The sequence below is a fragment of the Macaca mulatta genome, chromosome 4 (genome assembly GCF_049350105.2).
Source record: "Macaca mulatta isolate MMU2019108-1 chromosome 4, T2T-MMU8v2.0, whole genome shotgun sequence".
In the NCBI taxonomy this organism is placed as follows: Eukaryota; Metazoa; Chordata; class Mammalia; order Primates; family Cercopithecidae; genus Macaca; species Macaca mulatta.
The window spans coordinates 98,883,230-99,027,408 of NC_133409.1; the positions used below are offsets into that span (position 1 = coordinate 98,883,230).

Sequence of the window (144,179 nt, forward strand, 5' to 3'; positions counted from 1 at the left end):
GTCCTGGATGATCCCTCTAGGGGCACATTGGATATTCTTGAAACCCTAAAATTATCCAAGGACAGTCCCTATGTCCTTGGATAACATCCCCTATGTTCTTGGGTAATTTGAGGGTTTGGTGTCCTTGGATAATTTTAGGGTCCCAAGAATATCCTATGTCTCCCTCCTACCATTTGAAATGTCTCCTTCTCTTATGGACCAGTGCCTGAGATTCCACCTCATAACATCATTACTTGAGGAGACGTGAATTGGATAATATTCTTGCTTTCTCTCCAATTTAAGACAAGCTCTCCAATGTATAAACTAGTTAAAGTCTAAGGTTGTCCATCAATCATTTTTAATTCTAAATCTGAGGTGGCTTAGGTGAGACTATACTTATAGTCTTTGTAAGGTTTTCCATCAGATAAGGATGTGAGTCAATCCTCTGAAGCATTAATACCATGCACATGCTGCTCTTTGCTGATAGGCATTTTATTGGGCCCCTTTCTTAGTTACTTCTGCCAATATCATGGGAAACTCTTTAATCATTGTGGTGTTTTCATTTGCTGGCTTGACCCTCACTTTAATGTTGAGTAAATTCAAATTGGCTTTGAAACTTTGAAACCTTTCATGGCTCTTAATGAAATTTTGTAAGCCACATGTTCACCATGCTTCACCTTTAAGTTCTCAAACAACCCCTAGTCAACTTCTAAATTAACATTAGACTTCTGAGCATCCCATGTTGATGCTGATACTTGTGAATTTCTCAGCAGGTGGTGATATTGGTATTTTGGGTGGGACAATCCTTTATTGAGTGGGACTGGTTGATCTACTGCAGGATTTAGACTTACTGAATCCTACCACAAAAATGCCATTACTATTCTCTATGGAGACAACTGAAATGCCTACACATATTCCCAAACTCCTTTTAAAACTACTGTGTGGTGCTGAGACACTTTTATATCTCTATAATTCCATTCACATTAACAGACATTGAGTGCTGACTGTGTGTAAAACACTGTAGGGGTCCCTAGAGATACAGAGAGGAAACAGACACAGTCCCTTTTCCTTCTTTTCTCCTTAATTATAGTCCATACTTTAGGTGCAGTGGTCTTCACCTGTTATGTGTGGCAGTCCTTGAAGATTGAGCAAGATTTGATCCCATTCTCATATGCAATGGTTGTCATTTTCTTAGCACTTTTACTTAAAAATTGTCTTTACTTGTATTCTTGTCATAGTCATATGCTTCTTTTCACTAATTTTTCCAATGCTATCACTGCTTTTGCAAATGCTGTGCATAATAAGGTTAAAAGTTGTGTGTAGAAGACCTTACAAACTAAGCTAAGGCAGCACACACATTAGTAGACCAAGACCAGTGTGATGGTTGAAACTAAAATGCATTGTGCTGGAAGCCAGTGCAGTTGCTGGAATTTATTTAGGAACTTACCTCAAAAGTAATTATCAGAGTTTGAAAACTGAAGTCCAAAAGTATAGGAGGCCTGTAGTGTTACCCAAAGCAGACCATGGTAGCAATGCTAATGGGGGTTCTTACTGCCACCTGTTGTATCTAAAGGACCTGTCAGGTCTACCGGGGGGTGACTTATATTCAAGAATTCTTTCTTCAAGAATAGAAAACTAAGAAGTCCTAATTTCTAATGAAGGCAATCAAAATGTCATCCCTAGGACTTACTTTTAGCATACTAAAGTTTGCATGAGAAACTCTGACCTTATTAAAAGGTACTATTACTTCATTCAAGCTTTAATTTAAAGGGGACAATAGTAGTCAATGGCAGCTGGCACTATTGGCTCAATAAGCAAAGCAAATAATAGATTATTTTTCAACAGGTTTGGTTTATACCAGGAAATATATGCAACTTCTTTGCTAAGGGCAGAGGCAGCTGTGAGATAAATCTATTTAATTAGGACTTACCTCATAATTAGGAAATGAGTTAATGAAAATAAGCAAGTAAAAATTATTATGCATCTGCTTTTTGCTTTTTATTTACTTAGACTCTTAAAACTTTAAAACTTTTATAATTGCCAAGAATTTTCAAAGATAATATGTGGAGGATGATGGGAAAGCAATGTGAGTTGCTCATATACTTTCTAGATATTGTAGTCATAATAAATACTAGTTTTGAGCATAGGCACAATCTTGGTAAAATCACCTGTAATTTAGATGCCAACATCCTTGTACATAGATCACCACTAGCTGGGCAGCCATGTGACTTTCCCAGTAATATTTGAGTTGCTCATATGGAAACCAATAGCCCCTTGTGGCAGATATTGTTCTTTGTCCCCTTGTATCGAATCTCTCCTTTTTCCTTTCTCTCTTTTGAGAACAGCGTATCTGGAATCCTAAAGAATAAAGGATATTCACTTATATTCAGTGAGAAATTTATTTTCTTTCTATATATAAGTTTTTCCCAGAATTTTTCGAAACAAACCTGGAATGTCAGGGTAAGCTTTGGAAAAAAAAAGGGTCAGTATAGAACCATGGAATTTTGGAACTTTTGTTTTCTCACTGAGAAAAGATGTCACATTTACATTTTCTCCTCCAGGGACTTAATTCCATTCACATTAACAGACACTGAGTGCCGACCGTGTGTAAAATACTGTAGGAGTCCCTAGAGATACAGAGAGGAAACAGACACGGTCCCTGCCCTCAAGGAGCTCACAATATACTAGAGAAGACAGCACAAATACACAAACAAATGCACTAGAAGATAGGATGCATATAATATTAGAGATACAAGTGAAGTTATATGGGAGCATAGAGCTGGGAGAGAGGACTTCCATAGGGACAGGGAAGGAAGAAGTATCTCAGGAAGACTTTTTAGAAGAGATTGCATTTGAGCTACATATGAAGCATTGGTGGAAGAAAGATGTGAAGCCATGGAGGTCAGGTTTCTAAAGCAATGGGATCGAATGTTAGGGGAGTTTAGAAAGCACAGGTAATACTCACATTTTTCTGGAGCATGAAGTAGGTGAGAAGAAGTGGTGAGATATAACTCTGCAAAGATAGTTTGGGGTCACAAAGTAAGAGGCCTTGAATGCTATACTATGGACTATTAATTTATTTTATATTGCTAGGGAAAGAGTAAAGGATTTTGAACAATGCAGTTAAAAATCTACTGTATGCTCTAAAATAGTGACTCAAACTTTAGCTTGTATCAGAATCTCCTGGAAGGCTTATTAAAATAGAGATTAATGGGCTCCACTCTTAATTTTTGATTCAGTAGGTTTTGAATGGGGCCCTTGATTTTGCATTTCTAACAAGTTCTCAGGTGCCGCTAATGCGGCCAGTCTGGAGATGCCTCAGTGAGAAACTCACACTGGGAGATGTGTGGGGGCTGAGTTGCAGGTGGGAGAATCCAGAGGTAGGTGGATCAAATAACATTTGATCTAGGGGAGAGGACCAACTTATTGGAGAGTAAGGTGGCATAAACACATGTTTCTGTAGAGGTAAATGGACAAGACTTCAGGACTATCTGGATGTTGGAGACCTGAGGCAAAGAGAGAGAATAACATTCATCTAATAGGAACGATAAAAAGCATGGTAATTCTGTTATCTGAGACTGAGAAGGTAGAAAGAGGAGAAGGCTTGAGTGTGGGGAAATTATCCTGAGTTAAGTATAGGAAGGCTGTGTTTGAGGTACCAAAGAAATATTCATAGGGAGAGGCTCACCAGATGTAACTTATGGGTCTGCAGTTTAAGAGAAAGATCAGGACTAAAGTCACAAATTTGGGAGCTACAGGCATGAAACTAACAGTTGAAATGGCCAAAGTTGGGATGGAATATAGAGCTCTAGGAGGTGATTGCTGAGGACAAAGCCCCAGGAGGAAGGAAAGGAGACAAAGAATAAAGAGACAAGGAGGTAGTTGGATAACCAGGAGAGCAAAATATCCTGGAAAGTATGGGCTTAAACATGAAAGGGATGGTTAGCTGTTGTAACTGATGAGAGAATGACAGGTAGAGACGCAGAGAAGGGCTACTGGCAAGTCTCCAGTGACCTTTGGGAGATAAGTTTGGGAGAACTAGGGTATACTCAGATGGAAAAGGATAGAAAAGTCAGTGGAAGGTGAGAAGTGGATGCAGAATGAATGGATTAATGATTGGAGAAACCGAGGTGGGAGAGTTAAGGGAGAGATGAAGTAGGATCTTGATGGGGAAGTAGGGCCAGAGGAAGTTGATTTTTGTGTCCAAGAGATTTGAGTAAAGTAATAGATGAGATTAAAGAGGAGTGGGGAGGAAAAGTGTTGAGATGGAGAGGGAGAAAGGAAGGTGCAGAGGGAGGTTGGGTGTAAGAAGTAAGATTCTAGTAAGGTTGAGAAGGGATTGATTGAAGGACTAAAAACACAGAGGTGGAAAGGAGGCAAATCAATGTCTTCTCCCTACAAAGAAGAGTGAAGAGATGGGGAGAGGCTGTGGATGAGAGACTAGGAGCAGAGGTTGAGAACGGTCACCTACTTAGGAGTAGGTGCAAGAATGTACAAACTTTCAGTCCTCCTGCCGTCACTCTTGACTTTGTAATGGTGTACTCCTCCATGTGACTATAGCGGTCACTCCTTCTCAGGCCACACCCATGGCCTCAGGTCCCATCTGCAGCCTCCTGGTCCCAGGGTAGAGTCTGGCACGGAAGCCACAGTTATTCTGGGAGATACAATTTCATTCTCATATCCTGATGAGTAGCCTTTAGTGTAAACACAGATTTTCAACTTTTACTTTTTTTCTCCAAGAGCACAACTGGTAATTTTTTTTTTTTTTGAGACAGGGTCTCACTCTGTTGCCCAGGCTGGAGTGCAGTGGCACGATCTCTGCTCAGTGCAACCTCTGCCTCCCAGGTTCAAGTGATTCTCCTGCCTCAGCCTCCCGAGTAGCTGGGATTACAGGCACGTGCTACCATGCCTAGCTAATTTTTGCATTTTTAGCAGATATGAGGTTTCACCATGTTGGCCAGGTTGGTCTCGAACTCCTGACCTCAGGTGATGCACCTGCCTCAGCCTTCTGAAGTGCTGGGATTACAGGAATGAGCCACCATGCCCAGCCGCAACTGTTAATTTAATGAGTAATATTCTCCAAGGAAGTTCTTCGGATAATATATTCTGTCATTTGATCACTGCACCTCATTAAGCTTCTTAAAAAGTTTTCCAAATTTGACATGTACTCCCACCTTAGCCCTGCTACAGTGAAAGTGTATATGGGAGGCTTAGCTGGGATAGATTTTAGAATTGGAGGAGACCCAATGTGTCTATCAGGTAATATCGCAACACACTGACCAAAGTAGATTTAGATGATTTCTTATTTGCTTTATGTTTTATATTCATAGTAAAAGACAGAAAACTGCCAGTGCATTTATTCCAGGTATTTCCATTTTAGAAAATGAGGAAGTGTATTTAATCAAGAACTAAAAAGGACAAGCCAGCTGTACTATTTTTACCTGAAAGGAATAGGCTATGTAGTCACAGTGCTACAGTAAACGACTTTAGCTCAGGTCTGCAAGCAGTAGATGACAGCACATCACTTTCTTTGAATTCTTTATGTAGTCATGCAATTCCCACTGGAATATGTATGCAGATAGAGCCATAATCTCAGATTTAATGCCATAGAGGGCATTATCAGGTATTTAATTTATAAGTAATAAGAAATTCTGCAAATGAAGATATTTTTGGCATTCTTTAATTGCAGGGTAACTGAAATGACTAGGAAAAACCAAGCCCATAAAAAGTATTTACTATTTCACCTTATTATTACTTCTACAAAATTTATGTTTTTGTATGATAATGTTTATTTGAAATTATGTATCACAGATAAGACCAGAGGTAGAAAACAGCACGCCGAATAACAATCCTCAAACAAAACAGAACAAAACAAACAAACAAACAAGAAAACAAGACCACACATACTTACAAACTCTCCTGAACCAAGTATGTCCAAGAATTAATAAGTTGCACCCCTTACCCCCATCCACTCATGAGGCTCTGGTAAAAGTCGTGCCTTTTAGCTTTTGACAGTCTAAGCATGCTCTCGGCATCTAATGAGCTTTTTAAAAGCCAGCTTAAAATCTTCATTAAAACTCGTATAGAGCAGAGGGTTGATCAGAGAATTGACATAACCGAGCCACGTCAGAAAATCGGCCACTTCCGAGGACACGGTGTAGATGCTCAGACCCACAATCAACTCTTTGATGAAAAATGGCAGCCAGGACAAAATGAATGCGCCCAGAATCAACCCCAGGATGCGCGCTGCCTTCCGTTCCCTGGTGCTAGAAATCTGCTGGCGTTCTCCTGGGTGATCTAGATCATTGTCGAAGGGTGGGATCCTGATGGAGGCATGGAACTTTTCAAACTCTGTGGTAGGGTCTGAAGTGGAGAAGTCAGACACACAGAAAGTCTGTGTAAGTTTACAATTTGCAAAAGAATTCTGGCTATCTGTGCTTCTGTTGCTTAAGTGCCGACTCGATCCCCTTTTCTGGTAAAGGCTCTTGGCCGCGTGGTAAATCCGGTAATAGAGAATCAGTATTAAAGTCAAGGGGATATAAAACGCACCCAGCGTGGAGTAAATGGTGTAGATCACATGGTCGTGCTGGATGGTGCACTGGCTAGGGGGAGGGCTTAGGCGGCGGTGGCTCCTCCAGAACAGAGGGGGCATGGAGATGAAAATGGAGATGGTCCAGACGGTGAGGATCATCAGCGCCGCCCTCTTGGCCGTCCTCTTCCTGGCGTATTCAATAGCATTGGTGATGGCCCAGTACCTGTCCAGGGCAATGACACAGAGGTGGAGGATGGAGCAGGTGCAGCAGGTCATGTCCACACTCAGCCACACCTCACAGAGGAAGTATCCAAGCTTCCAGCGGTCCATGACAATGTATATGATGCTCAGGGGCATGACGAGCACGGCTACCAGGAGGTCCGTCACGGCCAGAGAACAGATTAGGTAGTTGGCAGGCTGGTGGAGCTTCTTGGTGGTGCAGATAGCCATGATCACCGCCAAGTTCAGCAACGTGGTGAGGGTGGTGATGACCACCAGAGTCATGCAAATGAGCATCTTTTCAGTGATGGTCTTGGGCCTCACAGCCATGCCGGCTTCTGTGGTACAGTTTGTGATGTTCATGTTTTCCCTGTTTCAGTTTACACTGTGGAGAAGCTGTTGGTTATTTTTCTTTGGCTGAAAACTACGTAGCCTCGAAGGTTTCTCACTTGTAAGGAGGCTGTAATTTGTTCAGCTATGTGGTCTCTTGTGTTCCATTTTCTGTTGGTAAAGGGAAGGGCCACAGCATTTCTTCTGAGTGAAGGTTCCTGGAAAATATTATGCTATTGGTTAATGAATGAGAAAGCCCCACTTTTCTTGGAAAACATGAAAATAGTTTGATATTTATACATTCTTTATAAATTTTAATTTTCTCTTTCCTGTGGAACTTGAGCTCATCTTTACATTGTTCCTCAAAGGATACTTTTTCACTTCGGGGAAGTTTTCAAACTGTTTTTTTTTTTTTTAAATTATATTTTAAGTTCTGGGGTACATGTGCAGAACGTGCAGGTTTGTTACATAGGTATACACGTGCCATGGTGGTTTGCTGCATCCATCAACCAATCATCTACATTAGGTATTTCTCCTAATGCCATCCCTCCCCTAGCCCTTCACCCCTCAAAAGGCCCTGGTGTGTGATGTTCCCCTCCCTGTGTCCCTGTGTTCTCTTTGTTCAACTCCCACTTATAAGTGCGAACACACGGTGTTTGGTTTTCTGTTCCTGTGTTAGTTTGTTGAGAATGATGGTTTCCAGCTTCATCCATGTCCCTGCAAAGGACATGAACTCATCCTTTTTTATGACTGTGTAGTATTCCATGGTGTATATGTGCCACATTTTCTTTATCCAGTCTATCATTGATGGGCATTTGGGTTGGTTCCAAGTCTTTGCTATTGTAAACAGTGCTGGAGTAAACATATGTGTGCATGTGTGTTTATAGTAGAATGACTTATAATCCTTTGGGTACATACCCAGTAATGGGAATGCTGGGTCAAATGGTATTTCTGGTTCTAGATCACCTGAGGAATCACCACACTGTCTTCCACAACGGTTGAACTAATTTACATTCCCACCAACAGTGTGAAAGGATTCCTATTTCTCCACATCCTCTCCAGTGTCTGTTGTTTCCTGACTTTTTTTTTTTTTTTTTAAATTATACTTTAAGTTCTAGGGTACATGTGCACAACGTGCAGGTGTATTACATATGTGTACATGTGCCGCGTTGGTTTGCTGCACCCATTAACTTGTCATTTACGTTAGGTATTTCTCTAAATGCTATCCCTCCCCCATACCCCCACCCCACGACAGGCCCCAGTGTGTGATGTTCCCTGCCCTGTGTCCAAGTGTTCTCATTGTTCAATTCCCACCTATGAGTGAGAACATGCAGTGTTTGGTTTTTCTGTCCTTGCGATAGTTTGCTCAGAATGATAACTTTTTAATGATTGCCATTCTGACTGGCCTGAGATGGTATCTCATTGTGGTTTTGATTTACATTTCTCTAATGACAGTGATGATGAACTTTTTTTCATATGTTTGTTGGCTGCATAAATGTTTTCTTTTGAGAAATGTCTGTTCATATCCTTTGCCTGCTTTTTGATGGGGTTGTTTTTTTCTTGTAAATTTGTTCAAACCGTTTTTGACAAAAACATCACAAAATTTTAAATGTACTTTGCCACCCCAATTAATTTCTTATTATATTTATTCTTTTATACATGTTTATATGTAAAAAGGCTTTTTTTTGCATTTGAAATATGTATTCATATTATGTAACATTAAAAATTCTGGGATCATTACATTAAAGAAAAAATTATATTGCTTATAAGAAGCAGCTTTCAAATTAGATTTTAAACTTTCACAGTAAATAGGCTGGGTGTGGTGGCTCACACCTGTAATCCCAGCACTTTGGGAGTTTGAGGTGGGCAGATCACCTGAGGTCAGGAGTTTGAGACTAGCCTGGCCAACATGGCGAAACCTCATCTTTACTAAAAGTACAAAAATTACCTAGGTGTGTGGTGGCACACACTTGTAGTCCCAGCTACTTGAGAGATTGAGGCATGAGAATCGCTTGAACCTGGGAGACGGAGGTTTCAGTGAGCCAACATTGTGCAACTGTACTCTAGCTGGGTGACAAAGTGAGACTGTCTCAAAAACAAAAACAAAAACAAAACTTTCACAGTAAATATTAAACTCCAAAGGTATGTAAGTGTCACAGTGGGATTACACAACTTTGTCTAATTACTTCTAACATTTTATGCATCATACTGTTCTATTTTTTTTTTGGAGAAAAGCATATAACATTACATTGATATTTGTGGAAAATTATTCTCTGAGTAATACAATAAATCAACTGCGAAACAGCATCATCACCAAACTAAAGATGTCTATATTAAAAAAAGTATTTTGTTTCACTTGACATTTGTGGCTGTCCTTCCCTTCCCTTCCCTTCCCTTCCCTTCCCTTCCCTTCCCTTCCCTTCCCTTCCTTTCCCTTCCCTTCCTTTCCCTTCCCTTCCCTCCCTCCCTCTCTTTCTTCCTTCCTTCCTCCTTCCTTCCTTCCTTCCTTCCTTCCTTCCTTCCTTCCTTCCTTCCTTCCCTCCTTCCTTCCTTCCCTCCCTCCCTCCCTCTTTCCTGCCCCCTGCCCTTCTTCTTCTCCCTCCTCCTCCTCCTTCTTCTTCTTCCTCTTCTTTTCTTCTTCTTCTCCTTCTCCTCCTTTTCCCTTCTTCTTTCTTCTTCATGCTCTTCTCTCTATCTCCTCTTCTTTCCCGTCCCCTTCCCTCCTTTCTCCTCTCCTCTCCTCTCTTTCCCTCCTCCTCCTCTTCCTTCTTCCTCTTCTCTTCTCTTCTCTTCTCTTCTCTTCTCTTCTCTTCTCTTTTCTCTTCTCTTCTCCTCTCCTCTCCTCTCCTCTCCTCTCCTCTCCTCTCCTCTCCTCTCCTCTCTCATTGTCTCCAAGATAGCTGTGATTAAGCTGGTCAGTCAATGAGCTAGTGTCATTTTTATAGAAATATAAAATCAAATACAAATGTATATTCATGAGAGCACAGCAATGAAAATCACATGGAAATATTCACAGTTAATGACTGCTGGATAGAAGGCTTATCAAATTCTATGATTTGACTCCACGGGATTTGGTCCAGGAAGACTTCAAGGAAATGTTAGCAGTTTTAAGAAGAGATATAGATTGATGTGCATAAGATTTAACAGACAGTGATTTCAGCAAGGAATGGAGGCAGGAGCAGGTGAGGCACATGTGTAAGAGGGTGTGAATGTTGGAGGGAGTCTTTGGGTGGTTTGGAGATAGGTGGCAGGAATAAAAACCTCCAGCCTGTGGATGAGATCTAGCCCTAGTTTTAATTTCTTCTGCTTATAGAGCAAAAACCAAGAAGGGGGAGAGATAGGTGACATTTAGCCTTCAGATATAGAAAATAAAAGAAAACAAGAAGTTCACTGAAGACCACAAATGTGTCAATTGTTTTCAAGACAGTTTGTATCTTTCTGTAATTAAATGACAATCTTTTAGCCTGTTTCCATTATGCACTCACAGCATTTCTATGACTATACCTACTATTCAATGACTCTTGTGTTTCTCTAGTTTTTCCATGGGGCTAGTTCTATGAACAACCCCCTCTCTTTTGTAGACTGAATATTTTCTTCTCTGCTGGTACCTTTCCCTCCTTTTTACAAACAGTTTAAACTTGCATTTGTATCTGAGATAGACTGTAAAATGGAAAGATTGTGGGCTTTGGAATTAGACAGACCTGGGTTCAGATTCCAGCGGTGCCATCTACTAGCTGCTTGGACCGACCTCTCTCCGTTGTTCCCTGTGTTGCATGGTCAAAGTTTCTTCACGTTGACCTCTTTCTCTCTAATTGAATGAAAAAAGTTGTGTTTTTTTTTGTGCATGTACTAATCCTTGGTTATGTTTTCCTTGGGTTCTAGAGATTTATTGGGTAGAATGGTTCTCAATAAAAAGGCTTTTCCATTCTGGTTGTAAGATTGAGAGTATAGAGAGTAGCATTGATAAGGAAAACTTTAGAAATTTCGATTTATAGTAGAGGTAATTAGGAAATGTAGTGATTTTGAAAGCATGCAGTTTAAAAACATCAGAAATAATTCAGCTTTATAGATCTTTTAAATCTGCTCAGTTTATCTGAGCTCCCATAACTCCTAACTGTCATCTCTCTGGTGACATTTTCTTCCTTATTTTGTGACTATTTTTTTATTCTCCCCAACAGACTATACATTTCTAGTGGGTGGGATGTATGCCTGATTCACATTTTGGACTACTTCTAGTTAAATTAGTAAAAATATTACAGGTTGAGAGCTACTTTCTTAGCTCTTAACATGACTTCCTGGTTTATTTTGTGCCTAAGCCTTTCACAGTAAGAGTTAAATTTTGTATCCCTATGTTGTCAGTCAGGCTGAAGGTGGGGGTTTCAAGAAAGAATGGGAGAAGATAAGATAGACAATAAATAAGAGAGGTTATTTCAAGTGCTTTGCTGAAATGGGGAGTAGAGAAATAATAGCTATGGAGAAGAATGTGGAGTGAATTTTTTTTTTTTTTTTTTTTGGAGATAGATCGTCTTTTTTAACTAGGCTATTTACAGTTTTCTTTGCTACTACACTCAGTATCCTTTATATTGGGACAGAGAGCATTTTTGGAGTGAGTGAAATGTAAAAGAGGAAGAAGAAAAGCAATAGTGGGGGAGGCTGATGAAAGTGGTCAATGGGGCCTGGAGGCATCAAAGAAGTAGAGTTCCTTGAGCAATTTTAGGGATCATGTGGGGGCAGTGAAGACGTCAAAGATAATAGTCATACTCAGGAAATGATTCAACCTCAATTGTGTTGAGTTTCTTTAACTTCTCAGGAAAATAACATGTGGTTTTCTAACCACTACCAATTCCTTAGTGTTTTTCTAACCGCTACCTTAACCACTACCAACTCCATAGTATGATTTCTAAGTAGAACAGAGCTGGTTAAATAGCACCTGGGAATCTGTTAAGCCTCTTCAGCTTTTCACATAATGTGGGAGGAGGGACTATAATAACACTCAACTCAAAATACATTCTGCAGAACAAAGCCAAATACTAATATCAACACACCAGACTTTTATCAGTCCACCAGAATGGAAAGTTAACTGCAATAATCAGAGGTAAAAATGGATACGTCCTGTGAGGAGTTGATGGAGGACCTTTTTGGGGAATTTGTAACTTTAAATTTCCACTTTATTGTGACATAAAAAATATCATGAAGTCCAAGGCCATATTTAAATGGCTTTTCATAAAAATTACAAATAAGAGAGAATTACTCTAAACCAAACTGGTTAGTGTACGCTGCTCCTCATTTCCTGGGATACTCTGGAGCCTCTGCTATACCATCCCAGTGAAGGTCAGAGCACTAGGGAGAGGAGGTTACAGGGATGATAGATGTTAAGGCCGACTTTGTCATACTATTCTTCAGGGGTTTGTCCTTTGCAGCAGTTGAAGAGGGACAAGAATCTCTTCCTCATCCGGGAAGAGTTTCCAAAGCACCTAAGCATTATCAAGAAGGAGGAGTCAGCTGGCACCTGCTCATCTTAAAAATTCTCTTAAAGAGGGTTTTATATTTTGGATCTGGTTCCTCCAATAGAAAACTGACATGCACTTCATAAGTCCTGATTTACTTTAAACTAAAAAGTGTGCCTGAGTCAGCGGTTTTGGAGAGGAAGTTTGGAGTGGTGACTACCCACATGGACTCTGAATGCTGACTCTGCCACCTGTCAGCTGCGGTGTAATCCTAAGCATGTTCTTTAACCTTAGCCTGCTTCAATTTTCTCCTCTTTAAATCAGGAGTAATGACATCTTTCTCTAAGATTAAGGTAATGTGAAGATCAAATGTGTTAATACACGTAGAAACTGAGAACAACGCTTAATACATAGTAAGTGCTATGTAAGTGTTAGAGGTCATTTGTTATATGAATTTCCTCAGTGTTTTCTGCATTGGGTAATGGAGACAAATTTCATCCCACAAACTCTGATGTGTAATAAAAGCCTATTAAACACAAGTCAACTTAATTTCATTCATTCTTTCTTTTTTTCTTTCCAACTTTTACTTTAGGTTTTGAGGGTACAAGTGCGGATTTGTTCCATGGGTAAACTGCGTGTCACAGGGTTTGGTGTACAGATTATTTCACCACCTAGGTAATAAGCACAGTACACAAAAGGTCGTTTTTCAATCCTCACCCTCCACTCACCCTCTACCCTCATGTAGGCCTTGGTGTCTATTGCTCCCTTCTTTGTGTTCATGTGTTATTCAATATTTAGCTCCCAGTTATAAGCGAGAACATGTGTCAACTTAATTGCTGCCTCTAAGCTTCTCACTTCTCATGCTTGAGACTTTCTCTAATCCCAACCACATCCCCAAGTCTCTGGAGGATTATGCAGGGCCAAGGCATTGAGGTTTGATTGGGGAGAGAGGTTTCAGGTGTCACATGCACAGAGAAAGTCCCTGGTAATATATTTACTGTCCCCTACTCCTACAGTTCTTTCAGATCCAGACTGCTTCCCTAACATTCTTAGGAAATGTCCCAATGTCAGGAACCCCATGCCTAGGCCCTAAGTCCCTAGCCACACCATACATTTATCCCGTTTAAAAATATTATAGACTCTCCAAGGGACTTTCAGAACTTCTGGCCCGAGTCTTAGACTCCCAGGATCTTTTCTGTTCCTCCATTTTTCAGGGGATAGGTATGTAGACCATGGGAGAAATTCCTTTCTTCCTTCCACTTTTTTTTCCCTAACCCTTTCAGCCACCTTCTAAAAGCTCTCTTTTCCTTTTTTGCTTATTTACAAACCTTTTATTAATAGATCTCCTATGGGCTTGGATTTGAGAACATAAATAGGGATTACTGTCTGATACTTCTGCTTTCTGAAATATCTGTGAGGTAAGGAAGCGTAAACCAGGCCACATGCTTGACTGAGGGAGAGAAAAAATAGAAAATAGCATCCAGCCATACATGTAACATTGCTTGTTGACATACTCCTCTTTCCTGGCATTTTTTGAGTTATCTGAAATATGAGACAAATAGCCTTACCACAAAGTTTTGCTGAGACTTTGAATTATCGGAAAATATTATATAACATCTCAACCATTAAAAGTTTAACATGCTTGTGGACCCGGAGCATTCCTGATCAACTCATTTACTTTGCATGCAATCATCATCATTTAGAGAATATTTTCCAGAACTGTTTTGAAGGACCCCAGGGTATACTTGCCTTTCTCTATTTAGTTCCCAGTATTTTCCCAACCTGTATAAGTCCTGACTTCTGTCCCTTCCTGGACACTTCCAGATAACACTTCCCTTTGATAAGCCATTCCCTCCTGCTACAAGGTTTCTGTTTTGCACATGGCCTCTAAACCCAGCCGGGAAAACTGCCCTCAATTCTGTCAGTGTAGCCACCCTCTCTCCTAGCAGCATTTCCTGGCTCCACGTGATGTTCTGAGTTGCAATTGCTCTGCCTCTTGCCTACCAAAAATTCAGAGGTCATACAATAGTTATTGCAAATGGCATTGAAGCAGTCTAAAGTCAATGTATTAAAAGTTTAAGCATCTTAGACCAATAACTACTTTAAAGAAACCACAGAGAATCAAGAAACTAACACTACCTTATGATTAGGCAATCATTGGAATCCAAACTGTAAAAAAATTCATGGGTTAAATCACCCAATTTCTTCAAAAATAAATTGCAGACAAGGAAGGCGATGAGAAGTGTGGCATATAGACTAAAAGGGACTTAAAAGACACATAAAAATAAAAGCAAGCAAACCAAAACTATCAGTATCAGGGATATGTATTTGAGTGATGTAACTTTCAAGGAAGCTTAAACATAAGGAGGATGGTTATTTTTACAGGGGAGAGACATGATTGTGATTGAGACATAGCTTCTGTGTTCAGCTAAGTTACATTTCTTAATCTGGGTAGTGGTTTGCAGGGGTGATTATCTTATAATAATTTAATAAACTGTACATTTATTTTAATTTAAGAGGTTTAAAAAGATGCTCTTAAATGTAAATAATAATTCAGCCTGGAATTCTGTTTCATGCGTTAATCAGCAAGCTGCATTTCATACTCTAAAATCACTGCCTGTGAACTTAATTAGGAAGGACCTCTTGTCTCCAGGAAGAGTCAACACTCACCTTTCCCCACAGAGAATGGCTGCTTTTGGACATTGATGTATGTGGCATGCTCAGTTCATTTTTAATTTCACCAATTTAGCTAATCTATTGGTTTTCAATAACTGTTAATTCACCATAAATATTCTTTCATCTCTTCTTTGGTTGTTCTCATTTTGCCCAAATTACTTCCAATCATTTAAAGAAGTCTTCAATATGTACCAATTTCTTCTTTTTTATTATTTCAGGAATGGCACCTTGCCCTCACATTAGTAATTTTATCTTTCTGTTTGTTAAATTTACTTTCTCAGCCTTTGGAAATACTTTTCTTTGCCTCTCCAGGGAAAAGGAAGGGTGGATGATCTGTTTCCCAATTAGATCTTCAGTAGAAGCAGTGGGAAGAGGTAGAGGAGATCCTGCAGTGTGGGATTCTTTATTCTCTTTTTCTTTTTTTATTTATTTAAATTGTGATTGGAATATGACATGTGATTATTACAAGGTTATTATATTCATAAACAAGAACACATTACCATTTTATAAACTCAAAATAGTGCATAGAGTTTTAGGAGATGTTTATATACTCTGGATACAAGTCTTTTGTTGTCACAATGTTTTGCGAACATTTCTTCCATTCTGTGGTTTGCCTTTTGTTGCCTTTTGACAAGCAGAATAGTTTAATTTTTTTTTTGAGACAGAGTCTCACTCTTTCACACAGACTGGAGTGTAGTGGCATGATCTTAGCTCACTGCAACCTCTGCCTTCTGGTGTCAAGCTATCCTCCTGCCTCAGCCTCCCAAGCAGTTGGGACCACAGACATGTGCCACTACTTTGGTTAATTTTTGTATTTATTGTAGAGACAAGATTTCACTGTGTTGCCCAGGATGGTTTTGAACTCTTGAGCTCAAGCGATCCACCACCTCGGCCTCCTACAGTGAGGGGATAGCAGGTGTGAGCCACCACACCCGGCCAGAAGAGTTTAATTTTTAAAAATGTTTAAATTTTTTGTGGGTATATAGTAGGTGTATATATTTAGGGGGTACATGAGATATTTTGATGCAGGCATACAAAAAGTAATCATCACATCAAGGTAACTGGGGTATCTAATATCTCAGCATTTATTCTTTCTTTGTATTACAAAAAGTCCAATTATACTCTTCTAGTAATTTTAAAATGTAGAATAAATTATTGTTGACTATAGTCACCCTGTTGTGATACCAGCTGCAAGATCTTATTTTTTTCTATCTGACTATATTTTTGTACCCATTAACCATCCCCATTCTCTCCATCCCCTGCCTCTGGTACCCTTCCCAGCCTCTGGTAACCATCGTTCTACTCTCTATCCCCATGAATTCATTGTTTTAAATTTTAGCTCCTACAAGTAAGTGAAACCCTGTGAAGTTTGTCTTTCTGTGCCTGGTTTATTTCACTTAACATAATGATCTCCAGTTCCATTCATGTTGTTGAAAATGACAGGACCTCATTCTTTTTTATGGTTGAACAGTACTTGATTGTACATATGTATCACATTTTCTTTTCTTTTTAATTTTTGTTTTTATTTTAAGTTCCAGGGTACATGTGCAGGATGTGCAGGTTTGTTACAAAGGTAAACGTGTACCCTGGTGATTTGCTGCACCTATCAACCCATCACCTAGTTATTAAGCCCCACTTGCATTAGCTATTTTTTCTAATGCTCTCCCTGCCTCCTTCCACCCCCACCCGCAGGCCTGAGTGTGTTGTTACCCTCCCTGTGTCCACGTGTTCTATTGTTCAGCTACCACTTATAAGTGAGAGCATGTGGTATTTGGTTTTCTGTTCCTGGGTTCATTTGCTGAGGATAATGGCTTCCAGCTCCATCCATGTCCCTGCAAAGGACACGATCTCATTCCCTTTTTATGGCTGCAGAGTATTCCATGGTTACATGTACCACATTTTCTTTACCCAGTGTATCATTGATGGGGATTTGGGTTGATTTCATGTTTTTGCTGTTGTGAATAGTGCTGTGGTGAACATACACATGCATGTATCTTTATAATAGGATAATTTATATTCCTTTGGGTATATACCCAGTAATGGGATTGCTGGGTCAAATGGTATTTCTGGTTCTAGATCTCTGAGGAATTGCCACACTGTATTCCACATGTTAAAGTAATTTCCATTCCCACTAACAGTGTAAAAGCATTCCTATTTCTCCACATCCTTGCCAGCATCTGTTGTTTCTTGACTTTTTAATAATCACTGTTCTGACTGGTGTGAGATGGTATCTCTTTGGTACCACATTTTCCTTATCCATTCATTTGTTGATGAACACTTAGATTGCTTCCAAATCTTAGCTATAATTGTGCTGCAATAAACATGGGAGTGCAGATGTCTCTTCAATATATTGATTTTCTTTCCTTCGAGTATATACTTAGCAGAGGGATTGCTGAATCATACTTAGGAAACTCCGAACTGTTCTCCATAGTGTTGTAGTAACTTACATTCCCACCAACAGTGTACAAGGATTCTGTTTTCTCCAATTCTTCACCAGCAGTTGTTATTGCCTATCGTTTGGATAAATGCCATTTTAACTTGGGTAAGAGGATATCTCATTGTAGTTTTGATTTGCACTTATCTGATGATCAGTGATGTTGAAGACATTTTCATACACTATTTGTATATCTTCTTTTGAGAAATGTATATTCAAATCTTTTGCCTATTTTAAAATCAGATTATTAGATTTTTCCCCCATAGAGTTGTTGGAACGCCTTATATATTCTGGTTATCATTACCTTGTCAGATGGGTAGTTTGCAAATATTTTCACCCATTCTGTGGGTTATCTCTTCACTTTATTGTTTCCTTTGCTGTGAAGAAGCTTTTTAATGTGACATGGTCCCATTTGTTCACTTTTGGTTGCCTGTGCTTTTGGAGTATTTCTCAAGAAATCTTTGTCCAGACCAATGTCTTGGAGAGTTTCCCCAATGTTTTCTTGTCGTAGTTTCATAGTTTGAGGTCTTAGATTTAAGTCTTTAATCCATTTTGATTTGACTTTTGTATATGGTGATACATAGGGGTCTATTTCATTCTTCTGCATATGGATATCCAGTTTTCCCGGCAGCATTTATTGAAGAGATTGTTCTTTCTTCAATGTAAGTTCTTGGCACCCTTGTCAAAAATGAGTTCATGGTAGATGTACGGATTTATTTCTGGGTTCTCTATTTTGTTTCATTGGTCTATGTGTCTGTTTTTATGCCAGTACTATGCTGTTTTGGTTACTATAGTTCTGTAGTATAACTTGAAGTCAAGTAATGTTACTCATCCAGTTTTGTTCTTATTGCTCAGAATGCTTTGACTACTCTAGGTCTTTTGTGGTTCCATATAAATTTTAAGATTATTTTTTTCCATTTCTGTGCAGAATGTCATTGGTATTTTGATAGGGATTGCCTTATAGCTGTAGATTGCTTTGGGTAGCATGGACATTTTAACAATATTGATTCTTCCAATCCATAAACATGGAATATCTTTTCACTTTTTTGTATCCTCTTCAATGTCTTGCATCATGTTTTATAGTTTTCACTGTAGAGATCTTTTATTTCTTTGGTTAAGTTTATTCCTAGGTATTTTATTTTATTTGTAGCAGTTGTTAATATAATTACTTTCTTAATTTCTTTTTCTGATTGTTCACTGATGGCATATAGAAATGCTACTGATCTTTATATGTTGATTTTATATCCTTGACTTGACTGTATTTGTTTATCAGTTCTAATAGTTGTTTTTGGTGGAGTCTTCAGGTTATTCCAAACGTAAGATCATATTATCCATAAACAAGGATAATTTGACTTCTTTTCTAATTTGAGTGCCCTTTCTTTCTTTCATCTGCTTGCTCTAGCTAGGACTTCCAGTACTATACTGAATAACAGTGGTGAAAGTGGGCATCCTTGTTGGGTTCCAGATCTTAGAGGAAAGGCTTTCAGTTTTTCCCTATTCATTATGATACTAGCTGTGGGTCTGTCATGTGGCTTTTATTGTGTTGAGGTATGTACCTCTATACCCATTTTTTTGAGGTTTATCAATCATGAAGTGATGTTGAATTTTATCAAATGCTTTTCAGCATCAACTGAAGTGACCATATGGTTTTTGTCCTTTATTCTGTTGACACAATGTACCACATTCATTGATTTGCATATGTTGAGCCATTCTAGCATCCCAGGGATAAATCACACTTAGTCATAATGAGTGATCTTTATTGTGTTCTTGAATGTGGCTTGCTGGTAGTTTGTTGAGGATTTTTCCATCAACGTTCATTAGGGATATTGGTCTGTAGTCTTCTTTTTTTGATATCTTTGTCTGGTTTTCATATTAAGGTAATACTGGCTTCATAGAATACATTTGGAAGTATTTCCTCCTCCTCTATATTTTGGTATAGTTTGACTAGAATTGGTATTAGTTCTTCTTTCAGTGTTTGGTAAAATTGAGCAGCGAAGCCATCACGTCCTGGATTTTCCTTTGCTGGGAGAACTTTTTATTACAGCTTTGATCTCATTACTTGTTGTTAGTCTGATCAAATTTTGGATTTATGCTTGGTTCAATCTTGGTAGGTTGTATGTGGCTGGGGATTTATCTATTTCTTCTAGGTTTTCCAGTTTATTGACATATAGTTGCACACAGTAGCCTCTAATGATCTTTTGAATTTCTCTGATATCAGTTGCAATGTCTCCTTGTTTCATCTCTGATATTATTTGAATCTTCTCTCCCTTTTCTTAGTTTGACTAATAGTTTGTCTATTTTGTTTATGTTTTTAAAAAACAACTTTTTATTTCTTTAATTTTTTTGTATTTTTTGTTTCAATTTAACTTATTTCTGCTCTGATCTTTATTATTTCCTTTTTTTATAATAATTTTGAAATTGGTTTGCTTTTGCTTTTCTAGTTGTATAAGATATATTGTTAGGTTGTTTATTTCAGGTTTTTCTACTTTTTTCTTGTAAGCACTTATTGCTGTAAGTTTTTCCTGTATCCCATAGGTCTTGATATGTTGTGTTTCTATTTTCATTCGCTTCAAGAAAGTTTTCGATTTTCTTCTTTTTTTCTTTTTCTTTTCTTTTCTTTTTTTTTGTTTTTTATTGAGATGGAGTCTCACTCTATTCCCCAGGCTGGAGTGCAATGGTGCAATCTTGGTGCACTGCAAATCCTGCATCCCAGGTTCAAGCAATTCTCCTGCCTCAGCCTCCCAAGTAGCTGGGGCTACAGGTGTGTGCCACCATGCCTGGCTAATTTTTCTATTTTTAAGTAGAGATGGAGTTTTGCCATGTTGGCCAGTCTGGTCTCGAACTCCTGACCTCGGGTGATCCGCCAGCCCTGGCCTCCTAAAGTGCTGGAATTACAGGCTTGAGCCACTGTGCCTGGCCTTCAGTTTCCTTCTTAGTCTCCGACCCAATAGTCTCTGACCCAATAGTCTCATAGATAGTTCTTTTTTGATAAACGTAAAAATTGATCCTTCTGGTCTTAAAGCTTGAAACTTGTATTTGTTTTTTATCTGAGTTCCTTCCTCAGGAAATGACCTTCAGGCCTCTCACAAAAAGTATTAAAGAACTGAAACTCACCAGATCACTATATCCAGACAATGAGAGGCCAGATGCTTCATTTGTCACGATTGCTTCCTTGCCGCTGTCTAGTTCCTGCTTTCTTACACATTGTTACATTTCTTCCCTGCTATATAAACCCCTAGTTTTAGTCAGTCAGAGATATGGATTTGAGACTGAGCTCCCATCTCTTTGGCTGCAGCACCTAGTTAAAATCTTCTTCCTTGGCAATACTCATAGTCTAAGTGACTGGCTTTTTGTGTGGCAAGCTGCAGGACCTAGACAGAAGTCCTGGTGTTTCAGTAACAAAGTGTGTTTCTTGTAGGCACCAGATTGTTGGGTCTTGTTTTTTAAATCCATTCACCTACTCTAGGTCTTTTGAGTAGAGAGTTTAGTCCATTTACATTTAGTGTTATTATCCATAAGTAAGGACTTACTCTTGCCATTTTTTGATTTGTTTCTGGTTGTTTTCTGGTCTTCTTTTCCTTCCTTCTTTTCTTTCTGTTTTCCTTTTGGCAAATGTGATTTCCTCTGGTGGTATGTTTTAATTTTATGTGTTTTCTTGTTTGTGTTTTTGTTATATATTTTTTTGATTTATGGTTACCATGAGGCTGGCAAATAATCCCTTATAGCCCATTACTTTAAACTGATGACAACTTAATACTAATTTCCTAAATAATAAGCTAACAAGCAAAGAGAAAACTAATAAAAATGCTACATGTAAACTTTATCCCCCACTTTTAAACTTTTTGTTGTTTCTATTTACAGCTTATTATACTGTCTTGGAAAGTTATTATTTTTGATAGATTTATCTCTTAATCTTTCTACTCAAGATATGAATAGTTTACACACCACAATTATAGTGTTATAATATTGTGTTTGTTTGTGTACTTACTATTTCCAGTGAGTTTTGTACATTCAGATGATTTATTATTGCTCATTAATGTCCCCCTTTCAGATTGAAGAACTTCCTTTATATTTCTTGTAGGACAGGTCTGGTGTTGATGAAATCTCTCAGCTATTGTTTGTCTGAGAAAGTCTTTATTTCTATTTCATGTTTGAAGGATATTTTTGCATGATATACTCTTTTAGGATAAAAGTTGTTTTCCTTCAAGCATTTTACATATGTCATGCCACTCTCTCCTGGCCTGTAAAGTTTCCACTGAAAAGTCTGCTGCTGGAGATAATTGGAGCTCTATTGTCTGTTGTTTCTTTTCTCTTTCTACTTTTAGAATCCTTTTTAAAATCTTTATCCTTTGGGAGTTTGATTATTAAATGCTTTGAGGTGGTCTTATTTGGGTTAAATCTGCTTGGTGTTTAATCGTCTTCTTGTACTTGAATATTGATATCTCTCTCTAGGTTTTGGAAGTTCTTTGTAAAAATAATTTTATATTACAATTGTTTTATCTTTTTGCTTAATTGACCCCCTTTTCAGCAGTCATTGATATGGGAATAAATAGAGGTCAAGATCCCATAACTGGCAAACCCAAGTTGGTTGGAGATGTGGAATTTTAAGGAGTCAGGAAAAAAGCCAGTTACATCACTCCAGTTCCTGGGGTTGTTGGTCCCATGACAATGGGAATGCTAATGGAAAATACCATTATTGCTGCAAAAAAGTGCTCAGGCTTGATGACCGGGAAGTGCTGAAGTTTAAAGAGCTTGAAATAGCCACAAATTAGCTGTTGTGTCTTCTGTGTCATGAACAGCACCCCAACCCAGCTCAAGAAGCAAGGTAGGCCAGTAGAAATGATATATTTTTAAAATTTATTCTACTGAAATGGTTTAAAATGATGCTTTGTATTTATGGAAAGCTTAATGGCAGTTGTTTGCATAAATAGCAGCACCTCACCAGAGAGCATTCCAGTATTATGCAGGGTCATGTAATCTAGCTAAGTGCGGCTGTTAACCTAGTGATTAACATGGGAGATGCTGTCACATTGAGGATGGATGCTGAACTTTCTCAAGCTACCTCGGGTAAAAATTTGCCTTTTCTAGGATTGCATTTCCCAAGTGCTATTCCAATAAGAGTTGATACTCATTTTAGGTCCCAAACCTTTTGGGTTCAACTGATCAAACCAAAGAAAAACCATTGGTAGAGAAAATCAGGAAAAAGGTGAAAAGGAAAAGATGGTGGTAATTGAGTAGGAAAAAATTACTCTAATAGTTTTTTCTAAGGTGCTTTTTGTGGCTTAGTCACATGGGAAAATGTTTAGGATTGTTCCTTGCTATTAGTCCTCATTTTATGTATGTTAGCCCTCAATGAGGTCTCCCCATTTTATTTAGGATTGAAAGGCTTATTTTATAAATTATTCAGGTGTATTGTCATATTTGACTTTTTCTATATACTTTAACCTCATTTTTAAATTTTTTGTATTGTTAGAGGGTAACTGTATAGTTTATTTGGTATATCTTAAAACCTATTTTTGAAAAACAAAACAAAAAACCCCAAAACTGGCCTGGCACAGTGGCTCATGCCTATAATACCAGCACTTTGGGAGGATGAGGTGGGCAGATCACTTGAAGCCAGGAATTGGAGGCTAGTCTGGCCAACATGGCGAATCCCGGTTTCTACTTAAAAATAAAAAAATTAGCCTGACGTCGTTGCCTGTGCCTGTAGTCCCAGCTACTCGGGAGGCTGAGGCACGAGAATCATTTGAACCCAGGAGGCAGAGGTTGTAGTGAGCTGAGATCACGCCACTGCATTCCAGCCTGGGCGACAGGGTGAGACTCTGTCTCAAAACAAACAAACAAACAAAAACAAAAACAACCCCCCCCCAAAAAAAACCCAAAACAATATTCCTTTCATATTCTTTTAGCTTATAATATCTATAGTAATATTTCTTCTTTCATTCTTAATCTTGGTAATTTCAGTTGTTTTTTCTTTTTTCTTGATCAGTCTAAGTAATAATTTTTCAATTTTATTGATCTTTTTAAAGAACCAGCTTTTGAATGACTTAATTTCCTCTATTATTATCTATTATTTTATTCCTTTCAGTCTTTATATTTATTATTTCCTTCCTTTTACTTACTTTACTTTAATTCATCATCCTTTTCCTGGTCTCTTAATGAAAAAGCTAAGATAATTAGTTTACAACATTTTGTCAGTAACAATATAAGCACCTAGAATTATCCATTTGCTCTAAGCATTATTTTAGCTGTATCCTACAAATTTCAGTATGTTGTATTTTCATTGTTAGTCAGAACTATTTTCTAATTTCATGATTTCTTATTTGACTTACACAATATTTAGGAAGGCATTTATTAACTTAAAATTTTTAGGGATTTTATAGATTCTTTCAAAACGTATTTTTAGTTCTATTGTACTCAGGCTCATAGAATATATTCTGTATGATTTTAATGTATTGAAGTTTATTGAGACATTTTATGGCTCAGCTTGTAGTCTATCTTGGTGATATTATACTTATGTTTCAAAATAATGTGTATTCTGTGATTTTTCCACATAATGTTCTATAAGCTAATTTACTTGATACTTTTGTTCAGATCTTATATACCTCTATCAGTGTTTTGTCAGCTTGTTCTGTCAATTCTTGAGGAAATTGTGTTAAAATCTCTAACTATAATTGTGGGTATGTCAATTTCTCCCTTTAGTTCTGTCAATTTTTGAGTCATGTATTTTGAAGTTCTGTCATTAGATATATACACATTTAGGATTCTTAGTTTTTATGAATAATTCTTATAACATTATGTAAATCTCCATTTATCCCTGATAATATTCTCTGTTCCGATGTTTACTTTGTATAATATTAATATAGCTATTCCAGCTTTCTTTTGATTAATGTTTGCATGACATATCTTTTTTTAATCCTTTTATTTTTAACCTATCTATGTCTTTGTATTAAGCAGGTTTCTTATAGCTAGCCTGTAATTGAATCTCGCATTTTTATCGAGTCTGACATTCTTTGCTTGTTAGTTGGGATGTTTACATTATTTACACTTAGTGTAATTATTGGTATGCTTCGGTTTAAGTCTACTATCTTTTAACTTATTTTCTCTTTGTCCAAGCCTTTTTTGATTTATTTCATTAGCATTTTGTAATTTTCAGCATACAAGTCCTGCATATGTTATGTTAGATTTATACCTAACCATTTTATTTTATTTTGGAATAATTGTAAATGGCATTGTGCTTGAAATTTCAGTTTTCACATGTATATTTTTAGGATATAAAAATATTTTTTATTTTGTGTATAGATTTTATATTATGCTACCTTGCTGAACTAACTTATTAGTTATGAGTTTTTTTGTAGATTATTTGAAATTTTCTTCATCAATGATTATGTCATTTGACATAAGAACATTTTTATTTCTTCTTTCTCATATGTATGTCTTTTCTTTTTTATTCTCGTCTTATTTTAGGGGTTAGATTTACCAGTACTATGTTGAATATCAGTAGTAAGGGCAGACATTTTTATCTTATTCCCTATCTTAGAGAGAAAGCATTTAGTTATTCTCTATTAAGAATCATGTTAGCTTTAGGTTTCATGTAAATGTTCTTTATCAAGTTAAGGAAGTATTCCCCTACTACTACTTTTATGAGAATCTTTTTTATAATGAATGAATGTTAAAAATTGTCAAATAATTTTTCTGTGTTGATTGATATGATCATGTGATTTTTCTTCTATAGCTTGTTAATCTGGTGGATTATACAGCCTTGCATTTCGAGAATAAATCTCACTTGTTTGTGCTGTATAATTCTTTTTATATATTGCTGAATTCTTTTGATAGTATTTTGTTAAGGACTTGTATGTCTATACTCATGGAGGATTTTTTTTTTTAACTATCGTTGCTTGGTATACTGGCTTCATAAAATGAGTTGGAGAGTGTTCCTTTTCTATTTTCTGCAAGAGATTGTGTAATTGGTGTTAATTCTTTAATCTTTTGATAGAATTCTCTAGTGAAACAATCTGGGCCTGGATATTACTTTTTCAGGAGTTTTAAGATTATTAATATGATTTTCTTAGTAGTCGTAGGCCTATTTAAACTTTTTCCTATGGGTGAATTGTAGTAGTTCGTGCTTTTTGAGGTATTGATCAATTTCATCTAAGTTGTTATATTTACATGTATAGAATTGTACTTAGTATTCTCTTATCTCTTTCATATCTGCAGGCCTGTAATGATATTCCCTGATTCATTACTGATATCAGTAATTTGTGTCTTTTATTTTTCTATGTCAGTTATAAGGTTTGTCAATTTTATTGATCTTTTCTAAAAAACAACTTTTTCTTTCATTGATTTTCTCTATAAAAATTTGAAGTATTTAAAGATTTCTCCTGAGTTGCTTCTTTGGCATATGAATTATTTATAAGTGTGTTGTTTAGTTTCTGTTTAGAGATTTTCCTGTTATACTTCTGTTACTGATTTCTAATTGGGTTCCATTGTGATCAGAGGACATACTTTGTGTTAATTTAGTTCTTTTGAGTTTTCTGAGGTCTATTTTATGGCCCAAGATAAGGTTTATCATGGGGCCTTGAAAAGAATGATTATTCTGCTGCTGTTGTTTGAAGCATTTTATAAATATTTATTAGCTCTTGTTGGTTGATGGTATTTTTGGTTTCCTTTATACTCCTGTTGATTTTCTGTCATTTTGTTCTGTCAGTTTTTGAGTAGGGTATGGAAGTCTCCAGTTCTAGTTGTGGATTTGCCAGTTTCTCTTTCCAGGTCTATTACATTTTGTTTCATGTATTTTGCAGGTGCTATTTTGTTTATGCACATTTAGAATTGCTATGTCTTCTTGGTGGAGTGAGCTTTTTATCATGATGTAATGTCATTCTCTTTCTGTGGTAATTTTCTTTACTCTGAAGTCCATTTTATCTGATATTAATATAGATACTCCTACTGCTTTGATTAATCTTTTCATGGCATATCTTTTTCTACCCTTTTACTTTCAACCTACCTAGTTACATTTGGAGTTTTTTTTGCAGATAGCATGTAGTTGGGTCACGTTTTCTTTTCTTTCTTTCTTTTTTTTTTTTGAGCTGGAGTCTTACTCTGTCACCCAGGCTGGAGTACAGTGGCATGATCTTGGCTTACTGCAACCTCCGCCTCCCAGGTTCAAGTGATTCTTCTGCCTCAGCCTCCTGAGTAGCTGGGATTACAGGTGCCTGTCACCATGCCTGGCTAATTTTTGTATTTTTAGTAAAGATGGAGTTTCACCATATTGGCCAGGCTGGTCTTGAACTCCTGACCTCAGGTGATTCCCCCACCTCGACCTCCCAAAGTGCTGGGATTACAGACTTGAGCCACCATGTCTGGCCATGTCATGTTTTCTTAATCTACTCTTCCAATCTTTGTCTTTCATTTGTAGGTAGATATTTATTTATTTATTTATTTATTTATTTATTAATTATATTATATTATAGAGATGAGGTCTCCCTATGTTGCCCAGACTGGTCTCAAAGTCTTGAGCTCAGGTGATCCTCCCAACTCGGCCTCCCAAAGTGCTGGGATTATAGGTGTGAGCCACAGCTCCGGGTCAGTATGTAGACCTTTCAAAATTCAATGTAATTATTGATATGTTAATCCTTAAGTATGCCATTTTATTTTTTGGTTTTCATTTGTTTTCACTGTTTATGTTTTTCTGTTTATTTCTCTCAGCTCCTGCGGGTTACTTGGGGACATTTTTAAGGGAATTCATCATAATTTACTTACAGTGTTTTCGGATTTACCTCTTTGTAGAGCTCTTTTAGTAGTTGCTCTAGATATTATATGATATATACACAACTTATGCCATCTATTGGTGTTACCATTTTCCAGTTCAAGTGCAGTGTAGAAACCTTACTTCGTTTTATATCATTTAACCCTCTTTCCATTTATAATGAAATTATCTTAAATATTTCCTCTACATCTACTGAGAACCACATCAGACTGTTATAATTTTACTTTAACTATCAAACATAATTTAGAAAATAAGAGGAAAATGAAAGCGTATTTCATTGATTCATATTTTTGCTCTGTTTTTTTTTCCTTTTTTCCTGATGGTCTAAGATTTCTCCTTATCATTTCTGTTTAGAGAACTTTCTTTGGCTATTCTTTTAGTATAGATCTTCAGGCAAATTCCCTTAGTTTCCCTTCACCTGAGACTGTATTGAATCCTTCATTAGTGAAGGATATTTTCTTTGCATGTGGAATTGTGGGTTGACAGTTCTTTTCTGTGAGCACTTGAAAAATGTGCCAGATTTTTCTGGTCTCCATGGTTTCTGCTGAAAAACCTAGTCATTCAATTTTTTTTTTCTCCTGATAGGTATGGTGTCATTTCTCTTTCAGAGCTGCAAGATTTTTTTGTCTTTAATTTTCAAAAATTTAACTATGATGTGTCTGGTGTGATTTGTTTTATTTATTATATTTGTGGTTTGCTCAGCTCTTTGAATATTTTTCTACATCTTTTGCCAAAATGGGACATTTTTAGCCATTATTTTAAAAAAATACTTTTTCAGCGCTGTCTTCTTTCTCCCTTATGAGACTCCACTGACATGAATGTTAGATCTTCTGTTACATCTCACAAGTCCCCAGTACTCTGTTCATTTTCTTCTGTTTATTTTATTTCTGTCATTAGATTGGGTGATTTCCATTTTTCTATCTTTAGGTTCACTGATCTTTTCCTCTGTCTTCCATGCTGCTCTTGAGTCCATACACTGAGCTCTTTAATTTCCGTTATTGTATTTTTCCATTCTAAAATGTTAACTTGGTTCTTCTTAATATCTTCTGTTTCTTTGACAAGACTTTCTATTATTTTATTTGTTTCAAGTGTGCTCACAATTCTTCACTGAGATATTTTTGCTATGGGCTTCAAAAAATTCTTTTCATCTGCGAATTGTTTTTTTTTTTTCTTCTCATTTAAGTTAAATTTTCCTGGTCTTTGATATGATAACTGACTTTTTATTATAACCTGGACATTTTGGGGATTATATTATGAGACTCTGGATCTTCCTGGAATCTTCTGTTGTAGCAGTCTTCCTCTGACATTGCTCCAGGGAGAGAAGAGGAGTACTGGATGATTGCTGCCAGGCAGTGGTAGAAGGAAAGCAAATTTGGCCTTTTCTGGCAGGAGAGGAGAGAGAGTCACCTTTTAAAAAATTATTTTGGTAGTGCTTGGTAGAAATATAGTGGCTATAGTTAGTAAAATTTAGAACATATTCTGCTTCTCAGACTCCTACACAAATAATACTTCACTTGTTCTGTGAAGAGCAAACATCGTGTTTCCTTTCCTTCTGCAGCCTGTTGTCACCACTCCACACCTGGCTGCTGAAGGCATTTACTTTTCCCAAGGTTTCTTTAACTGTCCTCTTTGGATTTAGCAATGCATTGGTTATAAAACTCCGCCATTCCCCAGGCAGGAGCTTGCAATGAGATACATTTATACTATCTATTTTTTAAATAAACTTTTTATTTTGGTAAAATTTTATATTGATGGAAAAGTGTAAAGATAGTACAGAGAGTTCTTATATACTGTCACCCAGTTTTACCCATTGTCTAAAAGTTTTCTTCTTGCTTGGTTGTTCCTTTTCTGGTCCTTTTTCTGGAGAATAAACTTTGAACAGAAGTGGTATGCACTACTTCCAGGTCTTGCACACAAAACCCTTTAATGTGCTCTTAATCTCCATCTAGCTATTGGATAGTGAGGTCTCTGGGGACCTAGAGGAGGGCAGAGCTGTGGGATGAAAGTATTTTGGGTCCCTGAATGGACAGGTGGGATAGAATATTCTTAGCCACACCCACCACTGACTTGCATTGAATGGTGATATGAGTGAGAAACATTTTAATATTTTATGGTGTTAAGCCATTGATATTTTGGAACTAATATTACTCATCTTAAGTAACACATCGATTCTCCTTGGGTAAGTTACTTAATCTTTGGAAACTTGGTTTTACAATTTGAAAAATGAGGATAACTATATTTACCTGTACACATTTATAGAGAGAATTAAATGAGACAGCATTTGCCAAAGTGCTTGCACATTTCCTGTCACCTAAGAGATACTCAATAAACATTTGTTCAGTCTATTGTTGGCTGAACATGTTCATATGCTGATGGATTTGTTATCTACATATTGAACTCTGAAATATTTACTCGTGTTTGTGTTTTTGAATGTTTAGTCCATCCCTTTTAAATTTATTCTTCAGCCATCAAAGTGATAAAACAAAATGTGAACCTAATATATATTGACCAAAGTATAATGCATTTGTCAGTCCAGTTCACATTGTTTTTTGGTAAACATTCATAGTAGTCTTGAGAACTTGAATTGAAAAACTGTTTTTAATAACCTCCATACTACATGTTTTACAAGCTACGCCCAGGCCTTCCTTGGAATTTTTGGAAACACAACTGTATATTTCTATGGAAAGATGAGGAGAAAAAGGGCAAGTTATACAGGTAATTTTCCCTATCTACATAAAGCTTTTGTAGAAAGCAGATACATTTCTTTTTATCCATTAAATCAGTTGCATTCATTCACAAAATCATTTTGAAGGGATTATTGTTCAGAAGGCAAATCCAGAAAAAGGTGTTAAAGGAAAGAGGGTGGTTGAGATTTTTCTGATGAGGCTAAGGGATGTAAGTGGGATGGGTAGAGGGGGACAGTTTGGGTAGGAACTGAAATCTTCAGAATTGAAAGCAGAGGATGGCCTGAGTGGGAAAAAGAAGTAATTTAGAGGGCAGGGTGGCAGAAAGGTGATGCAAGTGATTGGCAAAATGGTTTCACCACTTTTAGATGATAGTGTGAAAGTCAGATGTAATATTCTGCACAACTTATAAGGAAAATTTAGAAAAATTCCTCCAATTTGAAGAGTTTGTATAAAACATATGTTTGCAGATGGAGTCTATTCTACTATTAAACATTTAATCATTACTAGGCAGCCACTACACATTTTGTGTTTCTGTGAAATCTGGTTTACTTGTTGGTTTGAGCTTTTACCTTCCTTAATTTTTTGTTTATAACATATTCTGCTTCTGAGATCACTACACAAATAAGACTTAGTTTGTTCTTCACTGAAAAAACATCACTTTTCCTTTTATTCTACAGCGTGTTGTCACCTGGCTGCTGAACGTTTTAGTTTTCTCAAGTCTTCTGTCTTCCTTGGATTTGGCAATGCATTCGCTATAAAACTCTACCATACTCCAGGGAACAACATGCACTAAGATACATTTGCACCATCTATTTTATGAAATAAACTTTTTGTTTTGGTAGAATTTTATATTTATAGAAGAGCTGTAAAGATAGTGCAGAGAGTTCCTATATACCCCTCATTCAGTTTTACCCATTGTTAACATCTTACATTACCATCGTACATTTATCAAAATTAAGAAAAAGACATTGGCTCGTTACGATTAACTAAATTTCAGACTTTATTTGGATTTAACAGTTTTTGCATTAATGTCTTCTTTCTGTTCCAATTCAGGACGCCATATTGTATTTAATTTATCATATCTCCCCAGCCTCTTCTGGTCTGTGACAATCTTTGCTTGTTTCTCATGACTTTGACTGTCTTAAGGAATACTGGCCAGCTATCCTGTAGAAAAAAATGTCCCCCTGATCTCAGTTTATCTGATGTTTTCCCTCATGTTGAGACTGGGGTTATAAGTTTTGGTGAAGAGTATCTCACAAGCCAAGCCCTTCTCATTAGATCATATTAGAGAACATGATATTCACATGACATTACTGGTGGTGTTAACGGTCATCATTTGGTTAAGGTAGCATTTGCCATGATTCTCTGCTATAAAGTTACTATTTTTCCCTTTCCCTGCTCTATTTTTTAAGAAGTGAATCACTAAGTCTAGTCTACTTCCAAAACTGAGGAATTAAGCTCTGCCTTTTGGAGAGGGAGAATATGAACATACATTATATGGAATTCTGCAAGGAAGATTTATCTCTTCTCTCTTATTTTATTTGTTCAGTCATTTATTTATATTGATATTTACTATGCATATATTTATGATTCAGTCCCAAGGGGCAGTAGCCTTTAGTGCTGGGGAAATTACTTTTATAAATTCACTATTGAGGCCTATTTATGTTTATTTATGTAAGTATGAACTCATGGCTATTTATTTTATTCTTTGGGTCATAATCCAATACTACGTTATTTATTTTATTGCTCAAGTTGTTCCATCTTTGGTCACTGGGAACTCTTTCTGTTAGCTCCTGCTGAACCATTTCTTTTATGAGACTGTTTTCCTTTGTCCTGTATAGACTGGCAACGACACCTCTTTGAAAGGTGATGGGGAAAAATGATTTGTCTTGTGAAATACAGATAAGGTTTTAGTCAATACAGAGTCTATTGAAGGCAAATAAATCCTTTTTATAGGAAGGACACCTGTAGCAGTGTTATTTACTTCTCAGCTGAGAATAATAAAAATGAACTTTATGAGATGCCTGTCATTTAAGCTAGCTGGTGCTTGAGGTGGTAGTAGCATATTTTAAAACAATGAAATGACTTTTTTTTTTGACCCAGCTTAATAACACCACTGAAGTAGGAAACTCCTCAGAGAAGAACTGGGCTCCCTCCTGTGCTGTGCACACATTTGCCTTTTGAATCTTTTGTAGTGCAGCATGCCTTTGTGGCAGACCCAAGGGAATACACATGGAAGCTGCCTGCAGGGCTGAGGTTTCCTGCTAGGCTTCTACTTAGTGGCATCTATCTAAGCTTCCACCTAATGCATTGCTATCTCAGACCACTTGATACTGTTCCAGTCACCTGCAAGGACATGTTCAAGAAGAAGGTTTGTATGTATCTTTTTTTTTTTTTGGCTCAACCTACACTAGGTTGAAAAGCAAGAGATAGTATGTTGTATATAAATGGAGGAGTGAAGAACAGAATCTGCCTGCAAATGTGTCTTAGATTATTAATGATTAGTTGTGTGACCCTGAAAAAGACACTTCTTGCTTCAGGTCTGTTTCCCTATCTGTAAAATTAGGACCTCATTATTTCTGACCATCTTTTGGGGCTAACATCCTATGATTTTTATTCTACAGTCAGTGTTATGGTAATTGTTCATACAGTTTATAACTTCCAGAAATTAATGGCAAATAGGTTGGGAAGGAACTGATTAGAAACTACTGCTTTTTCAACAAGGACCAATAACTTATCCTCAGGTGACAATGTTGTCTATTATTTTCCCCTAGATATTTAATTGAATTTTACAAAGTCACAGGAATCCTCCAATACCAGTTATCTGATTCCTAAGGCACTCTTCTCTTCCAACAACCACCTATGTCTGCAAAGTATAAGTAGCTCATCATTTTTTCTCATGATTTGGTGATAGCTTCTTAAGTTGGTGCAGAAAACATCTTCTAAGACCACTTCTCATCAGGGCATAAGGCACTGCACACTTTCATTCAATATGTTCAAGGCAGAATTTGGTGATTTGGGGACTGGTACTCAGGAAGACAGGCAAAAAGGACAGCTGCTTGGGGAGAGAAGATCTGGGGCTGGCTTCAGGGAGAAGGACATCTGGGAGGCAGTGTGGTGTCGGGGTAGGGGCAGTAACCTGGAGGATCCCTCAGAACAGATGGCTGCCTTGGGTAAGTGGTACGTGCATGTATTTATCATTCAGTTCCAAGAAAGAAGTAGCCTCTAGTTTGGGGGAAATTATATTTAAAAACATGCTGTTAATGCCCAATAAAAATGTCAGTGATTCATCACACTTATATGGCACTATTATTTCCCAAATTTACTTTCACTTTAATTTCCTGGCTTAACATTAATTTCTGGGTTTAACTTTGAACACATAGTCTTTCTATCAAACGTACACACTTACACCTCGACTTGGCTCTTATGTTGATATTTAATCATCTTTCTCTTTTCTGGGCTTATTTTCTACTCTTTGGTGAAAAAACAGGAGAAAACAGTTTTTCACCAAACAGGAGAAGAAGTGGTGTGTGGTTTCTCACATTTATGCATGTTTTGGGACTTCCTTCATTTCAAGTTATCATTTCAAGAATGTTTATATAGACAGCATCCTTGGAGGATAGATATAGAGAAAGGGAGTCATACTTACTGTCTATTATGATAAAGATAATACTGATAATACTCTGCTTTAGAATAAGGAGTAGGCATGTTTTCTGCCCACTATAAATGATTTAGGTTTTCTAAGGTAAGTTTGCAAACTGTAATGCAACCCATTGCATGCACAAGAGTTATCCGGCCCTCTTTGCATCCATCATTCTGTGAGAATTTGGGCTTGGGAAATTGCTGTAAGAAAATGTTCATACTCTGTCTACTGCTATTACTGTGAGAAATAAAGTCCTTTCACTCTGATCCAGGAGTCTCCTGTGTTCTGCTGGCTTTCATGAAATTGACATGCTAATTTGTTAGCTTACAAATAGGGTAAAATCTCAGATTTTCAAAGTTAGTTCTTTGCAGTGTACTTCCCATGCTATACTCATAATGGGCTGCGTATAACCATTAGTTTCAGGGCATGGTCTTTTTTTGATCCATACCTACCTTAAGTTTGATGTGGTACCAAAGAAGGGTCTGATAACTTAGTTTCTGAAAGAATGAGATTCAATTATACATTTGGTCACTCTCTAGCTTTGTAATGTTGGCAAGTCAATATCTCTGTGTCTTTTTACCTTCTCTTTTCAATGGAGATGACCTACTTGACAAAGTTATTGTGAAGATCAAATGAGATAATATGGATACTTGTGCTATTCAATATAGCAGCCATATATAGTGCTATGGTTTGACTATGTCCTCTCCGAAAGTCAGGTGTTGCCAATGTGTTAGTACTAAAAGGTGGAGCCTTTAAGAGGTGATAGGGCCATGAAAGCTCCTCCTTCATGAATGAGATTAAGGCACTTGTAAAAGAGGTTTCACACATTTGGTGAGCTTGCCCTTCTGCCTTCTGCCATGTGAGGACACTGTATTCTTCCCCTCTGGAGGATGTAGCTCTCACCAGACAACCAAACCTACCAGTGTCTTGATTTTGGAATTCTCAGGCTCCAGAACTATGAGAAAATAAACTTCTGTTCTTTAGAAATTACCCTTCTTGCTATTTTGTTGTAGCAGCACAAAATGACTAAGACTCATGGCCAGTTAAACTTAATTACAGTAAAAATCAGTTTCTCAGTTATACTAGTGCTAATTTTCAAATGCTCAATAGACACATGTGATTAGTGGCTGCCATATTGGATTGAATATATATATATATATACACATATATATATATATATTTCTATTATTGCTCACAATTCTGTTGGGTAGTGCTGATAAAGCTCTTTATACATTGCAGAGCATTAGAGAAACACAAGATAGTTTTCTTTTTCCTTTGCTATTGAAGGGAGGTTGGATGAGATCAGCTTGTCTGCCTCACTGCTAACTTGTGGCAAGTTTTAAGACTCATGTATGCCTTGGAGAGCCCTAGCTTTTTATATACAGTATAGTAAAAAACCTAAGAAAGCTTTAGCAACAGATGCAAGACTGGGAATGACGACTAAGCATTATCTCATCTCATGTTTCAGTGATTATACTGACACTGCGTTGGGCTAAGATTGCATATGGTCTCAGCATGAGAATTACTGTGAATTGGTGATTGATATTTGCTTGCCATGGCTGTGGGAAGGGGTTGGGGAGCATGCATCCTATATATTTGCCATCTTTGTTCTATATGTGTTTATTTACTTTGTATTTGGTTGTCTTGCCTCAATGGTAAATGTGTTTTTGCTTTCCCTTTGTATAAACATATTTTCTGACTTCCAAGTTTCCAATATTTACTTTGTCAATTTTTGCCTCCTTTTCTTTTTCCTTCATCAATAGTATGGTTATGAAAGAGGCCAAGGGGACTTTGCTATGTTTCTTCTTACCCCTGGTGAACCTTCTTAGCTGCTAAGCTATCATTAGCTACAATTCCTTCTAGAATATGGTTAATTAAATTTCACTGTTTCTTAAGAAAGTGTTGAAAGAGTCTATGGGGATTAGTCGCACTAAGCAGAATTTGATAGGGTACTAATATCTCTATAAACATTATAGGATTATATTTATTTTTCTTAACTGCTACAAGTGAGGTACTTCAGATTTAATGGGAAATGTGAATAGTCTCACCTCATGTAAACTTTGACTCATGGGTGCTTACTGATGGAGTGCTGGGCTGAGTATTTGGAGGTAGTGTTCAGATTCAGCAGAAGAAAGTTATGACTGATTAGTGATCAGTCACTAGCAACTAGCCTACATTGATATCTGAAGAACTAAGATATTTTATTTTCCTAGAATTTAAAAAGACTGCCTTCTAAATGGCAGCAAAGGTCTTGAAGACTGTCATCTTTGTGCAATCTAATTTCAATTCTAGCTCTGCCTAGAGAAAAACAAATTCTTCCAAACACCATGAGTATGAATTCAAGCTCTTACAAAAACACTGGTAGAATTGTGATCCTATACAATACTTTAAAAATGTTTCTAAGAAGTACAGCAAGGTAGTGATATAAACTTTTCTCCTGTGAAAAAAAGCATATATAGTAAATAACACTCCTCCAGATATTGGAAATAGTAAATGTTACCAGAATTTGTTCTGTAAAATGTGAAGAATGTAATCATAAATTTTGAACTAATAGTTTTGCCAGTTCTCCAGATGTTTAGGACTGACAGAATAGGTAATGACAGTTTTCTGAGGTGAAGAGTCTGTGGAGAAAAATATCTCATATTTATTACACAAAGTAAGAGGGGATGACAGAGGAGAAATGTATAGAGAATAAATGAATTCCAGTAAATTTAATCTGTGATTAAAGTCAGAAGCATTCAAATATGAGGCAGATAAGAGCACTGCATGCCTCCCATCTTGACCTGACAAGATACGGTTTCCAGAGTCAAGACATGCTTTAAAAATTTCACCTTGTTGCAATGTATGCTGCAGCATTTAAAAGAAGCAAGTTGATGCACACATTGAATTTTATTCAGTTCTCCAAACCTGGGTAGATACTGGTAATTGGGGCTAAAGGATGACCATGGTCTTTGCCTTTGAGGTGCTCACATTCAACAGGGAAGGCAGATCTGAGTGAAGCTGGGCTGATAAGAGGACGCATCACCCAGTTAATTTATCTTTTGCAGCGCTAATGGTTGTCCTGATGCTGTCCTCTAATGGTTGCCCTGATGCTGTCCTCTAATGGTTGTCCTGATGCTGTCTCTGCTGACTAGCACTATTCTAGTTCCTTTGATTTGGAATATCTTCCCTCATGTCTTCTGCTTATCTGAGCCCTGCTTTTTTTCTAAGGCACTCAAATCCCATCCCATTTGTGAGGTCTTTTTGGGCATTCCTTACACTTATTTAAATATCCGGACCAAGTTGATACCTTAAAGGGCTCGGATATTATAAAAATATTTTGATGTTCTCTATACACGTGATTAAAAATTGTTAATCATAAGTATAAAGAAATCCTACAAAGTTCTTACTTTATTTTGATGAACATTTTAGTTCTATTTAAGGACACATCAGGGATCAAATTGTTTCAAAAACTTTCTCTTTTTTTTCTGTCTCTAGTTTTGGTGCTCCTACATTGGAATCCTAAAAAGGTACTTGATTTGCTTTGAGGTAACCCAGCACCGCTTAGGCCTGTCTCCTACACGGGATTGAGAGCACCATCTTCATTTCCTTAGTTTACAGCCCAGCAAGTGCCAGCCGGTAGATGTTTAGAAAGCATTTGCTGAGTGACAGAGTGAATACATTATAGTTCTTTATTGTCACTTGGCCTATGCCGTCTTTGATTATTACTACAATATCCAGGATAAAGTCGGTATTGATAAATTCTTGCTTAATGGTGTTTGTGGTTGTGATGAATAGTTGTACACCAAAACTTGTGCTCCCTGTCCCATAGTTTAGGTTTAAGTATATTTTCTACACTCTCCCCCTCCCACCACCTTGCATCTTAGTTTGATTTTATGATTATTTCACATCAATGAAATGTGAGCCAAAGTGATGTGTGTTACCTCTGGGCCATAGTTTTTAAGAAACAGAATGTTGCTCCATGCTTTCTTCTTTCATCGGCAAAATGCAGAAGATTGTGAGACCCTGAATGGCGGGACCGCAAGAGGCAAGGAGTGTGTCCCAAATCACCATGTAGAGAAAAGCTACCTCGCGATCAGGAGTTCCAGAGTGGGGCCATTGTTTGAATAAGAAAAAACCTTCTGTTTTGTTAAGCTCTGACATTTCAGGGTTTATTTGTTCCAGTACTTAGGGTTATTCTAACTGATAAATTCTTGTAATTAAGTTCTTAAAATCAGTATCCCTGTTTTTTCTTGTTGGTGGCTCTCTCTTGCTGTTGGTTAGAGTATAGTATTGAAACCCAAGTCATGGGTAAATTCGTTACACAGGCCAGAGAGAGCTGCCCTAAGCACTGAAGCTCAAATGGCTGTGCTTTGATTTTTAAGAGAGGTCAATTGAAAGAATGTGGATTGATCTGTTTAAATCTATGTATTCATTTTGTGGAAAACATCCGTGTGAGAGTAGAATTATATGACCTTTCACCGAGGAAGACAGTATTATATTTGACACACAGGTATTCTGAAACCACTGCTGCTTTTGTTTCTTAAGTCTGAAGAGGGTGGCCTTTTGAATTCTAAATAAATATGCCTAGTTGTAGAATGTATTTGGGAAATGAGGCTTGAACTCAAAAGTGAAAGCCATCAAACCAAAGGCCACAGCAACTAGGATGCAATTTGGAAAACTTTTCCAGAGTACCTCCAAAAATAAATGTAAATATAGGTTAACATAAATTTGAATTTAATTAGGGGGATTGATCACAAAGAGTATTAGTTACGTGAAAGTCAAATAATTCTAGGAATATATATATTTTAAAGTAAGTATATTCTTTTTGTAATTCAGGATATGATCTTTGACTTTCTTGAGTTTTAAATATTGATTATTTTTGAAAACTAATTGTTTAGTACAATGAATAAGTTTATTCAATCAGTTATAAATAAAAAAAGGATTTGAAACATTTTAAGACTATTGTCATGCATTTCTTCAATGGTTATTAAGATTTTACTATGCTCTGGTTACATTTTCATGGGCAATAAAATTATTCCAAAACAAATCCACTAATAGATACAACCATAAAACAAACTAAATTCATTGGAAAACAAAATTGAGGTGGGCAAGCTGGAAGGATGCTCTGTCTGTAGGAGGCTTACTGGGGATCATTGATCTTTAAAAAGAAAAAAAAAAATCACATATTTAATTTGGTCCTAGAACAAATGATCAAACAAAAAAACCCAGGAAACATTTCAAGGGGTACCCATGAAAGATTTTCCATAGAAAGTAGAAGACAGATGAGATAAATATTATCTCAGGTAATTACAGGTTTATTCAAAATTAAAAATTTTTTTTCATTATTTTACAAGGTCTTGAAATTATCTAACATTTAAAATTTTTTCCTTAAGAAGTCTTACAGCAGAAACAAAAGTACTCTGTTCCCATAGGCAATAATAGTGTCCTGGATTGGCAGGCCCCCAGGGTCGTCTTAATTTCCATTCCACCCCACACCTCAAATTCTCCTATAATAAGTTGCAGAACTCTTACTATAATTACAATTGGAGAGTTTATTTGTGGAATAATAGTTCAAGAGATCAGAGGCAACATGAGAGGCTAGCTACTGAACTCTATATTCCCATACTAGAATTCTTAAAAAGAAATTTAAAATGCAGTGAATCATTCCAGGTCATCATTCAACCTCCCCTTTCCCAAATAAATTAGAAGAAAGACCTCCTTTAACTGCACTGTACTGAGGAGACTCTTTTTTGGTGGGAATGTGGTATCAAATTTATTCTTCCTTGCTATTTGAGCCTGTTAATAGATACTAAGATAAGTACTACATGAACCAGCACATACTGATCATGTATGTGCATTTAGTGGAAAGTAAACTAATGAGCAGTTTCCTATTGGTATCTCTGTTTTGTAAACTATAAGGCACATTATGTAATAGTGATGATAATATAGTATTTAGGGTCTTTATGGGAAGACCATTGACTCCATAGGGTGCTATTCCTTGTCAAACTATCTTGCCTTTCCTGGATTTTCCAGGACCAGTTTAATCTGTTGGTCAAATAATGCAGTTAAGCACTACAGTTGAATTAACATTCTGTTGATATCCCAGCATGAATAATTTGTGGCAAAGAAATTTCTTCAACATGCCATTGCTTAGCTCTCTGTTGAAACAAAGCTGTCCTGGGTCTGGACTTATGCCTGTTGTGTTATTCTAAAGATTGTAGAACATTTATGTAAGAATCCAAGACTCTAAATAGAACCTGGACATATGTCAATAGAGTGTTTTAGTTTCAACCCAAACTAGATTGAACTCCTTTGTTTTACATACTTGCTAGTTCTCTTTCTAAGACAAAGAACATTCACTGAATGGCCAGAGCAATTTATTATTTGTACTATTGTCTTATAAGTATAAAGGTACGAAATTATCTAAAGCACATTCCTCACTAATTTTGTCCTAATTTATTAATCAACAGATATTTCTTGTGCACTGACTTTGTATCAGTTATTGTTCCAGTTGCTGGAGATGTGGTGTAAATAAAACAGATAAAAAACCATGCCTTCCACAAGATTATATCCTGTTCACAGCATAATTTATTTGAAATAAAATATTAATTGTGGCTCCTTTAGAGACAGACTTAAAAGTCTATTTTGAGCCGGGTGCAGTGGTACATGCCTGCAATCTCAGCTGTTGGAAGGCTGAGGCAGGAAGCTAGGAGTTTGAGACTAGTCTGGGCAACATAGCAAGGCACCCATCTGAAAAAAAAGCATTTTGTATGATTTGTAGGACACTGTACATTGTGGGAAATGTTTAAATAAATACCTCTTTATTTTTTATACCGAAACACTCCCAAAACTTTAGTGTTTATTAATTTATTAATTTGATCAGATTAACCTAATGACATTATTTGTATATTTCTTATGTGATCTATTGGGACCAAAGTAAATAATTGTTTTCAGAGTAGATAATACCGCTGCTGTGTTTGACTCACTTCTTTTTTATTTTTAATTTTTGTCAGTGCATAATAGTTGTACATATTTATGGGGTACATGTAATGTTTTGATACATGCATATGATGTATAATGATCAAATCTGGGTGATTGGGATATCCATCACGTCCAACATTTATAATTTCTTTGTGTTGGAAACATTCTAAATCTTCTCTTCTAGCTATTCTGAACTATACAATAAAAATTATTAACTATAGTCGCCCTATTATGGTATCAAGCACTAGAAGTTATTTCTTCTAACTGTATTTTTGTACCCATTAACCAACCCCTCGTCATCTCCCCCTTCCCATTACTTGTCCCAGCTTCTGGCAACCACCATTTTATTCAGTATATTCATGTGACTCAATAATTTTAATTAAGAGCTTCACATTTTCCTTAACATCTTCCAGTCACTAAAACCTCCTTTTCCTAGAACTTGGGGTATATATGTTCTTCAAATGAATATCTTTAAATTTTGATCAGAAGATAGTGATGCCATGATCAGAAGATAGTGATAGTGACGTGTGTTTCTAACTTAGCAACTCTTAAATAATCACTTTAAAGAAATGATTTCTTAGGGAAGAATTTTCTTTCTCGGATTTGCTAATTTCATTTGAAACAATGAAGAGTTACATATTAAGTTAGCTCTGAAAAATGGTTCTCTGTGTTATAAATTGCAAATGGCTCAAGTTAAGAGAGGCAGAGAGAAGAATATTTGTATTAATAGTTTAAGATAATCAAACCTGGCTTATTTATAGAAAATAAGAGGTAAATTTACATCATTTCTTTTACATGTGAAATATGTTTCTGAATTTGCAATGCATTCTGCCATCCTTAAGGAAGCTCCTCTTTTGCATGGCCTGAGGAGCTCTCTTTCTCTCTCACTCTCTTCTCTCCCTTTCCTCTTTCTTTAATCAGATAACACAGACTTCACGCTGGATGGTTTAGGATGTGAAATTGCATAGTAAGTGGAATGTAATTAAATTATATGGGCTGATAATGAATCAGTAAGATGCTATATTCCACATAGACTTGACTGGCTTTCATTCAAATTACCCAGTCTCATCTTAATTATTTTTAGAACTTTCCTACTTTATAATCGTTCTTTGTTCCACTTAGTTCCCCTGGAGAGGGAGCTCAGGATCTTTTCATTTTTGCATAGTCAGATTCCAGACTGGTGTTTAGGACCTTAAAGATCTTTTACCTGGAAGAGGAATAGGTAATTAAGCTGAAGACACAAGTCAGGCCCACCAATCTGAGCAGGTACAGTGCACACCATGGTGCCTGCCCCAGATCCCTTTTCAGGGCTGACCCATTCCTGGATTCTCACTCCTCCTCAGGCATTCTTCTGTCACTTCCTTGCAGGTGTATCTCCTGAGAGCACATCACAACCAAACTTCTGCACACAATTCTCTCTCTTAGAATCTATTTCCAAGAAACCCAACCTAAGACAAAAGGAGAGTGGGTTAGGGCAGTGCCTCCCCTTAAAAATATTCTCAAAGCCCAGTAAAGGTATAAAATTATCTAAAGCACATTTAGAAGGTGAATGTTCTCTAGAGACAGTTGAAGCAGGGAGTAGGCTATTTGGACAATTGGGTAATTATGGTGGAAGGGAAGAGGAGGTAGATACCTACAGGAAAATGTGGCCTATAATTAAGAAGAAAGACAAGAGATAGAACTTCTAGTGCCTAAAGACAGGTCACATTGATGTGTTGCTTGCCCCTGTTATGGAGCTGGAGAACACTGGCAATTGAGGCCAGGCCCAGCCCACCTGATTCTTATTCTCCAGGAAATGGTAGATATTGCTAGAGGCACATGTGGAGGGCTAAGGGTTCAGATACATCTCTCAAGGGAGAAATCAAAGTTAAGTGAACAGCTTCATTTTCTGTGAAAAACCAATGGAAGTGTTTGAGAGATAGTGAATATGTCTGGCCAGAGTTGCTGGAGACACTAGGGTAACAAGGATAGAGGCATCAGGTTTAGAATCTTAGGTTGAAATCCTGACTCTTTCCCTTCCTAGGTAGTGTCTTTGGTTAATTTACTTGATTTCTTTGAGACCAGTAAATTGGAGATAATATCAAACGACAGTTGTAAGAATTAAACAATATATATAAGTGTGTAATACACTTAACACAGTGTGCAGTAGGTATTAAATACGTAGGTAATTATTTATTTGTATGATGAGAGAATGTTGTACCAGTACCCATGTGACTGCTGGCATGAAATACCTTAGCCTCAGCAGTGGCTCCATAGCTCCTTCCTCCATTCCAGGACATTGAAGATGATATTAAATAGAGTTTCTCTAGCGGAGCTGAATTACAAAGTACAGATCTATTCTAGGGCATGAATTATCTTCTTCCTTTCTCACGGCTTTGTGGAGTCATTACTTGGATATGTAAATATTTGCCTGCGAAATGGTAAGCATAATTTATGCAATTCACTGAAATCCTAAGGTTCGTGTGAGGCTGTAACTCTTAGGCCCACAGAAAGTCACTGAGGATTTGTTGTATTTTAATGTCATCTGTTGCTTTCCTTATCTAATATTTAATTTAAAGTAGAGTAGTTAGCACTCTCTATGTAAGTTTAAAACAAAGCTCTTTTCAAACCAGAGCAGTCAGTAAGCAGCAAAGTGGATGTTCCCATCAGGTATGCTGATCAGGCACAGGCATGGGAACCACAGAACTTAAAGTCGGTGGATATCTGAACCTCTATTGCCTCAACCCATTACTCCTTTGAAGAGTAGCTGGAAGGGTGAGGGACTTGCCAAGAGACCTACAGCTTCGTAGTGAAAAGACAGATCATGACCAGTGTCTTCAGAACTCTCTTCACTGCACTAGACAACCTATGAAATCCATCCCTGAAAAGACACAGACATGATGAGCTAGTGGTGGCCTTCCAGGTGCATGTACACACGGACTGTCAATTGATCAGTTCAGTACGTTATACACACCCACCCACACATACTCCTGGACACAGCTTAGGTGCATAACAACTCAAAAGAGAACTTTGAATCTCATAGGCATTAGTATAATTTAGAGATGGAATCAAAACAATTGTTTCCAGTTTACATAAACACTTTACTCTTTAACGGGAATAAAGTACTGCCAAAGCTATGAAACTAGAAGGATATTTTTGCCTGAGGGGGAAAATTAGCTTTACTATCAGAAAGTTAATGGTTATAAAATAAGTATTTGTTTATATCCATAAAGTTGTCAACATAGAGTATGATGACTAAAAACTAGCATTAACTAAATGGAAGGGATTCTGAAATATACGTCTTTCAAAAAATGTGTATCAGAGCTACTGTGGAACAAAATATCTCTATTTCTTATTGAGAGGCCCTCCCGTACTGTTATATGGGCAGTTTCTGAGTTGGGTGGCGCCTGTTTGCCTTGTCACATCCCTCTTCATCCATGACCCTATTTTGGTTCTAAAGGACTGATCTTGTCAGATAAGATAATCCAGCTTCCACCCCCGCAGCTTTTGTTTGAATTTGGTCAGTGAGAGGCTTTGGCAGGAGGTCAGATGATGGGGAGAGAGTGAGGATGGGGTATTTATTTCCAGGGCTCCTTTCCTGTGGTGCTGCAGGTGGACTGTTTCTGTAACCTTCCACCTGTGATCATAGCTCCTGTCAGGCATCCTTCTACCATCATGACTCTCAATAGGCTAGCTTTGGCATAGGAGTGGTAATGGCTTCTCCTGTTGTCAGTCCTAGGCTCTTTCACCATCCCTGTGGCTTCTCTTAATCCCATCTTTTACTCTTTGGTAAATGGTACTTTAATTAAAATCTCTTCAATTACCTTTTTTGGATTGTGTCTTAAGTTTCCTACAAGTACTTTGATTGATCCAGATATGCACCTAATTTGTACCCACACAGCAATATATTGTCAGTACATATCTTAAAGTCTTCAGGGACTTCTTATTTGCTTGTTGTGTTTCCCAACTATACTGTAATAGACTCAAATCCATATATACAGCCACGTTGCCATATCCAAGAGGCAGTCACCTTATATCTGTCCTCTCAACCAGGCCAAAACTTAAAAAATACATCTTATTTCATTTCTTCTCTTTTCCTCTTTCATGGTAATTTCTCTGACCATCTATAGTTACTACTTGGCCTTCAGAAATAGTTTTTGAGTCATGAACTCCTTTGTGAATCAGATGAAAATATAATTCCCCTTTTCAGAAAAGTATATACACATACACAACAAATTTGCATATAATTATGGTTTCTCCTATTGAACTGGAAGTTGATTTTGTTCAGAGAATATTTTCCTCATGGAAAAAGCCATGTAAATTTAGTGGTGATTTTCAGGAAATAATCAAGATGAATCTAAACTGTGTAAAATAAATAAATAAATAAAATCCTAAGAGTAAACATTAACTCTGTACAAATTAAGCCATCTGATGTTAAACTTGAAAAAGAGACTGACATAGCAATGTGAAAGTTATCTTGGACACTCAATTGATTTTGACATTTTTATTTTGATGGCAGCTGGTACTAAAACCTGTGACTCAAAGGTACATTGCGGTCAAAGAACATCAGAATTCTCCAAGACTCTCTTGGGTTTAATTTGTGTAGCATCATTTCCTTTTTCTTCAAATCAGTGAGGTTACCTTGCAAAGCTGGCGTTACCAATTCTCTCTATGCCAGGAAAAAAATGATTATGGGATTGTGTTTAAGCTTTAAAGTTGTCTCAGTGGAAGAAATCTGCATGGGAACTCTTCAGTGTTTTCAGTTGTTTTCAGATTTCCTTCTGCAGGGAAGCTGTGAAGGCCTAACCTGCAGAAACACTTTCACAAGCACCTGAAAGTTGGCGTGCATGTCTGCTTGCGATTTCAGTTTTCAGACAGGAGGTTGGACTTGATTTGATCAATTAGGATGTTTCTGGCTGCAAGTACAAAAGCCCGAGTCAACGATGAATTATACAGTAAAGAAGTTTATTATCTCACATAACAGAGAGTTCAGAAGTAGAGTCAGCTTTGGTCAGGGTGGTGACTCAGTGATCCATAATGTTACCAAGACATAAATTCTTTCCATATTTCTGCTCCGTTAGACAGCCTGGAATTCAGATTGCTTCTCCTATGGTTACAAGTCACCTACCAGGAGAATCTGATGTAACATATGTTCTTAACATTGTAAAAGAGAGTTCTTCTGCTAACTATGATTGGACCAATGCAGGTCATGTAATTTCTCCTCTACCTACCACAGTAGCCAGAACAATGTCATGTGCTGACTGGCTTCAACTAAGGAGGGACAATTTGGCAATGAGATTTGTTTTCCTCAGTCATTTGGTGAGTGGGGGAAAGAAAGAATGTCCAAACTAAAATCAGGATTTCATTAGGAAAGAATAAAGTGAAATGAATGTTGGGAAAGTAACTAATGTGCCCTACTGATCTTTGCAGTAGCATCTACAATAACATCTGTAGGAAGCATATAGAATGATTTACTTCAGCAAAAATATCTGCTAATTAAACTAATCATGGAATAAATCTTCATCAAATTGTTCTGTGAATAAAAGACACTATCAAGAGAGTAAACAGACAACCTACAGAATGGGAAAAAATATTCGAAAATTACGCATCCGACAAAGGAATTTAAGCAAATCAACAAGCAAAAACCAAATAACCCCATTTAAGAATGGGCAAAGGATATTAATAGACACGTCTTAAGGGGAGAGATATAAGCAGCCAACAAACATATGAAAAAATACTCCACATCACTAATCATCAGAGAAATGTAAATTGAAATCATAATCACAATTCTGAGATACCATTTCAGCCATTCATTCAGAATGACTATTATATTAAAAAGTCAAAAAACAACATATGCTAGTGAGGCTCTGGAGAAAAGGGAACGCTTACACACTGTTGGTGGGAATGTAAATTAGTTCAGCCATTGTGGAAAGCAGTTTGGAGATTTCTCAAACAACTTAGAGCTACCATTTGACCCAGCAATCCCATTACTAGGTATAAAACCAAAGGAAAATAGATCATTATACCAAAAAGACACATGCACTCATATGTTCATTTCCTCGCTATTCACGATAAAAAAGACATGGAATCATCCTTAGGTGTCCATCAGTTGTGGATTGGATAAAGAGAATGTGTTACATATACATGGAATACTATGCAACCATAAAAAGAATGAAATAATGTCCTTTGCAGCACCATGGATGGAGCTGGGGGCCATAATCCTAAGCAAATTAATGTAGGAACATAAAACCAAATCCATATGTTATCACTTATAAGCGGGAGCTAAACATTGAGTACCCACCGACAAAAACGTGGGAACAACAGACACTGTGAACTACCAGAGGAGGGAGAGGGGAAAGGGGGCATGGACTGAAAAACCACCTATTGGGTACTAAGCTTACTCCCTGAGTGTAACATACCCGTGTAACAAACCTGCAGATGTGTACCCCACACCTATAATAAAAGTTAAGAGGGAAAAAAAGAAATTGGCAATATTAAGGTTTTCATACAGTATTAGAAAGTGTCACAATAAAGGTAGTTAATAGAGGATCTTAAAAAAATTGTTCTAAGAATGGATATTCTTTTTCTCTAAAAGGAGCAAAAATTTTCCCTTAAGTTTTATTATGTTTCAAAAACTACTTTTTGGAAATCCAGCAAACTTAGGTCTATAATGAAGAATACAAAGAGAATATTCAGGTATGCTTTTGAATTCAAAGTGATGAAAAGGCAATGATTTCATAACCTGGATTTGACAAGATCCTAGCATTAGACAAGACATTTTTCTGGATTGTTGGTAGGGGATTGAGTCAGACACATTGACGTGATGAGATGTGTAGTTTCTTTCTTTATAAAAGCAGCAAAATCAGATGTGATGCTAATGCTGCAGGCATTCTATTTATACGTATATCAATATTTTTCTTCAACAAAGTTTTGATCAACCAAGAACTCTTTCACCACCTTGGAGATGTTCATGTGTGGTGTCCAAAACTGATGCTCCAAACAGCAATTATTTAAAGATGTCAGGAAGCAAATATGTAGACAAAAATTCAGAAGTTGGCTTCTCAAAAAGCATATGAACAAACAGTTTCTCCATTACTGGCTTAGACATGGAAGTGATTTTGGAGTAGGTAACTTTTTTATTTTGACAGTAGCACTGCTTTGGGGCTGATAATAAAGTTGGCACCCTTTGCCATGGGATTTGGTGGCTAAGTTAGACGCTCCTGAATGCCGCTCCCACTACTTTCTTTTCACATTTCTCCCATTTAGCATCCCACCTGTGGTTTTTCTCTCCCAGATCACCCTTTCCATTTCCCTTCTTGCTACTGTCCTCATTCCGACCTTTTCTTTTTCTTATTTACTCATCCCTCTCCCTCCTGTTTTCCATAACATCTTCCTTGTATTTCCTTTGTTTCTGTCATCAGTCTTGTGGAAGAATCTTTCCAGCAACAGAATACAATAGTCAGTGTTTTCCTTGAAAAATATTAGTACTTTTATTATCCTTTGCCAATTTTGATCCACAGAGGATTGAGCAAGAGTGAAAGAAACTTTCATGGTGAAGGAATGGGAGAGTGTGTGTGTGTATGTGTGTGTGGTGTGTGTATGTGTGTCTCAGAGAGAGAGAGAGAGAGAGAGAGAGAGAGAGAGAGAGAGAGTGAAATTTAATAAAAAAGTGATACACTTTTTCTCGTAAGCAATGATTATATTGATGACTGGTCTGGTCTGACAGGCAGAAAAGAAGGAAAGGAATCACTTTTCCATGAGTGTGTTTCAAGTATGCTAATGAATTCAGGTTTGGCCAAGGACCTTAGGTATTAGGATGTTCCTAGACTAAAAATCCTACCAGTATCTCTTTTTTCTTTAACTAAAAATTTTTATTATTTGTAATCAGAGTGAGAGGATGTGTATGTATGGGCATCCTAGTAGAGTGAGGAGGGTACACATATAGGATAGTCCAAAGTGGGGTATCAGAGCCCAAGCAGGGTGATAAGGATATCACAGGGGGTGGGTGGCCTGGCATGGAATTTTCAGAGAATGCACAGGCTTAGGAGAACATACAGATGGAGGGATAGGCGAGAGCAACTTGACATAAGTTTCAGAGACTGAACAGAGAGGAGGATATCCATGTGCAATCATGACCTGAGTGGAATAAGGAGGATATTTATGTGGGAAGGTGGTAGTTCCAAAGATGGGAGACATATATGGAAGTGTTTAAGTAAGTAACTATATTAAGGATACTGGGAGCCAGGTTTCTCGCTATTGGAAATAGGAATTGCAAATATGGAAAGGGAGAAAGCTGGAATAAACTCAATGGAGTTGGAACTTTTAAGTGTGAACTCATGATTTTCAGTATCTATAGGTAGATAATAACTATCTGTGTAAACATGTGTGGATTTATACATGTGTGCATTTATACACATTCCCATGATTTTACGCTCTGTCGACTGAGCAGTCTTTGGAGCAATACTACCCCAAATGCAATAAAAACTCCTAGGACTCAGACCTTGGTTTCTAAATACCATTCTTAAGGGAACCAGGAGTCCTTGTAGAACTATGGATGAGTCCAGGTTGGGGGAAGAGAAAATACGAATGATCTTGGAACATCTTATGACACAAAGCAAAGAAATGCTCAAAGAATGGTGAGGATGTATCAAAGTAGACAGGAACCACTTTGAAGGGGTTTCCACTGGCCAAATCTGGTCAATTTCAGGTTCAAAAGAAATAATGATAGTAATGGATTAGAGCTCATAGAATAAAATAAACAGTGAGTCCATACTGACAAAAAATAAGTGAACGAATAAAAGTTTCAAAATATATCTCCATAAAATATCATTAATTACACAGGGGAAAAGAGTAACTTCAAAGTTGAGAAGACTGGCAGAAATCATCTTAAGCAATCAAAGTGAGCATAACTAATAATAGAACAAATTGCAATCATGCACCATTTAATAAGAACAAATCATCACTTCTGTGATATTTCTACTGAAGGTGTGTAAACTGGATCTAGTCATGAGGAGACACTAGACAAACCCAAATTGATGAGTACTCTATTAGTCTGTATTTTCTAAATTGTCAAGGTCATGAAATTTAAGACTGAGACCCCATTCCAGATTGAATGAGATTAAAGAGATGATAATTAAATGCAACACTTGATTCTGAACAGGATCCTTTTTCTATAAATAACATTACTGGACTGAGGAATAGATGGCTTTAATGTTTCAATATTAATTTTCTGATTTTGAAGGTTGTACTGTAGTTACATAAAGAATGTCTCATTTCTTTGCAGGAAATACACACAGAAGTATTCAGCTGCGATGGAGCATTAGGCTGGCAATTTACTCTCAAGTGGTTTAAAAAAGTTCTCTGTATTGCAATTTTGATTGTTTCAAAATAAAAAAATACATGTGTGTGTATATATATATATACATGAAAAAGTTAAAAACATAAAAATCAAAGGAGGGAAAATTACTTCCAGCTGTGGGTATAAGAAGAGTTTTATGGAGAAGGAGATGTTTGAATGGGAAGTTGAAGGATAGAAGGATCTGGTCAAGCAGAGGTGAAGGAGATTTATTCTAGGCAGAGAATACACATGGGCCGTGTGGACTTGTGACTGGCCAGTGGGTTCTCTACCCTCAGAAAATAGAAATTGTTGGAGAGTCTAAGATGGGCTTCAGCAAGGCAGTTTATTGCGGCTTTCACCTGAAGCAGAAAGGGAAACTACAGCAGCAAGAGATCTGCTGTTGGCTTCCTGAAAGTGGGTTAGCTTGAACTTTTATTCTTTCTAAGCTCTCTTCCAGGTGACATTATTGCATGTTTGCATGGTCTGTTGGCTGCAGCTGTGCAGTCTCTTGTCATGCTTCTTTATATGTCCCATGTCTCATTAACATCTTAAATGTCCTCCCTGGGCTCTGTGATTTTTACTATTAAATTGAAGCAAAGGTTAAGTTAGGGTGAGCTAAGACCCTACAGAACATATGTATTTGGGGAGGGTCTTTTGGAAAGTCTCTATGCTGATGGCCAGGACATTTGTGGTTACAGTGCTCTATCTCTTTTAGGTCTGACTGATGGATTTTATGAGACTCGGTGGCTGCAAGGTTATGGAGCTGGGTATAGCTGTAATCAGCACAGTACGAAAAGAAGTGGGGAGAGATCCCCTCTCCTGCTTTCCCTGTCAGTCTCAGACTTACTGAATTTCCCACTCAGCTACACACACAGACACACAGACACACACAGCCACTGCCTTTGTTCTGGCTCATTATTTCTTGCTCAGACTATTGCAACAGCCTCCTGATAGGTCTTCCAGCCTTCAGACAAGGAGCATAGAACCTACAGTGGAGTTAAAAGCCAAGGATTTAAAAGGAGAAGGTGGAAGGTAGAATGAAGATGCATTTTTTCCCTCCAGGAAAGTAAATCCTACTAAATAGTAAGGAGGTATCCAACCTTGCTAGAGAATTTCTATATTATAGACCAAGCTGTGAAATACAACTGTAATAAAGAACTAGCTAAATAGAAACAGCAGCGGTACAATGTGCTCCTGTGTTCAAGCCTCTTTTTAGAAACCATCTTGTAAAGAGTGCTGTTTACCTAATCTGCCTGCTCTGGGAACTAGGATCTAGTTATGAAAACAGAATTTATTCCGATAAAAGTTATACAGATTTATTACAGAAACTCAAGATGATTTAGCAGTAAGTAAAATGAGAAGTAAAAATCATCTATATGCCATAACCCCAATAATCACTGGCAGATTTTCTTCCAGAGTTCCCCCAACTCACATACACACTCATATAGCTATCTGGGATAATTCAGATATGATTTTTAAAGTCACAGATATGCCATTATTAGAAATTTAGATTTTTTCCCCTGTAATAAATAGTGCTGCAATGACATATATCTTTTTTGTGTCTTTATTTTTTAATATAACCTCTCAAATGGTAATAGAGTAAAATGCTAACTATTTCAAGGCTTTTTATGCAACTTGGAAAACTGCCCTATACAACAATATTTCATCGTGTACAACCACCAGTTGTAATGAGAAGATGAGAAGAGCCTTGTAAAAGTTGGTTACTTCACTCAGTTTAGGTAACCTTTTTTTTTCCCCTGAAAATACCGAACAACACCTTTAAGTGTTCGGCATGAACTTTAACCCCTGCATAGCTAAGAATGTAAGGGATGAAAAAATGCATAAATAATTTTTAATGCATTTTACTAACAGAATTTAAGCAGCATTAACTTATGAATAGAATGAATAATGTTTCAGCCATTATTTGTGCTATTTTAAGACAGCAATTGAAACATGAGAATATTCAAGTAATATAAAATTTTATACTTAATGAAAATTCCACCAACTAAAGTAGGTAAGATTGCTTTTAATTATTGCAAAATAAAAAAATATAATGCTCTGTTTAAAATCATAATAATGCAATAGAACAAAAATTTTCTTATATTCCATTGACATTCACCCCTCAATTATCTGCTTGTGGGTTATCTGCTTTGTAGATTATATGAAGTAAATTTTTAAGGACATCTAAAAATGGTTTCTAGAAAACCAGATAGTGTATGTTCTTACTTATAAGTGGGAGCTAAACATTGGGTATACATGGATACAAAGATGGAAATAATAGACACTGGGGATTCCAAAAGAGGGGAGAGAAGGAGGGGGACAAGGTTTGAAAAACTACCTATGTTCACTACTTGGGCAATGGGATCTCTAGAGCCCAAACCTCAGTATCTTGCAATACTCCCATGTAAAAACCTGCACATCACCTCTAAATCTAAAATAAAATAAAATTTAAAAATACAATGATTTCTGTTCATGACCAGCACAATAATTATCTTTTTTGTCACCCAGTTAACATATGCTCAGACAATCCAAACTAATTTTTTTTTTGCCGCTGGAGGCAAAATGAAATTAGGAAGGAAAATTTACTGCTGAACTGATCATACAACAAGGTCTCCAAACACATACCAATGACTTTTGATTATCCACAATTTTACATTCTCTCATTAGCAGAGGCAATTGGAAGCTAGATGAAACAATTTTATTTGCAGAAATCAGAGTAATTGCTCATATCCATGATGCCTTTCTTTTAGAGTTTAGAGAGTTCGTAGTTTTTATAATCCATAAAGTTTCTGAAGAACAGTGAGGCTACAGGAGAAAAGACGTGAAATAATCAGCTCTAACAGAGAATAAGTATTTGATATGTGCTGTTATATTATTATCATTTTATTTTTTTTCAATTTGAAAACAGTTACTGTTTATTAATGGACTAGATTATAAAAATAATCATGGTAGACACCTTAGTTCATTCCTCTAATAAGCCTGTTGATCTGGTCTTCTCTGTTGCCAGCATCTCCACCTTCTATAAAATGAGTGGTCTTTTCTTCGTTCGTCCTCATGGAGGGGATAATTTGGAGAGCCACAGGAAGTTATTTGCTTCTTTGAAGTGTTTTCCAACAGTATAGATCTCATGAATCAGATCTTCCCAGCAGATGATGCCACAATTGCCAAGAGATTGAGCAAAGTGTTATCTGTCAAGACGATTATTGATTTTGCCTTAACACTGTTGTAGATGAGTTCATTTACTGACTTCAGGTTTGGGTACCCTCATGCAATAAGTGGCTCTACAAGCCTCAGTATGTTACCTGAAGCCTTGCTGAGCTTAACAAAGGTTCCACTGAAGATCCGACAAAGGTGAAGAAGCTGCAATAATACCTTTCAGACCTTTGGGGACACATCATTGGTACTTCTGATCCTGATGATAAATGCCAGTTTGGATTCTGCAGGTATATAGAGGTTGCCAGGTTTTCTTGCCACTTTGGCCATTCGAATCTCATTCTGTCCATCCGCCTGTATTCCTTGTGATAGTGCTTCAGTTTTTCACAGATAAGCTTTCTCCTTGCCTTTACAAGTATCTTTTGGGCAAACTTCTTTCTCAGGCGCTTGATCGTTAGCTCTGCAAAATTTCTTTGCTTTTTCTTGAGTTTTTTTTGGCAAAGCAGGAACCTTCTTCTCTTTGGCACACTCCTTGGTTCTGGCAATAAAAGAGGGTATCATCACCATTTTAATATCAAACCTCAAAGCATTGCCATTTTACAGGTGAGCAAACCAAGGATTTGGGCCCAAGTCAGCCTAGATTTGAATCCAGATTCTGCCATCAGTCAGCTCAGTGATCTTTTGCAAGTAGAATATCCATACATGGAAGCAGTTGTTACTTTAGGATTTAAAAGAAGTTTGCCGTATTATTTATTCCCTTTTCCTCCCTGTATATTTATGGAATGCTGTTGTGCTCCAGGAATGGAGCCCTGGGAATACAATAGCATTAAGACACAGTTTCTTTGCTTAAGAAACAACCTTCAGGAACTGTTAAGAAGTTGCAGTCATTTTCTAGAAGTGACAGAAAATCTAACTTAAAATGATGTGAGGAAGACCAAGGAATTTATTACTTTACATAATGAAATAATCCAGAGATGAGATTGGTTTCCAGTTTGATCCAGGGCTTCACATGGTTTTCTCTGTCCTTCCATTTCTTGGTCCTACTTCATTTTTGGTCCACTCTGCAGACATCTGTTGTTGTAAGATGACTTCTGGTTTGAGTCTTCATTCAGGCTCCCCAGGCCAAGTTTCACTGTGTCACATTAGCTCTCCTTGGGCACATGCCAATCCCTGAACCAATCCCTGGGGTGTGGAGAGTGACTCATATCAAGCCGCTTTGCCTAGGTCATGTGTGGGACATCAGTGGTGGGGTCGAGTCAGTGCCATCAGAAGTACCTGGGCTTAGTGTAAGAGAAGGAGAAGTCATCCAGAGAGAAACTTAGTCACTGAGAGAGATGACTAGAAGCTGAGAGTGAAGAAAAATGTCCACAACAGAGGTGAAAGCTTTGAGACTAGACAATACAATGCACAGAATGCCGCAGGGACCAAAAAATGAACACTTGATTCATTCTTTGCCAAGTCATGGAAGTAGATGGCGGAAAATAATGTTCAAGCTGAAACCTGAAAGGTAATTAGTGAGAAATCTACACTGGGCTAGAGAGGTAGGTAGAGACCAGACCAGAAAAGTCCTGGAGTACATGTGATGCAGCTTGGACTTTATCACATGGGCAGTTGGAACAGGTGTCCTCTCATTACCTTTTATATCATTAAAGTATTTGTTTTGGAGTTGTCCCTACTTTTTCTCTGACATTTTAATCTCTTTTTTCCTCTGTTCCTATTTGCTTCCTTAATTCCAAGTAGGCACCCCTCCTGCTTCCTGCATATTGCTTTTTCTGTGTTTCTTGCCCCACACATCTGCTTGAATTCAGTAGGTTATTATCAACCATCAATGCTAGTGAATCAACCCCGGGGAATGTCTACATTTCTAAACTGAAAAATGATGACTTTTACAAAGCACTTTCCCTACAAGGGAATTTAGTATATGACAGAAGTATTTTAAACTCATGGAAGAAAGGTGAATTATTCATGAGTAGAGTTGGGACCACTTAATAGTCATCTATTAAAAAAATAAAGTTATATCCCTACCTCATAACAAAATAAATACCTAAGGTATTAACAATTTACATAAAAAATCCTAAGTGAAAACTAGGAAGTTTCTTTTTAAAAAATAATCTTGTGTTAATAGAGATGTTTATGAATATGAAACAAAACTTAGAGGCCACAAAAGATTGATTAATACACTAAGTTATTAAAGCTAGATAATTCTGTAAGGTAAAAATACCATTGATGAAAAGGAATGCCACACTAGGAAAAATATTTGCAATTCAGATTATGTAGTAAGGACTAATTTCATCAATATTAAAGGAGTTGCCAAAAACCAATTCAAAAAAGAACACCCACCCCATAAAAGAACTGAAAATATAAATAGAGTTCACAGAAAAGAAGCCACTAATGTTTTTGTTAAACTATGAACTAATGCTTAAGCAATCTTATACTTAGAAGGAATGCAAATGAAACTACCATGAGATTCTGCTATTCACTCATCAGATTATGAAATATCTCAAATTTGGTAACACATCGTGTTGGTGACAGTGTGAGGAAACAGGCACTCATACATTGCTCCTAGGAATTGCAGCCAGTATACATTTTCCAGAGGGAATTTAGCAGCAACTACCAAATTACCAAGGCACATACAGTTTAGCTCAGCAATTCCACTTTTAGGAAATTGTCTTACATATATACTTGCAGCGGTGTTTCTACAAAGATACTTATTGAATTACTGTTTGTACTAGCAGAATTTTTCAGAAACAAACAAAAATTATGACAAAAGTTCTATACATATGCTTTAATAACAGACCAGTTAAATAAATTGTGGTACAATTATATATGGAATAGGATGCAACCATTAAAAATAATAATGCAACATGAAATAACCTCCAAAATATAAGAGAAAATAGGGTGCAGAACAGTGCACATAGTGTGATACCACGTGAGTAAACTGTATGTTAGTATACTCATTTAATATCTCTGGACTGATATGCAAAAATGTGATTACAGTGACTGCCTTCAGGGAGGGAAACTGATAGCTGAAAGCCAGGTGAGAGGAACAATTGTTTTTTCATATATTACCTATCCAAAAAAACTCTCCCCTCTCCTTCAGTATGACTGCCCTTTCATGCTCCAACAAATCAGTTGATGCTTCTCTTGAAATAAAATTACCTCTCTTATTCTCACATCTTCCAGAGACTATATGCCAAGTTCTCTAATGAGATAGGTTTATAAAACACTTTGTAATGTATAAAACACTGAACACAAGTGAGAAATAACTAGTATTAATACTAGTATAATATCTTGAATTTCATTAATTTGACAAGTGAAGCATGGAATTGTTGGAGTAGAAAAATAAATTTCCCTGATCCTAAGCTTTTCTGTCTTCTGCGTATTTAATCTGTCCTTGTCAGAGTAAGAAACACATCCTCTCAAAGTTTGGTACAGTGCTTAGCTCACTGTGGGTGTTTAACGAATGTTAAATAATAATAATAGCTATTTATGGATCACTGCACTACTTGATAATACTTTGTCTCCATTGAATTACATCTTTTAGCAAGCCATTTTTAAAATGTATTCCTAACTAAATAATGGTGCAATAATTCACAGTGAGAATTGATATTTATATAAAAAAGAGAACTGGCACAAAACCAATGATATAAACTGCAACTTTCCAATCCCGTCTTGGTGGCGTTAATAATGGTGCCCTTCTGAAGTGTCTTTTCTTCTTTCAAATACCACATTGTAATGGTGATAGGTTGGCTAGAGGGTATAGTCTTCCCAGTTGCTGTTTTTCCCCCTTGCCTTTGCTTCTATATTTGGTGATATGCCATGGGGGAAGGGCATCAAAAGGAATAATAATCTAATTTTAACCTTTAATTGCACTTGCTCTTTAGCTACGTGTCTGGTTTCACAGTCTTTCTGCTCATTATACTATTTCACTCAGCCACGGCTCATGGGTACATTGGGGCTGAGATAAAAGATCCCTGAGGTCCCCTCCAATTCAGAAGCTCTGTGTTTCTCTAGAAAAGATGGACATTTTATGTGCCTTGTATTGTCTCTGGTTATGAAGAATTATATCTGTTCAATAAACTTGGATAAAATATTAACCCTTTAAAAGAATAAAAATTCTTTAAATCTTTTAAGAATATGTCCATGCAGCTGAGTTTCAGAAGTCTGGTGTGATGAAAATGCACATTTGTATCTCCAAACCTTCACGTATGTTGGTTATCCTTACTTGAAATACCCTTTCTCTGCCTGGCAAACTCCATCTCAGCATTCCATACTCAGACTGAGCATCACCTCTTTTCTGAATCAGCCCCCAACAAAGGCATGTCAGCAAGTTCCTTCTCAGCTCCCACACCATCTTACACACCCCTGTACTTACCTCCTAGACTCAAGGGATGGGAAGCACAGATCCTACCTCACAACAGGTGGAGATTCAGTCTCATAATGCAAGAAGAGAATGTGTGAGAAAAGATCTTGCTGTGGGAATCTTGGAAAGTCTCCCACAACTGCCCAAGATTGCAGAACTGGAAAGAGGTAGAGATGAGATTCCATCTGTCTTCTTTAGCTCAGGACCTGTATACTTTGCATTATCCACAGGGCCTCAGTCATTGGATGATGCTAATAACTGGATGGAGAGTTTCCTTTTTTTCATTTAAATAACATTAACTTTCCTGAAAAATCTCAATTATTTCCTTCTCACTTTTCTCTTTCTTCTTGTGTTATAACTTTTTACCTTAGACTCAATCAGTTAAACTGACTTTTATTTTCAGCTGTTTTTCCTTCTTCCCTCTTCTTGGTAATACTATTTCCTACCCAGATCCTGTATTCATTTTTTTTTTTCAGACTCTGAAAAATTTGAAACCAGCCATCCTTTCATTTTGTACCACCCTCCAAGAAAGACTGGATCAGTTAGAACAACTTAGATATAGGGGAACACCTATTTTTTTTGTGGGTGTTAGATAATTCCTATTTATTTTTTATTTCCATAGGTTTTTGGGGGAACAGGAGGTGTTTGGTTACACGAATAAGTTCTTTAGTAGTGATTTCTGAGATTTTGGTGCATCCGTCACCCAAGATGTATACACTACATCCAATTTGCAGTCTTTTATCCCTCAGCCCCCTCCCACACTTTCCCCTGAGCCCCCAAAGTCCATTGTATCATTCTTATGCCTTTGCATCTGCATAGCTTAGCTATGAGTGAGGACATACAGTGTTTGGTTTTACATTCCTGTGTCACTTCACTTAGAAAAACAGAGACCATCTATTTGCTATCATTCCTTGAGCTATTTACTTATAGCAAGTTTGTTGTGTATGTGTATGTGTATGTGTATGTGTATGTGTATGTGTATGTGTATGTGTGTGTGTGTGTGTGTGTGTCTGTGTGTGTGTGTGTGTAGACCCCTGGATGGAATGGTTTGACTCTTGACATTGACTGGGAAGGTGAGGCCTGCAAGAAACCTGCAAGGATAGTGGTCTTCAGCCCTGACTGCACTTTAGAACCACCTGGGAAATTTCTGCAAACTGTTGATGACTCAAACCTATTCCAGAATGATTAAATCAGAATCTATGTGGGTGATGGCTAGGCACGGATATTAAAAGAAACATACAGAACTTCCCAGATGAATAAAATGTGAAACCAAATTTGAGAACCACTGTACTAAGAAGTTCTAGTGTTCTCAGTTGAGAATCATTGAGAACCTCTGAACTGGAACTCATAGAAAGTGGGGGGAGTGGGATAGATTCCATGCCAGGAGTGAGAGTCTCATTATCAGGTAGGAACACTCCTGCAGAGGATGGTGAGACTCTGAGAACTGCTTCGAGTCAATGGCTTGCTCTGTCAGAGGAGCAGTGAGCACCCCCAGGACTGATGGAGGAGCCCCTCAGGTGGCTTCAGTGAAGGAGGTGGAAAGCCCTGGGATACTGAGTCCCTCAAGTCAGATTTGGTCTGGAAGCCCACATAAGGCATGGAGTGGGTGCAGTGATAGGGAATTTGACCTATAAAGACAAGGGAAATGAGGCAGAAGGTGATGTTAATTGAGCAGATTTGGTTCTGAAGCAACAGCTCAAACAACAAAATCTGTGGGAGAATGAAGCTCAATAAATTTGAAGAATATGTCTCCGAATATGTTCCTTTTTCTTTCTTTTACTAGTACTATGTTGTTTCCTTTATTAATTTAAAATCATTGACTATAATTTTATGTACAAGTTATAATTCCTATGATTGAAATAATTCATTATTTCAAGGCATTAATATATAAGGAACCTTAAGAATTAATAAACATTAACAATTTGTAACTACTCTTTCATTGAGTTCTTCAGTACTGTGGATCATTGTTTTAAGATGATTTAAAAAATTTTCAAAAACTTTGTTCAAACTGTAACTTATTTCTGTTGTAAGGAGAAGCTGACAACTTAGACAAAGTTTACAACTTCACTGTTTTAAAGAAAGGTTTAATTTAGACAAATGTAACTACCCATGCTTGAAAGAAAATATAAAGGCAGAGAAAGAGAGAAAGAATTTAAGTACTGCAGACAGTTCTGCTATATCACTAAATGAATATATCACCTGCTATCACATTTTCCTTGTGTCTCACATTGAGAGCATCTTGCCACAGTGTGATTCTTGCGTTTATTGCATAGATGGCATATTTAGGCATATATATTACTTACTAAATATAGCCACAACATAAAACTATGCACATATTCATGCACTTAGTACTTTATGAGCAATATGTAGGACTTTTAAGGATAATTGTAAATATTCCTGATTTGTTTTATGTGTTAGTAGTGCAACCTGCCCCATGCCCCCAGATACGATTCCAATGCATATTTTTTCAGTCCTGCAAATGGCTATATGAGCTTTCTTCGTAGTCACATGATGATTTTGTTTTTCAAACTAGATGATTGGATATTGTTGGGAAGCCTTCCCTAGCAAACCATTGCTCCAGGGAAGGTGCCTCTCTTCTTCTCCATAGCACCCAGTGCAACTTCTTTTCTAGGGTTTTCTAGAATGATGTCCTGAACTATAGAGTAATTTTTGCTTGTCTGTTTGTCCTACCCCTAAGACTATGAGGGCTTTGAAAATAATCTGTTTATTGTGTCTCCAGTGCCTAACAGAGAGTTGGGCATATAATAGGTGCTTAATAAGTATAGTCCTACATTGCTTAACATCAGGGACATATTCTAAGAAATGTGTTGTTAGGCAATTTTGTCCTTGTGTGACCATGACAGTGTACTTACCAATCTAGATGGTATAGCCTACTACACACCTAGACCGTATGCTATAGCCTATTTCTCCTAGGTTACAAACGTGTACAGCATGTTACTATACCAAATAATGTAGGCAATTGTAACACAATGGTAAGTATTTGTGTATTTAAACATATTTAAACATAAAAAAGTACAGTAAAAATACAGTATACAAGATGAAAAAATGGTACATCTGTATAGGGCATTTACCATGAATGGAGCTCGTGGGACTGAAAGTTACTCTGGGTGAGTCCGCAAGTGAGTGAGGGGTGAGTATGAAGGCCTAGAACATTACTGTACACTACTGTAGACTTTATAAACACTGTACACTGAGGCTACATTAAATTGATAAATGTTTTATTTTCTTAAATTATAAATTAACCTTAGCTTATTGTAACATTTTTACTTTATAAGTAATTTTTTTAACTTCTTGATTAAAAAAACAGAGATTAAAACACAAACACAGCTGTACAAAAATATTTTCTTTCTTTACATCCTTATTTTATAAGCTTTCTCCTATTTAAATTTTTTTTGTTTATTTTTAAATTTTTTCTGTTAAAAATTAAGACAAAAATATACACATTAGCCTTGGACTACACAAGGTCAGAATGAGCAATATCACTGTCTTCTACCTCCACATCTTATCCCACAGGGAGGTCTTTGGGGCAGTAACATGCATGGCGCTGTCATCTCCTATAATAGTAATGCCTTCTTCTGGAATACCTGCTGAAGGACCTGCCTAAGGCTGTTTTGCAGTTAACATTTTTTTAATGAGTAGAAGGAGCACACTAAAATAACAATGAAAGTATAGTATAGTAAATACATAAACCGGTAACAGAGATCACGTTTTATGTACTATACATGATTGTATGTAGTATGCTTTTATTTTTATTTTTTATCTTATTTTTTGAGACAGGGTCTCGCTCTGTCACCCAGGCTGGAGTGCAGTGGCATGATCTCGGCTCACTGCAATCTCTGCCTTCCAGGTTCAAGCGATTCTCCCACCTCAGCCTCCTGAGAAGCTGGGACTATAGGCATACACCACTACACCCGGCTAACTTTTGTATTTTTAGTAGGGACAGGATTTCACCATGTTGGCCAGGTTGGTCTCAAACTCCTGGCCTCAAGTGATCTGCCCACCTCAGCCTCCCAAACTGTTGGGACTACAGGTGTGAGCCATAGCGCCCAGCCTGTGGTATGCTTTCTTATGACTGGCAGCCCAGTAGGTTGACACCAAATCACCACAAACACATGAGTAATGCATTATGCCATGATGTTAGGATGTCACTAGGTAATAGGAATTTTCCAGCTCCATCTTACGGGACCACCATTGTATATGTGGTCTGTTGTTGACCAAAACATTATTATGTGGTGTATGACTGTATTCATAGAACGAATAATTATGTTAATCTCTTCATGTCTACATCTGGCCAGTCTCGAATAGCTGGATAAGATGATTTGCACTGAATCTCTGACATTTTTGACCCAAGTAACTTCAGGAAAATGGGTTTTTATTTTCTTCTTTATGTGCTCCAGGATTGGAGATCACACTACCACGTTTTATAAACTGCTCCATTGTACCTAACCAAAAAATTCTCCTTAATGTTCAAACAAAAATCTTACTTGCTTTATTTCCCTTCCTTTTTTACCATGTTCCTCAATGCCAGTCATGAGCCTGTACACCCAGTTCTTGATCTTGTGCCACAAGTTCATGCATTTGTTACTTATCTTCCCTGCTGTGGATGTCAGCCTGTGAGTTCGCTATGACAGCAGAAGCATGCACGTAAGTAACAAAGTGCTAAGAAAATCTGGAGTAACTGGAGGGCTCAGATTTAAAAGGGATTACTCAGATGAAGTTCTGCAAAGGAGCTGAATTTAGACTAGGTTAAAAATGTGAAATCTGTTCTGATCTTCACTTGCCACTCATTTCTGACATGAGAATTCATACAGCTAGGCATGCATTTTTGTGTGCACACGTACATTTGCATGTGCATATGTATGCATTACAAAAACCAAGAGCAACATAAAGGTTACAGTCGGTGCTCAAAGGCATGACCTCATCCCTCTTCTCCTGCTCAGCACACTGCTTCTGTTTCTTCACCGAGTCAGAGCTTCTTAATAGCCATGGAGACACCTCTGGCTAACAATACATGCTGACGCACTTGGCAAAAGAGGGGCATGGAAGTGAATCATTAAATCCGCTGATAAGGAGGAGAAAATTAATTAGAATAACCGGATACTCAGGAAAGGAGTAATAAAATTTTATACCAAGCTTGGGAAAATTAAACTCATATAATTGATTTTATACATTTTAGTGTCATTCAAATGGGATGTGTAAGAATGGGAAAGACATAAAGTCTGGTAAAATAATTAAATTAAAAAAAATTCTTTTTCTTACCAACCTGACATTATGAACATATATTTTCTTTTGTTTAATATGTGATCCACATTCAGTAGGTTAGCATTATAATAAGGTATGACTTTTAATTGTAAAGGCATGAGGAGATGATTTTAAAACAGATGAAAAAACCCATTTGACTTCCATAGCAACAAGAGATTTTCTGAATCAGTTGAGCAGAAAAAAATATCAAAAGAGAAAAACTGACTCCCCAAATATTGGAAGCTGATTTGAAACCAAAATACTAAAAAACATAATGGTCTTTGGAAATAGGACCAGGCTCTCTTGATAGTTCTTAGCTTCATTTTTATCACTGGCACAATATTATTTTCTATTTATAATTAGATAAACATACAGTACATGTGTAAAGCAATTCAGAATCTGTATTCAGACACCCTATTGTGGGGAAAATAGATTTTTTTAAAAATATAGGTTTTCCATTCTTTAAATGGTAGAAATAAAACCAGCAGTAGTAGTAGATATTTGAAAGCACAAGGGTGCTAACACATATCAGGCATTAGGAGAGGGTTCTGAGGCAACCCAACAGAGTGTCTGAGATTAGACATCCCATGAAATTATAGGGCTAAAGGAGAATCAGAGAGGAAACTGAGGCTTAGGGTTAAGTGACTTGTCCCAAATGATCAAGAGAGGTGTTAAAATCTAGAATTCAGGTTCTCCATGCCTAGCTCAGCCTTTCTTTCATTTATCCTCACTTTCCTGAAGTGGTTGCTCCTGATTCACTTCTCCCACCCACTACAGCTCAACGGATCTTGATTGAACAACCGGGATAACAGAACATTCACCTGAGTTGTGTCATAAAGGGAGCCTAACTGGTGAAGTTCACCAGCTGGAATAATGTAAACCCCAAGTATAAGCTTTTCAAACTTGCCTGGTTTGAATGTGTCTCCAAATTCATATGTTGGAAATTTAATCCCCAATGCAACAGTGTTGGGTGGTAGGACCTTTGGAGAGGTGTTTAGGTCAGGAGGGGTCTGCCTTTATGAATGGATTAATGTCAGTATAAAAAGGGTTATGGGGGGTGGGTTTGCTCTCTTCTGCACTTCCACCATGTGAGGACACAGCATTCATTCCCCTTTTGCCCTTACACTTTTTGCCTTGGGATGGTGCAGCAAGAAGGCCCTCACTAGTCACTATATGATGGCACCTTGATCTTGGTTACCCAGCTTCTAGAACTGTGGGACATACATTTCTATTCTTTATAAATCATCCAATCTTCACTATTCTGTTAAAGCAGCACAAAACAGACCAAGACACCTGCTCAATTTTATCCTGAATTATCTGGATAACTTTCCCAGTGTGCCCCTTCAGTTTGCTTATTTAGACAGTCTGCATTTCAATGTACTTACTTGTACATTGAGTACAATTGGCTGGCTTCCTTACGAGTATGAGGAATATAGTGGCATTAAGGAAGAGGGTCTCTGTAGACACAGCTGGGGATTCAGAGACGCCTTATCTTTGCCTACAGCTTTATCTATATGCACTTGGCTGATATGGGGCTGCGAGGAAAGGGCTCCTATGGCTGAACATGAAGTGATCTTCTGACACTTGCATAAAAGAGGATTAACAGAGATTCAAAATTTGTCAGGAGGTTACACAAAACTTGCCCCTTCTTTCTCACACAATGTCTGTTTCTAATTTTTTCACCACAGGATATTCTCTGTGTTACCTACACAGCTGAGGCTCCAGCTGAGGTTCTGTCATCTGCCCAGGATAATGAATTTTGTGTTTCAACCTGGCTAGGCAATGGTACCCAGATTAGTCAAAACACTAGTCGCTGGAGTACAGTGGCAGGATCTCCACTCACTGTAGCCTTGACCATCTGGGTTCAAGCATTTCTCGTGCCTCTGCCTCCCGAATAGCTGGGGACTACATACAGGCGCCAGGGTGCCTGGCTAATTATTGTATTTTTTTTTTTTTTTTTTGTAGAGACAGGGTTTCATCATGTTGCCCAGGCTGGTCTCGAACTCTGAGCTCAGGTGATACACCCGCCTCAGCCTCCCAGAGTGCTGTGATTACAGGTGTGAGCCACAGTGCTCGGCTGAGTGTTTTTTCTTTTCTTTTTTTTTTTTTTTAAGATGAGATTAACATTTAAACTTAAAGTAGACTTTGGGTAAAGCAGATTATCCTCCGTAATGTGGTAGGCCTCCTGCAGTCAGTTGAAGACCTCAAGAGAAAAAAGACTGAGTTTCCCCAAGGAAGAGGGAAATCTGCCTCTAGACTGTCTTCAGACTTGAGTTGCAACGTCAGCTCTTCCCTGGGTCTCCAGCCTACCGGCCTACCCTGCAAATTTTGAACTTGCCAGACTCCACAACTGTGTGAGCCAATTTCTTAACATCAATCTCTCTCTCTCTCTCTCTCACACACACACACACACACACACACACACACACACACACACACACACACACAATTGGTTCTGTTTCTCTGGAGAGCCCTGATTAATACCTTGTCTTATGCTGTGTGGGAGCTGGGCCAACATCTGGTTGGTAGACACTTCCTGTTCAGAGTCTGCGGCTGCTAGGATCTTCCACCAGGCAAATTTTCTCTTGCATCTCTGGAAACAAATGTCTCCTCTAACAAATAAGAAAGGGAACTTTGGAAGCAGATGTAAAACTTGGGCACATTGCTATTTTTGCTTGCAGTCCCTGCTCCTTCAGAGTTTTACAGCAGACAATAATGGGACAAGGACATTTGTCTCATTCATTATTACATTTATTCAAATATTTTTTGAGCATCTACTCAATGCTCGATTCTCCTGTAGGCACTGGAGATGAAAACTGAACAAGATTGATGAGACTCCTGCCCTCATAATGCCTATATTCTAGTTGGGAGAGAAGAGAGGCCAACAGATACTTATTAATTTTGGATTATGGCGAGTATCGTGAGGGAAAAAACGGAAACAGAAACAGACTGGAAGAAGAGAGGGCACTTTAGACAGAATGTTTGGGATCATTGTGAGGAGCTGGCATTTAAGTATAGGCACATGGGCTTCTCCCATGAGCTCGTAAATTAAAAATGCCTCTATTGGTCAGGGAATGCATGCCTCCTGCCCACTCCCAGTTAAGAACAATTTAAAAAATTAAATAGCATGGGGATATAGCCTGAGTTTAAAACATTTTACTATTATGGAAGTATATATTACTAAAGGTGACAGGCCCCCTCTCTGCTCACACTCCACTCACCTTCCATGGGTTACCAGCATCCACCATTGTGCTCCTGTAGGCTTTTGCCCATGCATTTCCAGGCACATGAGATCTCGATATGCAAGCTATGTTTTACTTCGTTATGTCCTTTTTTTCCATTTAACAATATCTTTGAAACCTTTTCATGCAAATGCATAAAAATCTTTCTTTTCCTTACTGTGAAGATAATTTATTTTGTAAGAAATTGTAAAACAAATGGAAAATATTAAACATTCAGATACATTGATTCAGAAGATAGGTGGGTGGCACTGTGATTTTTCTTCAGTGCCAAGTGACTGAGATGTTGGGGCTCAGGTATTCATGGACAGTCCCTTAAAAGTTAAAAGGTAAGGTGAAATATAACAGTGTAAGGGAAAGCTCATCAGAAATTCTGGGATTTAATTCTAACAATGTTTCATAAAAACACAGATGGCCTTGGCCAGAATATATGGTAAGAAACTTTCAAATGTCCTAATAAATAGAGGTTATTGTACATAGCTATTTGGAGAAAAAAATAGATGTCTTATTTTATTGTCTTCTTTAAAGGTTAAAATAAAAAATTCTTCTTAGATCAGAATTATTTGAAAGATGTTGCTCAAGTAGTCACCTCAGAAGGTGGGAAAAAATTTAGCCTTGAACAATGTTGACTGCTTATTGTTTTTGAAAAGTCTCACAAATGCCAGCTCTATTTGATCAAAAATGCCCCTGGGCTGGAGCCTAGATGCCCCAAACCATCTGCTTCCAAGACTTCTTAAATTTTGTTGGGTAGGTTTTACTAAGCTGTTTGAGTGCCACAGGCTTGTTGGATTTCTGAAGATTAGCTGTTTCAATAATCATGCTAAATCTCACTTTGTTTTCTATACTAAACGACAAGGTTAACATGTAATAGAATTCAGCCATTGAACCCAGTGAACACCAAGAAAGCAGCAAACAAACAAATAAAACCTAACCTTATAGTCTTCTAGCATGGCCAAACAGTATGCTAAGCATATTCACATACATTTTATCATTTTATTCTCGTAAGACTCTGAAGTTGGTGGAGTTGTTCTTACTTAAAAAAAAGAAAATGAAACATAAAAAACTCCATAAATAATGTGTGCAAGGTCATATGGCAAGCAAGTAGTATCCCAGCTCTGACCAAGAAAAACATGTTTTTATTTAAAAAAATTGTTTTTTCTCAGTCAATTTAGAAGTTTATTTTGTCAGGAATAAGGGAATGACAATGACACAGTTTCAGGAGGGTCTGAGAACATGTCCTCCAGATGGTTGGGTTACAGCTTGGTCTTATACATTTTAGGGGGACAGAAGTTGCAAGCAGACATCAATCCATACATAAAAGGTGTACATTGGTTTGGTCCAGAGAGGCAGAACAACTCAAAACAGTGACGGTGGCAGGGCAGCTTCTAGTTATAGGTGGATTTAAAGATTTTCTGATTGACAGTTGGTTGAAAGGGTTAAGTTATTATCTAAAGCACTAGAATCAATATAGAAAGGAATGTCTGAATGAAGATAAGGGGTTGTGGAGACCAGGGTTCTTATTATGCAGACGAATCCTCCAAGTAGCAGGCCTCAGAGAGATTAGATGGTAAATATTTCTTATCAGATTTACAAAGGTGCCAGACTTTTAGTTAGTCTTTCTGGGATCAGAAAAAGACCTGGAAAGGGAAGAAGATTCTCTATAGAATGTATATTTCCCCCACAAGAGACAGCTTTGCAGGGCTGTTTTAAGATACATAAAAGAAATGTATTTTAGGGTAAAATACTTTCAATTCCTTTCAGGGTCTGCTATCTATGATTTTGTGATGTACCTTATTGCCACAAAGAATCTGTTTGGTCAGTCTTAGGTTCTCTGTTGTGATGTTAATGCTGGTCCGTTGTGCCCCAATTCCAAAGAGAGAAGGGTATAATGAGGCATGTCTAATCCCTCATTCCCATCATGGCCTGAACTAGTTTTTCAGGTTTACTTTGGAATGCCCTTGACTGAGAGGGGGTTTCAGTCAATTGATTGGGGGGTCTTAGAATTTTATTTTTGGTTTACAATGTTGAGATGTTGCAGCAACGAGTGTAAATTTATCATCATTTTCTCAGCCTTTTGAAAACCATATGTTAAAATGTATTTCATTTGAAAATATGTTTCCTTTGGAACACACATACACACACACACTCTCTCTCTCTCTTTCACTCAAGCCTACACATAGCATTCTGTTATTTAAAATGTTATTTTACATTTGAGATTGAACACTGTATTAGTTGTCTGTTGCTGTGTAACAAATTATCATAAATTTAGCAGCTTTAAACAACATACATTTATTATCTCACAGCTTCTGTGGATCACGAGCCTGAGCATGACTTAGCTGAGTCCTCTGCACAGGGTCTCACGAGCAGGCAGAGGTAAAATTCTACATGTGGTCACCTACATTTCCAAGGTGGGATTTTACATCTGTATGATGACACTGGACATGAAATGACCCATGCCACTTTATCTCACCACCAAGTATCTGTGAGAGAAGTTCCATTTCTCTACACATACAGAGCATTCTAATGTTTTTGGGGTGCTACCGCATGCAGACATCTCCTTTGATCTGGTAACAAACATATAGGATAGCAGTGAGAGAAAATACTTGAAATCTAAATTGTGCAGGAGGTGGACCTGCCTGAGTTCACATGATTGCTAAGTGCAAATGGGAAGATAATCTGCACGGGAACCATGTCTGCTTTCAGTGGTTCTGTAGAAAATAAGCCATGGTGCCAGTGAAGAGATTGCCTTGACAAGACCAGCAGGGAGATGGAAGCCTTGCTGAACCTCTGGGAAGTGTAGAAAAGTGTGGTAAAATCATAAGATGTGGGATCAGGGAAGCTGTTGACAACCAAGCACACTGTCGGGGAGCAGAGGGTTGATTTGCTCTGGTGTATGCTGGGTTCCTTTCCCAGACACATTTTGAGATGGTGCTCTGGAATATTTCTCTCATTAGAGGTTGTTCTCAAGATAAGAGGGAGAAAATCAAATGAAAAAGAAATCTGCTGCAGACCAAATTTGACTTCCATTAAATATTGCTTTCAAGCTTTCTAAAAGAACTAAGAGTATCTATGGGCCCTTCAGACTCAGAAAAAAATGAAAGAAAATGACAAGCTTGTTTTCAATTTTTCTTGCATTTTCCTGGCACTGACTTGGTAACAAAATACTGACTTCATTTAGAGAGTTGAATTTTTCAGGGCACACAGGCTTTGCCATTACATACTGTGATAGAAAGCATCTCCTGAGTCTCTCGTCCTCTGAGAAGGGTCCCACACCACTCTCTTCTGTAGAGGGGCCTCACAGTAACCACGTATCTATTCTGTGGCTCCCTATCCAGAAACAGTGGGTGAACTGGGATGAATCACTGCCCCAAATGGGGGCAACCAAATCCTCTGTTTTGGGAATTGGAATTGGTGCTAAGAGATACTATTCAGCTGTCTGAGCAGATCACTTGAACTGAAGACATGCACACTGGGGATTTGTGGGGCAGGTCTCTAGGGTGTTATATACATACATTGAATCAAGTAAGTTGAATAAAGTAATTGAATAAAGTAAGTTGTCTTAGTGAGAGAAGCAGAGTAAGAGGCCATATGATGAGAGGCAGACAGACAGCCTGAATAAAAATGGAAATATCTCAGGGTCTGCCAGCTTTACAGTTCTCAGTTCTAGCCCCTTGTGGTGTCTGGCTATACAAATTATCTTTGACTTCTTTGAAATATCCCTTGTTGTGGACTGCAAAAATGTCCCTACTACAGCTCCTGCCATCAAGAGATGAATCTATGATATGGTTTGTATTTGTGTCCCCACCCAGATCTCATGTTGAATTGTAATCCCCAATGCTGGAGGAGGGGCTTGGTTGGAGGTAATTGAATCATGGGGGTGGATTTCCCTCTGTTGTTCTCATGGTAGTGAGTGAGTTCTCATGAGATCTTGTTGTTTAAGTGTGCAGCACCTCCCCCTTCACTTTCTGCCTTTTTCTCCAGCCGTGTAAGACGTGCCTATTTCCCCTTTGCCTCTGCCATAATTGTAAGTTTCCTGAGGACTCCCCAGCCAAGCTTTCTGTACAGACTATGGAACTGTGAGTCAATCAAGCAATCTTTTCTTTATAAATTACCCAGTCTGAAGTAGTTCTTTATAGCAATGTGAGAACGGACTAATACAATCTGTTTTCTGTTCGTTGAGTCTGGGCTGACCTTATGAATTATTTTCACTAATAGAATGTGACAGAAATGGAATCATGTGAGTTTTCAGTCGGAGTCTCAAGGACTTTGCTGCTTTCTTCATTGTACTTTTAGGAACCCTGTGAAGATGCCTAGTATAGCATCCTGAATGTTGAGAACCACATGGCCTAGTCCCTTCCCACCACTGCTTCCTTTGCATTAGCTGACAGCCTGCCGACCCTTAGAAATGTGAGAACACACCAGATCATCTGGCTTGTAACTGACCTGTCAGCTCAGGCAGAGGCATGAACAGTCTCAGCAGAGACCACCTGAGCTGGACCACAGGAGAAAAACTACCCAGCTAATCTCCAAAATTGACTTAAGTAAAGTGTGCAGTTTTATGCCATTAAGTTTCAGGGTCATTTGTTATGAATTAATGGAACCCTTTCAGTAAACTCCTGCCAACATATTTTTTCCTTAAGCTAACTTAAAGTCTGTGGTTTTGTATCTGTGTATATTTTTACTCACAACCAAAAGGATCTTGACTAAGAGAGAAATTGTATCAGTAGAGAGAGCTACCGTTAACATAGCTACATAAAGAATATGAAACTGGTTGGCTGAGTCAGTCAAGGCAGCATGCAGAGAAGTTAACTTTATTTTCTTTACATTGTAGTGAAGCACTTGATTTAGGAAGGAACCCACCCCAACAATAATGGAAGCCCATAAAACCTATTTATCCTACTCTTTACCTTTCTCGCAATCCTTGTCCTGCAGGATGCAACGTATTCTCTGGTCTGGTAACCCAATGTATGATGTTGCTGTGAAGATTTTTGCTTCTTGTAATCATTTTTTGAGTGGGAATGTTTGTGGTTCTATTGATAACTTTCTAATTTTACCATTTAATCATTATGTTGCAGAATAAAAAGAGAAAACTATTTTTCTGAACAAAATGAAGCCTAATCTACAGAAAAAAATGGACTATTCTGGGGATTGTTCATTTTGTGAAGAGGGGCCTATTGATGACATTTTAGGATTCAGTTGCTAGATATGATGGATTGGATTATCCCCTTTAGGAAGAGGCTGAATGAGAGTGTAGTTCAGTGTAAGATGGTTAAGTCATATATGGCAGGGAGACCTTTTAATAAATGGGAAGAATGGTAGGGGTGTGTGTGTGTATGTGTGTGTGTGTGTGTGTGTATGTGTAAGCCAAAAGGAAGAAAGGACAACTTTTTTGGGGTGTCTGTACAACCCAGATCCCCCTTTTTCTGCATACTGTTCCACTTGTGCTAAGACTAGATTCCCAGCACCTATGTTTGCACCACTGTTGATGGGCTAGGGATAGAAAGCTAACTATAGCGGGGCCAAACTCCCTTTATTTCTAGGAATTTGAGCTGTGAATGAGAGATGCTCGTTGGTTTTCTCTGTGAGTTGTCTGAATCCTGAAATTGAAACTAAGGAGCTATGGGACACCCACATTTAGTCACATGTGTGTAGAAATATTGAAAGCCAGTCTTGGAAAGAGAAAAGGGAAGAGAAAAATAAGGTTCTAGATTCCTGATAATTTCCTAGTAGCTAACTCTAGCTCTTGAGTTTCACCAAATATCCTGACATCTTCTAATAAATTCCCTTCATGATTAAGGATAATTTAAAGTAGGCATCTTCTACTTGTAATCAAGAGAGTGTCAACTAAGGAAAGTTCACATTAATGAGAAAGCAGTTATTATGAGTTTCTTAATAACAGTATAAAAAGATATTTGCCAAGGCCTGGCTGCATCTAATTTCTAGTTTATTTTCTGGTACTGTTGCCAATTGCCAATCTGGGGTCCAAATATACTGTGTGTTACTTAAAATTCAGGTGACATTCTTATTTGCATTATTCTATTTATATTACCTGAACAAAAATATTTTTCTACTTCTTAGGGGATATTTCAATAGAGATATCTATTTTTTTCTTTCAGTGAATTAAGTTTTGAATATATCTTTCATAAATCTGTAATTCAGTTTTCAAAAATGAGTATAAATATCAGTTAATACAAGCATGTTTTGTAAGGGAAACATTATCATCAGTTCAAAATATTATATCTGCTTAACAAACGCTCCTTTATCCTGTCTTTTTCCCCAGCGGTAATTGTTCTTGGAGTTTATAAATCAACAGAGTCACAGTTATTTACATAGGAAATAGAAAAGTTGCACCTTTTAAAGAAAAATATCAATTCAGATTTAATGGTGATGCATAAAGTTTTTCAGAAGTCTAGTTTGAAAGTTACGCCATTTAAACTGATTTCTTACTTTGGAATCCAGGCAAGAAATTTAAAAGCTCTTCATGAAAAGAAAACAAATATTTCAAAGTCGTGTTGGTAAAGGACATAGTTAAGGGCTGGTAAGAAGAGTTTCACGCTAGCTTGATCAGTGTAAACAAGATAATACACTCAACCAAATAATGCATCCCGCCAAAACAATTAGGAAGAAATTATCTGTATTAGTGATCCTCATTAACCAAGTTAATTCTTGAACTGGTTACTTTTGTCTATGTTATCAGCATCATGAGCCCTTTGATCATGACAAAGACTCACTCTGGAATCTGAAAGAATGTCAATAATGTTATCAAAATCATCATGACAAAGAAGGTTTTCTGCAATGAGCCATTGAACAGTCCTCCCCAAATGGTGCTGAAAAATCTGAGCACTGGATCGATAAAAAGTTATAAATAGACAAACCTTGCTTTATTATTAAAGATGATCACTTTTGGAGAATGGATGCAGCTCAATTTCAATGTAGAAAACCAGATTTGAAAAAAATCATCCCAAGTTTGCCCCTGTTATAGATTTTTGGTTTACCCCAATGTGTATGGGCATTGTAATAGCATTTTAACCCCCCAAAGGCACTTTTTATATAATTTGGTCCAATTTACTCACCTAATGACAAAACTGAGGCCCAGGAAGATTTGATAGCCTTTTTAGGGTTATGAAACCAACTTGACAAAACTTTAGAGCCAGTGATGAAGCAGGTCTTATTATTTTTGAGTGCCTATTACATGGCAGGTACTATGCTAAGAATATTGCATACATTTTCTCATTTCGATTCTGACAATCCTATGATGTTTGTATTATCATTACACGATATTATTCTTATCACAGATAAGGGAACTGAGGCAGAGGGTAGTTAAGTACTTTGTTCAATGCCTTTGCAGCCTAGAAGTGGAAGGGCTTTGTCTGAATTCCAACGTAACTGCTCCAAAGCTTAGGCTCCCACCCATTCCCCTAAGGCCATGGACCTTCCCACCAGACTGTCATTCCTTCCGTGCACTTCATCTCTATCAGAACCTTGTAAGGCCTTACAGAAAGGTTCTCTACTCAAAGAATAGTTTGCATTTTAATAACAGGCAATGCAGATATCTGAAAATATTTTTAAATAATAGAAGTTGAAAGGCAGCCTGGATTTGAATAGTATGACATTAAATATAAGATAACATGTACTTTTTCAAGCAGAATAGTGAAATTTTATATAAGTCAAGGGAATAACCTGACTCTTAATATTTAACAATGATTATGAATTTGAGCATAATATTCTTATTTAGAAAATGTTTTATTCACTCTGTATTTGGGTATTAGACTAATTTGTGATGGAAAATTTCACTAAGCAGCTGTGTCTTCATTTGCCATATGCCACGTTCTCTCCAAGCCAGACATGATGAAATCTGATTTACATTTGGGAGAGACCAGCTGCCTCCCCAGTAAGTACATTCACTCAGTGCTTGGTTAGGTAACGGGAGCCTACTAACCAAGAGCCAAATGATTCAAGCATTCTGCAAAGAGCAACTGGTTTAATAGGAAGGTATATTAAAAAAACAACAACACTGTGAAAGGTACTAAATAAAACACTGTGAAAGGTACAGTTACTTGTTAAAGTAGAAATTATAGTAATAAAATGTATTTTAATGTTAATTAAAATTAGATACATTTAATTAAACTTATTATAATAAAACTCATAATTTTTAGTTACAAGTTATGATAACCTATAATCCTACAGTAGCATCTGGTTATTGCCAGTAACTTAAACTTATTTTCTGGTCTCCTGGTCTACCTCAAAAACTTTTGACAGAAATGTTCAAATATGTGGACAGAAACTTCTGAAAGCTTAATGCTCAAATATATCATAAAGATGATGATACACTTAGCTCTTGAGAAAGAACAACAAGAAGAGAAAAGAGAAGACCTAAGTTTGAATTTTAGCTTGGCTGCTAAATCTCTGCATGAGTGAAATAGGTCATTTACTCTCCTGTGTTTTCTTTCCGCCTTCAAAATAACAACAGCAGCAGCAGGGTCACACTTACGTAGTAATTAAAATGTAGTAATTAAAATATGCCAGGTACTGTTCTAAGCACTTTTTCACATATGAACTTACTTAACCCTGCAAACCCCCTCTGAGGTGATAAGTGTTAGCATTATTTTCATTTTATAGGTAGGGAAGCTGACTGGGGCAAGATCATGTAACCTTCCCTCGTTACACTGTCAAGTGATGGAACTAGGATTCAGCTCCAGAATCTGTCTGAACTACAGCTCATTTTCATCAATTGAGAGGGTAAAAATCTCTGGATTATTAATGACCTTTTAAAAGACAAATGACAGACATCTTCTTAAATTGGCGTAAGTAAGAAGGAGACTTTACTTGCTCATAAAACTTCAGTGTCAAGGGTAGATCAGGCACAGGTGGATCCAGAAACTTAAATAATAAGTCAAGAATCTTTCTCCATCTCTTGGCTCTTCCTCCGTGTAAAGTTTTTTGCTTCTTGTAATCATTTTTTGGCCTCAGGAGGCACTCCCCTTATGTTGGGTCCCTGCAATTCCTGGCATGTATCCTTAAATCTCCAAATCCAATGGAGATGATGGCACCTGAACACCTCTCAACTGAGCCTCATTGATTCCAATTGGTCTGCTTGGACCATGGCCCATCCCTGAACCAATCACAGTGCCCTGGAGAACAAGATGTTTGGATGGGCCTGGGTCCCCTGTCACTCTTGGAGCCAAGGGTGCATTCAGTGTGACCTGAACCATATGGGCCAAAAACAACAGATGGCCACCCCAATTAGATTGTTACTTCAGCAATTTCCAGCACTAAAAGTCTGCAAATTTCTGCCAGTGGGAGGTGAGAGGAAGTGGTAGGGAAGAGGGAAGAGAAGACTGTGGTGTGTATATTTATACTTGGATTACCAAACCTCATTTCCCCTTAGTGACTTCAAGGACTCCTTTGCTACTTGTACTAAGATAACTAGAATAATGAATGACAAAGACTCATGTAAAAATTTTCTTTACATGCTATAATTTTCTAGTATTAAAAACTGGGAACCACCTAAAAGTCCAATAGTAATGACTGGTTAAAAAAGATATAGTATATCCATACAACAGAATATTATATACTTATTAGAAATGATGTTTTCAAATAATACTTAATTATATGTGAAACTTATTAAATAGATAATGTTTGCAGCTGTAAAAAAGAATGAGTTCATGTCCTTTGCAGGGACATGGATGAAGCTGGAAGCCATCATTCTCAGCAAACTAACACAGGAACAGAAAACCAAACACCACCCGTTCTCACTCATAAGTGGGAGTTGAACAATGAGAACACATGGACACAGGGAGGGGAACATCACACACTGGGGCCTGTTGCGGGGTAAAGGGTAAGGGGAGGGAGAGCATTAGGACAAATACCTAACGCATGCTTAAAACCTAGATGACAGGTTGATAGGTGCAGCAAACCACCATGGCACATGTACACCTGTGTAACAAACCTGCATGTTCTGCACATGTATCACCAAACTTAAAGTAAAATTTAAAAAAAAAAGGAAAAAAAAAAAAAAAAACGACTTCACAATTGTTGGAATCGATTTAAAAAATCTGAATTCAATTATTAACTATATTTCTTACAGTTCATCCAAATTCCACTTTGGATATAGTCAATATTTGCTAATTTATGTTGTTGAATCAATAAATGGAAATACCATTTAAAAATAATGTTAATTAAAAAAAGCAGAATACAAGAAAAGTATATAATATACTCCTGATTTAATTGAAAAAGAAACCACTCTTTTCTTCCTATAGAGAGGGAAAGCAGTAAGGCAGAAATTCATCAAAGTATCAATAGTGGCTACCTCTTAGTGGTGGCAATAAGAATAACTTTAACTACATTTTTTATACCTTTCTGCATTTCCAAATTTTCTACAATGAACATGTAATATACTTATAAGCAGAAAAAAAAATCCCTTGAAGTGGTGAATGGAGGAGTTTGAACTTCACTTGTTTTGCATCTGCCAAATTTATGCCAATTTACAGTGAAAGAAGAAATGTAGATAACACAAGAATCAAACAAAAAGAACTCTTTGAGATAACCAAGAGCTGGCTTTATTTGCCTACTTCAAAAGGTTGTTTAGTGAGTTCTTAAGTAACTATAAATATTTATACAGGTGTGCCCAATTCAAGGGCACTTGCTATAATGCCAGAAAATTAAAATAATAAGATAAGGATAATTATTTATATTACAAAAATATTAATGATATCACAAGATGAGACAAGCATTGTAAAATTCCACTAGATACATAGAAACCTTCTCTGTGCATTTTTTTTTTTTTTTTTTTGAGATGGAGTTTCGCTTTTGTTGCCCAGGCTGGAGTGCAATGGCGCCATCTCGGCTCATCACAACCTCCGCCTCCTGGGTTCAAGCGATTCTCCTGCCTCAGCCTCCTGAGTAGCTGGGATTACAGGCATGTGCCACCATGCCCGGCTAATTTTGTATTTTTAGTAGGGACAGGGTTTCTCCATGTTGGTCAGGCTGGTCTCAAACTCCTGACCTCAGGTGATCCGCCTGCCTTGGCTTCCCAAAGTGCTGGGATTACAAGGGTGAGCCACTGTGCCTGGCCTCTCATTTTAATTACGGTTCAGTTTCTAAAAATTCTGTTTGCAAACCACCTTTCAGGGGAGCATATCTAATGTGTCCAGCAAGATAAGATTAAACCATATAAAGTCATTGTAAAACTTGGAGTAGCTGGATTTGATACATATACTTAAAACATAACTGATGAAAATCATGTCTAGTTACTTCAGTTGTCCTCAAAGGACCATGGAGTAGAAGTTGAAACATATAATCATCTTCATCATTGTCATTATTACCATCATCTCATTTTTTTAGATTTCAGCATAATTTTATATATAACCATGCATCATACATTCTGAGAAATGCATTGTTAGGCCATTTCATCATTGTGTGAATATCAGAATGTGTACTTTCACAAACCTAGATGGTGTAGCCTACTGCACACCTAGGCTATGTGGCATAGTCTATTGCTTCTAGGCTACGAAGCCAGACAGCATGTTACTGTATTGAATACTGTAGGCAAGTGTAACACAATGATATTTGTGTATCTAAACATATCTAAACATAGAAAGGTAGAGTAAAAATATGGTATAAAGATAAAAAATGGGACACTTGTATAGGGAACTTATCATGAATGGAGTCTGCAGGATTGGAAGCTGCTCTGGATGAGTCAGTGAGTCAGTGTTGAGCGAATATGCAGGCCTAGTACATTAGTGTACACTACTGTAGACTTTAAAAACACTGTACACTTAAGCTACACCAAATTTGTAAAAAATATTTTGTCTTTCTCCAATAATAGGTTAACCTTAGCTTACTATAACTTTTTAACTTTATAAACTTTTTAATTAGGCCGGGTGTGGTAGCTCATGCCTATAATCCCAGCACTTTGGGGGGCCAAGGCAGGTAAACCACCTGAGGTCAGGAGTTTGAGACCAACCTGGCCAACATGGTGAATCCCCATCTCTACTGAAAATACAAAATTTAGCTGGGCGTGGTGGCACATGCCTGTAATCCCAGTTACTTGGGAGGCTGATGCAGGAGAATTGCTTGAAACTGGGGAGGCAGAGGTTGCAGTGAACTGGGATCACCACACCACTGCACTCCAGTCTGGGAGGCAAGAACGAAATGCCATCTCAAAAAAAAAAAAAAAAACCCACAAAAATTTTAAATTAAAAAAGCCTTTTTGACTCTTTTTGTAATAATACTTAGCTTAAAACACATTGTATAGCTATACAAAAATATTCTCATTATTTATAAGCTTATTTTAAAAACTTTTTTCCATTTTTAAAACTTTAAATTTTTTCTTTCCTTTTCAAACTTTTTTGTTAAAAACTAAGATGCTCACGCCTGTAATCCCAACACTTTGGGCGGCTGAGGCAGGCGAATCATTTGAGGTCAGGGGTTCGAGACCAGCATGGCCAATATTGTGAAATCCTGTCTCTACTAAAAATTCAAAAAATTAGCTGGGCATGGTGGCGAGTGCCTGTAATTCCAGCTGCTAGGAAGCTGAGGCAAGAGAATCGCTTGAACCTGGGAGGCGGAGGTTGCAATGAGCCGTGATTGCATAACTGCACTCCAGCCTGGGCGACTGAGACTCCATCTCAAACAAACAAACAAACAAACAAAACTAAGATACAGACACATTAGCCTCAGCCTACACAGGCGCAGGATTATCAGTATCACTGTATCTATTTATACATCCTGTCCCGTTGGAAGGTCCTTCAGGGGCAATAACATGCATGGAGCAGTCATCTCCTGTAATAACAACGCTGTTTACTGGGATACCTTCTGAACCACCTGCCTGAGACTGTTTTACAGTTAAACTTCTTTTTACTTTTTTTTTTATTAAGTAGGAACACACCCCAAAATAATGATAAAAAGTATAGTACAGTAAATATATAAACCAGTAACATAGTTGTTTATTATCATTACCAAGTATTGTGTACTATACATAATTGTATGTGCTATGCTTTTATACAACTGGCAGCACAGGTTTGTTTACACCAGCCTCATCACAAACACATGAGGGATACATTGTGCTACAACAACATTGCAATAGCGATGATGTCACTAGGCTGTAGGAATTTTTCAGCTCCATTATAATCTGGGACCACCGTCATATATGTGGTTTGTGGGTGACCAAAATATTGTCAATGTGCTGCTGCATGGCTGTCTATTATCTTATTTTATCCTGGTAAGTCTGTTATTATCATCACTTTTATGAGAGAACTAAGGTATGAAACAAATAAATGGCTTTTCCAAGGTCACACACAGAGCAATGTGTAGAATTCGCATCTCTTAATCATTGATTTGCTGTTCTTATATCACCACCTATAAAGTGGAACTGGATTCTCAGCATTAATAAAACTAATAAAATGTTGATATTGTGTAGAGCTTTATATTTTACAAATTCTTTGACATAGATTATCTGATTTCAGTCTGAGAACATGACTATGAGATAAAACTATGAGGTGACACTGAATTGAGTCTTTATCAAACAGCTTCTCATGTGTTATCATATTGTGGCAGGCAGTATCTCAGGCAGCTCTCAATGATTTGGTTCTTCTAGGTATTCCTCCCACTGTGTAATCCCTTCCCCTTGAATTAGGCTGGAACTAGTGTCTTGTCTCTAATGAGGAACACAGCAGAAGTCATGGGATATCACTTCTGATATCAGGTTACAGAAAGACCGTGGCTTCCATTTTGCCGTCTTTCAATCTTAGCCCTTGCTCCAAGGAGAGTAAGCTGCAACATCTGCAAGAAGCACTCTGTTTTGCTAGTAGCCCTATAGAGAGGTCCATGTGGTAGCAAAAGAATGTCTACAGCCAGCAGCCAGCTGGGACCTTAGGCTTGTCAACAGCCACATGAGTGAGCTTGGAAGCATATCTTTCCCCAGTTGAGCCTTGAGATGTCTGCAGTCTCAGTTGAAACTTGGCAGCTTGTGAGTGAAAGACCTGAGCCAGAGGACCTAGCTAAGCCATACCCAGATTCCCAACCCATAGAACTATGATAATAGAGATAATAAAAATCTGTTGCTTTACGCCATTAGGTTTGGGGGTAATTTATTATTTAGCAATAGATAATGATAACACATAGATAACACATATTTAATCCTCATAATAGCCCTATGACATGGTACTGTTATGTGAGCCCTAACAGATGAGGAAACTGAGGTGTAGAGATGTGAAAGCAGTTAATGGATGGCAGAGCTGGGATATGAACCTGGCTTTCTGGACTCCGGAGCTTGGGCTTGAGCCCCATGCTGTGTTACCCCCTAGGAGTATAACACAGGGTGCAGTTTGACATCACAGGTGACAATGAATCACAATACATACTTTGTTTTGAGAAACTTTCGTGAAAGGAGGCTGAGGTAGACAGGGCATGTATGATTGTCCCCATTGTAATGATGACAGACCATGCAGCTCATACAGCCAAGAGAATGGGGTATTAACCCCGGCCTTCTGACCCCAGGTCCGTAGAGTTGAGCCTGTGTTTCACTGCCACGCCGGCACCGTGGCACTCACTGTACAGTCAGCAAGACCTGAGGAAGCTGGTGAGAGGTTAGCTGATATCCACAGGGCAGGTCAATTTGTTCTCTGGAGAGCATTCCATGAGATGCAAATATCTTCACACAGGCCTGGGTTAATACCCCATCCTCTCGGCTGTGTGTAGACCCTCTCACCCTTAGATTCAGACTTATTTTACTAAACAGGCAAAACATAGCTACAAATTTCATGTATTTTAATATAACAGGAATATGTGGTAATGATAATAATATGTAATCATTGTTAATTAAATGCATGCTAATGGTACGTAAGTCTGAGAAAGAGCACTCAGTACACTTAACACAATGTGAGAGATTATCTCAAAGCCAGTGGGACCTGGCTGGACATCTTTTGTGCTGGAGAAATTACTCCATCTGCATCACAAGAGCATTGCCTCTGTCACCACGCTGAAACTAATCAAGTCTTGTGAGCTTTGAGAGTTTTGCCTCCTCTAAAGTCATTTTTCATCCCTTCTTGGTAAGATGCTTCATTTATATGTAAGTCACCAAACCCTGGGGTCAGTACAGTCTGGTTCTCCAATGGCTAGGACATAAAGTAAAACCTCGGGTAGTCTTAGAAACAGGCTTACTGTATTGCAGAGAGGGTGAGGAGATTACCTTGTTTTACCAGTTTACAATCTGTGAAATAAAATATGCTTGCCAATATGAATGTATCTTGTAAATGATTTATTTGCTAATTATAAATTAAGTTACATATTTAATGCTTGATTTTTAGAGCATCTGCATAAGGAACTGAATTAGGCTCAGAAGGAAAGAATAAGAAAGTTAAAACAGCTCAAATGAAAGCATAATAAAAGAGGAAATCATGCTTCTTTCCTTGAATGTTAAATTGTAATGAACTATATGGTAGGATAGTGTTTATGGATTACTCTATATCAAATTCTTGTGTTAGGTGACAAATACTTCCTTGACTAGGGCAGAGTTCAACATTAAAATTAGCACTATGTAATAAAGTTTAAAATGTAAGGTACTTGAGTAAGTATACAATTCTTGTCTACTTACAGGAAATAATTAATTACAATGACAAACGACACTGTCAGAAATCATGTAGGATAAATATTATTGAATCCAGAGGGATGAGTTTGGAATGTGGAGTCCTTTTCTGTAGGTTCTTCTTCCTCCATCTTCCTCAGATGAGGTGGGCTTTCCTTTCCCATTTTTCTTGGATGCTAACAGCATCTTTTACACCTCTCGGGTATGTTTTCTGCCCAACAGTGTACAAGCATAATATAAATCCCTATGATTATGTTGTTGCTAACCAGGCAAGCGGTTGTAGCTAGCCACCTTATTGAGTTCTCTCATTCTTTCTAATGGCATTTTTATTTATCCCCTTGAGTTTTCCTAGTAGCTAATTATGTAATCTGTAATTAAAGCTTTTCCCTGACCAATATTTATAAATACTTCTTCCTTCCTTCCTTCCTTCCTTCCTTCCTTCCTTCCTTCCTTCCTTCCTTCCTTCTTTCCTTCCTTTCTTCCTTCCTTCCTTCCTCCCTCCCTCCCTCCCTCCTTCCTCTCTACCTCCCTCCCTCCTTCCTCCCTACATATTGGTTATACATTTAGATAAGTGTCAAATAATGATGGGAATAGCAGGCATCCCTCTTGTATCTCTACGGTGTTTTACTAATAGCATGTTGACAATTGTTTGAGAAGGACATCCTCATTGTGAAAAACTGTTCCTTTCTATTCCTAGTTTTCTAAGAATTTTAAAGAAACTATGGATATATGTTGAACTTTATAAACTTTTGGTAAATTTTCAGCTGACCCTTGGTTCATCGATGTGATATTCTTACTCATTTTTAAAGACAATTTGAGTTCCCCATAAAGAAAATTCTGGTAATAAAATATTTGCAACATATTTTCCTGCTTAAAGATGACATGTCTATAATCAGGGCTAGCTCTTTGAGAGTAAGTTCTGTTATGTGGCTTTTGTTTATGTGGTTATAATAGACACATTTTTTTGTACATCATGCAGAACCCTGTAGATCGATGCTACCCAAAGTGTGGTCTACAGATTAGCAGCATCAGCATCACCTGGAAGGTTGTTAAAAATGCACATTCTGGGCTTTACCCCACACTACTGACTAGAAGCTTTACAGGTGGGGGCCAGGAGTCTGAGGTTTAACATGCTTTCCATGTGATTCTTCTGCACACTAAGGTTTGAGAAGCATCATTATAGAACATACAGAATTCATGTGACTCTCTGGGTGCAGAGCAACTGCAAATGGAACTCCAAAGTGACAGACAGGGACTGGTCTCTTTTCCTGCATGCATAAAGAAATAATGTGTCAGTGGATTCAGAGTTTGGGGATTTATGGTTGGAGAAGATAGCACTCAAGGGCATGCGCTAGGTCTTGAGGCTGTACCTGATCTGAGGCAAAGTTTGGGAATTAAAAGAGAACAAATCTTGTCGACAGGGTTCACTGCAGTGAAACTCAGCCTGTACTTATCTGTCTTTATTTTCTATAAGGCCAGCACCACACACTTCACCTAGATTAAGGCCAGGATTATTTATACAACTCATCTCATGGGAATAATAATAAAGATATTAATTGTAATAACACCTATTATTTCTTCCCAGCCTATGCAGCATCACTCTTTCTTTACTCCTTCCAACTGGTATTGAAGGCAGGGGTTGCTATTTCCATTTTAGAGATGCGACAACTGAGGTGCAGACTGGGCAAATAATTTATTTTGGGTCATGATAAGAACAAAGTGAGGGAGAGCATTAAATTACAAATAAGAGAAGTGAACTGGAGAACTGGAATAAGGATGTAACAGAAAATTAACACAACAAAGGTCAAATAGCCAATGGCATGCTTTAACAACCCCATGTTTCTTTAATAACGATGTTTTTGCAGATACCAAAACTATTTCCTAAAGGAGGTCAAAGTAAAGGAGAAAGTCAATCATATCCAGGAATAGAGCTGGGATGGAGGCAGAAAACAGACTGTAATTCTGCCCCTTCTAGGTCATAAAAATTTTGTGGAGTGGCTCTTGGTAGGAATTCACTGAATATAGGTGTGTGAAAGCCAGGGGCAGCAGTCCCAGCATCGAAAGCAAAGACAGAATGAATCATGAAGTCAGAGGCATAAGGGCTGCTGTGTCTGATGTGAGAGAAGGAATCTTCCCTGGCAGAGTCTGCTCTGCCTGGGAAAGGTTCTTCAGTTAGCCCCTTTTTGAAAAGTGCACAGCATAAAATTTGTTTGCAGGATACAATCACTGAGTTGAACAGGCAGAGATAGTAAAGGGAGGTTTTTCATGAGCAGTTTTTTGTTGTATTTCAGTTGTCATGCAGGTCCAACCACGAAAAAGCTATAGTGAAGTTTATTTCAAGCATTAAATACGATACCATCATGCACACACATGCACACACACAACCCCCGCAAAACGCAGTTTCTTTAGGATCATCTATAAAGTTCCCACTGAAGAAAGTTATCAGTATACCTTTTCTACCCTCTTAAGAGAAGTTGTTCATCAAGGGGTCATATATGTTCATCAAGATTTCTGCCTCTCATTGTAGCCCCAGCTGTTGGTCTTGCTGTCAGAACAGTCTTCGACTGTCAGCCCCTTCAGGAATGTCCTCAGCTGGAGAAAGCTGCCTCCCCCAAGAGCATGCCTTTCCGGGAGAAGACCACACTCAGTGACTATGGGAGAAAGGAAGACCTATTTTGGCTCATCTTGGGACAACTCTCATGGATCTTTTTAGCTCAGAGTTGCTCACCATGGAGTCAGCTATGAATGTTGTTGGGCCCATTTTGTAGCACAACCCAATCCTGCGTCCTTCTTTTATTCCTTCAGCGTGGTTCCCAAAGGCATTTCCTAATAAACATCCTGCATACTAAACCCCATCTCAGAGCCTTTTTCTTGGAGAACCCAACCTGACATATGCCCCCAAAGACATTGCCTAATCACTCTTTTTTTTTTTTTTTGAGACGAAGTCTCACTCTGCTGCCTAGGCTGTGCCTAATTACTTCTAATGATGTAAAGAACACACCGTATGGACAATCTACTTGTATTTTCAGATATGGTTAGAAAGTTCTGCCATGAAGGGTTGGAACCGACTCTCTGAACATTTTGTTAACTGGATGTGTCCTCTTGAACCAGCCAGCCAAAGACTACCCTCCACAAATTCCGCTTCCTTTGTATCCATTCATTTCTCCTGAATTCTATCTTGTAGTCTAAAAGGTAAAACAAAGTTTTAACTGATCAACATCTCCTTCGTTTTTGTAATTGTGCTGCTAAAGGGAGACAAAATTGAGGGGAAAAGCAAATGATTCATAGCTCACCCGTTCGGGAAATATGAAGTAGTCATATTCCTTTTTAGGTGGCTACCCATTACCATTTGCAGGTGGGGATGGGGGCTGTTGTAGGAGGAAGGGGCATAGTGAGAACTATGTGAGAAAAGACATAGTGAGAAAATAATCTGTGCAGAAGCACAGGTTTGGAGTCACCTTGGGCAATCCTTTTAGCCTTTCTGAGATTCAGTACATACGTTCTTTTTCACTCTCCTGTGTTCTCAGTCATGGCGAAAGGAAACATTATCTACAGGTTTAGAAATTTAGGAGTTGTTCTGCATTCTATCCTCCCCTTCACTCCTCACATCCATTGAATCTCAACACATTATCATTTCCTTCTTCTCCTATAGCCGAAATTCATCTGGTTTCCGTTTCTCTCTCTCCATGTCTACGGTTACTGCCTCGGTTCGGGCTCTCATTGTAGCCTTTGCCTCTACCAGGCCCACTCCCTTCAACTCCATGTTACAGCCAGAGTGAACTCTCCCTAACACAAAACTAATCGTCTTAGCTAATAGCTTGAGATACTATAATGTGTTATTCATTATAGCAAAAACCTAGAAACAACCCAAATGTACATCAGTGGTGGAATGTGTAATTAAATTGTGACATATTTATATAATATAACATTATATAACAACAAAAAATAAACAAGCCTCTGGTATTACCATCCACATGAATGAATCTCATGAATACAACATTGAATCAAATGACAAGAGAGCATTCCATATGATCTACATGTATATGAGAGTTACAATGATTTGTGATCTTGGAAGTCAGGTAGGTTCCGTTTAAGGAGGAGGATGAAGTCGTGACTGGGTGGGAATAGGAAAAGAATTTGTATAGTGGTGATGTTCTATTTCTTATCTTGGCAGTGGGTAGTTACGTAGGTATGCCTACTTTGAGAAAAGTCACTGAGTTTAACACTTACGATGTGTACGCTTTTCTGTATGTGTATTATTCTTCGCAAATACCTTTAAAAATTCTACAATGGGCCGTGTGCAGTGGCTCATGCTCATAATCCCAATACTTTGGGAGTCCGAGGCAGGAGGATTGTTTGAGCCCAGGAGTTTGAGACCAGCCTCAGCAACATAAGGAGACCCCATCTCTACCAAAAAAAAAAAAAAAAAAAAAAAAAAAAAAAAAAAAAAAAATTAGCCAGGCATGGTGGCCTGTGCCTGTAGTCCTAGCTACTTGGAAGACAGGTGAGAGGATCCTTTGAGCCTGCCGGCTTGAGGATGCAGTGAGCCATGATTGTGCCACCGCACTCCAGCCTGGGCAACACAGAGAGACTCTGTCTCAAATAAAACAAAACACCAACATTGTTAAATGATTCCTCTGAAGGTAAAGAGGAATTTGATAGGCTCCTCTCCATGACTCACACACACTTCTCAAACTTTCTCTCTTGTTTTTCCCCCATGTGTGTTCACTGCCACTCTGAGTTTTTTGCACTTCTGTAAAAGCACAGCAGGCTAGGTAGATGGAGGATATATATAATTTTTTAATAAATGATTGAATGGTGAGGCCAATAATACTTACATTGAAGTGCTTTTGTAAGCATTAAACAAAAGAACATACGTGCAGCTCCTAGCATAGTTCCTGAAACATAGCCGACACTCAGCATATGTTACCTCCTGCTTCCTTTTCGCTTCCCTACAAGTGCAGGTGAATGAACTCATGACTCTGAACATTATTAGGATATTGTAGCTAAAGTCACTTTTTGGGAGTTATTCTCTGTCAATCTCACTATCTATTTGGTGTTTACTTCAAAAAGACACTCTGGCTTGTCTTCAATTCCCAAGAATGTGAATCTTGACACAAATTTAACTTTCTTGGGTAGGCTATCCTAAAAAAACCTATACTTTAATGTTTGTGTCAGATCCTTCCCAAATCTCTTGGAAATATCACCACATGCTCGTTATCTGATAAAGCAATAAAGAACAGCTGCATCTGAGGAAAGATGTTTCATGGGGTCTGGTTTTACTTTATTTGGGCACTTTAGGTAGATGGGGTCATTAGGAGGATCTGAGAGTTTTAGAATAGCTAGCTGCTGCTGCTGGTCGCTAATTCTCAAGATATTTTCTTCTTGATATAAAATGCTTTCCTTCTCACACCAGATTTCATAAAGGCCTTCCATCTGGTCTGCACTGATAACTAGAAATCCAGAGATGTTCATTCCTCTTACAACTTGTAGTTAAAAATGATCCAGATGCAGGATTAGGTTTTACAGCCTCTTCTAAAGGATTTTGTCTTCCTAATCCTATAGCTGCATGTGGTGAGAATTGATCAACATGAGGGAGTGCTAACAATAAACCTATTAAAGTGTCCAGTTGGCTATGTGTACTTTTCATTTGACGTGTTTTAGGGCAATACAACAACGGGACAAAAACACTGACATCTATTTGGGTAAGGACTGCAGTAAACCAGATAATCCACAGTGGATAAGAGAAATAAGAGAAAATAAGAGAACTAAAAAAGAAAGACAAAATTACAGTCAATCTGTATTAGAAAGAGGGTTCTCAAGAATTTTATCAATTTGTTGTGATCCAGGAATATGACAATTGATTGAATGATCTCTATAAATTCTGGTTCTCAGTTTCTTAATCCACAAAATGTGAGAATGAATAAAAAGTAGCTGGGATTTTGATGAAAGTCCTTTCCTTGCCAGGAAGATGAACTTTGATAAGTTGACTGACCTAAGCCCCAAATTTAGGGGCCACAATACCGGTTTTAGAAAATGATTCGGGGAGGAAAAAACAAGAGAGAAATAAGTCATTCTAAAGTGCTGCTGCCCCATTTATCTTCCCTGTTCATCTATCCCCTCGTCACTTATGATGGCACACTCATCTTCAATGTTTTCCTGGGGTTTATGTTCATATAATTTCACACATAATAAAAATCTGGTAGGTGGAGAAGAAAGGAGCATAAAGCATGAGATGCTAAACTCACCTCTGCCTTGAGATGGCCTTGATAATTTATGACATAAAAAATAAGTTCCTATTTGGTAGAAAGTCAGCCTTTGATCAGTCTCAAGCTTATTTTTTTGTGTAAATAAGCTTGTAAAAATAGAGGGAATGCTTTCCCACATTGGAGTATTAGATTTGATCTTTCACTTTTAAAGAGTAGTGTAGAAATAGAATTCCAAGGTGGGCAATAAAACAAACATGAAAAAAAAAAATGACCTGTGTGTAAAAGTGAGATGTAGGGAATTAGACACTTGAGTAATGAGAAGATGACAGAAAAGTTCAGGGCCTGAGGCTTTCTGCAAAGAGATCCACTTTCTTTTTCTTTCTTTTCTTTTCTTTTTTTTTTTTTTTTGAGACATAGTCTTGCTCTGTTACCTAGGCTGGAGTGCAGTGGCATGAACTTGGCTCACTGCAACTTTGGTATTCTGGGCTCAAGCAATCCTCTCACTTCAGCCTCCCAGGTAGCTGGGACTACAGGTGCACACCACTATACTTGGCTCATTTTAAAATGTGTTGTAGAGACGAGAGCTCATTATATTGCCCAGGCTGGTCTTGAACTCATGGGCTCATGTGATCCTCCCGCCTTGGCCTCTCAAAGTGTTGGAATTACAGGTGTGAGCCATCATGCCTGGCTGAGATCTACTTTTCATTTGAAGCCTTGGTATCTTGGTGGTGGTGGGGGTAGCATATTGAGCCCACCTGGGGAATGGGCGGTGCTTGATCCAGGTGGGAACAATGTGCTGCCAATGATATATCTTGCTTCCCTCTTCAATAATAACCCAGCAGGAAATGGAAATGCACTGCAGTGTTACCTGAACTAGAGACGTATCCTAGATTTTGTCTCTTCTTTGGTACCACTTCTGAGAAATTCTGACTTTGTTATCTTCCTCAAAAGAATGGAAACTTATTTATATGATTGCTTCTGACCAGGCATCAATAACAAGAAATGGAGAGCAAATACTTTGTATAGACACCAGAATGGCTAACAAAGGTGACATCATGCTGAGTTGCAAGGAAGGCACCATTCCCTTGGGCAAATGTTGAGAGACATGAGCCATCCTCTCCATGCACTTGATCTGGGACTATGCCTTGAATGAAGTCATTATGGCAGAAGAGGAAAGAATGAAAACTTGAGCTTACTATGTTTGTGATGTTGATTTCTGTGGAATTTAAAATTTGTTAGCTGGTGGATACACATTGTTAATTTGAATACTCTTCATTATAAAAATAATCTGCTAAGTTTTCATCCTTGGAAATTGTTATGAAAGCAAAAACAGTCACCTAAGGGAATATTTGAACATCCATATACCTAATGACTAGAGTCATGGCTACACTTTAAAAGGCTCCTTTCTAGTTGTCATTAGAAATCTCAGTTGAGATCTATAGCAATCCTTGGAGCTTCTGCAGCCCATATCAGGTGATGATGACACAATAATTAAGTTCTATCAACAATGGTGAATCAGGATTTGATTGAGTTTCTCTGTATAGCTCTCATAGTGATGAAATACCTGGGCAGAAGTACTTCTCCCACCTCTATGCAGCAAAATAGTTAGTGGTGAGGTGCTATGCAATTTTAGAAATGAGCAACATACTCTGTTTTAAATATGATACAGAAACTGATCTGAGTCCCACCTGGGAGGTGAGCTTCATCATCACAACTCCGTGGGCTGGAGGCTAAAGCTCTGAAGGGAGAAAAAACCGAGGTAGGCATATTTTGTGCTTTTGTTAAATGGGCCTCAAACGCCTCCAGTCATTTATTTGTTGAAGACAGGGTCATCTTATTGAATTCAGCAGGAAAACAACTGTACCGGAAAGAGAAAAGCTGTCTCAATCTTCTCTGTATTTCAAAGGTATTTCACATATGCTCCTCATGAAGGAGACCGCACAGGGAATCAGACCCCGGTGCCTGCTTTGCCTCTCTTGCACAGGGTTAAGTAAGGGAAGCCCCTGACTCACAAGTGCATGCTGGCTGTTTAAGGTTATGCATATTGTGTCTGAATGTATAACCATGGTAAATATATATTCTGGAGCAATGTTAAATTCAGCTTAGGACGATGTACTGCTTAGAGTTTTGAGGGAAAACATAAGAATGATGAAATGAGCCTAAATTATTTTTGAAAAAACACTGCTCTCCTAACCCATTTGACGATCTATTACTTCCTTCTGGGCTGCTCCCTTCCCAAGAGATTTGGTACAGGAGGCAAGGAAGGACAATAAGAGAGGTTAGGAAGAAGCACCTTGGGATGCTGACACCCTCTGCCTTATCCTTCTAACTCAAGGACAAGCAGCATTGGGTTGAATACAAGGTCCTTTCTTCCAAAACTGGGCACAGGCAGAAACATACATATAGATGCAAAACCACTATGATCCTGTGATAGGAGCTGGAATCACTTCCCTTTAAACTCAATTTCCTTTCATTTTCATTAGGTAGGGGGCCAGCCTCTCACCTTGCAGTGTTGGGTGGAGATGGCTTAAGATCAAACTTCTCATCTTAACTCTTACTTCCAAGATTTATTTTGTATTTAAAAAAAAAAAAATGAGCCTGTCCCGTTACCTCCTCACCTGGGTATTTTATCAGGACTGAGCACATAGTTATTTTCTGAGGGCTGGAGCAACCTGCAGTCCTTTCTAATCAAAGATTTTTTTAATCAGCTGGCTTTGAAATCACACCGTCCTCCCGGGGTCCCTGGAGCACACCACCTCCCTGTGATTTCTACTCAAGTTTTCCCCGGCACCCCCCAGCACCCGTTCCATACCTATTTAATCTTTAAACTGCCTCTAATCCTTTTGCAAGGAAGCGGGATGAAATGCTCAAACCACAGTTACACACGATGTTGATTCTCAGGTTCACACATTTGAGGAATTGTTTGAACAAGAAATGCGCTCAGTACTATAATCCAGGGGGCAGGCACGGTGCCTGGGCGACCCTCATAGTCTCCCTCCGACACCCCGCATCCCAACTCCCGCCGCCTTTGCGCCTCAAAGCTGGCAAACATTCCCAAGCCAGATCTAGAGTACCTGGAGTGGGTGCGGGTAAGAAGAGGAAGCCAAGGTCGTCCCGGAAGGTGTGCGCCCCTCACCTTGTGGATGGTGCGTGCAGCCGTGCCGCACTGGGCAAACTGGGGCGTCCCGCTGGCTCCAGAAGTCTCACTCGGAACCCGCTCCTTTTTCTCCTGAGCTGGATCAAAGCACTGCTTTTCTCAACATTCGATTCAGGAATGCGTTGAACCCAGGGCGTTCTCCCCGCCAGCGTCCTTGCCCGCGCCAGTGCCCGCCGGGGTGCGGCGAGACAGAACCTGGGAGCGCGGCGCGCCGGGCAGCCCGAGGCACCGCGGGTGGCAGGCACTGCGCTTCGCCGAGTCTGGGCGCCTGGGCTGGAAGAGGAGGCGACAGAGAGAGAGAGAGAGGGGAAGAAAGAGGAGGAGGAGGAGGAGCAGAAGCAGGGGCAGGGGCAGTCTGCTAAATCATCTACGCAGGTCGCAGCCTCCCAGGACACCGTGAACAGAGAGGGGGGTCGGGTGGGGGTGGGATGAAAAGATGAGCCCGGGTGTGAGGCAGGTGGTGTTGTGAACTGGAGGTCGCAGCTCCGAGGTGCTCCAGGTCTTGCTTAGGTTGTAAAAGAGATATTATGGAGCTGATGGCGCCTTAGGGCTCCCGGTTGCAAACACTAGAGGGCAGGGCTGTCCGTGTTATAAACGGGGCCTGCGGGGTTGCCGGTGTGTGCAAGGGACTCACCTCCTGAGCCCCTTGCGGGCCACAGCCCTGGCGGAGAAGGGGAAAATAGATGCAACAAGGGGGCAGACCCTACTCCCCTCTTCTGCAGAGAACCTGGGTTGAGGAGGGAGAGGAACAGCGGTTGACAGATTTGCACGCCTTCTCTGCGGGGCTCCAACAGGCAAACCCTCTGGAGGTGCATTTCTTAGCTTTCCTCCAGGGGAGATTACAGTCAACATCCACAGAACGCCTCAAGGAGAGAGATTACAAGGAAGGGGTGAGGGAGAAGTGGACGAAAATTGGGGTGGGTCAAAGTGGAAGTGGGGAAGAGAGATGGGGAAAGCAGAGAAGAAAAGGAGACGGAGGATGGAGTGGTTGGGGCTGAAAGACCTGGTGAAGCAGCCTTGCCTTTTTTTTTTTTTTTTTTTTTTTTTTTAGGGAAGTCTACCTGGGTGCCATCTCAGGTTGGCAGAGGGCTTTGTGCTCTTCTTAGGGTGCCAGGGCTGTTCTTTTTGATGTGCTGCTGCGGCAAGGTCAGAAAAGTTAAGCTGGAAGGGACTTTACAGAATCCTGGCAATGCTAAAAGAAGCTTCCTTAGGGCTGGTTGGTTATTCTCTGTGGAGAACTTGGGCGACTCAACTTTGAAGCTTAACATGGATCGAGTCCCTGCCATTGTAAAAAAAGAAAATCAGATTGTTCAGACTAGCCATAAAATGAACTAGACAATCTTATGGAGAGAGTATGGTCTGTAGACAACCTGATGCACGCATCTTAGAGTTGGAAGGACCTTGGAAATCATGTAGGCAACTTGGGTAGCTTCCCCAAACACCTGCCTCACACTTTTCTTTCTGGTTTGCAGCCTTATGGCTGATCTGAAAAGCACTTTAAGTTATTTATTTATTTTTTGAAGTTTGGCAATTCTAAACCAAATGAAACCCTTCTTAAGTTCAAAAAGCAAGCCTACGTGCCCTTCCTCCTGCCTTCTGGAGTGCCTCTCAAGGCCAGCAGCGGCTGACTGATGGATGTCAGGGGAATTTCACTGAACAAGAGAAAGGAAGATTGGTAAACTATAGTCTTGAATTGTGATTTGCTTCTGTTAATCCCATTAAGCTGAGAATAGGCTTAAGTAGACTGAAGTCTAACAGGAGGATGAGGTGGAAATATGTTTTTCTACTAAAGATGACACAGCTTGAAGTTTGTTTGATGATAAAGGTATTATGTAAAAATAAACAGAACAAGAATCATTCCTCATTTAAAAAAAGAATCTTATAGGACTGAAGTTTTTTTAGATATTCCAAGAGAGTAAGTAAGGACATTGTCCTACTCTGGCAAATTTGGAGTTCCTCCAAAATATAAAGGAAATATGAGTTTGTTAAATTCCTTTTTAAAAAATTGATTTACCTATTTTTTGGTTATTACAATGTAAATAACTATGGAAACAAATATTATACACTTGGAAACGATCCTGAGCATACCTCAGAATACCCGCTTTTTGGCAGATGTTCAGCTTTATGAAGTGTCTGATTATTTTCAAGCTATTAATTAACTTCTGGCATATATTTCACCAGTTTTAATAAAATCAATGCTCTCTTAGTCAAGAGCTGATAATTCAATTTGTATTACCCATTTGAATTTCCAGTGGGCTCTATGAGTGCTTTAAGATTGTAGGTATTCATCCCCATTTCATAATAGAGAATTCCTTGTCACTTAAAAAACTATAAGGATTGCATGGAGCCCTGGACATCTGGCATAAAAAATTCATCAACTTGCAGCAGGAACTAAAAAGTCATTATGAAGAAATTATCAAATCCACTCATTCGTTAATTCAAAAAATGTTGATAAATATCTACCGTGTTTGAGGCACAAGGCAACTTCTAGGACTAAAATAACGAAGAAACAGTTTATTCTCTCAGTGGGAAGACTGAGTCCCAAACTAGTAAATCCATTCCAGAGTAACAGTTTGGAGAAGGGGGAAGTACAGGATATTATGGGAGCACAAAGGAGGGCAATCTAATCCAGGTTTTAGGACCAGGGAGTAATTGCTGGAAGTGGTGCTGGCAGTGGTGGTGTGTATAGGTGGTGGGGTGGTTGATAGTGGTTGGGAGAGGGAAAAATAATGAACAATGGATTCCCTCCATCTCCTAGACAATCCTAATTACATTTGTTAACTTTTCACTTGGATGCTAGAACTTCACATTAATGGATGAGGAAGCAAGCATGCACATGGTACATTTTTCTGCTAGAAGTAAGACTACAAGTTTTGTGAGGCAGGAACTGTGTATAACTTGTTCATCACATGATTACAGAGAAGAATCAAGATTCTGGTTGACATTGTCTGTCATTTCCTACCTCTACCGTGGAAATGGGAATGAAACATGAAGGGAAGGTGCTATGGTGGTGAGGGAGCTCACACCATCCTAGGTGCTCTCCATACACTATTCCGCTAAACAATTTCAACAACCCTGTGACATAGTTCTCTCATTTTACTGCTGATTTCAGAGACTGAGCTTCAAACTGCATTTTATGTCTATGGTGTGACAAAGGCCAGAGGGAGAGAATGAAATGTTTATAGGTAGGTTTTAACATTTGTCAGCTTTCAGGAAGTTATGCTAAGGTAACCAAGCATAACCCTCAAATCTCAGTGGCTTGCTATGGTAGAAGTTAGTGGCTTGCTAATAAAGGTATTAGCCGTGGATTGTCTGCAACTGCATTTTGGGATCCAGACTGAAGAAGCCAGGCCATTTTCATGGTAGAGGGAAGAGTAATGGGGGAACATCACAGTGGTTCTTAAGGCTTCAGCTGAATTATGAGATAAATCACTTATGCTCACATTCCATTGGCTAACCCAAATCATATGGCTAAGCCTGATGTCAAGTGAATAAAAAGCAGGCTTCCTCCACTGGGAAGGATTCCAGGGAGGGCTTCTGTAGAGATGGGCCTGAGAGTCACAATATTTTGTGAATAAATTATTAAATTGACAACAATCTCCAGCAATGCTTTTGAATGAAGGCATTTTCACTACAAAATGTTTTATTTGCAGATACTATTGGCTAACTGTGTTCACCAACCTTATGATACAGGGAGCAAAATAATGAATTTAGGTTGATTAGCTTAATCAACTAGAATATAGCTTAATTGATTAGAATACAGCTTAATTGATTAGAATACATCATCTAGATCTAAACTGTTCAGGGAACAGTTGGCAAGGTGGCCTTGTGCTGAGAAAAAGCTCTACTCTCTGACCAAAAACTGGCTCTTACTCCCTGTTGGCATGTGCTAATATTTGTTCCCAGGAGGAAATATTAAGGCAGACTTGGTGGAACAAACCTCAAGCGCTAGTGATCTTGACAGTGGTTCATGATCAACACATTTTTTCATCAAAAGTAATCATGAGAAGCAGCTCACTTACTCATGAGTAGAAATAGTTGATACATTTTCAATAACGATTTCTTGAACACCTCCCACCTGGAAGTTTGAAAGAGATGTAGGGCTTGGTCCCTTCTCTAAAAGAACTAAAAACCCAAGGTAGGTGAAGGCATTTACATGAATGACTACATGAAGGAGCTGAAGGAGCAGAGAAACCTCTGTGGAGGAATTGGGGCTTTGGAAAGATATGTAGAGTCTGAGTAGGCCCTGTTTGTGTAGTGCTAATTTTTCCATCTTCCTGCCTTCCAGAGCATGCTTCTCTGTGCTCCAGGGAGCTATCACTATGTGGCATGCGTGTGCATCTGGGGACTCACCAGCCTAACCCTTTTCTCAAATGGACAGGCCAGAAGCCCTGTGTTATGACCATGTGGGCTAAACAATTATGTCCCTTTGCCTTTATGTTCTTTTTTATTTTCATTTTTATGAATTTTTCATTTTTGTGGGTGTATAGGAGGTATATATATTTATGGAGTACATGAGATGTTTTACTACAAGCATGCAATGTGAAATAAGCAAATCATGGAGAATGGGGTATCTATCCATCCCTTCAAGCATTTATTCTTTGAGTTACAAACAATTAAATTATACTCTTTATTTTAAAATGTACAATTAAGTATTATTGACTACAGTAACCCTGTTGTTCTATCAAATAGTTGGTCTTATTCACTCTTTCTATTTTTTTGTACCCAAGTCCCTGTATTATTAAATAAATAACTTACAAGTGGAAACCATGAAGGCACAAAAAACAAGCAGTGTGCAGATCAAGGTTTGGAAACTGGTGTGAAGGACAGGGTGGTTGCTTGTGAAACTGACACCTATTCATGCATAGGCATCCTTGTAATGGAGAACTTCTTTGTTTCTGCCACTCCTGAGTCCTAGTCAAAGCTGGAAGTCCTTGTTATGTGTTCATAGGTAGCCTTTGGTGATTTGGGAGGTGATTCATCAATGTTAGGGCAGCTCCCTGCTTTCACCCTTCTGCTTGACAATATGTAGGCTGGTCATCAAGCATTCTGAATCTGAACTTCAGGGTTCAGATTCCAGCTTCACTACTTACAGCAGAGTGACCTTAGGCCAACTTATTATACATTTGTCTCAGTTTCCAACATCTCTAGAATGGGGATAAGTCTTGTACGAGGGTTTCTTACATGAGACAGTGCATTAAAGTTCATGGAACAGTGGCTGGCACACAGTAAGTAACGGGTGTTAGCTATTGCTATGATCTTTTCCTTTTTATTTACTGAGTAAGAAGGAGATTCATTTCTAAGATTATTTTTAATGTCTGTGCCTCTGGTTTCTGACTCTTTTCTTCCAGCCTGCATATAGATATTCTCTAGCCTAAATATTCCCTGTACACTTCTCTACTCCCCACTTTTTCTTGAATCTCTCTCTCATCTATATTATCTTTGCCTCTATTTGCCATTACCATTTAACGTCCTGAAAAGAAAAAGAATTCATGGTCAGCATTTCTTCTTCCTTACCTCTCACTCATTCCTCAACAAACTGAATATAGCTTCTGCTTTAGTCATGCTATCAAATTTTTCTAGGGAAAATCATCAGTGACTTTGTATAATAACTCCCAAATTCAGAGTTTGATTTTCTGTCCTTGTCCCCTTCATCAGTGTTAGCATTGCTTACCACAAGTCTTTCTTAAACTTTCTCTACCTTTGCCTTCTAGAATGCACCTCTGCTGGTATTTCTATCTCTTGTACCATTATGTTTAAATTGCCTTTCCTAACTTGTTTTTCTTTGAGTGCACTTTAGGTGTTGCTGCTTATACTTAGAACCTCTAATCTCAAAAATTCAGCAGACCTAGCCAATGCTAATAATAAAAGTAAAAAGCAAACTTGAGTAAATGGAGGTATGTGCCTTGATAAGAAAACTGAAGCTTTTTTTTTTTTTTAATGGAGAGAATTGGACAGAAGGTTCTAATGTTTATATGACATTATAAATGTAGTAGAAATGTAAAGAAAACTTTGAAAAAGGAATTAATTGGAGGACAATTATCTTAGGTAAGTAGTTATAATCTATTATAAGAATAAAGTAATTTTTAAAAGGGAATACTGGCTGGGCTTGGTGGCTCACGCCCGTAATCCCAGCAGTTTGGTAGGCTGAGGTAGGCAGATCACTTGAGGTCGAGAGTTTGAGAGCAGCCTGGCCAGTGTGGTGAAACCCCATCTCTACTAAAAGAAAAAAAAAAAAGACAAAAACGAGCCAGGCGTGGTGGTGTGCACCTGTAGGCTCAGCCACTTGGGAGGCTGAGGCATGAGAATTGCTTGAACCAGGAAGGCAGAGGTTGTGGTGAGCCGAGATCGCACCACTGCACCCCAGCCTGGGCGACAGAGCGGGACTCTGTCTCAAAAAAAAAAAATAAAATTACTATAAAAATAAATCTAAAAAGAATAGAAAAGATAGCACAAAGAGAGGTCTTGAATATAGACAAACTTAACCCGTGATAGTAAGATAACACAAAGCAGTGAAAAGAATAATAAATATGTGGCACTGTTCACAATAGCAAAGACTTGGAACCAACCAAAATGCCCATCAATGATAGATTGGATAAAGAAAATGTGGCACATATACACCATGGAATACTATGCAGCCATAAAAAGGGATGAGTTCATATCCTTTGCAGGGACGTGGATGAAGCTGGACACCATCATTCTCAGCAAACTAACACAGGAACAGAAGACCAAACACCGCATGTTCTCACTCATAAGTGGGAGTTAAACAGTGAGAACACATGGACACAGGAAGGGGAAACATCACACACTAGGGTTTGTTGGGGGATGAGGGGCTAGGGGAGGGATAGCATTAGGAGAAATACCTAACTTAGATGACAGGTTGATGGGTGTAGCAAACCACTATGGCACGTGTATACCTATGTAACAAACCTGCACATTGTCTACATGTACCCTAGAACTTAAAGTATAATAATAATAAATTAACAACAACAACAAAAAAATTCAAAATCCTCACATCATATGTAAATTACAACAAAATTCCAAAGAGATGAAATAGTTAAATGTAAATAATTCAGGACAACAAAAGAGAAACATTTAGGTATATATTCTCCAATATTTTGATAAGGAAGAACTTTTAAGCACTAGACTTGGTATTTAAGGACATTTGGATCAGTAATTCTTTCTCCTTTAGCATCCAGAATTATAGCATTTTAATCATGTTCATCACAATCTCGAGGCAAAGCACACAAGAATATTTAGTTACTTTATACAAGTCTCAAGTTCTTCCTCCAAAGCTCCAGTGTAGTTTGTATTCGTTTCCCTTGTCTCTCTAGGGTGGCAAAGTAGAAAATGCTGCTTCTCTCTTTTGTTTTTTAGTTTTTGAGACGGAGTCTCGTTCTGTCGCCCAGGCTGGAGTGCAGTGGCGAGATCTCGGCTCACTGCAAGCTCCGCCTCCCGGGTTCACGCCATTCGCCTGCCACAGCCTCCCAAGTAGCTGGGACTACAGGCGCCTGCCACTGTGCCCGGCTAATTTTTTGTATTTTTAGGAGAGACAGGGTTTCACCGGGGTCTCAATCTCCTGACCTCATCCGCCTGCCTCGGCCTCCCAAAGTGCTGGGATTACAGGCGTGAGCCGCCGGGACCGGCCGGAAAATGCGGTTTCTCTTATGCTATCCACATCACTTCCCTTTTCTGGATTCTCATCCTGGAGATCTCTCTGATTACTTTCAGCCCTAAAATACCTATTCATTGTCACCTCTAACTTTTCCCTCCATTCATATGCTACACTATGCTGCACTGTACTACTATACACTTCACTGCTCCTCAGTGTGCTTGGTATACAGGAGATGCTCAATAAATACTTATTGAATGAGAATTTTCCGACCATATTTTTAAATCATTTTTTAAAAAATTGGCCCTTGAGTAGAGTTAATAATAATATATTATATCATTTTAAATAGCTAGAAAGAGGATACTGAATATTTCCAACACAAAGAAATGATAAATGTTTGAGATGATGGATATGCTGACTACCCTGACATGACCACTATGCATTGTTTATATCAAAACATCATTATGTACCCCATGAATATGTACAAGTATCATTTGTTGATTAAAAAGTAAAATTAACCACCTCCCAAAAACTTGGCTTTTAGGTATTATTCTTTAGCTATTCTTTCGTTCATTCTTTTATTCATGAAGTAATGGCGAGCTGCATTAAAGTAATGGTAGCAGAGATCATGAAAAAGGTTAAGTATAATTTCTGATTGAGACAACAAGATAGGAGAAGTACTAGAGTTAAATTTTGAACCTGTTAAATTTGAGGATGCTGCAGGCCACCCAGCATAGTATCTAGTCAGCAGCTGGAGCTGGAGATAACTTTTTTTGTGGGGGGGTGGGGGGGGAGATGTCCATAGGAATTGGCCTTTATGTGCATTTTGTGGGCTAGCTCCTCAAGCTGTATATCAGCATGCTTATCCCCAGGATATTCTTTTATTCATCTCTTTGAGCTTTGTTGTTCTCTAACATATTTTTAATTTTTCTTTTTGGACCTTGTTGCCCTTAAATCTTTTCAATTTATTACTCATCCAAAGCTATTCACAACTCAGGGAAAGAAAAATGTTCCTTTGATCTTTAATCCCTTGTGGCTTTTTCTAACTGACCTGTATGAGGGAGAAAGATGCTCCACTCTTTTTCTTGGGCTTGGAAGCTTTTCCTCTTGTATGAAAAAAGGAGACTTCGGTATTGCCAAGACACCACTCCCACTGGCCTGGCTCTTTAGGCCTTGTCATTTAGCAGCTGTCATGACCATGTGCAGTGCACTTTCTTACCAAAGCCCCAGAAAAACACCTGCTATCTGTTAGACTTGGCTTCTGCTGGAGAATTATTCAAACCTTTGTTTCTTTTAAACTTCCCCAACATCTTTGGTACACAATAAATACTGAAGAATTAACAAAATATGGTAGAGTTTTTTTTTTTTTTTTTTTTTTTTCCCTACAGGAGAAAAACCAGGTTGAGCAATACTAGGTAATTTACATATGTTATATTTAATCGTCACAATCAAAACAAGTTTAGGAGATGGACATTATCATTTCCATTTGACAGACAGAGCAAAGGAGGAGTGCAGGTGTAAATAACTTACCTAATGTCACACAGGTAGAATGTGGCTTAGCTGAGGCTTGAACCTGTGTCTGTACTAAGGCCTGTTCTTTTCCATCCCATTGCAGTGTGTTCCAGGATGGGCTAATAGAGCTCCAGGGAAAGCTGGGTTATGGGAGTGAGTGGACTGCGTGTGGGGGGAAGGAAGAACTCAAGGTCATTAAGGAGCAGCTTCCTGACCTGGGAGTATTTGGCAGGGTGAGTACATGTGGGGTAGACAAATCACAGAGTTCTTTAAAATGGGTTTATATTTGTTTTTATTAATAATATTGTTAGTTTGTATAGAAACTTAGAATTTTCAAAGCACTTTCCCTATCTTCATAAAATCTGGCAATTCCAAATCATTTTCTAAAAAAGATACTGTTTATGAAATGACATAGTAGGTGATGATAACACTGTTACTTTATAGTTATTTATTATTTATTTTAATAATTTATTGAGGGATAATTTATATAACATAAAATTCACTCATTGTGCGTGTGCAATTCCATGATTTTAGTACATTTCTAGAATTGTGCAGCCATCACCACAGTCTAGTTGTAGAATGTCTCTATCATTCTAAAAAGGTTCCTCATGCCCATTTTTGGTGAATCTCTACTCCCAAAACCATACTAGGCAACCACTGGTATGTTTTATTTATTTATGTATTTAGAGACGGAGGTTCACTCTTGTTGCCCAGGCTGAAGTGTAGTGGCGTGATCTTGGCTCACCGCAACTTCCGCCTGCCAGGTTTAAACTATTCTCCTGTCTCAGCCTCCGAGTAGCTGGGATTACAGGCATGCGCCACCACGCCCGGCTAATTTTGTATTTTTAGTAGAGATGGGGTTTCTCCATGTTGGTCAGGTTGGTCTCAAACTCCCGACCTCAGGTGATCCGCCCGTCTTGGCTTCCCATAATGCTGAGATTACAGGCGTGAGCCACTGCGCCCCACCTGTTTTCTGTCTTTATAAATTTGCGTTTTCTAGGGATTTCATATAAATATTCAGTCTTTGCATCTAGCTTCTTCTACTCAGTGAAATGTCTTTGGATTTATCCATATGAACCATGTACCAGTAGTTCCTTTTTTTCAATTGCCAAAATGTTTTCCATTTATGGATATGCCATACTCTTTAAAATCATTCATCTGCTTGTGAACATTTGTATAATTCTTTACCTTTAAATAGTACTTTGTAATTTACATATCACTTTGACAATCATTATATTAGTTGATCCTCAGGAACCATGGGAAGAAGTGAAGACAGGTTGTTATTCTCACATTATGACAATAGGATGATAAAAGAGACTGGCATTTATTGAACTCTTTCTATTTGCAGCACTGCTATAAACATGTTTTATGTATTGGCTCATTTAATCCCTGCATCATCCTTGTGGGGAAAAAGCTATTATTGTCATCATCTTTTATATTGGTAGGCTGTTATGAAGAGGTTAAGTAACTTTCTCAAATCTGCAGCCAGTATGTGGCAAACTGGGGTTTGAGACCAGGCAATCTGGAACCAGCATCGAGGCCTAGAGAAGTTAGAAGATGACACGTTCAATGTCTAAGTGGTTTTATTTTCTCTTTCTCTTCATGTATACATAAATGAAATTGATAAATTATCAGATCCCACAAAAGTTTAGAGAAATTAGACACCATAGACATTAGTGTACAGTGTACTTCTTTATGTATAGATGAAGGATGAGAGCTTCTTTATGTACAGTTGAGTGTTAATATACAGTATACTTCTTTATGAACAGATATGGGCTGAGAAAAGCATGGTGTATATGACCTTCTCCAGAGTCACATGCCTGGGCAGTGATAGGACCTGGATTAGAATCCAGTTTTGCTGACTCCAAAGTTAGTACTTTTGTCTTTAGCTTGCTTCTTAAAGATTTATGCAAAACCTTGTACAAAGATTTATACCAAATATAATGGGGATATTTAGGATCCTGGGAGAGAGAAAAGAGACGAGCCTGTATTGAGGGGAGGGCATTGAAATGGGAAGTAGAAGCATGAAAGGCATATACTTGCTTTTTTTGAGCTTGGTGTGCAAAAAATGCATGTGTGACAGGGCCCAGACTTTCTTCTGTTGCAACAAATCCTTGGATTCACAGGTGACTGGGCCAGTATGAGAATTCCACATGGATCCTGTGTCTGTACAGAGGGAATTGGCCACAATCTTTTCAAAAAGGCTTGGCATTAAAAAAGAAAAAAAAAGAGGTTTTCAAATTTAGCTGTTTCAGCTTTTGGAAACTATTATTAACAAGTACTTCCTCAAGTGAGTCTCTGGATGGAAAATGGATCAAGTGAGTTTCCCATGAGAGCTTCTCTCAAAATTTTAGCTCTAAGAACTTCAGTGATCATAATTGCAGAGCTGTTTGTGGAATCCTGCAGTATTTTGCCTTTCTCTTTGAATTTACGACTCCTTCCTCTCTCCTCACCTTGTGAGGAAGGGTCCCTGGTGTTATAACTGAAGTGGTCCCAGCCTTGGGATATGGTCTAAGCCTCAAGGCTGTGTTGCGTGTGGAGGGAGGTGTGTATACCACCCAGCATTGGGAAAGGTTGCTGGTAGGGGACAAAGGCTGCAGAACTGCCTCTCTCCAAGCTCTAGGCTCCACATACACTCCAGCTTCAGCCCATTGCTTGACATCCCAGGCTCCAGAGACATAAATTCAAGGCTTGATTTTGACCTTCCCATATTCCATTTTTAAATTTTTTAAAAAATTATACTTTAAGTTCTGGGATACATGTGCAGAATGCACAGGTTTGTTATGTAGGTATACACGTGCCATGGTGGTTTGCTGCACCTATCAACACATCATCTAAGTTTTAAGCCCTGCATGGATTAGGTATTCGTCCTAATTCTCTACCCACCTTGCCCCCCTCACCCCCAACAGGCCGCAGAGGATGATGTGTCCATGTGTTCTCATTGTTCAGCTCTCAATTATGAGTGAGAACATGTGGTGTTTAGTTTTCTATTCCTGTGTTAGTTTGCTGAGGATGATGACTTCCAGCTTCATCCATGTCCCCGCAAAGGACATGATCTCATTCTTTTTTATGGCGACACAGTATTCCATGGCCACATTTTCTTTACCCAGTCTATCATTGGTGGGCATTTGGGTTGGTTCCAAGTCTTTTCTATTGTAAATAGTGCTGCAGTAAACATGCATGTACATGTGTCTTTATAGTAGAATGATTTATAATCCTTTGGGTATAAACCCAGTAATGGGATTGCTGTGACCTTCCCATATTCTTTTCTTATGAAGGAAAGGTCTATTCAGAGACTTGGGTTACTCATGAAAACTATGGGTTTCAAATGGGAAGGTGAAAAGAAAAGTAAATAGATTAATCCAGAAAGACAGTTTGAATACAAATACCTGAAGATCTATAATAGACCTGTTGAGAACGGATGCAGCGACTTCCCAAGGGTTTTGTCTTGCTTTTGTGCATGTCACCTGATTATTTGACTAGAGGGTGGGAGGGGGGAGTTTTTGTTCTTCAACAGAAAATTTCCACACACTGATTTCAATTCAACAACCTGACTACTTTAAATTTGTTTTACTTGTAAGAAAAGGGGTGGATAGGGAACAGGCAGCTTTGGGAGGAGGAGGAGAAAACACTTGGGGAGGGGATTTCATTCACAACTCTCTATTATTTCTGGATACCCTGGAGCAGTGGTTTCTAAACCTGGCTAGGCGTCAGAATCATCTGGGGAATATGAAACAATGAAATGAGAGAAAACAGAATCAGAGCCCACCCTAAACTTACTGAATCAAAATTCCTGAGACTGTGGCCCAGGAATTTGTATTTTTTGAAGCTCCCCCAAATAATTCCTTAATCTGTTAAAAAGAAAATCAAAGGATTGCTGAAGACTCACATGCAATGTGTTTTCAAAATGGTGATTTTGTCTTAGGACAGGTTTTCTCAAACTGTTCATATTATGCAGCCCTTCCTTTACTCTGTCAAATATTCAGTGGTTGTGTTAATGTGCTTAGGCTGCCATAGCAAAATATCATCAACTGAGTGGCTTCAACAAAAGAAATTTATTTTCTCACAATTCTGGAGGCTGGGAAGTCCAAGATTAAGGTTCCGGCAGGGTTTAGTTTCTGGTGAGGGCTTCTCTTCCTGGCTTTTAGATAGCTGCCATTTCACTGTGTCCTCACATGGCAGAGAGTGAGCTCACTGGTATCTCTTCCTCTGTTATAAGGATACCAGTTTTATTGGAACAGGGATCCACTTTTATGGCCTCATTTAACCTTAGTCACTTCCTTAAAGGCCTTATCTCCAATATAGTCACATGGGGCTTAGGGCTTCACCATATGCATTTTTTTTTTTTTGGAGGGGGAGACACAGTCCAGTCCATAAAGCCAATCTTGCTGTCAACAAATGAGTTTGTTGACAACAATAACAATAAGACACACACATACACATACACGTAGAGTGTTTTCTAGCTTTTTTTCATTACTGTTTTCTTCATTACTTTGTTCTCTTCTTAGTATTGTTTTTAAGTTTTCAAAGGGGAAATTTAAAAATCAGTGACATCAAGAATCAGTGGTCTTTAAATAGTGTCAAAGTGATACAATCAATTGTTGAGCAGGACATATCAGAGAAGTCCTAGTAGTCTAGAATAATGGAGTAGTTCAACTGCCTTTTGACTCTTAGACAGTTTCACAGAGTTATATACTTTTATAATTTGCTTAGTAATTACAGTTGTCATTTTGTAATTCAAGTAAAATGTTTTAAAATTAGCATATGATTAAAGATTATTTTATAAATTTCTTTTTAGTAATAACCATAATATACATGTCATAGGGTTGGGTTCCTCTTCTCCTATCTCACCTGATTTCAGGAGCTTAAAATATACCAAAATATGGGTAACTAAGGGGGGTCTTTTAAAGCAATTTAAAAGGTGCTAAAAAAGAGACAGAGGCTTCCTTTTGTTTTGAAGCATAATTATAAATGGGATATGTCAAGAGAAGATCTGCTTGAACAGTTTGAAGTTTCATCTTATCTCATAGATAACCCAGTCTGGGCCAGACCCTAATTGGAGCTTTTCCCATCCTGTCCCACCCCACCTCTCTCATGTCTGGAGATGCAGAAGAGAAAAGAGATGGGCAAAACTGCTTTGAAAACCAAGAAGAGTATAAATAGGCTTGACCCGGTACAGTTGGTAAGCAAAAGGGGGTAAATAAACTTTGAGATTTAAAGGAAAGGAAAAGAATGAGAAGTTCAAAAATAGATGGGTTGTCTTACTGAGGAGAAGAAGTTGGCTATTTGAAGTGGCTTAGAGGCTCTAAACTGAAAAAGCGCTCTTCCTACCAGGCCTACGGAGAAGCTTCCTATGGAGAAGTTGAGTAATTTGGAGGCATGCCTCCCAGATACTCCCTGGGGCCTCAAGTGTGAATGTAAAAGTAAAGGACTGTTCTTCTGGACTTCTTTTGCTTTATTTGTTTATTGTTTATTATGCATGTATGTATTTATTGAGGTTATTGAATGAGACCTCCACTCTCTTTTTTTTTTTTAAATTTATTTATTATTATTATACTTTAAGTTGTAGGGTACATGTGCATAACGTGCAGGTTTGTTACATATGTATACTTGTGCCATGTTGGTGTGCTGCACCCATCAACTCGTCATTTACATCAGGTATAACTCCCAATGCAATCCCTCCCCCCTACCCCCTCCCCATGATAGGCCCCGGTGTGTGATGTTCCCCTTCCTGAGTCCAAGTGATCTCATTGTTCAGTTCCCACCTATGAGTGAGAACATGTGGTGTTTGGTTTTCTGTTCTTGTGATAGTTTGCTAAGAATAATGTGTAACATAGGTTTACATTATAAGGCCAAGTTGTGACTTGTTTTCTTTTAGCTAGTGAGTGATCACTTAATTCTTTAAGTTAATTTTGTTAAAAAAAAGCATGATTTGTTGAAATGGATTTCATAATGACATATTATGTTATGCTTGGTTTAAAATATTGACTAAAATTTAATTAAATGTTGTGACCTAAAAATGGATCCCAAAGGCTTTCATGATTGATGTTGGAATTCTTGCATTTGTATTAAAAAATTAACCCTTTTATATTTTTGTACATGCGTGTGTGGGGGGGGGGCGGGGGGGGTGCATTTTGCATCTTAATAATGAGATAGAAAGAAAGGTTTAGGCTGTTATGTGCAACCCTTTTCTCTGCAAATAACTCAATGCTGGTGTGAGTGGTTATTCTCAATAAGTGAGGGATCAAAATGAATTTAATATCACAATATTTTCTTGTTCAAACATTAGCTTTTGCTGCATTATAGACGTTTTGATGACTAGATGACTACAAATTATGCATCTGGAAAAACTTAAAGACAACTTAAAACTGTCTTGGGATATGGTGGCTAGTTGTTCTCAGTTCAGTAAGAAAGCAACAGAATGACTGTGATGGTCATAGCTGACATTCATCAATCACCATTTGTATGCATCTGACAGGACCTGGAGGCCTTCAGACAGTTCTGCTCTTAAGTACAAAAATTTAAGTAGTTATTTTGCTTATTGATTTAGGGAAAGTAATAATCGAAACAGGAATCATAGCTGTCTTTAAGGACGTGAAACCCAAGAATGACTTCATGAAGAGAAAATGATGAGCCAGTGAAATTTGTCAGTGTGATAGTTGTAAGAAGATAGAGGCCTGGTACTCTGGGAGGCTGGTAATGCTTCATCAGTCATGAGAAATAAATTTTCAGTTACTTTATGCTTACAGCAGGCAAAAGAAGTACTAACCAAAGCAACTTATACAGAACTTGTATTCTAAGTGTGTGCACCATTTCACAAGGATTTTTTTTTTTCGTTTAATTTTTCCAAGGACCCCCAGAGGAAATTCTTGTTATCTTTTATTAACTTCATTTTATGATAAAGGAAACCAAGGCCAAAAAGGGTAATGCATTGCTCAAGGTCATATTGCTAGTAAGTGCAGGGGACAGCTTTCAAAGCCAGGCATCATGACTCTAGAATATGAGCTCTATGCGTACTCCAAATGTCACTTAATATGTAAATGGAAAGTCAGAGTTTATTGAGTGCATTATATGTGCTGCAAAGGGCATGTGGCAAGTTCCAGTGTGTCACTTGGTGCAGGTGGCACTAATGAGCGGCAAGTCAGCAGTTTTGACACTCCTCTTATTTTTCTAGTATTCTGTGCTTGGCCTGTGCTTCTGCAGGGGATTTCCACTTCCCATTGCTCTACCTTTTAATGAGGACAGAGTATGAGATGCCTGGTAAAATAGGAGAAAAATGGCTGTTTAAGGCATGTTGGGAATTGTCTGCTGCCCAGCACCTAGAGACTGTTGGTGGTATCTGTGCCATGAGAAGTCAAGTTCTGGTGCAGTTCCTCCGACTGGGAAAAGGGAAAGTTATTGGTTTCAACTAGCTCATCACCCACTGTCTTAGTTTCCTAGGGTGCTATAACAAAGCAACACAAACTGGGTGGCTTAAGACAACAGAAATTTATTCTCTCACAGTTTTGGAGGCCAGAAGTTCCAAATCAAGGCATTTTCAGATGATGCTTCCTCCAAGACTTTGGGCAGAACCTTCCTCGCCTGTTCCTAGCTTGTAGGGTGGCCAACAATCCTTGACATTCTGTGATTTGCAGCTGTAGCATTCCAATCTCTGCCGCTGTTGTCACATGACATTCTCCCTATGTATCTCTGTCTTCACGTGGCATTTTTCTCTTCTTATAAGATCACTAGTCATATTGGATTAGGGACCACTCTAATGACCTCATCTTAATTTGATTACATCAGCAAAGAACTTATTTCTGAATGAGATCACACTCACAGGCACTAGACACGGTGACTTTAACATATCTTTGTAGGGGGCACAATTCAATCAGTAACACTTGGCAACCCAGGAAGAGCTCCTAGGGTTCTGCACCAGACAATCGTCTTTGTCTCCGTGTTAACACAGCATGGTAACCTGCTAAGAAAACGGTCCCATAATTTAGGCCACATTATTAGTCAAATAAATCTTTAAACTAAAAAAGAAAATGTCCAGTTAATTTCTGCTTGAGGGCTATGCTTTTTTTTTTTAGGAGTAGGAAAAAGGAGGAAAAAAGATAATCAGAATTATCATTTTCTTTATAAGCTTAGACCAGGTTGGTTAAGTGCCTGAGTTCAGAAGGGTTTTTCTATATCTTTGAGAATACAAATGCAGGCATTGTGGAGTTAAAATTCTTGTTCTTAGTATAACCTTGGACATTGATCTTGACGGTACCACTGAAAGGTTTCCTCCTTATTTTTGAGCTTTTACCAAGTCTCTGCAGTGTGCAGGAGTTCCAACAGGACAAATAAGATACTGTCCATCTTCAAATGACACTCACCCTTGTTTTCTCTTCAGAGGTAGAAAAATACCACCAAAAACTATCTTTGCCTTTGGGCAAACATAATTTAAAAGGATGTAGTATATCAAATAAAAGAAAGGTAAGAGATAAACAGAGAGAATGAGAGAGAGAGAAAGAGAGAGAGAGAGAGAATATATTTTTTTGTTTCTTTTTTTAGTACTTTTATTAACACTTGAGTCATTTTTGCTTCTAATCCCCTTTCAAAGCAAGGCATAATGTTCTTGTTTTTGACTCAACTTCATAACCTGGCAGATCAAATTTACAATCCAGAGCTGATGGTTTAAAGGCTGAGATGACTGCAGTGATGTGGAAGGTTGTTTGCCAAGCCACCTGAGATAGTACCACATTTCATGATCACCTTGTCTAAAATTCAGAAGAAATTCTAGTACATTACCAGGTGAGGTAACACAATTGGATGGACATAAACGAGACTGAGTAAAGACAATGTTTTGTGTCCTGTCTCTATTAAAGCTTGCAGAGAGTGTATTATACAAATAGATGAAAAAAATTCAAAGTTGCTTAGTAAGCTTAGAAGAGCCTCTGTGTTTATTTTAGCATTTTTAACACATTCATAGTCACTTAACTATGTATTTGGACAGCTTTTAATCTCGATGGATGAGTCACAGATCTGACTCTTGTTGCTCCTTGATGCATTCCAATGCTGATCTACCATGAAACAATCAGGGAAAGGAAAAAGGCAAGGTTTAAAAAGTTCTCAAGTGGCAAGGATAATCCATCATATGCGACCTAAGTCTTCAAATTGGTATTAGTCTAATTCTGTAGAAATACAAATGGAAGAGTTTTTCCAAACAAGCAGAGTCGACTCTGTTTTAACCCTGCCATCCCTGACTGCTGGTGAGTACTAAAGGGGCTTGCTAGTTTAGTCATCAGCTTACCCCGTTTTGCTCATTCACTCTCCTTAGTTGAACTTGGGCTGTTTTTTGAGTCCTGGCTGACTCCATGGTTTAGTTTTGGGCATTGCTATATAACTCTTACTAAAACAGTGTTTTCAAACATCACCGATTGTTCTCTAAGAACCCTTGTTACTTACAGGGCAAAATTCAAATGTCTTCACTTTGTGCTCAAGGCCCTACCCAACGTGTCCCTTCATTTGTGCCTGAAGCTTCAGTGAAACCAATCCAGCTTTCTGTGCACAGACTACACGACTTCTCGCAGCCTTTTGTGTATGCTGTTTATTCTGCTTGAAATCATCTGTAGTTAATTTAAGTTCTACCCATCCCTCAAGCTTCACCTCCTTCATGAGGCATGTAAGAGCTATCTCTGAAATTTAGCTTTGTGATTATCTAACCTAAGTCATTTATTTGAAAAGATATAGATGTATTTTACATATTTTTTCTTCCCTTGACAAGTATCAAAGAGCAGCATTAAAATATTTTGACTCAGAAAATGTCAAGGATTATAAGGTAACATTATGTTGGTCAGAAGGGTAACCCAGAAGAATGTTTCTGATTGGATTAACTAGTCATTAGTCTTGCCAACAGCAGCTAGATCTCCTTAGGAGAAAGGAAACCAACAACAGATTTCCTCCCTTGCAGCAATTCTGATACAACTGCTTTAGGGTAGACTATTGATTGCTAGTGAGCAGCTGGTTTTTTCTCTCTAAGATACAAGTCAAGGGGGCAGGGACATTTTTCAAGGTTATAGTCTTGGGCTGTTGCAGTAGCTTTATATGCATTTCAAAAAGGATGATAGTACTCTGGCTTTTCTATAGATACATAATTCTAAAGTCTGAAAAGTCTCCTTTTTAAAAAAGTTTTGGCTTTGGTGTTCTCTACAATGCTTTAATTCAGCTTCAAGGCTGATCTCTTGAGGACATTTGAAATAATGGTTCCCGTGGGAAGCCATAATCTCGATCTGGTCATTTTACAGACACCTCTTATTACTGCTTTTGTCCAAAGTATGAAAACAATGGTTGCTGTTGTAATTTGGAGGCTTCAAAATGGTTCTCTCATTCAACTTTGATTGCAGCCTACAGGCAGAGAACAGATTTAAAGCTGTGTTCTTTTTAATTTCAGTTTGCAGACTTGATAGTTGTTAAGTTTATTTCTCCCTCATAGATTTTGCTAAAAGTGACAAGAAAGCCAAGAAATTGACCATTATGAATATGCTATTTTCCCTGACACTGGAGCCTCTATTAGCACTACATGGACATTCTTCCAAAAAGCAGAGGCAGTGTGACCCACTATTCTGCTCTTCCATTATAAAGGTCACCAGCTTTTGAGCTTGTTTGCCTCTGCTAAGCTGTGACACTTTTTCTTTTCAACTTTTATTTTAGATTCAGGGTGTACATGTGTAGTATTGTTATTTGGGTATATTGCATGATATTGAGGTTTGGGGTATGAATTATCCCATTGCCCAGGTACTGAGCATAGTACACAATAGTTTTTCAATCCTTGCCCCTCTCACCACCTCCCTATTCTGATAGTCCCAGTTTCTATTGTTGCCATATTTATGTCCATGACTTCTATGTTGATCTTTATGTTTAGCTCCCACTTATAAGTGAGAACCTGCGATTTCAGTTTTCTGTTCTTGTGTTAATTTGCTTAACATAACGGCCCTAAGCTACATTCATGTTCCTGCAAAGGACACAATTTCATTCTTTTTTATTATGGCTTCATAGTATTTCATGGTGTATATGTACATTTTCTTTATTCACTCCACCACCAATGGGTACCTGGGTTGATTCCATTTATTTGCTATTGTGAATAGTGCTGTGATGAACATGTGAATGCATATGTCCTTTAGGTAGAATGATTTACATTTTTTTTTGGATATATACTTAGTAATGGGATTTCTGGGTCAAATGGCAGTTCTAAGTTCTTTGAGAAATCTCCAAACTGCTTTCCTCTATGGCGGAACTAATTTACGTTCCCACTGACAGTGTATAAATATTCCCTTTTCTCCACAGCCTTGCTAGCAACTGCTGTTTTTGAACTTTTATTTTAGGTTCAGGGGTATATGTGCAGGTTTGTTATACAGGTAAATTATGTGTTATGGTGGTTTTGTGTACAGATTATTTCACTACCCAGGTAATAAGCATAGTACCTGATAGGTAGGTGTTTGATCCTCCCTCTCCTCCCTCCCTTCACCCTAAGGTAGACCCTGGTGTCTGCTGTCCCCTTCTTCCCACACGTAAACAATATTTAGCTCCTACTTATAAGTGAGGACACGTGGTATTTAGTTTTGTGTTCCTATGTTAGTTTACTTAGGATAATGGCCTCCAGCTCCAATGTTGCTGCAAAAGACATGATTTCATTCTTTTTTTTTTTTTTTTTTTTTATAACTGTGCAGTATTCCATGCTGCATGTAATGTACCAAATTTTCTTCATCCAGTCTACCACTGATGGGCATTTAAGTTGATTCTATGTCTTTGCTATTGTGGATAGTGCTATAATGAACATACATGTGCACGTGTCTTTACAGTAGAATGACTTATTTTCCTATGGCTATAGACCCACTCATGAGATTGCTAGGTTGAGTGGTAATTCAGCTTTGAGTTCTATGAGAAATTTCCTAACTGATTTCCACAATGGTTGAACTAATTTACAGTCCCAACAGCAGTGTACAAGCATCCCCTTTTCATTGCAACCTCACCAATATCTGTTATTTGTTGACTTTTTAATAATAGCCATTCTGTCTAGTGTGAGATAGTATCTCACTGTGGTTTTGATTTGCATTTCTCTGATGATTAGTGATGTGGAGCATCTTTTTTTATGTTTGTCGCCCACTTGCATGTCTTCTTTTGAGAAATGCCTGTTTGTGTCTTTTGCCCATTTTTAAATTTTTTTTTTTCTGTTTTTGCTTGTTCAGTTTAAGTTCCTTATAGATTCTGGATATTAGACCTTTGTTGGATGCATAGTTTGCTAATATTTTCTCCCATTCTGTAGGTCGTCTGCTTATTCTGTTGATAGTTTCTTTTGCTGTGCAGAAACCCTTTAGTTGAATTAGGTCCCACTTGTCAATTTTTGTTTTTGTTGTAATTGCTTTTGAGGACTTACTCATAAATTGTTTCCCAAGGATGATGTCCACATGGTGTTTTCAAAGTTATTTTCCTAGAATTCTCATAGTTTGAGGTCTTACATTTAAAGCTTTAATTCATCTTGAGTTAATTTTTGTATATGGTGAAAAGATGGGGTCTAGTTTTTTTTCTTCCGCATATGGCTAACCAGCTGTCCCAGAACCATTTGTTGAATAGGGAGTCCTTTCCCCATTACTTATTTTTGTTGACTTTCTTGAAGGTCAGATGGCTGTTGGTATGTGGTTTTATTTCTAGATTCTCTATTCTGTTTCATTGATCTATATGCCTGCTTTTGTACCAGTACCATGCTGTTTTGGTTACTGTAGACTTATAGTATAGTTTGAAGTCAGTTAATGTGATGTCTCCAGTTTTATTCTTTTTGCTTTGAATTGCTTTGGCTATTCGTGCTTTATTTTTATTTTATATTAAATTTTTCTAGTTCTGTGAAAATTTATGTTGGCAGTTTGATAGAAATAGCATTGAATCTGTAGATTGCTTTGGGCTGTATGACCATTTTAATGCTATTGATTCTTCTAGTCCATGAGTGTGGAATATTTTTCTGTTCATTTGTGTCTAATTGATAGGATTGCATACATTGAACCAACCTTTTATCCCAGGTAAGAAGTCTACTTGATTGTGGTGAATTAGTTTTTTGATGTGCTGTTAAATTCCGTTTGCCATATTTTGTTAAGGATTTTTGTGTCAATGTTTACTGGGGACATTGGCCTGTAGTTTTTGAGAAAATACTTTTATTTTTAGGAGATACATGGTGAAGTAAAGTAATAATGCTTATAATTTATTTTGAAGCAGCTGAGTAAAAAGTTAAATACTGTATCATAGTCTATGTATTGATCTATTGATCTATCTATCTATCTATCTATCTATCTATCTATCTATCTATCTATCATCAATCTATAAAATAGCCTGTCTTTCTATCTTTGTGCTATCTATCTCTCTGAGCATAAGAGGAAGCCAATGTAGCAAATTGTTAAGAATTGATTAATTTAGGTGAAGTGTATGTGGGTGATTATTGGCTTATTCTTTCAACTTTTCTTTGACAATAGCTGTAATCTAAGGTTTAGGAAATATTAGCAGGTTGACAGAAAGTGTGAAACTATTTAAAATGCTTAATTCACTCAGAATTTTCTATGAAATGACTATGTTTAACTGCTGCGTTTTTTTACCCTAAGAACTGGTCATGCCTTAATATCTGCTATATTTTATTGTTAAATTATCTGTTCCCCCAGCTAGTAATGAGCTCTTTGGAGCAATAATTTTGATTTTCAGCTGTTGATATCCCCCAGTTGCTTGAATGGTACCTGGCACCGTTAGATGCTCAAGAAAAATATCTATTGAGTAAAATAAAAAGAAAGAAAAGAAAATACAGGCAATAAAATAAACTGGAATTAACACAAGCCTCTTTCTATCTCTGAATCTTTTCTTTAATCTTTAATAATTCAAAATGATATAATCGAGTCATGCGCTGAACACTTCTACCCCTTATTCTGAGTACTTCTCTGGTATTATTTCTCTGATTTTTAAAATATAAGGTCTTTAATATTTTACTTTTAAATATACAAATTTAACATAAAAATATACATATTAAAAACATTACTTAGTGATAGAACATGTAAAGCCAGCAATCCATTTTCCATTGCCATCTCCATGAAGAAACAATAATTTTTAAATCTTTCATTTGCTTTATTTGCAGTGGTTGTGTTCTTATTTACAGTGATATGCTTATGCTATTATTTTCTTATTTTCCAAACTGAGAGAGATCACTTATTGACTTCCTGTTTTGACTGGCAAAGATTTATCTGTTTAGGGACACTCCCTCCCCTCCCCTAGCCTTCCATATATATGTGTATATATAAGTATATATATCACTTAAAGTAGGGGTGTGTGTGTGTGTGTGTATATATATATCTACTTTAAGATATATCTTCTTTAAGTTATCAAAAATCAATATTTTCTTAAATACATTCATTTATTATATAGTTTAAAATTTTTCCTAGTGTTTCTAAGTGCTCCTTATTTTGTCCAGTTTCCATCCATATACCTTTAAATTTTTCTAAATTTTCTACAGTTTGTATGCTATTTGACCTCCTCTCCTTTTTTCCCTGAAGGCCTGTTTTCTTTTGCTCTTGATTGTTGGCCTGATTGTTCTGCAGATCTGTTGTTAGCTGCATTTGGGGGCCTCCCTTAGCCATTTTGTTAGGTTGAACCATTTCAAGTTTCCTTACCTTTCTCTTTATGGTTAGCTCTATTATTTTCTGAAGTATATTGTTCAGTAAAATCCTTAGAAATTCTTAAATTAACCTAAGCAGAATTTATTTAAATTTGTGCATTTACAAATATATATATTTATTTTATCTTACATTTGACTGATAATTTTGCAGAGTAGAATATTAATTGCTGAAAATAATTTTCTCTCATATTTTTGCTCTAGCAACATCCAGGGTTATTGATGGGAAACCCCAGGTCATTCTCATTCTTGGTTAACTAAACCTGTATTTTCTCATTTGTTGTATTCAAGTCTGGCATTATAAAACATTATAAAATTTCTAATAATGTGCCTCAGGTCTTTCTTTTTAACTCAGTTTTTTTTTTTTTTTTAAGATCAGTATTTTGGAGACACAGTGGGAATTTTCAATCCTGTGACTTTGTTATCTCTGAGAATTTCTCTAGTATTATTTCTCTGACAATTTGAATCTTCCAATTTTTTTTTGCTTCTGATACTCCTTTTATTTGAAAGAATCAACATTCCATCCTTGTTTCATAGATGCCATATATTGACTACGTCTGAAGGTTTAATCTATGGTCTCAGAGAGCATCTTTTCTCTTGAGCCTCTCAATTTCCCTTGAGAAGGTGCCCTCTTAAGAATGGACACCTGGCTCCCAGGATTTTATACCTGGCGTGTAGAAGGTAAGGGGGAACACCAATGTTTCACATATGAACTTTTAACCAAAGCCCCTGCTTCAGCCTTGTGCCTCAACTCTACCTTATTTTGAATCTGGCTGAGCATTCACAAGATTTGATGAGGAAAATTGTCCCTCTGTGAGCAATTTTGTTCATATTTTTCTCCATTTTGATTAATCAGTTTCCAGAACCTTCCAACTCCTTTCCTTCTTCCAAATATATTTTGAAATATATTATTTTGCCAATATCCACTTTCTTGTCTCTTATTGCCTTTTTTAATTCCTTGTTTTTATTGCCCTTATTGTTTTCTTTATTACAAATTTGGTGGGATCTTATATTTTGAGTTTTAATTCTATGTTATGTTATTTATTTTGTTGTTTAACTTGTTTCAGCTGTAGCCATTGGAAGCTCTTTCATGTTGGCTCCTATGTCCAAGATCAGGCATTGGGTGTGCTAATTGCTACTAGATTGTCTTTACTTCTAGGCCTTCTCTGAGGACAAAGCTAGGTAACACACATAGGCACTAATCCTTGTATCTATATACATCCATATACACATATTTATAATTGTTATTATATCTATCCATCTGTTTTTATGTTAAGCTAAAAATGAGTTCATACTGATATCACTAATTCTAATCCAGCACTGCGAGGTTCATTCTAGTTAGGGCAGTTTTTAAATAGTGCTGAGCTCACTAAACCATTCTACTCAAAGCCTTTCTAAGTTTTAAGAGAACACCAAAATTATTGTTAATTGTCAGTTTGAAATTAATCATAAATCTATTTTATTACGTGTTAGATCTATTTAACATGTTTCTTTTTGAGTACTTAATAAACACAAAAATGTATGTCTATTTTATGGGACTCAGGGCACTTTGACTTATTTAAAATTATTATGAAAGTTTGTAGTTTACAGTAGTTTGCATTGTTAATTTAAGTGAGGTGCAGATCCTTAACCTCTTAGTTTAAGCAAGGAATATTGCAGTCGTAGGTTTTACTACCTTCCTGCTTAAGGGAAAAGAGCTAAGTACCAATAATTCTCTTCTGACTTTACAAATAAAATTCACATGCATTTGTACCTTCTAGAACACAACGGAGTCAGGGTGACCAACCCTTTGAGCTTATCTAGTAGTAAAGGTTTTCCTGGGTTGTGGGACTTTCAGTGCTAAAACTGGAAAGGTCGTGGGCAAATAGGGAAGAGTTTATACAAATATTAACTAGGAAAACAACTTTTTAAGGCAATCAATTACAATAAATTGTTTAGTTGCTAGAAGTTACTTTTACAGGGCATAGCAATTATCTTTGAAGCCTAAGTGTTTTACAAGATTTATTTGTTAGTAATTACATTTCTATGTTAAATTTTATGTCACAAAACTAAATTTGCTTTTCTGCAACTGTAGTGGAGAGGGAATGATGTTTTCTTATTATCGTTTGAATTGTTTTTATTAGGAATTCAAATGACCTATAGTTTCAAGGCAAAGTGCTGGAATTCTATTAGTAGACATTAATAAGGAAAAGACTGGTCTGAGAAGCTCAGTCATGCAATGCAGAAAGAAAATGGGGCAGGCAATATCTTGCGTCAGCCCTGTCCCTTCATTATAGGCAGTTAGTCATATGTGATTGATTTAATGCTAATTCCTTGACAGACACTGAATGCCTATTATTATCTTGTTTCTGAGATTACAACTTACTTTTTGAGCTTGTTTAATAAATGTCTTTTTCAGGATCATATCACTGCTAAAATGGCAAATATCAATATATTATATATTCAAATAATTTCAAGTTATATTTTAATTGTAAAAACCATTGATTTGCATCCATCTTAGACACAATAGTAAGGAAACTCTTTCATGGTGAAATGATTGTATCTCCTAGAAGCATGGAGGAAAAAAATGGGTGTAGGAAAAAGCTGAAGGAATTAAATGTGGGAACAGTGACCCTTTTCCTCTCCAGAAGTATAGAGGATGGCACAGTGCCTGAGAGTACTGGTGAGCTGTTATTCATGTAGTTCTGTGTGATATTCTGTGTTTATTTCTTTGTTATTCTGGATTCTTTAGGAAAGCCTTGGTGAATGTCCCAGGTTTTTTTTTTCCTTCTGTGCTTTGGTTATTAATTGTGGTCTGTGCTTGATACCAGCAAGGAAGTAACCAGTATGTTCAAAGAGGAATCCTGAGATAAGAGCTGGGGCTCCAGTGACCAGGACCCCTCCCACAAGGAGACTGACCTGTAATGTAAAGTTTGTAGTAGCTGGCTGCTATGTTTTAAAGAAAAGTAAGAAACCATCAATCCAGACAGATGTGGGTGAACAGTCTCAGCTTACTCATTTGTAGGGAACTCAGAAGAGACCTTCATCTCTACTTCTAATACAATTAAAAAACTTGGAACTTGGAACTATTGAAAATAACATTTTAGTCTTCTGTTGCTGTAGAACTATGATGTTCTATTAAAAAAGTTATTTCACACCAGCAATAGTGATTGACATGTTTTGTGAAATTAGATTCATAACAGGTAGCTAAAGGTACTTTGTGATTAGAGGGATAGCTTGGTTATAATTACATTGACCTAATCATTTCTTACTTCCCTGACACAGAATATTTTAGAATAGATGGGTCCTACCTAAATCAAAGTATTGGAGAGAACATTATGTGAATTCATTGTTACTTTCCTTAGACAAATTTTTCAAGGCCCTTGACAATAAGAATTAAATGGGAATGAAGTTAAATAAAATGATAACACAAATAGCTTGTATAAAAGGTAACATTAAAAAAGAACAAGATTATTACTTTTTAAATATCTGAGCTGAAAAGTCTGTAGTTTCAAATAACTATGAAGCACTTCAATGGGTATAAGAGAAGGTATAGATTTCAAAGTTATACCTAATCTTTAAGTTCCAATTCAAACATTATCTTCTTTAGTAATCTTCTCTGGGTTCTTGTGCTATATAAATATTTGCCTTTCTTCCAACAACCATAGCATATTAAGCATATTATCTGTAGCCAACATAGTACTTTCCATGATGTATTCTCTAGTATAATTGTTTATACAAATGTTATCTCATACTAAATAAGTTTCTTGAGGATGGGATCCATGCCTTAATCATCTTTGTTTCTTGCTTCATATAGCTCGCATTAAAAATATTGAATGATTAACTGAAGACTCCATTTAAATAATCTATTGAGTAGAGGATATGCCTGCAAATTTTTCCTGTAAAGGGCCAAATAGTAGATACTTTTAGGCTTTGTAGGCCAAATGATCTCTTTCAACTACTCAACTTTGCAACAGCAGTGTAAAGCAGCCATAGACAATATATAAATGATAGGCATAGTGGTGTTTCAATAAAATTTTTATTTACAAAAAATAGATAGCACTTTGGGAGGCCGAGATGGGTGGATCACAAGGTTAGGAGATCAAGACCATCCTGGCTAACATGGTGAAACCCCGTCTCTACTAAAAAATACAAAAAACTAGCCGGGCAAAGTGGCGGGCGCCTGTAGTCCCAGCTACTCAGGAGGCTGAGGCAGGAGAATGGCATAAACCTGGGAGGTGGAGCTTGCAGTGAGCTGAGATCCGGCCACTGCACTCCAGCCTGGGTGACAGAGAGAGACTCTGCCTCAAAAAAAAAAAAAAAAAAAAAAAAAAAAATAGATGGTAGGCTGGATTTGGTCCATGGGCTTCAGTTGCTGGCTCTGTTGAAGAACATGGAAGTCACTGGATCTCCAGCAAGAAATGTGTTAATTTCATAAACTAGTCCTATATTTCTGCCCCTCTCAGTTGTAATAGCATACTCCTTGCTGCCTCCTCGAAGCACTCTCCTACCACACACGTGCGTGCACGTGCACACACACTTCTCAGATGTTTGGTGATTTTTGGCTGTCTCCTTGCATTTAAAGGAGGGATGCGTATAGCTGACTGGAAGCTATGTGCATGTGGGTGGGGCATGTCCATGGTGAACTTTACTATAGGGACATCTGGCAGGGCCCTTTCATCAGGGAATTTGGGATGGTATCTTAATATCTTTCACTTGGGCTGATCAGATTCCCAACAACAAATCTTCAAGGCTCTTTTTTGAAAAGTATAAATCTAGCTGTTAGAGTTTGGGGAAACAAGTGAAGGAAGTGAATAGAATATTTTCACTTAATTCTCTCTTCTCAGTCCTCTGTGTTCTTAGATCCTAAACCTACAAGTGGAGGTTCTGTCATGTGCCACTGAGCCTTGGTCAGCAGCAGGACACAGAAGCTTTTGTTAGGAACCCATTGAGCTCTTCTGCTTCTCTCCAGATCAGACTGGGGATGGGGTATCCGGTTTCCTTAACTACTCTTCCATGTCTATCATTTATGACATAAACTTTAGGCACTAATTCCTTCATGAGTTATGCTATTGAAACTCAAAAGCCCAATCTTTTTAAACCCAGATGTCTTCTTGTAGCATCCTGGTAGCATTATGTTGTGGGAAGTCAAGGACCTGAATGGAGGGACTGGCTAGAGCCATGGCAGAGGAAACATAAATTGTGAGGATTTCATGGACATTTATCACTTCCCTAATAATACTTTTATAATTTCTTATGCCTGTCTTACTTTAATCTCTTAATCCTATTGTCTTCATAAGCTGAGGATGTACATCCCCTCAGGTCCACTGTGATGATTGCGTTAAGTGTACAAATTGATTGTAAAACATGTGTGTTTGAACAATATGAAATCAGTGCGCCTTGAAAATGAACAGAATAACAGCCATTTTAGGGAACAAGGGAAGACAACCATAAGGTCTGACTGCCTATGGGGTTGGGCAGAAAGAGCCATATTTTTCTTCTTGCAGAGAGCCTATAAATGGACGTGCAACTAGGATTCTTTTCCTAGCAAGGAATATAAATTCTTTTCCTAGCAAGGAATATAATATTAAGACCCCAGGAAAAGAATTGCATTCCTGGGGGGAGGTCTATAAATGGACACTCTGGGAGTGTCTGTCCTATGCAGTTGAGACAGGGACCGAGATACTCCCTGGTCTCCTGCAGTACCCTCAGGCTTACTAGGATTGGGAAACTCCAGCCCTGGTAAATCTGAGGTCGGACTGGTTCTCGGCTTTCGAACCCTGTTTTCTGTTAAGATGTTTATCAAGACAGTATGTGCACTGCTGAACACAGACCCTTATCAAGAGTTTCGGATTTTGCCCTGGTCCTGTTTCCGCAGAAGCATGTGATCTTTGTTCTCCTTTTTGCCCCTTGAAGCATGTGATCTTGTGACCTACTCCCTGTGGGTCGTACACCCTCTCCCCTTTTGAAATCCCTAATAAAAACTTGCTGGTTTTGCAGTTCAGGTGGGCATCACGGACCTACCGATATGTGATGTCACCCCCGGTGGCCCAGCTGTAAAATTCCTCTCTTTGTACTCTTTCTCATTATTTCTCAGACCGGCTGACACTTAAGGAAAATAGAAAGAACCTAGTTGAAATATTGGGGGCGGGTTCCCCTGATAACATTACTAACCAAGAGAAGTGCAAGGGAGGAATCAAGTAAACAAGTGAGTGGGTAAACTGTAGTCTCAAAATAGGCTGACAGATGACACATGGTGATGAAAGAACTAATTAACTTGCATTTTGTAAGCATAAATGATGTTTCCGTTACTGCTGTGACAGTGTTGCCTAGCACGGGTGAAGCCTAACACAGGGTAGATGCTTAACAAATTTTAAAAATTATGTATTATTTATTATTATTTTTTAGAGACAGGGTCTTGCTCTGTCACCCAGGCTAGGGCACAGAGGCACAATCACGGATCACTGCAGCCTCGACCTCCCAGACTCAAGCAATCCTCCTTCCCGACTCATGTAGGTGGCAGGGAATACAGGTGTGCACCACCACACCCGGCCAATTTTTGTATTTTTGTGTAGATGGGTTTTTACTATGTTGCCCAGGCGGGTCTCAGAATCCTGACCTCAAGTGATCCACCAGCCTCAACCTCCCAAAGTGCTGCGATTACAGGTGTGAGCCACCATGCCAGGCCAGATGTTTGTTGAGTAACTGGAGAACATAAGGCCAGGAAGGACATTTCTCTGCTTTCTGTTCACTGGGAATCTACACATCTGATCTTCTAATTCTATTATGTTTTCCACTTCTTTTTTAGTTGTGATTCAACATGAAAATGCTTATAAATCCATATTTGTTACACATAGATGTTAATATGAGGCTTGTCAAAAAAGATGACTGTGTTTAACTATGTTTATGAGAATGAGCAGAAAAAGGAAATAAAATGTGTTCAAGACAAATGCTGATTTATATTTATTCTTTTATTAATTTTTAGTTCTTATAGTCTTTTTAATTATAGTCTTATAGTCTTTAGTCTTTTTAATTAACTGGTTTGTTTAGAACTATGTACAATCATTAATTGGAATTAATTTAGGGTCCTTTAAATTTACTTATGCAGTTTCTCTTCTATTATTAAAGATTACTTAATTTAATTAGGTTTTAACTGTAAAATGAACCAGTAACTTAGCAACCAAATTTGGGTATTTTCCAGATATAGATAAACAGTGTTACAGGATCAAATCCCTAACTTTCTTGAAATAACAGTAGATTAAGGACAAAAAGATTTTTCAATTAATAATCATTTATTAATTTATATGAGAGATGCTGTATATGCTCAGGATCTAATTTTCTGCAGTAAATGTTATTTGCCTTATTCACTTGACATCTGTCTAATACACTGACTAGATATGTCAGAGATAGAAGGTCCAGTCTACCTGGTCCCCCTCTCTTACTTTTAATAATATTTTAGTAATAGACCTCTTGAGTCTTAGTTGGGCACATGGCTGCTCAGTTAGATATAACATTTCACATATTTCACAGACTCTTGCAGATAACTATGGCAGAGCAACTATATTCTGGACAATAGGATGAGAGCAGCAATGATTTGTGCAACTGCTGGGTCTTACAATATGATCTTTGTCATAATTCAGGTAGTTCTAATTAATTCATTTGAAATTTCTTTAAAATACATTATTCAAATTTACGATAAAGCAGGCTGACTCAATTATTCTCATTTAGTGAGATATTTGGTATACTTACACAATCATTCTAATACACTCAAATATATTTCTATATCATGCTATATACATTATGCTATATACATTATATATACAGACTGTCTTCTGCATTGTTATAAGAGAATAGTATGTATGTATATATGTACTATTATATAGCTAATAAGAATAAATGAGTGACTACATATACCCATTACAAATAATTTCATTTTTACTTGTTTCGTATGCTAAGGACCATATAAAGAAATCTGTTAGTTTTCTATATGATCCTAGATATTACTGTCTTCTTAAAACTGGATTAGTAATGTCAAACAAAGAAAAAACTTTTCAGGAAATATAAGCAAAGAGCAGACTCAATACACTTGGAAACAGGGATAAGAGACAATAAACTTGTAAGTATTGAAGCAGAGGGGATGAACTCTTGTCCAAGTGGAAATCAAGTTTGTGGCTTCACCTTTTTTTTTTAAAGTCATAGAGAACAGCTCTAAATAGATTAATATAAGTTGTAAGTGACATTAGTGGGCTAAGTTTTAAACATAAACAATACAAAAAAGCTACACTGAGATTTTTTTCTACTATAAGTTCAACAAAGATCAGAAAGATTGTCAATTACCTCGTTGTTGTTTAGTGGAATTGTTTTCACTTTAATTTTTAATAGATAATTCTTCAACATGATACTACATTAGAAAGTTCAAATGAATATTCAGTAAAAGATCTCCCTTTTACTATGCTTAAAAACATTAGACATAGTCCTGTATTAAAAATGTGTTTTATTTTGAGGGACCTGGTGGTTTCAATAAGGAAAGAGTTAATTCCCTTGTATGTTTGTAGATAGGCAAGATTTCAATGAGCAGTTTTCTACAACTTTCTGTAGTAAACATTGATTGTTATCTCTTAATGTTTCCCCATTCTTCCATTGCTATTGATTTATTTAATACATCCCTAAGGCTATAAAATAATAACACTGTTTACCAGCTTGCCTTGCAGCAAGGTGTGGCCCTGTGACCAAACTCTGGTCAATGAGATGTAAGCAAAAGTGTCTTGGGGTAGCTTTTGGGAGCTTCTTTAAAAGACAACTATTACACACCTTTAACACACACTTTTTCCCTTTCTCCACCCTGCTGACTAAAACATGGATGCAACGGCGGTCATTTTGAACCCCACAGAGTATGACTTTGTCTTAGGGTGGTGGAATCGTGAGCTGAAAAGATCCTGGGCCCCTTAGGATTTTGTAGAACATAGCCCCATACCAGTTCTGCACTCCTAAGTCTACACCTTTATATGGGATAGAAATAACATTTTATTTATGCTAATATTTTCCGTCTCTATAAATTGTGGACAGATCCAATTTCTACTGATAGACTCACTAGGACATTTATAAAAATTCTACCTAATAGCAGGATAGAAAGCATGTGAAAACATTAAGAACAATGAAAACAGATTCTGAATAAAAATCTTGGTACTTAATGATCCCAGATTGAAGATAATTGGAACTTCCCAGGAGAGAATGTGGCAGCATAAGGAGTTAGTTAATCCCTTTTCCTCCCAAGGATTGTTATCCTATCCAAGAAAGGAGACAGGATTTCTGAAATGCCAAAGGAATGATGCCCATGTGGTACCAGTGATAGCATTTGTGTGAAACCACCACACTGATTAGCAGAGGGTACATTTTGTAACTAAACCCCTAGGCTGTCTCCAATCCTTCTGACCCGGATCTGTGCTTGCTGAGGGCTTATATTCAGAGAGTTGAGGCATAGTCACCTCACTTTGACCTCTCTTAAGTATATTTCAGAGCTTTCAAACTGAGTTTCACTAGTTGATTTTATTTACACAAGATGGCTGCTTCAACTCCATTTATCACATCTTTATGTAAGTCCAGAAGAAGAGGGGCATGGGGCACAACTTTTTATAAAAAATTTTATTTCAATAGCCTTTGATGTACAAATGGTTTTTTGTTACATGGATGAATTATATAGTGGTAAATTCTGAGATTTTAGTGAACCTGTCACCAGGTAGTGTACACTGTACCTAATATGTAGTTTTATATCCCTAGCCCCGCTCCCACTCTCCCCTTTCTGAGTCTCTACAGTCCATTATATCACTCTGTATGCCTTTGCATACTCATAGCTTAGCTCCCACTTATAAGTGATAATATACGGCTTTTGGTTTTCCACTTCTGCATTATTTCACTTAGAATAAGGGCCTCCAGCTCCATTCAGGTTGTTGCAAAAGGCATTATTTCATTCCTTTTTATGGCTGGGTAGTATTCCATGGTGTATATATAGCATATTTTCTTTATCTACTCATTAGTCAATGGGCATTTAGGTTGGCTCTACATCATTGCAATTGTGAATTGTGCTGCTATAGTCATACGTGTGCAAGTGTCTTTTTCATATAATGGCTTCTTTTCCTTTGGGTAGATACCCAGTAGTGGAATTGCTGGATTGAATGGTGTATTTACTTTTAGCTCTTTAAGGAATCTTCAAACTGTTTTCCTTAGAGGTTGTACTAGTTTATGTTCTCACCAGCAGTGTAAAAGTGTTCCCTTTTCTCTACATCCATATCAACATCTGTTGTTTTTTGACTTTTTAATAATGGTCATTCTTGCAGGAGTAAGGTGGTATCTCATTGTCGTTTTAATTTGCATTTCCCTGATGATTAATGATGTTGAGCATTTTTTGTTCGCTGTTTGTATATCTCCTTTTGAGAAATGTCTATTCATGTCCTTACCCCATTTTTTGATAGGATTATTTATTTTTCTTGCTGATTTTTTTGAGTTTCTTGTAGATTTTGCATACTAGTCCTTTTCTGCATACTAATCCTTTTCACCCCTCAGTGGCATGAGAGGTGGTTCTCAGGCCACTGGGTTGGTGTTCTAGAGGGGAGTGTTGCTGCCTCTCCTGCACAGAGACATTCACATAGAGAGTGGGGAGTAGCAGGTGGCAGTAAGCCCCACACAGATCCCACACACTTGGCAAGGCAGATCATCTCCTTCAGTGTTCCACCGGCAGCAGTGAGCTGCATTCTAGGCAGCCTGCATACAGAACTCACAAATGCCCCAGGTCAAAAGCTCTCCCTGTGAAGCTAGCAACCACAGATTTCAGGCCACATACTTCCCAATCCACCTGCAAAGACTGGTGCCCAGCTCCTGCACTGACAGCTGCAGTCCACTTTTCACTTGTGTCCCCTCTCTTCCCAGTCCCCACCCTGTCCCTGGCCAAAGGAGTTTGTCCCCACCTGAGGTTATATCATGAAACCCAGGTGGGGGCTTCTTTCAACCTGTGACCACTGCCTGAACTATTTGGCTGACTTCCACAGAGTCATCCATGAAGACCAATAAGGAATGGCTTCCCTTGGTCTGTGCTGGAGACTGGGAGTAACCTCAAGGTTCTTCCCCTTACTTCTCCTACTTTTATATTCCAGGACTCTCCTTAAGTCAGTTTCTGTGCTCTGTAGGGTTAAGACCTTTCCCCATGGCTTGGACTTTCAGCCTCCCCTATAGGGGTGTATATCCTGGAGGCAGTCTTTCCCCGCTTCACACTCTGGGGACTCACAACCCTTCACTTGAATTACAGTATAGGCTGTAGCCTATTATTTCCTTCAAAGTATCTGTGGATTCCTTTGGTTTTCCTGTTTAGTTCCTGCATTGCTTCTTGAAAAAAAAAAGTTCACAGTGTGAATCTCTACATGCTACTTTGTTCTTCCAAGTGGGAGAAGTATGCTTACAATGCCATACTCCATCTGCCACTTTGCGTGCGCACACACACACAAACACACACACACGGTACATCTTTTAAGGAGGAAAAGTAAGGCCTTCCTATAACTTCCTGATGTTTCACTGGCCAGAAGATTGTCACATGGCCACTGTTTACTGTAAAAGGATGTTTTCAAAAGTAAGTATTTTTCTGGATGCTGGCATCATTGCTGCCTTAAAGAAAGTCAGCTATTTGCAAGGAAGAAGCAAAGGAGTAGTTTCTGCCATATTGGATGAATGAGTATAGAGAAGAGAGAGACTGAGGGGACCGGTGGGTCCATGCTCCATTTAGAAAAGTCTGGCTGCCATCATTTAGTGTTCTAGATTTTCTAATCTTTTCAGAGAATGCAACAATATAGATTTTTGTGAGAAACGTTTCAATTTCTAAACCATTGTGCAGATCAAATAAAATATTCTACCTGTCAAATACAACCAGGTCGTGACCTTTGATTTAGGTCACTTAGGCTCAGGTTTATGAGATCAGACTGTGAATCCCAGGTGTTCTCTACTCTGCTGTATACTCTTTGTGGAACTGTGAAGTTGTCTGCCACAGACACAGAGATCCTGAGCATTTTGACGACATGCATAATACCTACTGCAGCCCAGTCCCTGCTGCTTAGAGAGTGGCATTTCTCTCTTATGTTTGTCATTCATGTGGGCATCATTTCTGTGGCATGCTCTAAAAATGACTCAGCCTCTTGTTTTACTAAGTACCAGTGCCTGCTAGGAAGCTTACCTACTTTTCTCAAATTTCAAGTAGCATTCCTTTTCCTATGTGTGCTTACCCAGTTAACTCGTGGTGACAGCTGAATCTCCAGCAGATCTGATCTTGGAGGTTGAAATGTAGCAAAGGCCTTAAAGTAGTCCCAACTTGTCTGCCATTGAACACCTTCTTCATTCAGAGATCCTAATTTCTTAAGAAATATGATATCCATGGAAGCTGAGTCGCTAGTAGGCTGCATTTCTTCAGCTTCTTCAGTTTAGTGAACCCATCAAGAATTCTTAGAATAGTATTCATTATTTCTCTCTGGCTCTGTGTAAATGTCTAAGAATGGCCACTTTGTACCTCTGTACTCTGTAATTGCAATATTCCTTCTGCCAGAGTAAAGGTGCTCCCTTTGCACAAATATGCAGTGAATATATTGTCTGAGGCCAGGTGAGTACTGCGCTTTGGTTCTAAATCTCTTTTTGTGTGTGTGTGTGTGTGTTTATTTTTATTTATTTATTTTATTTTTTTTTATTATTATACTTTAAGTTCTAGGGTACATATGCATAACGTGTAGGTTTGTTACATATGTATACTTGTGCCATGTTGGTGTGCTGCACCCATCAACTCGTCATTTACATCAGGTATAACTCCCAGTGCAATCCTTCCCCCTTCCCCCTCCCCATAATAGGTCCTGGTGTGTGATATTCCCCTTCCCGAGTCCAAGTGATCTTATTGTTCAGTTCCCACCTATGAGTCAGAACATGCGGTGTTTGGTTTTCTGTTCTTGAGATAGTTTGCTGAGAATGATGGTTTCCAGCTGCATCCATGTCCCTACAAAGGACACAAACTCATCCTTTTTTATGGCTGCATAGTATTCCATGATATATATGTGCCACATTTTCTTAATCTAGTCTGTCACTGATGGACATTTGGGTTGATTCCAAGTCTTTGCTATTGTGAATAGTGCCGCAATGAACATACATGTGCATGTGTCTTTATAGCAGCATGATTTATAATCCTTTGGGTATATACCCAGTGATGGGATGGCTGGGTCATATGGTACTTCTAGTTCTAGATCCTTGAGGAATCGTCATACTGTGTTCCATAATGGTTGAACTAGTTTACAATCCCACCAACAGTGTAAAAGTGTTCTATTTCTCCACATCCTCTCCAGCACCTGTTGTTTCCTGACTTTTTAATGATTGCCATTCTAACTGGTGTGAGATGGTATCTCATTGTGGTTTTGATTTGCATTTCTCTGATGGCCAGTGATGATGAGCATTTTTTCACGTGTCTGTTGGCTGTATGCATGTCTTCTTTTGAGAAATGTCTGTTCATATCCTTTGCCCACTTTTTGATGGGGTTGTTTGTTTTTTTCTTGTAAATTAGTTTGAGTTCTTTGTAGGTTCTGGATATTAGCCCTTTGTCAGATGAGTAGATTGCAAAAATTTTCTCCCATTCTGTAGGTTGTCTGTTCACTCTGATGGTAGTTTCTTTTGCTGTGCAGAAGCTCTTTAGTTTAATTAGATCCTGTTTGTCAATTTTGGGTTTTGTTGCCATTGCTTTTGGTGTTTTAGACATGAAGTCCTTGCCCATGCCTATGTCCTGAATGGTATTACCTAGGTTTTCTTCTAGGGTTTTTATGGTATTAGGTCTAACATTTAAGTCTATAATCCATCTTGAATTAATTTTCATATAAGGAGTAAGGAAAGGATCCAGTTTCAGCTTTCTACTTATGGCTAGCCAATTTTTCCAGCACCATATATTAAATAGGGAATCCTTTCCCCATTTCTTGTTTTTCTCAGGTTTGTCAAAGATCAGATGGCTGTAGATGTGTGGTATTATTTCTGAGGACTCTGTTCTGTTCCACTGGTCTATATCTCTGTTTTGGTAGCAGTACCATGCTGTTTTGGTTACTGTAGCCTTGTAGTATAGTGGTTCTAAATCTCTGATGCCTAGTAGCTGCCCAATTATAACACAAACAAGGCCAACCATTAAAGCTCGCATTCAAGGAATTCTGGCTTTTTATTTAAAAAAACCCAAAATTTTGACTGTCTCCTCTTGAGAAAACAGAAAGCCATTGTTTCATGCTTTTTTCCATTTTTCTAGTTGTTTATGGCAGGGGAATAAATTCAACAGTCCTTGTTTTTCCATTGTGGTTAGCAACATTGATCAAAACACAGTGTATAGAGAGCTGTTTCCTCTCTTATAGTAGCAGTTCTTTTCCTCCCAGGAGTAGCTCTGTTGTTTCTACTCTAAATATTATTAACGTTTCTAGATTTTCTGGCTTTTCTTTTTCTTTCTACTACCTTGCCCAGTACCTCCATCAGCGTAATAAAAAGTTGAATAGCTGCTCAGGCAATATAGGTACCTTCAACTCAGCAGGTAGAAGTTGCTGGGAGTGAGACTGGGGGTCAGCCTTGGGGAGAAACAATATTTATATTACTTCTTGTTGACTATCTGTCTCTGCCAGGAGGCAACTTGGCGACTTTAATTTCTATGAGGCTAGGGACCAAGCAGTGATATTTACATCTGTATACTGGGTTCTTTGCTTATAAAAGGAATTCAACATGTTTTGAATGAATACATATGGTAGGATAAGTGAATTAGTTGTATGCATAAATGGAGTTCCAGCAGAAAACTTCAAGAACCACGTGTTAATGCTTTTTGAGGTTTTTGTCTTAGAAGCACTGTAACTCACAGACTAAAGCTTGCAATAATATTTCCTACATTAAAAACAATTCTAAGTTAATTGTTACTGGAGTGTAATTTCCGATCTTATTACAATTATGCATTTCTTCATGAGAATAAGTGTTTTTGTTAATCACCTTTGGTAGAAGCATTAACATTTATTTGCTTACTGGGGAGACTATTTTATAAATATTCACAGATTTGAGACCCTAGTGACCTAAGAGGATGTCTAACTTATAATTATGGAGTAGCTTAGCCACAGGGAGAATCAGGCTTAGTGTCTGACAATTTTCAGAATTGTGTACTTAAACTCTGGCTTTGGAGAAGGAAAATGAAATATATAAGGAAAAGGAATGTTGCTATTTTGAGCAAGTAAATGAGTCTTGGCAAGAAGGATGAAAAATTGTTAGCACTGCAAAAATCTACTTAGCCTACAAACTTCCTGTAACATTTACAAGGCCCTTGAGGATTTGTTGTTTGCTTGTTTGTCTTTTGTAGAGAGAGAGAGAAAACTCAGGCTTTTGCAGTCTGTGTGGCAGACAATTTGAATATGTTATGTATTACTACACGGTCCCTCAGATGATGATATAAGTAAAATTCATTTCCAATGCAGAACAATATTACAAATGCCTGGAACATTATAATCAAGCAATCACATTTGATTTTTTTTTTTTAGGATAAAACAGGCACAGCGTAGTAATGAATACCACAAGAAATTGATGTCTTTCTTAAAGAACTTACAATCTTATTTCCTTTCAAACATGAGATGGTTAGATGATAAGACCTCAAACTTATCAAATAAGTCCACCTTTAAAGATGTTTAAGAATTTGTGGCTATTTGCATTCAGTGCCTTTAACGGCAAGTCTGGGCTTTTTTTTTTTTTGAGTGATATTGTCCCTCCAGGCTTCTGCCTAACACTGGAGCTTGTCTTCTCTCTGTGCTACAGAAAGGCTAGATTCATAAGGTAGGATTACAACATATTTGTGCTGGAAGGGACCTTAGAGATAATCTTGTCTCATTCCTTCTTTGAGAGGTGGGGACACTGAGGTGCAAATGCATGGCAGAGGTTGGACTGGATTCTTACCTGAGTCAGGTTGTACCTGGGACTCATGCTCTGCTTGTCTCTCCCTTTCCTGCCACACCTCAGCTTGAACTTCTAACCAGACACCAAGATCTGTCCATTTTATACTCTACACTGTATAAATTCCATCTTTCCATTTGTTTTGCTAGTGTCATTTGATAAAATTCTGTCGTTTCTTACCTGGACTAAACAAAGAACTCCTGACTGGCCTCCTTTGTGAAAACCTTTTAATAATTCCCATTACCTACAGAATTAAATTCAAGCTTCTGAACATGATCTGTGAGGCCATGTGTGGTCTGGCCCCTGTTCACTTCTCCCAGGCTTTCACACTTTTGGAAGCAACAGTACCAGACTACTTGTGGTTTCCCAAGACCGCCATGGTGTGTTTGGCCTCTGAGCCCTGCACGTGCTCACAATCCCCCCTCATCTATTTTGCAATTCCCTATACAGCCTGTGAAACTCTGGCTAGGATGACTTCTCTGGGAAGCCATGAGACACACAAGTTCAGCATCTTTTTTCATCCTTTGTGAAGTTCTGTGCCTCCCACATGCTTACTATGACAACAACGATATTACCCGAGAGTATTTATTTGCTTTAGGTCTGTTTTATCTAGTATATAATGCTGCATTCCTTGTAGTATAATGATTCTTGAGCATTTTTGTGTTATTTTCTTAAAATTTAATGTCTTAGATGGTGGATATATGTCATTATATGTCTGTATAGCTAGTTAGGTGGCCTGAAAATAAGTCTGTAAGTGAAGAATTATTCTAACTAGAGGCAGGGTTACTTGGTGACAAAGGCTCTAATTACAATAAACTATCATGATGGCTGAAGACTGTAGTTGTATATTTTTACTTCATGAGAGAACTGATGATTATCTAAGTTTAAGATAAGGAAAATTTCTAATTAGGTATTTGTGCTGGAGATGTGATATGTGAACATAAAAAAATTGATCATCAAAATATATTTAGAAAATGTCCCTCTTTACCTTTGGAATTATAATTATAATATGGATGTCATTTGATGGGAATGAGAGAACTATTCTTTTTGAATAGACTTGCCAGGAATATATTTAATTTATTACTGGTCATGGTACTTTGAGCAAGCTGGCACTTAATTAAATTGGATAGTGATAAAATAATAGATTTTTAATGCCAACCAATGAAAAAGCATGACCTGAATTATCATTAGACAGTGTTAGAAGCATATAAATATAAACTTAAAAAATACTCACTTCTGAATTTGAACTGACTGACACTATACTTTGGAGCAGTGTTTAGTGTACCAAAAAGCCCACAGCTTTAAAGAATATGTTACATTTTCCAGCGAAATAACATAACTGAATATTTTTGAAATTTGAAGATATATCTCAATTGCATTAGAATAATTATGTAGAAATTCTTTAATTACCAATTATACCTTAGATAATAGCACATGTAAAATAAGGACATACACTTGAAACACAGTGAGTGAAAATTTAAGTATTATCTTAAAGAGACAAAAGTTAAATGGGCTAACTGCATGGCTAAATTAGATGTATGAAAAAAATAGACTGGACATGGTTGTTCATGTCTGTAATCCCAGTGCTTTGGGAGGCCCAAGAGGGAAAATTTCTTGAGCCCAGGAGTTCAAGACCAGCCTGGGCAACATAGGGAGACCCCATATTTACAAATTATTTAAAAAAAATTAGCTATGTATGTTGGCATGTGCCTGTACTCAAGATTTGGTGGGAGGATCACTTGAGGTTGAGGCTGCAGTAAGGCATGATCACACCACTGCACTCCAGCCTGGATGACAAAATGAGACCCTGTCTCAAAACAAAAACAAAAACAAAAACAAACAACGACAACACCAGAAAGTCCTAGCCACAGCAATTAGGCAAGAGAAAGAAACAAAAGGCATCCAAATAGGAAAAGAAGAAGCCAAGCTATCTCTTTTTATGTACAACATGATTCTCTACGCAGAAAACCTTAATGACTGCCAAAAAGCTCCTGGAACTGATAAACAGCTTCAATAAAGTTTCAGGATACAAAATCAATGTACAAAGATCAGTGACATTTCTATACACCAATAACATTCAAGCTGAGAGCCAAATCAATAATGCAATCTCATTTATAATAGTCACACAAAAAATAAAATACGTAGGAAGACGTCCAACCAAGGAGGTGAAAGGTCTCCATAAGGAGAACTACAAAACATGGCTACAAGACATCATGAATGACAAAAACAAATGGAAAAATATTTCATGCTCAAGAATTGGAAGATTCAATATTGTTGAAATGGCTATACTGCTCAAAGCAATCTACAGATTCAATGCTATTCCTATAAAACTACCAATGTTATTTTTCACAGAACTAGAAAAAAACTATTCTAAAATTCACTTGGAGCCAAAAGAGAGCCTGAATAACCAAAGCAATCCAAAGCAAAATGAATGCAAATTCAGGAAATACAGAGAACACCTCTGAGATACTCCTCAAGAAGAGTAACCTCAAGACACATAATTATCAGATTCTCCAAGGTTGAAAGAAAAGAAAAATTGTTAAGGGCAGCCAGAGAGAAGGGTCAAGCTACTTACAAAGGGAAGGCCATCGGACTAACAGTGGATCTCTCTGCAGAAACCTTACAAGTCAAAAGAGAGTGAGGGCCAATGTTTGACGTTCTTAAAGAAAATAATTTTCAACCCAGAATTTCATATTCAGCCAAACTAAGCTTCATTAGTGAAGGAGAAATAAAATACTTCCCAGACAAGCAAATGCTGAGGGATTTTGTCACTGCCAGGCCTGCCTTACAAGAGCCCCTGAAGGAAGCACTAAATATGGAAAGGAAAAACTGGTATCAGCCACTGCAAAAACATACCAAAATATAAAGACCAATGACACTAAGAAGAAGCTGCATCAACTAATGTGAAAAATAACCAGCTTGAATCAGGATGACATGATCAAATTCACATATAACAGTATTAACCTTGAATGAAAAAGGGCTAAATGCCCCAATTAAAAGACACAGACTGGCAAATTGGATAAAAAGTCAAAACCTATCTGTGTGGTGTATTCAGGAGACCCATCTCACATGCAAAGACACACATACGCTGAAAATAAAGGAATAGAGGAATATTTACCAAGAAAATGGAAAGCAAAAAAGAGCAGGGGTTGCAATCCTAGTCTCTGATAAAACAAACCACCTTTAAACCAACAAAAATTTAAAAAGATAAAGAATGGCATTACATAGTGGTAAAGGGCTCAATTCAACAAGAAGAACTAACTATCCTAAATATATATGCAACCCAATACAGGAGCACCCAGATTCATAAAGCAAGTTCTCAGAGACCTACAAAGAGACTTAGACTCCTGCACAATAATAGTGGGAGACTTTAACACCCCACTGTCAATATTAGACAAATCAACAAGACAGAAAATTAACAAGGATATTCAGGACTTCAGCTCAGCTCTGGACCAAGCAGACCTAATGGACATCTACAGAACTTTCCACCCCAAATTAACAGAATATTCATTCTTCTCAGCACCACATCATACTTATCATAAAATTGACCACATAATTGGAAGTAAAACACTCCTCAGCAAATGCAAAAAATAGAAATAATAACAAACAGTCTCTCAGACCACAGTGCAATCAAATTAGAACTCAGAATTAAGAAACTCACTCAAAGCTGCACATCTACTTGGAAACTGAACAACCTGCTCCTGAATGACTACTGGGTACATAACGAAATTAAGGCAGAAATAAATAAGTTCTTTGAAACCAATGAGAACAAAGACACAACATACTGCAATCTCTGGGACACAGCTAAAGCAGTGTTAAGAGGGAAATTTATAGCACTAAATGCCCACATTGGAAAGCAGGAATGAGGTAAAATTGACACCATAACATCAAAATGAAAAGGACTAGAGAAGCAAGAGCAAACAAATTCAAAAGCTAGCAGAAGACAAGAAATAACTAAGATCAGAGCAGAATTGAACGAGAGACACATGAAAAACCCTTCAAAAAATCAATAAACCTAGGAGCTGGTTTTTCAAAAAGATCAACAAAATAGATAGACTGCTAGCCAGACTGATAAAGAAGAAAAGATACAATAAAAAATGTTAAAGGGGATTCACCACTGATCCCATAGAAATAAAACTACCATCAGAGAATACTATAAACACTTCTATGCAAATAAACTAGAAAGGTTAGAACAAATGGATAAATTCCTGGACACATACACCCTACCAAGACTAAACCAGGAAGAAGTCGAATCCCTGAATAGACCAATAACAAGTTCTGAGATTGATATAGTAATTAATAGCCTACCAACCATAAAAGCCCAGGACCAGACAAATTCACAGCTGAATTCTACTAGACGTACAAAGAGGAGCTGGTACCATTCTTTCTGAAACTATTCCAAACAATAGAAAAAGAGAGACTCCTCCCTAACTCATTTTATGAGGCCAGCATCATCCTGACACCAAAACCTGGCAGAGAACAAAAAAAGAAAATTTCAGTTCAATATCCCTGATGAACTTCGATGCAAAAATCCTCAATAAAATACTGGCAAACCTGATACAGCAGCACATCAAAAGCTGGTCCACCATGATCAAGTCAGCTTCATCCCTGGGATGCAACACTGGTTTGACATATGCAAATTGATAAATGTAATCCATCACATAAACAGAACCAATGACAAAAACCACATGGTTATCTCAATAGATGCAGAAACATTCTTTGATAAAATTCAACATCCCTTCATCCCCAAAATACTCAATAAACTAGGTACTGATGGAATATATCTCAATAAGAGCTATTTATGACAAATCCATAACCAATATCACACTGAATGGGCAAATGCTGGAAGCATTCCCTTTGAAAACCGTCACAAGACAAGGATGCCCTTTCTCACTACTCCTATTCAACATAGTATTGGAAGTTGCAGAAAGGGCAATCAGGCAAGAGAAAGAAGTAAAGTGTATTCAGATAGGAAGAGAGGGAGTCAAATTGTCTCTGTTTGCAGACGACATGATTGTATATTTAGAAAACTCCAATGTCTCAGCCCCAAAACTCCTTAAGTTGATAAACAACTTCAGCAAAGTCTCATGATACCATATCAATGTGCAAAAATCACAAGCATTCCTATACACCAGTAATAGAAAAAAAAAGAGCCAAATCATGAGTGAACTACCATTCACAATTGCTACAAAGAAAATAAAATATCAAGGAATCCAACTTAAAAGGAATGTACAGAACCTCTTCAAGGAGAGTACAAACCACTGCTCAAGGAAATAAGAGAGGACACAAACAAATGGAAAAACATTCCATGCTCATGGATAAGAAGAATCAGTATCATGAAAATGGCCATACTACCCAAGTAATTTATAGATTCAATGCTATTCCCATCAAGCTACCACTGACTTTCTTCACAGAGCTAGAAAAAAGTACTTTAAATTTCATGTGGAACCAAAAAAGAGTCCATATAGCCAAGACAATCCTAAGCAAAAAGAGCAAAGCTGGAGACATCATGCTACTTGACTTCAAACTATGCTACAAGACTACAGTAACCCAAACAGCATGGTACTGGTACCAAAACAGATATATAGACCAATGGAACAGAACAGAGGCCTCAGAAATAACCCCACACATCTGCACCATCTTATCTTTGGCAAACCTGACAAAAACAAGCAATGGGGAAAGGATTCGTTATTTAATAAATGGTTCTGGGAAAACTGACTGGCCATATGCAGAAAACTGAAACTGGACCCCTTCCTTACTCCTTATACAAAAATTATCTCAAGATGGATTAAAGATTTAAACCTAAAACCTAAAACCATAAAAACCCTAGAAGAAAACCTAGGCACTACCAGTCAGGACCTAGGCATGGGCAAAGACTTCATGACTAATACACCAAAGTAATTGCAAAAAAAGCCAAAATTAACAAACGGGATCTAATTAAACTAAAGAGCACAGCAAAATAAGCTATAATCAGAGTGAACAGGCAACCTACAGAATGGGAGAAAAGTTTTGCAATCTGTTCATCTGACAAAGGTCTAATATCCAGAATCTGCAAGGAACTTAACAAATTTATAAGAAAAGAACAAAGAACCCCATCAAAAGTGGGCAAAGGATCTGAACAGACATTTCTCAAAGGAAGACATTTATGTGACCAACAAACATATGAAGAAAAGCTCATTATCCTGGTCATTAGAGAAATACAAATCAAAACCAAAATGAGACACCATCTCATGCCAGTTAGAATGGCGATCATTAAAAAGTCAGGAAACAACAGAAATTGGAGAGAATGCGGAGAAATAGGAAAGCCTTTGCACTGTTGGTGGGAGTGTAAATTATTTTAACCATTGTGGTAGACAGTGTGGCGATTCCTTAAGGATCTAGAACCAGAAATACCATTTGAACCAGCAATCCCATTACTGGCTATATACACAAAGGATTATAAATCATTCTACTATAAAGACACATGCACACATGTGTTTATTGCAGGACTATTCACAGTAGCAAAGACTTGGAACCAACCCAAATGCTCATCAATAACAGACTGGATAAAGAAAATGTGGCACATATACACCATGGAATACTATGCAGCCATAAAAAAGGATGAGTTCATGTCCTTTGCAGGGACATGGATGAAGCTGGAAGCCATCATTCTCAGCAAACTAACACAGAAACAGAAAAGCAAACACCGCATGTTCTTACTTATAAGTGGGAGTTGACCCATGGAATACATGAACACAGGGAGGGAAACATCTCATGCTAGGGCCTGTTGGGGGATGGGGGGTGAAGGGAGACAGCATTAGGATAAATACCTAATGCATGCAGGGCTTAAAACGTAGATGATGGGCTGATGGGTGCAGCAACCACCCTGGCACGTGTATACCTATGTAACAAACATGTATGTTCTGTACATGTATCCCAGAACTTAAAAGTATAATAAAAAAAGAATTTATTATTTCCAGGTTATGTAATTTGTTGGCATATAATTTTTCCTAGTGGTCCCTTATAATCTTTGTATTTCTGCAGTATCCATTGTAATGTCTCTGTTTTCATTTATTATTTTATTTGAGTCTTCTCTCTTTTTTCCTGGTCTAGCTAAGGGTTTGTTGATTTTGCTTGTCTTTTCAAAAATCCAACTTTTAGTTTGGTTGATCTTTTGTGATTTCTTGTCTCTATATTAGTTATTTCTGCTCTGATTATTACTGTTTTATTCTTTCTGTTAACTCTGGGCTTAGTTTGTCCTTCTTTTCCTAGCTCCTTGAGGAGTAACATTAAGTTGTTTATTTTAGATCTTTTTTTCTTTTTGATGTAGACATTTATTGTTACAAGCTTTTCTCTTAGAACTGCTTAGCTATATCCCATAAGTTTTGGTATATTGGGTTTCCATTTTTGCTTTTCTTAGGATAGTTTTGATTTCCCTTTCAATTTCTTCATTGGATCATTGATTTTGCAGGAGCATGTTGTTTAATTTCCTATATTTGTGAATTTTCTGAAGTTCCTCCTATTATTGATTCCCAGTTTTATACCATTGTAATCTGAAAAGACACTTGATATGATTGCAATCTTCTTAAATTTGCTAAGGATCATTTTGTATTCTAACATGTGATCTACTCTGGAGAATTCATTGTTCACTGAGGAGAATGTGTATTCTCTTGCTGTTAGATTGAATGTTCTATATGCGTCTGTTAGGTTCATTTTGTACAAAGTGTTGTTTAAGTCCAATGTTTTCCTATTAATTTTCTGCCTGGATGATTTGTCCATTGTTGAAAATGAACTATTAAATTCCCATACAAATATTGTATTGCAATCTATATCTCCCTTTAGATTCTTTAATATTTGTTTTATACATTTAGGTGCTCTGATATTGGCTGCATATGTATTTATAATTGTTGTATGCTTTTGAAGAATTGACCTCTTTATCATTATAGAATGTCTTCATCTCTTTTTACAGTTTTTGACTTCAGGTCTATGTTTTAATTTTTTTCACCTTTATTTTAGATTTGGGGGTACATGTGAACGTTTGTTACATAGGTAAACACATGTCATGGGGGTTTGTTGTGCATATTATTTCATCATCAAGGTATTAATCCCGCTACCCAATAGTTGTCTTTTCTGCTCCTCTCCCTCCTCCCAACCTCTCCCATCAAGTAGGCCCCTGTGTCTGTTATTTCCTTCTTTGTGTTCGTTATTTCCTTCTTTGTGTTCATAAATTCTTATCATTTAGCCCCGTTTATAGGGAGAACATTCAGTATTTGGTTTTCTGTTCCTGCATTAGTTTGCTAATAACAATAGCTTCCACTTCCATTTATGTTCCCACAAAAGATGTGATCTCATTCTTTTTTATGACTGCATAGTATTTCATGGTTTATGCATAATACATTTTCTTTATCTAATCTGTCATTGATGGGGATTTAGGTTGATTTCATGTCTTTGCTAATTCGAATAGTGCTGCAATGAACATTTGTGTGCATGTGCCTTTATGGTTTAATAATTTATATTCCTCTGGGTATATACCCAGTAATGGGATTGCTGGGTCGAATGGTGGTTCTGCTTTTAGCTCTTTGAAGAGCTACTTTCCACAACAGTTGAACTAATTTACACTCTGACTAAGAGTGTATATGTGTTCCTTTTTCTCCACAACCTTGCCAGCATCTGTTATTTTTTGACTTTTTAATAATGGCCATTCTGACTGGTCTGAGATGGTATCTTATTGTGGTTATGGTTTGCATTTCTCTAATGATTAGTGATATTAAACTTTTTTCATATGCTTGTTGGCTGTATGTATGCATTTTTTGAGAAGTGTCTGTTCATGTCCTTTGCTTGCTTTTAAATGGGGTTATTTGATTTTCACTTTTAAATTTCTTTAAGTTCCTTACAAATGCTGGATATTAGATCTTTGTCAGATGCGTAGTTTGCTAATATTTTTTCCCATTCTCTAGGTTGTCTGTTGATCCTGTTGATAGTTTCTTTTGCTGTGTGGAAGCTCTTAAGTCTAATTAGATTCCACTTGTCAATATTTGCTTTTGTTGTGATTGCTTTTGGTGTCTTTGTCATAAAATTTTTTCCCATTTCTATATCCCGATTAGTACCGCCTAGGTTGTCTTCCAGGGTTTTCATAGTTTTGGGTTTTACATTTAAGATAATCTGTCTTGAGTTAATTTTTGTATATGGTGTAAGGAAGGGGTCCAGCTTCAATCTTCTGCATATGGCTATCCAGTTATCCCAACACCATTTATGGAATAGGGAGTCTATCCATTACTTGTTTTTGTCAGGTTTGTTGAAGATCAGATTATTGTAGAGGTGCAGTCTTACTTCTGGGTTCTCTATTCTCTTCCATTGGTCTATGTGCTTGTTTTTGTATCAGAACCATGCTGTTTTAGTTACTGTAGCCTTGTAGTATAGTTTGAAGTTGGGTAACATGATGCCTTCAATTTTCTTCTTTTTGCCTGATATTGCCTTGGCTATCCAGGCTCTTTTTTTTTTTCTGGTTTCAAAATAGTTTTTTTCCTAGTTCTGTGAAGAATGTCATTGGTAGTTTGATAGAAACAGCACTGAATCTGTAAATTGTTTTGGGTAATACAGCCATTTTAATGATACTGTTTCTTGCTATTCATGAGTATGGGAGGTTTTTCCGTTTGTTTGTGTCTTTCTGATTTCTTTGAGGAGTGTTTTGTAATTCTCATTGCAGAGATCTTTCACCTCCCTTGTTCGCTGTATTTCTAGGTATTTTATTATTTCTGGGGCAATTGTGAAGGGAATTGCCTTTCTGATTTGGCTCTAGGTTTGGCTGTTGTTGGTGTAAAGGCATGCTAATGATTTTTGTACATTGATTTTGTATCCTGCAACTTTGCTGAAATGTTTATCAGATGGAGGAGATTTTGGGTTGAGACTATGGGGTTTTCCAGAAATAGAATCATGTCATCTGCAAACAGAGATAGTTTGACTTTCTCTCTTCCTATCTGGATGCATTTTATTTCTTTCTCTTTTCTGATTGCCCTGGCTGGGACTTCCAATACTATGCTGAGCAGGAGTGATAAGATAGTGCATGCTTGTCTTGTGCTGGTTTTTTAGTGGAAATGCTTCCAGCCTTTACCCATTCAGTAAAATGTTGGCTGTGGGTTTGTCACAGTTAGCTCTCATTATTTTGAAGTATGTTCCTTCAATACCTAGTTTATTGAGAATTTTTAGCTTGAAGGGATGTTGAATTTTATTAAAAGACTTTTCTGCATTTATTGAGATAATCATGTGGTTTTTGTTTTTAGTTCTGTTTATGTGAATCACGTTTATTAATTTTTTTTTCTTTGAGATGGAGTCTCGCTCTATTGCCCAGGCTGGAGTGCAGTGGCATGATCTCAGCTCACTGCAAGCTCCACCTCCCAGGTTTATGCCATTCTCCTGCCTCAGCCTCCCGAGTAGCTGGGACTATAGGCACCTGCCACCACACCTGGTTAAATTTTTGTATTTTTAGTAGAGAAGGGGTTTCACCATGTTAGCCAGGATGGTCTTGATATCCTGACCTCGTGATCCACCCACCTCAGCCTCCCAAAGTGCTGGGATTACAGTGGTAAGCCACCACACCCGGCCACATTTATTAATTTTTGTTTGCCAAACCAACCTTGCATCCTGAGGATGAAGGCTACTTGATCATGGTGGATTAGCTTTTTGATGTGTTAGTTATTTTGGTTTGCAAGTATTTCGTTGATGATTTTTGCATGGATGTTCACCACAGATATTGGCTTGAAGTTTTCTTTTTTCATTGTGTCTCTGCCAAGTTTGGTGTCAAGATGATCTTGGCTTCATTGAATGAGTTGGGGAGGAGTCCCTCCTCAATTTTTTGGAAGGGTTTTAGCGGGAATGGTACCAGCTGTTCATTGTACATCTGGTAGAATTTGTCTGTGAATCCATCAGGTTCCAGGCTTTTTTTAGTTGATAGGCGACTTATTACTGATTCAATTTTGGAGCTCATTATTGGTCTGTTAAGGGTTTCAATTTCTTCCTGGCTCAGTCTTGGGAAGTTGTACATGTCCACAAATTTATTGATCTCTTCTTTGTTTTCTAGTTTGTGTGCATTGAAGGGTTTGTAGTAGCTTCTGATGGTTGTTTATTTCTGCGATGTCAGTAGCAACATTCTCTTCATTTCTAATTGTGTTTATTTGGGTCTTTTCTCTTTCTTCTTTATTAGTCTAGCAAGTGGCCTATCTATTTTATTATTTTTTTCAGAAAACCAACTCCTAGTTCCTTGATCTTTTGAATAGTTTTTCATATCTTGATTTCCTTCAGTTCAGCCCTGATTTTTTGTTATTTCTTGTCTTCTGCTTGCTTTGGATTGATTTGTCCTGCTTCTCTAATTCCTTCAGGTGTGAAATTAAGTTGTTAATTTGAGATCTTTCTAACGTTCTGATGTGGGGATTTAGTGCTATGTATTTACCTCTTAACATTGCCTTAGCTGTGTCCCAGAGATTCTGTTATGTTGTATCTTTGTTCTCATTATTTTCAAAGAACTTCTTTATTTCTGCCTTAATTTCATTATTTACTCAAAAGTCATTAAGGAACATGTTTAATTTCCATATAATTGCATGGTTTTGAGCGATTTTCCTAGTCTTGACTTCTACTTTTATTGAGCTGTGGTCCAAGAATGTCTTCATAAGATTTTGGATCTTTTACATAAGTTGAGAATTATTTTAGGTCCAATTATGTGGTTGATTTTAGAGTATGTGCTCTGTAACATAGAAGACTATACATAGAAGAATGTATAGTCTGTTGATTTGGGTGGAGAATTCTGTAAAGGTCTATCAGATCCATTTTGTCCAGTGTTGAGTTTAGGTCCTGAATATCTCTGTTAATTTTCTGCCTTGATGATCTGTCTAATGCTATTAGTGGCATTTTGAAGTCTCCCAACATTATTGTGTGGGAGTCTATGTCTCTTTGTAGGTCTCTAATAACTTGCTTTATAAATCTGGGTGGTCCTGTGTTGGGTGCATATGTATTTAGGATAGTTAGGTCTTCTTGTTGAATTGAACCCTTTACCATTATGTAATGTCCTGCTTTGTCTCTCTTTTTTAAAATCTTTGTTGGTTTGAAATCTGTTTTCTCTGAAATTAGGATTGCAAACCCTGCTTTTTTTGTTTTCCATTTGCTTGGTAGATATTCCTCCATCCCTTTATTTTGAGCCTAGGATTGTCATTACTTGTGAGATGTGTATCTTGAAGACAGCATACCACTAGGTCTTGTATTTTCATCCAGCTCGTGCCTTTTAAGTGAGGTATTTAGTCCATTTACATTAATATTGATATGTGTGGATTTGATCCTGTCATTGTGCTGTTAGCTGGTTATTATGTTAGCTTATTTGTGTGATTGATTCACAATGACACTGGTCTGTGTGTTTAAGTGTGTGTTTGTATTAGAAGGTAGTGGTCTTTCCTTTCTGCATTTAATGCTCCTTTCAAGATCTCTTGTAAAGGAGGTCTTGTGGTAATGAATGTTTAGACATTTGCTAATCTGAAAAGGATTGTATTTCTTCTTCACTTAGGAAGCTTAGTTTGGCCAAATATGAAACTCTTGATTGAAGATTTTTTTTTCCCTAAGATGGTTGAATAGAGGTCTCCAATCTCTTCTGGCTTTTAGGATATCACCTGAGAGGTTTGCTTTTAGCCTAATGGGGTTCCCTTTTTAGGTAACCTGCCCTTTCTCTCTAGCTGCATTTAGGATTTTTTTCATTTTGACCTTGGAAAATTTGATGATTATATGTCTTTGGGATGATCTTTTTGTGTAGAATCTTGCAGGAATTCTCTGTATTTCCTGAATTTGATCATTAGCTTCTCTAGCAAGGTTGAGGAAGTTTTCATGGATTATATCCTGAAATATGTTTTCCAAGTTGTTTGCTTTTTTTCCCCTCCCTTTCAGAGATGCCAATGATTCATCGATTTGGCCTCTTTATGTAATCCCATATTCTCAGAGGCTTTGTTTACTCCTTTTTATTCTTTTTTCTTTATTTTTGTCTGACTGTCTTAAAGAACCAGTCTTCAAGTTCTGTGATTTTTTTTTCCTCAGCTTGGTTTATTCTGCTGTTAATACTTGTGATTGCATTGTGAAATTCTTGTATTGTGTTATTCAGCTCTGTCAGACCCATAAGGTTCTTTTTTATAGTGGCTGTTTTGTCCTTCAGCTCCTGTAATACTTTATTGTGATTCTTATTTTCCTTGGATTGGGTTTTGCCATTCTCTGAATCTTGATGATCTTTGTTCCTATCCATATTCTGAATTCTATCTCTGTCATTCTAGCCAGTTTGGCCTGGTTGAGAGCTCTTGTTCGAGAACTGGTGTGGTTGTTTGGAGGACACAAGACACTCTGGCTATTTGAGTTACCAGAGTTCTTGTGTTGGTTATTCCTCATCTCTGCGTGTGGCTGTTCCTTTAACTGCAGTGTAGATTGAGTACAGTCAATAGACTTATTTTCTGGATGTTTTCATCAGGCCAAGGCTTTGTGTGGGGTTT

General features: G+C 37.8%; 1 protein-coding gene across 3 annotated transcripts; it reads right to left on the reverse strand.

Moving 5' to 3' along the window:
- Positions 1-5,750: 5,750 nt before the first annotated feature.
- On the reverse strand, positions 5,751-91,483 carry HTR1E (5-hydroxytryptamine receptor 1E). Of its 3 annotated transcripts, XM_028847384.2 has the most exons (3): positions 90,941-91,223; positions 10,762-10,868; positions 5,751-7,278 (listed from the first exon to the last, which is right to left on the reverse strand). In XM_028847384.2, exon 3 carries the CDS (start codon positions 7,091-7,093, stop codon positions 5,996-5,998), a length of 1,098 nt encoding a protein of 365 aa, XP_028703217.1. In that variant the 5' UTR covers positions 7,094-7,278; positions 10,762-10,868; positions 90,941-91,223; the 3' UTR covers positions 5,751-5,995. The 3 variants fall into 3 exon arrangements, with proteins under 3 accessions (XP_028703217.1, XP_001090804.1, XP_028703216.1); XM_001090804.5 differs by lacking the exon at positions 10,762-10,868 and having other exon boundaries at positions 90,941-91,483; XM_028847383.2 differs by lacking the exon at positions 10,762-10,868 and having other exon boundaries at positions 90,879-91,483.
- Positions 91,484-144,179: the final 52,696 nt, after the last annotated feature.

Excerpts from the sequence above, each read along its gene's own strand:
- HTR1E (XM_001090804.5), bottom strand. The coding sequence starts at position 7,093 with ATGAACATCACAAACTGTACCACAGAAGCCGGCATGGCTGTGAGGCCC.